The sequence below is a fragment of the Pelophylax lessonae genome, assembly GCF_965119305.1.
Source record: "Pelophylax lessonae genome assembly, chromosome: 10".
Classification (NCBI taxonomy): Eukaryota; Metazoa; Chordata; class Amphibia; order Anura; family Ranidae; genus Pelophylax; species Pelophylax lessonae.
The window spans coordinates 115490799-115634977 of record NC_138777.1 but is presented as its reverse complement, the minus strand read 5'-3'; positions in this window follow the sequence as shown (position 1 = coordinate 115634977).

Genomic DNA, 144179 nt, shown 5'->3' with positions numbered 1-144179 from the left:
GCAGTGAACAAAATCATTTTTGGGGTGCAGTGAACACAATCTTTTTGGGGTGCAGTGAACACAATCTTTGTGGGGTGCAGTGAACACAATCTTTTTGGGGTGGAGTGAACAACATCCTTTTTGGGGTGCAGTGAACAACATCCTTTTTGGGGTGCAGTGAACACAATCTTTTTGGGGTGCAGTGAACACAATCTTTGTGGGGTACAGTGAACAGAATCTTTGTGGGGTGCAGTGAACACAATCTTTGGGGGGTACAGTGAACACAATCTTTTTGGGGTGCAGTGAACACAATCTTTGTGGGGTGCAGTGAACACAATCTTTTTGGGGTGGAGTGAACAAAATCATTTTTGGGGTGCAGTGAACAACATCCTTTTTGGGGTGCAGTGATCAAAATCCTTTTTGGGGTGCAGTGAACACAATCTTTTTGGGGTGCAGTGAACAAAATCCTTTGTGGGGTGCAGTGAACAGAATCTTTGTGGGGTGCAGTGAACACAATCTTTGGGGGGGTACAGTGAACACAATCTTTTTGGGGTGCAGTGAACACAATCTTTGTGGGGTACAGTGAACAGAATCTTTGTGGGGTGCAGTGAACACAATCTTTGGGGGGTACAGTGAACACAATCTTTTTGGGGTGCAGTGAACACAATCTTTGGGGGGTACAGTGAACACAATCTTTTTGGGGTGCAGTGAACACAATCTTTGTGGGGTGCAGTGAACACAATCTTTGGGGGGGTACAGTGAACACAATCTTTTTGGGGTGCAGTGAACAACATCCTTTTAGGGTGCAGTGAACACAATCTTTGTGGGGTGCAGTGAACAACATCCTTTTAGGGTGCAGTGAACACAATCTTTGTGGGGTACAGTGAACAGAATCTTTGTGGGGTGCAGTGAACACAATCTTTGGGGGGTACAGTGAACACAATCTTTGTGAGGTGCAGTGAACACAATCTTTGTGGGGTGCAGTGAACACAATCATTGTGGGGTGCAGTGAACTCAATCTTTGTGGGGTACAGTGAACACAATCTCATACTTCTGAAGATTTGAGGGTGCTGCCTGTTCCATACTCCCCCTACTCCTCATCTAGCCTTTTAGGGGTACAAACAATAGTAATTGGGGCCTAGTGTGGTTGTGTACGTGTGATATACATACACTTTTTTTGGATCATATTTTCTATTCCGCTATTTAATCAAAAACCTTTGGGGATCAGTTAAATTGGGGGATAGTCTGTGTTGGTACGTGTGAGAGAGATCCACCTTTCCAAGTTGTTGGGGTTCATCTCATACTTCTGAAGGTTTGAGGGTGCTGCCTGTTCCATACTCCCCCTACTCCTAGCCTTTTAGGGGTACAAACAATAGTAATTGGGGCCTAGTGTGGTTGTGTACGTGTGATATACATACACTTTTTTTGGATCATATTTTCTATTCCGCTATTTAATCAAAAACCTTTGGGGATCAGTTAAATTGGGGGATAGTCTGTGTTGGTACGTGTGAGAGAGATCCACCTTTCCAAGTTGTTGGGGTTCATCTCATACTTCTGAAGGTTTGAGGGTGCTGCCTGTTCCATACCCCCCCTACTCCTCATCTAGCCTTTTAGGGGTACAAACAATAGTAATTGGGGCCTAGTGTGGTTGTGTACGTGTGATATACATACACTTTTTTTGGATCATATTTTCTATTCCGCTATTTAATCAAAAACCTTTGGGGATCAGTTAAATTGGGGGATAGTCTGTGTTGGTACGTGTGAGAGAGATCCACCTTTCCAAGTTGTTGGGGTTCATCTCATACTTCTGAAGGTTTGAGGGTGCTGCCTGTTCCATACTCCCCCTACTCCTAGCCTTTTAGGGGTACAAACAATAGTAATTGGGGCCTAGTGTGGTTGTGTACGTGTGATATACATACACTTTTTTTGGATCATATTTTCTATTCCGCTATTTAATCAAAAACCTTTGGGGATCAGTTAAATTGGGGGATAGTCTGTGTTGGTACGTGTGAGAGAGATCCACCTTTCCAAGTTGTTGGGGTTCATCTCATACTTCTGAAGGTTTGAGGGTGCTGCCTGTTCCATACTCCCCCTACTCCTAGCCTTTTAGGGGTACAAACAATAGTAATTGGGGCCTAGTGTGGTTGTGTACGTGTGATATACATACACTTTTTTTGGATCATATTTTCTATTCCGCTATTTAATCAAAAACCTTTGGGGATCAGTTAAATTGGGGGATAGTCTGTGTTGGTACGTGTGAGAGAGATCCACCTTTCCAAGTTGTTGGGGTTCATCTCATACTTCTGAAGGTTTGAGGGTGCTGCCTGTTCCATACCCCCCCTACTCCTCATCTAGCCTTTTAGGGGTACAAACAATAGTAATTGGGGCCTAGTGTGGTTGTGTACGTGTGATATACATACACTTTTTTTGGATCATATTTTCTATTCCGCTATTTAATCAAAAACCTTTGGGGATCAGTTAAATTGGGGGATAGTCTGTGTTGGTACGTGTGAGAGAGATCCACCTTTCCAAGTTGTTGGGGTTCATCTCATACTTCTGAAGGTTTGAGGGTGCTGCCTGTTCCATACCCCCCCTACTCCTCATCTAGCCTTTTAGGGGTACAAACAATAGTAATTGGGGCCTAGTGTGGTTGTGTACGTGTGATATACATACACTTTTTTTGGATCATATTTTCTATTCCGCTATTTAATCAAAAACCTTTGGGGATCAGTTAAATTGGGGGATAGTCTGTGTTGGTACGTGTGAGAGAGATCCACCTTTCCAAGTTGTTGGGGTTCATCTCATACTTCTGAAGGTTTGAGGGTGCTGCCTGTTCCATACCCCCCCCTACTCCTCATCTAGCCTTTTAGGGGTACAAACAATAGTAATTGGGGCCTAGTGTGGTTGTGTACGTGTGATATACATACACTTTTTTTGGATCATATTTTCTATTCCGCTATTTAATCAAAAACCTTTGGGGATCAGTTAAATTGGGGGATAGTCTGTGTTGGTACGTGTGAGAGAGATCCACCTTTCCAAGTTGTTGGGGTTCATCTCATACTTCTGAAGGTTTGAGGGTGCTGCCTGTTCCATACTCCCCCTACTCCTCATCTAGCCTTTTAGGGGTACAAACAATAGTAATTGGGGCCCAGTGTGGTTGTGTACGTGTGATATACATACACTTTTTTTGGATCATATTTTCTATTCCGCTATTTAATCAAAAACCTTTGGGGATCAGTTAAATTGGGGGATAGTCTGTGTTGGTACGTGTGAGAGAGATCCACCTTTCCAAGTTGTTGGGGTTCATCTCATACTTCTGAAGGTTTGAGGGTGCTGCCTGTTCCATACTCCCCCTACTCCTAGCCTTTTAGGGGTACAAACAATAGTAATTGGGGCCTAGTGTGGTTGTGTACGTGTGATATACATACACTTTTTTTGGATCATATTTTCTATTCCGCTATTTAATCAAAAACCTTTGGGGATCAGTTAAATTGGGGGATAGTCTGTGTTGGTACGTGTGAGAGAGATCCACCTTTCCAAGTTGTTGGGGTTCATCTCATACTTCTGAAGGTTTGAGGGTGCTGCCTGTTCCATACTCCCCCTACTCCTAGCCTTTTAGGGGTACAAACAATAGTAATTGGGGCCTAGTGTGGTTGTGTACGTGTGATATACATACACTTTTTTTGGATCATATTTTCTATTCCGCTATTTAATCAAAAACCTTTGGGGATCAGTTAAATTGGGGGATAGTCTGTGTTGGTACGTGTGAGAGAGATCCACCTTTCCAAGTTGTTGGGGTGCATCTCATACTTCTGAAGGTTTGAGGGTGCTGCCTGTTCCATACCCCCCCTACTCCTCATCTAGCCTTTTAGGGGTACAAACAATAGTAATTGGGGCCTAGTGTGGTTGTGTACGTGTGATATACATACACTTTTTTTGGATCATATTTTCTATTCCGCTATTTAATCAAAAACCTTTGGGGATCAGTTAAATTGGGGGATAGTCTGTGTTGGTACGTGTGAGAGAGATCCACCTTTCCAAGTTGTTGGGGTTCATCTCATACTTCTGAAGGTTTGAGGGTGCTGCCTGTTCCATACCCCCCCTACTCCTCATCTAGCCTTTTAGGGGTACAAACAATAGTAATTGGGGCCTAGTGTGGTTGTGTACGTGTGATATACATACACTTTTTTTGGATCATATTTTCTATTCCGCTATTTAATCAAAAACCTTTGGGGATCAGTTAAATTGGGGGATAGTCTGTGTTGGTACGTGTGAGAGAGATCCACCTTTCCAAGTTGTTGGGGTTCATCTCATACTTCTGAAGGTTTGAGGGTGCTGCCTGTTCCATACTCCCCCTACTCCTCATCTAGCCTTTTAGGGGTACAAACAATAGTAATTGGGGCCCAGTGTGGTTGTGTACGTGTGATATACATACACTTTTTTTGGATCATATTTTCTATTCCGCTATTTAATTTAACTGGGCCTCCATGCGAGACCTGTGTGCCTTGTTGCGCTGTTTTGAGTACTCCACCAACATGGCCAGTGGCAATGACGCCGTTCTCAGCTTAACTATCCCACTTCTATGCCTCCTTGAAAAAACAATTCGGGCGATGATGGAAGAGGATGTGGCACAGGATGAGGAGGAGGAGGAGGATGAAGAGGTAACATTTCCAAGGCTTTCAGGGCAGTCATTCGCAAGGGGCTCCGAGGGTGGGTTCCTGCACACGCAAACGCCAGGGACGCAATTGTCCAGCAGGGGCACAGTTCTGGAGGATGAGGAGGATGAGGAGGAGGAGGAGCTGGAGGAGGAGATGGAACCATGTTCACAGCAGGGTGGCACCCAGGCCAGCTCATGGCCATCACTGGTGCGTGGCTGGGGGGATACAGAGGACACGGACGATACACCTCCCACAGAGGACAGCCTTTCGTTGCCTCTGGGCAGCCTGGCACACATGAGCGATTACATGCTGCAGTGTCTCCACAACGACCGCCGAGTTGCCCACATTCTAACTTGTGCTGATTACTGGGTGGCCACGCTGCTGGATCCCCGTTACAAGGACAACGTACCGTCCTTAATTCACTCACTGGAGCGCGATCGCAAGATGCGCGAGTACAAGCGCACGCTGGTAGACGCCATGCTGCTGGCATTCCCATCTGACAGCGGGGCCACAGTGGAAGCACAAGGCAGAGGAGGAGGAGGAGGAGGTCGCCAACGCAACCAGGGCACCGCCAGCACCTCAGAAGGCAGGGTTAGCATGGCCGAAATGTGGAAAAGCTTTGTCAGCACGCCACAACAAACAGCAGCACCAGCAGCTCAGATGGAACGTCTTAGCAGGAGGCAGCATTTTACCAACATGGTGGAGCAGTATGTGTGCACACGCCTACATGTAGTGAATGACGGGTCTGCCCCCTTCAACTTCTGGGTCTCCAAATTGGGCACATGGCCTGAGCTTGCCCTTTACGCCTTGGAGGTGCTGGCGTGCCCTGCAGCCAGTGTATTATCTGAACGGGTATTTAGCACGGCTGGGGGCGTTATAACAGACAAGCGCAGCCGCCTGTCCAGAGACAATGTGGACAAGCTCACGTTCATTAAAATGAACCAGGCATGGATCCCACGGGACTTTTCCGTACCTTATGCAGAATAGCAATGGATACCGACCTTACCCACCCATTGTTCCATTTTTGCTCTTTCTCACTCTTTTGGGGTGTACCCTCATTTAAAATTTTTGAAAAGAAGCAGTGTTGGCTACCTCGTCCTCCTCCTCAGGGCCAGATTAATGTAGGGGCTATTGGAGCTGCAGCTCCAGGCCCCTACCTTTTATATAGGCCCCGGGTTGGCCATATTCACTGTTACCGCTCTTCTGTCACTTGTAAACACAGAAGTCTGGCTTCTATGCTCGCTTCCCCAGGCAGCACCCTCAGAACCTCCCCACACAGCGTGAAGGCCGGACAAGGAGGGACAGTTGGCGATGCATGGATGTGTTTATGGGCTTCAGAGACAGCATCCCATGTTGAATTAGGCATGCATGGCTGCACCCTTCCTCCTCTGGGTGCATGGCAAGGCACGGCCCTTAAGGCCCTTCAAAATCCTCAGCACCAAGCCCATGATGCTGTTAATCCGGCCCTGGTCCTCCTCCACCGCCGCTTCCACCTACACCGCCCATAGGTGTGCGCAGCCTATTGCATTAAGGTGTGCACCCCAAAGTTGAAATACACATGCATGTGTTTGCCAGCAGGGAGAGTAATGTATCGGGGCCATGTACCTGTAGGCAAGGAGAAATAGAGCAGAGCAGGTCCCAGGGAGATCTTTCCCATCTCCTCACTGGCAATGCTATGTGCCCTAGGTGATTAGGGTGTGCCCAGGCACACCCAGCACACCCTGTGCGCACGCCTATGTCACCGCCACATCCACCACCACCTCAACCTCCCTCCTACTCCATATGGGCCTCGTCCTTCAGAGATGAAGAAGAACATTGTTTTATTTTTCTGTTTTTTTTTGTTGTTTTAAGTTATTTCCCTATCCACATTTGTTTGCAGAGCACTTGCCATGCTCTTAATTACGTTTTGCTGCCATTTGCAGCACTCTAGCCCTTTCCTTTGGTGTTTTAGAGCCATTTTAGTGCCTTAAAGTTCGGGTCCCCATTGACTTCAATGGGGTTCGGTGTCCGGGAAAAGTTCGGTAAAAGTCCGGGACACGGACCCGGACTTTTTTTTAAAGTTCGGCCGAACCCGTCGAACACGGACATCTAGGTGTCCGCTCAACCCTATTCGGGACATCTCTATTTATCAATAGGAAAGGTTTTACTCATACTTTTTACCATTTGAGTATAGCAGCAAATTTTTTAAAAATAGTTTTATCCTGCAGTTTATGATAGAGATACAAGATTCTCTTTATGTGTAGTGTTGATGGCTCATGGACACTATTAAGCATCAAATCCATATGATAGATCGGTCCGAGTCAGGTATGTTGCATCGAATGAGCGACTGTATATATTTATACATTTTGTGGGTTGGTATGTTATACCTCTCCTGGATTTTTATAAATGGTATCAGACTATTGTGAGATATCATATCCTACAACAAATTTTGCCTAAATTCTTCCAATGTTTCAGCTGTAAGTTAGGGATGAATAGCCCCAGTTTGTCTAGGGGCAGTGGAATGGAGCATAGAGCAATGAGGAGCTCGCCAAAGAGCATATTTTACAAATGAGCCCTGGATAGGAGGGTACAGCTATGTGAGTAACGTTTCAACCATTAAGGTGCAAGAAGGGCAGTACGTGCTGAAGTTCAGGGTATACGGTGTCCCTCTAGGCAGGACCCGATTTTATCAGAATTGGGTTTTCACCAATATGTTGATCCAAAATTGCACCCAGGTAGTAGGGATCAGTAGATTAGGTATTGCAAAATTACTACATTAGGTAATGCAAAACCACTCACTGATTTATGTTTGAACATTGTAATGAAAGCACATCTCTGATTTTTTTCTTTCCAGATATATTTGTTGATGGTAATGTGGAGCTCGATGAAGTAGGAAAATGGTATCATGATGGGTAGTGTCATAAAGAGATATAGTATTTGATTTAGAGTTATAATTTAAAAGGTGGCTATCCTGCCAATGATGGAAAGTTGAGATTTGTTTAGGTTGTGTATATAGTTGAGGGAACACCTGGATGTCCGGGTTCAGCAGGTCTGGCCGAACTTGAAAAAAAAGTCCAGGTTCATGACCCAGACTTAACCCGAACTTTACCCTGATCCCGAACCCCATTGAAGTCAATGGAGACCCGAACTTTTGAGCACTAAAATGGCTTTAAAACCAACATGGAAAGGGCTAGAGGGCTGCAAATGGCAGCAAAATCATCTTAAGAGCATGGCAAGTGCTTTTCAAACAAATGTGGATAGGGAAATAACTTAAAATAACATAAAAAACAGAAAAAATAATAATTTTGAATGATGTAGGAGGAGGACGAGGCCCATATGGAGTAGGAGGTTGAGGTGGCGGTGGATATGGTGGTGGATATAGCGGTGTAGGTGGAAGCGGCGGCGGCAGTGGAGGAGGAGGACTTGGTAGCCAACACAGGTTTTGGTTTTTAATTAAAAAAAAATGTAAATTCGGGTACACCCCAAAAGAGTAAGAAAGATCAAATCCAACAATGGCTGGGTAAGGCCGATATACATGTCTATTCTGCACAAGGTATGGACAAGTCCTGTGGGATCCATGCCTGGTTTTAATGAACGTGAGCTTGTCCACATTGGCTCTGGACAGGCGGCTGCGCTTGTCTGTGATAACGCCCCCAGCCGTGCTAAATACACGTTCAGATAATACACTGGCTACAGGGCAGGCCAGCACCTCTGTCTGTAACGTATGAATGAAAATCTGAAAAATAATTGTCCCCTTAATTGGTGCTTGTTGAATAGCAGATTTGAAATGCAGTGTCTGTCTAAACGGTGTAAGTCACAGTAAAATATGAAGGAAATTTTTTTTTTCTTTTATAAATGCAGATTAAGCAGACACATATGCACTCAGCTTGCATGAAATGGCCGCTAAACACCGCACGCCTAAAAGGTTGGATACTGTTGTTGTTCTATTCTGCTATTGAATAAAAAAAATCCCATTTGAATGAAAAACTGAAAAATTATTTTTTTCCCCCTAAATACAGAAAAATAATTATTTTTCCCTTACATTGGTGTTTTTTGAAGAGCAGGTTAGAAAAGCAGTGTCTGTCTAAAGACTGTATGTCAAAGTAAAATATGAAGGAAAAAAGTTTTTTTCTTTTTTAAATGCAGATTAAGCAGACACATATGCACTGAGCTTGCATTAAATGTGCAGCACCGCACGCCGCCCACCAAACAGACTGATAAAAGTTTTTTTTTCTCATTTCTCCTCCTCACTGGGCTCAGGTTAGGGCATAAAGATTGTGCACTGCACCCCCACACAATACAATCAATGTAGATCGCTGTCTGATAAAATAAGATTCTTCCTATTATTTCCCTCAAAGCAATCTCCAGCCTGACCCTACAATAATCTCCTATCTCTCCCTCCAGGCAAAAAGATCGTGCACTGCACCCCCACACAATACAATCAATGTAGATTGCTGTCTGATTAAAGAAGATTCTTCCTATTCTTTCCCTCAAAGCAATCTCCAGCCTGAGCCTACGGTGATCTCCTATCTCTCCTTCAGCAAAAGTATTAGGAACCTCTCCCTAGTATATTTTGAGCAGAGTGACGCACGGCGCTATGTGATTCCAGCTTATATAGACTCTGGGTCACATGCTGCTCTGGCCAATCACAGCCATGCCATTAGTAGGCATGTCTGTGATGGCTTCTAAGGGCACACTAGTTAAACGCTTGCTGATTGGCTGCCTTGCACCTGTTGAAACCGCGCCATTAAAACCGCACCAAAACATCAAATAACATTACCGAACAACGGACAGTACAGTGAAATGTTCGGGTCCGTTTCCGGGTACCGAATACCCAAAAGTCCGGTACGAACCCGAACAATACAGTCCGGGTTCGCTCAACCCTAGTTGTGTAGCTCCTGAGAAAGTTTAGTAAGAAAAGAGTTGAGGTTATTTAACTTGGAAGAGGGTTGTGGTATTTGGATACCTAAGTATTAATTAGAAAGAGGTGTGCACAAGTGGGAACATTTGGTAAGCGTAGATTTAAGTGTGGGAAAATATTGAGTCCTAACATTTGTGATTTGGATTTAACCACTTGCTGCCCGCCCGCCGTCATATTACGGCGGAGCAGTGCGGCCATTGTTCTGGGCCGCCGTCATATGACGGCAGCACATTCAGGCATTAAGGTCGATCGCGCCCTGCACTGCCGGTGGCGCCCTGCACTGCCGGTGGCGGCGTGTCCCCTGGGCATGGCTGTTTCCCACATGATCGGCTGTGTTCCAATGACACAGCCAATCACAATAGAGGAGCCCAGAAGATGACCGCGCATGCGCGATCGGGAGCGCGCAGCGCGGTCATGTCGGTGGCTCTGTGTTCCCTAGGAACACAGCTAGTCACCGGCAGTAGTAAACAGTCACTGACAGTGGCTGCTTACTATGTGATTGGCTGTGAATCCATTCACAGCTGATCACAAAATGTAAACACAGAGCAGTAACTCACTGTTACTAGCTCTTCACCCCTCACACAGTTTCCAGTGTGAGGAGAGCAGAGCCAGAAACAGTGAGTTACTGCTCTGTACACTTGTCAATGTAAAAGCACACTAATAAAGGTCCCCACACAGTCCTCACCCCCCCCCCAATTGCACCTGTCACCAAACAGTCACCTCATCAGTGCCCAGAAATTGACACCCATAAGGCTACGTTCACATGTGAGCATAGCGATTGCGGGCAGAATCACAGCGATTCTGCCCGCGATCCGGAAATTATTGAAAATCGCAGACGCCTGTGCATTGCCCGTGATTTGCAATAGCACCCCAAACGCTGTGCGATGTTGCCGTGATTTCCGCCTGCCGAATCGCGGTAACATCGCGCAAACAACGCATGACGCCCAAAAAAAGTACAAGAGTTTCTTTGGGGCGTCATGCGTTGTTTGCGCGATGTTACCGCGATTCAGCAAGCGGAAATCGCGGCAATATTGAACAGCGTTTGGGGTGCTATTGCAAATCACAGGCAACGCACAGGCGCCCCGCGATTTGCAATGATTTCCAGATCGCGGGCAGAATCGCAATGATTCTGCCCACGATCGCTACGCTCACATGTGAACGTAGCCTAAAGTTCACCTATCACCAGAGACTGCCATCAGTACCGCCGTGCACCATCGCCCGTCACCTGTCTCCCATCGGTGACCATCGTGGATAAATGGACAACTTTGTGTAAAGTGCTACTTGGATGTTAGGCTGTGTAAAAGTGTTACACATGTGGTATCGCCATACTCAGTAGGAATAGCAGAATGTATTTTGGGGTGCAATTTTTGCTATGTACGTGCTATGTGTATGTTGCATAAATGGACAGCTTTGTGTAAAAAAATGTGTTTTCATTTTCTTTCCATATTTTCCAAAAACTTGTGGAAAAAAAATGACGTATTCAAAAGACTCATTATGCCTCAAAAAGTATACGTTGGGCTGTTTGCTTTCCAAAATGGGGTCATTTTATGGGGGTTTCCATTGTCCTGGTGCTCCAGGGCCTTCAAAATTGCGATAGGTTGTCAGGAAATTATATGTGAAATTTGTGCTCCTAGAATGCCAGACGGTGCTACTTGGATGTTAGGCCTCTGTATGTGGCCAGGCTGTGAAAAAGTCTCACACATGTGGTATTGACATAATCAGGAGAAGTAGCAGAATGTATTTTGGGGTGCAATTTTTGCTATGTACATGCTATGTGTTGGAAATATTTCATAAATGGACAACTTTGTGTAAAAAAAATGCATTTTCATTTTCTTTCCACAGTTTCCAAAAACTTGTGGAAAAAAATGACACGTTCAAAAGACTCATTATGTTTTAAAAATTATACGTTGGGGTGTTTTCTTTCCAAAATGGGGTCATTTTATGGGGGTTTCCATTGTCCTGGTGCTCCAGGACCTTCAAAAGTGCGATAGGTTGTCAGGAAATTATATGTGTAATTTATGCTCCTAGAATGCTGGACGGTGCTACTTGGATGTTGGGCCTCTGTATGTGGCCAGGCTGTGAAAAAGTTTCACACATGTGGTATCGCCATACTCAGGAGGAGTAGTAGAATGTGTTTTGGGGTGTAGTTGCAAGTATACATATGCTGTGTAAGAGAAATAACCTGTTAATACGTCAATTTGTAAAAACAAAAAAATTTCATTTTGCAAAGAATTGTGGGAAAAAATTACAACTTCAAAAAACTCACCATGCCCCTTATTAAATACCTTGGAATGTCTACTTTCTAAAAAGGGGTCATTTGGGGGGTATTTGTACTTTTATGACTTTTTAGTGTCTCAAGAAATGAGATAGGCCTTCAGTACATCAGGTGTGATCAAGTGTGATCAATTTTCAATGAATAGCACCATAGCTTGTGGACTCTATAACTTTCACAAAGACCAAATAATATACACTTATTTGGGTTATTTTTACCAAAGATAAGTAGCAGTATAAATTTTGGCCAAAATTTGTGAAGAAAAATTACTAATTTGCAAAATTTTATGACAGAAACAAAGAAAAATGTGTTTTTTCACAATATTTTCAGTTTTTTTTATTTATAGCACAAAAAATAAAAAACCCAGTAGTGATTAAATGCCATCAAAAGAAAGCTCTATTTGCGTGAAGAAAAGGACACAAATTTTTTATGGGTACAGTGTTGCATGACTGAGTAATTGTCATTCAAAGTGTGAGAGTGCTGAAAGCTGAAAATCGGTCTGGGCAGGAAGGGGGTGAAAGTGCAATGTAGGCAAGTGGTTAATAATTTTATAATAGGAAGCTGCTCCAAAGGAGGTAAAAATGGTTGGAATTTTGAGAGAATTAGTATAACTAATATAACATATAATTAATATAACATAATCTGCAAATAGTCCTATTTTATTGTGAATATGGTTGATTCGGATTCCTATTATATCAGGTAAAGTTCTAATCGAGTGTGCTAGGGGTTCCATCATTATTGTGAAGATAATTGGAGACAGGGGGCACCTCTTGATGAGTTCATTGGAAATTTTTAAACCATAGCATAGCATACCAGATGTATACACTTTTGCAGAAGGTTTAGCGTATAATGACATTATTGCTGATAAAATTGGGCCTTTGAATCTGATATTCAGTGAAGTCACTTCAAGAAACCCCCAGTTTACTCAATCAAAACTTTTTGAGAGTTTAACATCAGAAAAGGTGTGGGGACCTTGTGCAGTTCTGCGTATCCGAGGATGTTAAGCATCCTTCTAGTAGCGTCAGGTGCTTGATGACTTGGTGCTTGAAGCCAACTTGATCTGGGTGGATCAAGTGGGGGAATTACATCTAAGAATTGAAGTGCTATTATTTTTGCGTAGATCTTTGTGTAGAAGTTTTATAGTGATATGGGTCTATAGCTACTTGGGAGACTGCAGTCTTTGTCAGGCTTGGAGCATTTCTTTAGGAAATTGCCTAGTAGACATTGCCAAGTTATACATGTTGACAAAGTGAGGGTATCTTTACATTTTCTGTAGTATTCATTGGGATACCCATGGATACCAGGGGCTTTAGCCAAGGGAAGAGTGTTTATACATTTTTAGATTTATGTTGCAGTGAACGGCTGGGGTAATAGCTCCAAGTTTGATTCCTTCAGAGTTAGTAGGTGGAAGAGATGAATGGGTTTATTTGTGCAATAATAGGTTGTAAGTAGGGTTGAGCGGACACCTAGATGTCCGTGTTCGACGGGTTCGGCCGAACTTTAAAAAAAAGTCCGGGTCCGTGTCCCGGACTTTTACCGAACTTTTCCCGGACACCGAACCCCATTGAAGTCAATGGGGACCCGAACTTTAAGGCACTAAAATGGCTCTAAAACACCAAAGGAAAGGGCTAGAGTGCTGCAAATGGCAGCAAAACGTAATTAAGAGCATGGCAAGTGCTCTGCAAACAAATGTGGATAGGGAAATAACTTAAAACAACAAAAAAAAACAGAAAAATAAAACAATGTTCTTCTTCATCTCTGAAAGACGAGGCCCATATGGAGTAGGAGGGAGGTTGAGGTGGTGGTGGATGTGGCGGTGACATAGGCATGCGCACAGGGTGTGCCGGGTGTGCCTGGGCACATCCTAATCACCTAGGGCACATAGCATTGCCAGTGAGGAGATGGGAAAGATCTCCCTCAGACCTGCTCTGCTCTATTTCTCTTTGCCTACAGGTACATGGCCCCGATACATTACTCTCCCTGCTGGCAAACACATGCATGTGTATTTCAACTTTGGGGTGCACACCTTAATGCAATAGGCTGCGCACACCTATGGGCGGTGTAGGTGGAAGCGGCGGTGGAGGAGGACCAGGGCCGGATTAAGAGCATCATGGGCTTGGTGCTGAGGATTTTGAAGGGCCTTAAGGGCCGTGCCTTGCCATGCACCCAGAGGAGGAAGGGTGCAGCCATGCATGCCTAATTCAACATGGGATGCTGTCTCTGAAGCCCATAAACACATCCATGCATCGGCAACTGTCCCTCTTTGTCCGGCCTTCGCGCTGTGTGGGGAGGTTCTGAGGGTGCTGCCTGTGGAAGCGAGCATAGAAGCCAGACTTCTGTGTTTACAAGTGACAGAAGAGCGGTAACAGTGAATATGGCCAACCCGGGGCCTATATAAAAGGTAGGGGCCTGGAGCTGCAGCTCCAATAGCCCCAACGTTAATCTGGCCCTGAGGAGGAGGACGAGGTAGCCAACACTGCTTCTTTTCACAAATTTTAAATGAGGGTACACCCCAAAAGAGTGAGAAAGAGCAAAAATGGAACAATGGGTGGGTAAGGTCGGTATCCATTGCTATTCTGCATAAGGTACAGAAAAGTCCCGTGGGATCCATGCCTGGTTCATTTTAATGAACGTGAGCTTGTCCACATTGTCTCTGGACAGGCGGCTGCGCTTGTCTGTTATAACGCCCCCAGCCGTGCTAAATACCCGTTCAGATAATACACTGGCTGCAGGGCACGCCAGCACCTCCAAGGCGTAAAGGGCAAGCTCAGGCCATGTGCCCAATTTGGAGACCCAGAAGTTGAAGGGGGCAGACCCCTCATTCACTACATGTAGGCGTGTGCACACATACTGCTCCACCATGTTGGTAAAATGCCTCCTCCTGCTAAGACGTTCCATCTGAGCTGCTGGTGCTGCTGTTTGTTGTGGCGTGCTGACAAAGCTTTTCCACATTTCGGCCATGCTAACCCTGCCTTCTGAGGTGCTGGCGGTGCCCTGGTTGCGTTGGCGACCTCCTCCTCCTCCTCCTCCTCCTCTGCCTTGTGCTTCCACTGCGGCCCCGCTGTCAGATGGGAATGCCAGCAGCATGGCGTCTACCAGCGTGCGCTTGTACTCGCGCATCTTGCGATCGCGCTCCAGTGAGTGAATTAAGGACGGTACGTTGTCCTTGTAACGGGGATCCAGCAGCGTGGCCACCCAGTAATCAGCACAAGTTAGAATGTGGGCAACTCGGCGGTCGTTGTGGAGACACTGCAGCATGTAATCGCTCATGTGTGCCAGGCTGCCCAGAGGCAACGAAAGGCTGTCCTCTGTGGGAGGTGTATCGTCCGTGTCCTCTGTATCCCCCCAGCCACGCACCAGTGATGGCCATGAGCTGGCCTGGGTGCCACCCTGCTGTGAACATGGTTCCATCTCCTCCTCCAGCTCCTCCTCCTCCTCATCCTCCTCATCCTCCAGAACTGTGCCCCTGCTGGACAATTGTGTCCCTGGCGTTTGTGTGTGCAGGAACCCACCCTCGGAGCCCCTTGCAAATGACTGCCCTATGGCCTTGGAAATGTTACCTCTTCATCCTCCTCCTCCTCCTCATCCTGTGCCACATCCTCTTCCATCATCGCCCGAAATTGTTTTTTCAAGGAGGCATAGAAGTGGGATAGTTAAGCTGAGAACGGCGTCATTGCCACTGGCCATGTTGGTGGAGTACTCAAAACAGCGCAACAAGGCACACAGGTCTCGCATGGAGGCCCAGTTATTGGTGGTGAAGTGGTGCTGTTCCGCAGAGCGACTCACGAGTGCGTGCTGCAGCTGAAACTCCACTATAGCCTTCTGCTGCTCGCACAGTCTTTCCAGCATGTGCAAGGTGGAGTTCCACCTTGTGGGCACGTCACATATGAGGCGGTGAGCGGGAAGGCCGAAGTTACGCTGCAGCGCTGCCAGGCGAGCAGCAGCAGGGTGAGAACGCCGAAAGTGCGCACAAACGGCCCGCACTTTCTGCAGCAGCTCTGACATATCGGGGTAGTTTTTAAGGAACCTCTGCACCACCAAATTCAGCACATGCGCCAGGCAAGGGATGTGCGTCAAACCGGCTAGGCCCAGAGCTGCTATGAGATTTCTCCCGTTATCGCACACCACCAGGCCGGGCTTGAGGCTCGCTGGCAGCAACCACTCATTTGTCTGCTGTTCCATGCTCCTCCACAACTCCTGCGCGGTGTGTGGTTTGTCCCCCAAACAGGCAAGTTGTAAAACTGCCTGCTGTCGTTTACCCCTGGCCGTGCTGAAGTTGGTGGTGAAGGTGTTACGCTGTCCGGATAAGGAGGCGGTAGAGGATGAGGAAGCGGAGTAGGAGGAGTTAGGAACAGGAGGCAAACTGAAGCGCCCTGCAATCCTCGGTGGTGGAAGGACATGCGCCAAATTGCTATCCGCCTCAGGCCCATCCGCCACTGCATTTACCCAGTGTGCCGTTAGGGAGATATAACACCCCTGACCGTGCTTACTGGTCCACGTATCGGTAGTTAGGTGGACCTTGACACAGATGGCGTTGCGCAGTGCACACCTTATTTTTTCCCCCACTTGGTTGTGCAGGGAAGGGATGGCTTGCCTGGAAAAGTAGTGGCGGCTGGGCACGACGTACTGTGGGACAGCCACCGACATAAGGTTTTTAAAACTGTGCGTCTCCGCCAGACGGAATGACAGCATTTCAAAGGCCAATAATTTTGAAATGCTGGCATTCAGGGCCAGGGATCGCGGGTGGGTAGGGGGGTACTTCCTCTTCCTCTCAAGTATTTGGGAGATGGAAAGCTGAACGCTTCCACGGGACATTGTGGAGATGGTTGTTGGTGACCCAGGTGGTGGTGTTGCTGACAGAACGTCTGTTTGCGGGGTGGCAGGTGCCGGTATCACTACAGATGTGGCTGGAGCGGCCGAGACTGCAGCAGAAGAGGAAGCAGGATGAGCCAGAGACGTTTCTTGGTTTTGAAGGTGTGTACTCCACTGCAGCCCGTGCTTTGCACTTAGATGCCTGATCATGCAGGTTGTGCTCAGGTTGAGAAGGTTTATGCCTCGCTTCAAGCTCTGATTGCACAGGGTGCAAACCACTCGTGTCCTGTCATCAGCACATTTTCTAAAGAACTTCCACGCTAGAGAACTCCTTTGAGCTGACTTTGGTGCGCTCGTTCCCTTGCTGCGTTGGGCAGTAGCGGGCGTAGTGTCTACGGCACGGCCGCTCCGCTTCTGAACCCTGCTCCCTCTTCGGCTGTGCTGGTGGCTCTGTGCGACCACCGCCTCTTCCTCCAAACTACTCAGGTCACCTGCATGACGTTCATTCCATGTGGGGTCGAGGACCTCATCGTCCTCCACATCATCTTCCACCCAGTCTTCACCCCTGCCCTCCTTGTCGGTCTCCACAATGCTGAACGCCGCAGCAGTTGGCACCTGCGTTTCGTCATCATCGGAGACGTGCTACGATGATCCTTGCATGTACTCATCTTGAGAAATAAGTGGTTGGGCATCGCTGCACTCAATCTCTTCCACTTCTGGGGCAGGGCTAGGTGGATGGCCCTGGGAAACCCTGCTGACAGAGTCATCAAAAAGAAGAAGAGACTGCTGTATGGCTTGGGGCTCAGACTGCTTGCCTGATTTGCAAGGGGGTGAGGTGAAAGACGGTTGGACATCGGCTGCAGGTGCCAACTGTGACCTTTCTGCAGTAGACTGGGTGGGAGACAATGTGAAGGAACTGGAGGCACTGTCAGCAGCAAACCAATCTACTATCGCCTCCATTTGTTCTGGCCTCATCACTTCTAGGGGCGTATGATGCCCTACCAAATACTGATGCAGGTTCTGTCGCCTACTCACACTTGAGGAAGGTGTTTCACTTGTGCGTGTAGCTGGCACAGATCGACCACGTCCTCTCCTTGCAACAGGAGCTCTACCAGCAGCACCACGACCCAGGCCACGGCCCTTATTTGACGGTCTCCTCATATTTCTGTAATTTAAGATCTTGTCCTAGAAAGGTTTTTATTGAATAGCGGAATAGGAAATATGATCCAAAAAAGTGTATGTATCTCGCACGTACAAAACCACACTAGGCCCCAATTACTATTGTTTCTACCCCTAAAAGGATGGATGAGGAGTAGGAGGAGTATGGAACAGACAGCACCCTCAAATCTTCAGAAGTATGAGATGAACCTCAAAAACTTGGAAAGGTGGATCTCACACGTACCGACACAGACTATCCCGCAATTCAATTGATCCTCAAAGGTTTTTATTGAATAGCGGAATAGGAAATATGATCAAAAAAAGTGTATGTATCTCGCACGTACACCACCACACTAGGCCCCAATTACTATTGTTTGTACCCCTAAAAGGATGGTTGAGCAGTAGGAGGAGGAGTATGGAACAGGCAGCACCCTCAAATCTTCAGAAGTATGAGATGAACCCCAAAAACTTGGAAAGGTGGATCTCACACGTACCGACACAGACTATCACGCAATTTAATTGATCCCCAAAGGTTTTAATTGAATAGCGGAATAGAAAATATGATCAAAAAGAAAGTGTATGTATCTCACACGTACACCACCACACTAGGCCCCAATTACTATTGTTTGTACCCCTAAAAGGATGGTTGAGGAGTAGGAGGAGGAGTATGGAACAGGCAGCACCCTCAAATCTTCAGAAGTATGAGATGAACCCCAAAAACTTGGAAAGGTGGATCTCACACGTACCGACACAGACTATCACGCAATTTAATTGATCCCCAAAGGTTTTAATTGAATAGCGGAATAGAAAATATGATCAAAAAGAAAGTGTATGTATCTCACACGTACACCACCACACTAGGCCCCAATTACTATTGTTTGTACCCCTAAAAGGATGGTTGAGCAGTAGGAGGAGGAGTATGGAACAGGCAGCACCCTCAAATCTTCAGAAGTATGAGATGAACCCCAAAAACTTGGAAAGGTGGATCTCACACGTACCGACACAGACTATCACGCAATTTAATTGATCCCCAAAGGTTTTAATTGAATAGCGGAATAGAAAATATGATCAAAAAGAAAGTGTATGTATCTCACACGTACACCACCACACTAGGCCCCAATTACTATTGTTTGTACCCCTAAAAGGATGGTTGAGGAGTAGGAGGAGGAGTATGGAACAGGCAGCACCCTCAAATCTTCAGAAGTATGAGATGAACCCCAAAAACTTGGAAAGGTGGATCTCACACGTACCGACACAGACTATCACGCAATTTAATTGATCCCCAAAGGTTTTAATTGAATAGCGGAATAGAAAATATGATCAAAAAGAAAGTGTATGTATCTCACACGTACACCACCACACTAGGCCCCAATTACTATTGTTTGTACCCCTAAAAGGATGGTTGAGGAGTAGGAGGAGGAGTATGGAACAGGCAGCACCCTCAAATCTTCAGAAGTATGAGATGAACCCCAAAAACTTGGAAAGGTGGATCTCACACGTACCGACACAGACTATCACGCAATTTAATTGATCCCCAAAGGTTTTAATTGAATAGCGGAATAGAAAATATGATCAAAAAGAAAGTGTATGTATCTCACACGTACACCACCACACTAGGCCCCAATTACTATTGTTTGTACCCCTAAAAGGATGGTTGAGCAGTAGGAGGAGGAGTATGGAACAGGCAGCACCCTCAAATCTTCAGAAGTATGAGATGAACCCCAAAAACTTGGAAAGGTGGATCTCACACGTACCGACACAGACTATCACGCAATTTAATTGATCCCCAAAGGTTTTAATTGAATAGCGGAATAGAAAATATGATCAAAAAGAAAGTGTATGTATCTCACACGTACACCACCACACTAGGCCCCAATTACTATTGTTTGTACCCCTAAAAGGATGGTTGAGCAGTAGGAGGAGGAGTATGGAACAGGCAGCACCCTCAAATGTTCAGAAGTATGAGATTGTGTTCACTGTACCCCACAAAGATTGTGTTTACTGCAACCCACAAAGATTGTGTTCACTGCACCTCAAAAAGGATTTTGTTCACTGCACCCCACAAAGATTGTGTTCACTGCACCCTAAAAGGATTTTGTTCACTGCACCCCAAAAAGATTGTGTTCACTGTACCCCCCAAAGATTGTGTTCACTGCACCCCACAAAGATTCTGTTCCCTGTACCCCACAAAGATTGTGTTCACTGCACCCCACAAAGGATTTTGTTCACTGCACCCCAAAAAGATTGTGTTCACTGCACCCCAAAAAGGATTTTTTTCACTGCACCCCAAAAAGATTGTGTTCACTGCACCCCACAAAGGATTTTGTTCACTGCACCCCAAAAAGATTGTGTTCACTGTACCCCCCAAAGATTGTGTTCACTGCACCCCACAAAGGATTTTGTTCACTGCACCCCAAAAAGATTGTGTTCACTGTACCCCCCAAAGATTGTGTTCACTGCACCCCACAAAGATTCTGTTCACTGTACCCTACAAAGATTGTGTTCACTGCACCCCACAAAGGATTTTGTTCACTGCAACCCAAAAAGATTGTGTTCACTGCACCCCAAAAAGGATGTTGTTCACTGCACCCCAAAAAGGATTTTGTTCACTGCACCCCAAAAAGATTGTGTTCACTGCACCCCACAAAGATTGTGTTCACTGCACCCCACAAAAGGATTTTGTTCACTGCACCCCAAAAAGATTGTGTTCACTGTACCCCCCCAAAGATTGTGTTCACTGCACCCCACAAAGGATTTTGTTCACTGCACCCCAAAAAGATTGTGTTCACTGTACCCCCCAAAGATTGTGTTCACTGCACCCCACAAAGGATTTTGTTCACTGCACCCCAAAAAGATTGTGTTCACTGCACCCCAAAAAGGATTTTGTTCACTGCACCCCAAAAAGGATGTTGTTCACTGCACCCCAAAAAGGATTTTGTTCACTGCACCCCAAAAAGATTGTGTTCACTGCACCCCACAAAGATTGTGTTCACTGCACCCCACAAAGGATTGTGTTCACTGCACCCCAAAAAGATTGTGTTCACTGCACCCCAAAAAGGATTTTGTTCACTGCACCCCAAAAAGGATGTTGTTCACTGCACCCCAAAAAGGATTTTGTTCACTCCACCCCAAAAAGATTGTGTTCACTGCACCCCACAAAGATTGTGTTCACTGCACCCCAAAAAGGATTTTGTTCACTGCACCCCAAAAAGATTGTGTTCACTGCACCCCACAAAGATTGTGTTCACTGCACCCCACAAAGGATTTTGTTCACTGCACCCCAAAAAGATTGTGTTCACTGCACCCCACAAAGATTGTGTTCACTGCACCCAACAAAGGATTTTGTTCACTGCACCCTAAAAAGATTGTGTTCACTGTACCCCCCAAAGATTGTGTTCACTGCACCCCACAAAGATTCTGTTCACTGTACCCCACAAAGATTGTGTTCACTGCACCCTAAAAGGATTTTGTTCACTGCACCCCAAAAAGGATGTTGTTCACTGCACCCCAAAAAGGATTTTGTTCACTGCACCCCAAAAAGGATGTTGTTCACTGCACCCCAAAAATGATTTTGTTCACTGCACCCCAAAAAGATTGTGTTCACTGCACCCCACAAAGGATTTTGTTCACTGCACCCCAAAAAGATTGTGTTCACTGCACCCCAAAAAGGATTTTGTTCACTGCACCCCAAAAAGGATGTTGTTCACTGCACCCCAAAAAGATTGTGTTCACTGCACCCCACAAAGATTGTGTTCACTGCACCCCACAAAGGATTTTGTTCACTGCACCCCAAAAAGATTGTGTTCACTGCACCCCAAAAAGGATGTTGTTCACTGCACCCCAAAAAGATTTTGTTCACTGCACCCCAAAAAGATTTTGTTCACTGCACCCCAAAAAGGACGTTGTTCAATGCACCCCAAAAAGATTGTGTTCACTGCAGCCCAAAAAGATTGTGTTCACTGCAGCTCACACACAGAAAAATGGATGTGGATCACTGACACCTGCCTATCTCCTATCCCACACCACACAGCAATATCGATTGTAGTTTGTAGAACACAGTTTCCCTAAAATTCAGCAGCAGCAGCAGCCTCTCCCTAACAGGATTGAGAAGAGATCGTAGATCAGGATTGAGTGCAGAGTCACCCCACACAGCAATATCGATTGTACTTTGTAGAAGACACTGACCCTATAATTCAGCAGACTCTATCCCTAAAATGCCTACAACTCGCCCTGCCTAAACACTCCGACCTGTCCCTCAATTCTATCCGGACACAAATGGTTTTTTCCTGCCTGTCTTTCCCTAATCAGCAGCCAGCACATTGATGTGTGCTCTGTCCCTGATCTAAGCAGCAGAATGAAGACGCTGCGGCTGCCTGGAACTTATAAAGACTTGGTCACATGCTTCAGACGGCCAATCACAGCTACTGAGACATTTGCAGGCATGGCTGGGATGGCTTAAGGCACACCAGTTAAACGATTGTTGATTGGCTGTTGAAAGCCCGCCATGAAAAGAGCGCCAAAGCATGCAAAACCCGGAAATAAAACGACCGAACACGGATTTTTACCCGAACATACAGTAAAGTGTCCATGTCCGTGTTCGGGTACAAAAAATCCAATTATTCGGTACGAACACGAATAATACAGTCCGTGTTCGCTCAACACTAGTTGTAAGGTGTTGCTATAATTTTCAAGACCATAGAAAGCAGCTTAGTACTTTTTAAAAGCTTCAGCAATAAGCAGAGGATTTGTTACTTTGGTTTTAGTATTATGATTAGTTAGGTGGAACATCCTAGTAGTGGTATGTTGTAGTTTAAGCCATCTGGCTAAATAAGCACTGGCCTTATTGTATAGAATCAGCCATTGAAAATTTATTATGTTTTTTATACTGATATGACAGGAGGTCTAGAAGAGCTTGCCTAAGCTTACAGGGTTCAGCCGCCAGTTAGAGGGGTAGGGTGGGCTTTATTACCCTGTTCCATTTATCTTATTTGCTTCATTAAGTGGCCAGAGATCATACCTTTGTAGCATGTGCGTTAAGTTTTATGAAGACACCCCTCATGAAAGCTTTATAGGCGTTCCACAACATGTACCGATTAGTGTCAACAGAGTCATTGGTGGAAAAAAAGTAAGCTTGTGCATCAGTGATTTGTTTGTAATATTCTGGGTCAGATACGAGGAAGGTAATATGTCTCCAAAGAGGAAAAGGTACATTTGAAGTTGATTCTGAAAGAGTAATCATTACAGGTGCATGGTCTGATGAAGTGATCAATTCAATTGTAGAGGAAGTGATTTGCTACAGAGTCCATTTATCTGTCAAGAGCATGTCTATTCTGGAATATGAGCAATGCGATACTGAAAAATTAGTATAATTATGTTCATTACTATGTTGACAATGCTAAATGCCATACAGGTCTTGATTATGTAAAAAGGATTTAGGGAGTCAGATTTTATCCTGATCACAGTAGTAGAGTCTAAACTGAGCTCTCCCACAGTATTAAGTTTACTTTTTTAAGCAGTTTGTTGAGAAAGAAGACCTGCCTGACTTTTGGGGCATAGACCTTAACCAATGTACTCAGCAAATTTTTGATCTTAAAAATCAAAATTAAGTATTAACCATTTACATCCTCCAACTTGGATATAAGCTGAAAGGCTAGGGACGATCCTATAGCAGTACGCATGCCTCCTTTTTTTTCTAGGGAGATAGCAATAAAAACATGAAAAAAGATTTTGAGGGTTAGAGCTGGAGCTTTTTGTTTTACAAAGTATGTCCCTTGGGTAAATAGAATATTCCCTTTTAGATTTTTATATTCTTTTAGGTGAGCACTTCTCTTGTAATGACTATTAAGACCCCTCACATTAACTGAGACAATTTTCATAACTATTGCAGGGGTAAAAAAAGGTTCATTAGGATCATATGGAGAACTTGTCAAGCTAACAGGTGGTACCTTGTTGCGGAGATCAAGAAAGTCATCAGGAGATGTTTAAAGGCTATTTGGATGACAGTCAGTAGAGATGGCCAAATCATGGCTCAGTGCTCATAGTCCCACCCCACACTATAAAAAGTTCCTTTCCACTGAACCTTTTACAGTGTGAAGTTGAAGATAGAGAAGGTTCAGCAAGCTATTTAGTGTTAGTGTAAGGGTAGAGTGTAAGTGTAGTGTAAGTGTAATGTCAGTGTGGTGTGAGTATAGTGTAGTGTCAGTGTAGTGCAGTGTTTAACAACAGCATTACATTTAGTGCTGTAAACACATTTTTTTATTTTTTGCCACTGCCCCTTTTTTACATTTTCAGGTGCAGTTTGTCTTACTATAATACTGGTGTTCTTTCTTTTTTATTGAAATATATATATACAGTATATATATTTATATATCTATATATCTATACAGTATATATATATATATATATATATATATATATATAATTTTTTTTTCAGTTTTTTAATTTTTGTCAGTGGCAGTCCTCAATTGTACACAGTTTATAGTGCACCAAGCACCAAATGTAATTTATTTATTGCTTTTGCTTTTTTTTTTTATTCTTGTTGTTCCCCTAATTGGTAGCTGCAGTTTGTCTTACTGCGACACTGGTGTTCTGCCTTTTTTAAATTATATATATATATATATATATATATATATATATATATATATATATATATATATATATATATATATATATATATGTCATTTTTTTTTTTTTTTTTTAGTTTTTCAATTTGTGTCTGCAGCAGTCCTAAATTTTACACAGTTTATAGTGCACCAAGCACCACATTTAATTTTTTTTGCCCCCCCCCTTTTTTAAATTGTCTTCCACAGTTTGTCTAACTGAAACGCTGGTGTTACCCTTTCTTTATTAATATATATATATATATATATATGTTTTTTTTTTTTTAAATTTTTCAATTTATCTCAGCGGCAGTCCCCAACTGTACACAGTTTATAGTGCAACAAACACCAAATTTAATTAAAAAAAAAAGTGCATCTAATCACCCATTTCCTATTATCTAATATATTTGTGTAATAAGCCCCCCCCCCCCCTATCATGTCTGGGAGGCAAACAAGAAGAGGTAGACATTCCCGTGCCACTATAAGGGGAGCAGCCTCTGTGTCCACAGGTAAAGGTGGATGCGGTCTGTCCTCAAGCAGGACACGTTTGTCTCTTTTTACTAATGTTGGCTGTGCTGTCCAGCCACAGCATGCAGATGTGGTGGTGGACTGGCTTACTAAACCATCATCATCTTCCTCATCCTCTATCACCCAAGCTGACACTAGTTTGCAGTCCACTGCAGCCTATTCTACCTGCTTGTCCACAGCTATTCCTGCCATAGCCCCACCATCATGCATGGAGAAGGCAGCTGATTTATTTAAACACAGCATCAGCTACTTGCTTTTTAATGATGCACAGCCATTACCTAAATCTGATGTTGGTTCTGAGGTTGAGGAAGGGAGTAACATGAGCCTACAGAGAGGGGACAACATAGACAAACAACAAATTGGAAGTCATGTTCCCCCATGAATTTGGGCCTAAATGTACTATAACTTGGCTTCTTCACATAAAGCTTTCTCACTGTGGTGCAAAACATTGTTATTTCCATCCGAAGTCTGCCAAAGAGACACAAGAATGTATCAAAAAAATCTCTAATTTTGTTTAGAGTGCACTAAAACAAGACCTCATCATACAGAATGGCTCCCCAAGCAGTTTAACCACTTGTCGACCAGCCGCCACCTATATACAGTGGCAAGTTCCCGCGAATCACTGTACATGTACTATGGTTAGCGGAAGCTATCCTGGGCACACCCACTCACCAGCGAGGAAGCCGATCCATGAAGCCGGCAGCCGCGATTGCTGCCGGACACCCGCGATTGCTCCCCATGAAGAGAGAAAGGCGGTCTACTGTTGTAAACACACCAGACCGTTGTTCTCTCAGGAATCAATTTCTCCTATTTAGCAACACAGGTCTCTGTGTTGATTTCACAAGCCCATCCCTCCCACAGGTATAAAACACCCCCTAAGCTCACATTTAACCCTTTGATCGCCCCTGGGTTCATCCCTTCCTAGCCAGTGTCATTATTATAGTGACAGTGCACATTTTTAGCACTGATTACTGTAGTAATGTCACTGGTCTCCCAAAAAGTGTAAAAAATATAAGTTAGGGGGTTCGATCTGGCTGCCGCAATATTGCAGTCCCGCTAAAAATTGCTGATCATCACTGCCATTACTAGTAAAAAAAAAAAAAAAAGGACATGAATCTTTCCCCTAGTTTTTAGACGCGATAACTTTTGCGCAAACCGATCAAAATATGCTTATTGGAAATTTTTTTACCAATAATATGTAGCAAAATACAAACTGGCCTAAAATGATGAAAAAAATAGATCTCTAAATTTTTTGGGGGAGAATGTTATATAGCAAAAAGTGAAAAAATACAGTATTGTTTTTTTTTCAGAATTGTCAATCTTTTTTTGCTTATAGCGCATCAAATAAAAATCGCACAGGTGATAAAATACCACCAAAGGAAAGCTCTATTTGTGGGAAAAAAAACAACATCAATTTTATTTGGGTACAGTACAGCATCGCACGACAGCGCAATTGTCTGTTAGAAAAACACAGTGCCCAATCACAAAAAATGGCCAGGTCATTAATGGGGAAAATTTAAATGTAATTTTTTTTCTTTATTTACTGTATGTCAGTTTTGCTGCAGCAGGTGTTATACACAGTAAAGATGGGTCACTTTACAGACAGACTAAGGAGACCTCCCAGGCACTATATTTAAAGGAATTATTCATTTTTTACTGTTTCACTTTAACCACTTGCCGACTGCCGCACGACTATTTACGTCGGCAGTCAGCCCCTCACAGGCAGAGCGACGTAGGGTTACGTCGCTAGCCTGTGAGGGTCTAGGGAGCGAGCATGTGCCGCCGGAGGCGCGATCCCGCGCGGTCACGGACCCCCCCCCCGCGCGTGTGCCCGGCGGACCCGATGTCCGCCGGTCACTCGCGATCGTCCGTTAGAGCAGGAGAAAGGCAGGCGGCTAATGTAAACAAGCCGCCTGTCATTTTCCCCTATGTATGAATAGTGAGCATGCGGTTCTATTATGTAGGACTGTTGATCACTGTTCCTACACCTCAAGCCACAGCCAATCACAGTTAGAATCACGCCCCTAGGGACACACATAACCCCTCCCTCTCAAAAAAAGTTAACCCCTTCACTGCCAGTGTCATTTTACAGTAACAGTGCATATGTATAGCACTGATTACTGTAGTAATGTCACTGGTAACCCCATAAGTGTCAAAAATGTCAGTCAAGGGTCCGATCTGTCCACCGCAATGTCGCAGCACCCCAAAAAAATCGCAGATCGTCGCCATTATGCGTTAAAATAAAAAAAACAACAAAAATTACAAAAATATTTCCCTTAGTTAGTAAACGCAATAACTTTTGCGCAAACCAATCAAAATACACTTTTTGCAATTTTTTTTACCGAACATATGTAGTATAAAACAAATTGGCCTAAAATGTTCAAAAATTTTGATTTTTACATTTTTTGGGGGGGAATTTCATATAAAAAATGTGAAAAATATTGTAATTATTGCAAAATTGACGCTCTTTTTTTGTTTATAGCGCAAAAAGTAAAAATTGCACAGGTGATCAAATACCACCAAAAGAAAGCTCCATTTGTGGGAAAAAAGGACGTCAAATTTGTTTTGGTACAGTGTCGCACGACCGCGCAATTGTCCGTTAAAGTTGTCACGCAGTGCCGAATTGCAAAATAGGCCCTGGTCAGGAAGGGGGTAAAATCTTCCGGGGCTTAAGTGCTTAAAGCGAAGTTCCACCCTGAAAAACATGTTTTAGCTAGAAATACCCCCGGGACAGTCAGGGCTAATGCATTTCAACAACGATAGCCTATGAACTATCCCCTGTTTCACTTACCTTTTAGAAGAAATACTTACCTTGAAAATGTCTTGTCCAGCGCTGCCGTCTCAGATGTGGGTACCTGAAGCCGGAGTGTCCTCTTTGGTGTCCTCTTCGGTGTCCTCTTTGGTGACATCGGAGTCCAAGAATGCCCTGCACCAGCCCTGCTCATCACTTCCGGTGCTGGCGCGTCATCCCTGCACAGGAAGTGACGAGCAGGGCGGGTGCAGGCGCATTGACTCCTGGGAGTGATGACGCTCATCTCCCAGGAGTCAATGCAAGCAGGAAGAGACGGCGCGGGCTGCGGCCGCAGAGAGAGGAAGAGGAAGGAAGGTAAGTATATTTTCTTTAAAAACAAGGTAAATAAAAAAATAAAAAATTAAACTATCCAATTCTTTTTCAGGTAACAAAAAGCAAGCGGATGGTGCAAAGTAGTTTTCGAGGCCAGAACTCCACTTTAAGCATCATTAAAATAACTGCTTATTTAAAAACTAAATTGTTTTTCTTTTGCATTGATACATGTCCCCCAGGGCAGTAACCAGGCCCCCATACTGTTTTTATGGCCAATAACTTGCATATAAGCCTTAAAAAAAATTTTTTTAATTTTTCAAGTTCTGGTCCTATAGACTTCTGGGTTCTGTTCAGAACTCTATTACAATCCAGAAGGTGTAAACAGAAAGCGTGAGTGAAGACTGGGATGTGTGCAGTAAAAATGCATACAGTATAAACACTAGAAAAAAATGTGCAGAATAACAGTTGCTGTACCTTGGGGTAAGAAAAATGAACAGTTGGAGGAGGTAAATCCTAGTGTATCAGATTAGTTAGGCTCCAGGTGGTGATGAAGTGGTGGCCACCATTAGGGGCTAGAATAAGTCGGGACTGGTGTAAATCGGTTCATGTTCAGTTAATTCGTACTTTCCCCGGACATGTTTGATCAGGTACTTTGGTGGCCAAGAGTTGCCATTTTTGAGTAGCTTCAGACCCAAATTCCAATGATTGCTCAAGGACATTTTTCCCTTGTCTGGTTATAGTAACTTTGCAGGGTATCCCTTAAAAGAAAGTGGTTCCTAAGGGCTTTGGTAAGAGTCAAGAATATTTTTTTTTGTATTGTCGCTGCAGAAAAATCCATAAATAGGGATGCACCAGAGAACTAAGTTCACAGGGGAGGAATATTTCTAGCTGCTCTCATTGCTTGTTTCCTTGCATGGAAAAAATATATCCTGGCAAGCACATCACGGGGCATAATATCAGGTAAGTAATTTGGTTTAGAGTTATGAGGGCCCTGTCTATAATAGGCTCATGCTCCTTTGCTCCCAGGATCGGCTCCACCAGTAATTGATGCAAAAGGTTGTGTAGCAGTGGTTGGGTAACCATCTCTGAAATGCCTGGGGATTTTATATTGCTGTGTCTTTGTCTGTCTTCCAGATCAGCTAGTTTGGAATTGATCCATTGTATCTGGGCTTTGTGTACAGTGTGCACATCAGTCAGATCATTATAACTAATATAGACCTCACTATTTTTTTTCTCAATATGTGAGATCATGGTCCTCAGGTCTTGCACAGTTGCTTGCTTTGAGACCAGTAAACATGTGAGGCATGTCAGCATGGAGGGTATCTCCTAAATAGATTAGCATGCCTTTAAGATAAGTAACTTAGACCAGTTGGAAAGAGGTTGGAAAGTCCACTAGTGATGAAGGCTGCATGGTGCACAAGGTTGGGTCAGTAGAGGCAAGGTGCATGTCCTCTTTCTTTGTTTTTTTTTTTTTAGTTTTGGCAGGGCTCCTGGTGGTGGGACTGTCAGGGGGTGAGCACTCATCAGTTGTCAGCATGGAGCTGCATAATATCACAGTGCACTGTGAGCAGTCCAAACAACACAGAGCCTGTGTACTGTGAAGATGTGTGTGAAAGAAGTGCTGCTACCACCACCATGCTGAGCCCACTCTAACAAGGAATACAGTTTGTTTCTGTAGACCGAAGTGGGTGTTCTGCTGCTTGGGCATATCTGTGGAGTGTCCCAATGCTGTGTGCAGTATTGAGGAGAAAAAAACTTGCCCCTTTAGCGGTTATGGAGCCACAATATAGAGTAGGGGAAGTGGAGCTCTAGCAAACCGCAGTTATCAGAGTTAGACATGTGCAGTTCGTTTTGTTCCGAATCGAAGTTCAGGCAAATTTTCCATTTTATGGAAATTCAGATGTATCCCAATTTTTGAATTACAATAGTACCAAAGTTTAAACAAATCTGAAAAATAATGGTAAAGAAATTCGGGCGAAATTTGAATTTGAATCGATTCGAATCATTTTTGAATCAAATTCGAATAGTTTTTGAATTCAAATGGTTTTCTAATTCAAATAGTTTTTGAATTTGAATAATTTTGGAATTTGAATAGTTTTCTATTTGTTTTCCAGTTTCGAAAGAGAATAAAATAGAATAGAAAGTAAAGGAATAGAATAGGAAAAAAAATTTAATAGAGTAAAAAAAGAATTTAATAAAATATAAAGAATATAACCAGCTTATGAAATTCAAATTTTTAAATAGAATAAATTCAAATTTGAATACATAAGAAAATAATAGAATAAAAAAAAAAGAATAGACTAAAAAAGAATATAATTAAAAAAAAAACAGAATAGAATAAATATAACCATGTCCCTGAATTCAAATAGAATCAATTCGAATTTAAATGGAATAGAAAATAATAGATTAGAATAAAATAGAAAATATCAGAATAGTATAGAAAAAAACAACAGACTAGAATAGAAAATAATAAAATAGAATAGAATAGAACGATTGTAATTATCTTCCTAAGTTCGAATTTTGAATAGAGTAAATTTGAATAGAATGGAATTGAATAGAATAGAATGGAATATAATATGGCAGACTAGAAAAGAATAGAACAGAATAAAAAAAGAACATTGTTCACTTGTGTTCTACTGTCTCTGGGACCCTGTGTGCTCCCCTGGTCCCCCCCTCGACTGTGTTGCCCCCCCCACTCCCACTGTGCTCCCTCCCCTCTCCTGCCGGCTGCTGAAGCGGATGTGTCACAATAGAGAACCAGGAAGGGGTCGGTAAATATGTAATTTACCTTCCATTTCTGAATGGATAGAGTCATAGTCAGAAACATTGTAAAAAAAAATAAAATGATAAAAAATAATACAAATTAAAATACCAAAAAATAAAAACTACTGACACCAGTGGGTGAACTTCCAGGATCGCAAAGGTCACACTTGCGACCAGGCCCTGGCATTCCACCACTGTAGGGACGCCCCAAGATGGCAGGAAGGGGACCCACTGCAGAACTTGTGAAAGGGTCCCACTGTGGGACCGTAATAAAGGGCTCCGCAACTCAAGTAAAGGGCCCCAGGATCAGTGGAAAGAGCCCCAGGCTTGAAGGGAAGGGCCCGGCCAGGGGTTTGGGGGGGCCCTTCATGGTTTCTTGCACCGGGGCCCTGAAGGTTTTAGTTATGCCTCTGGTCTCCCTCCTTCTGTGCCCCTTAGGTTGACCCTGCCATGTGGACCAGTAAAACCCCTTTTCAGCCCTTGAGCCTTTTTCTACAATTACAGTAATAAAGTTTCTTGGATAACAGCACTAGAGTCTGTTGGCTGGTTTCAACTACCTGATGTGCCATATTTCCAGTGCTATAGAGAAGCTTTCTGAGAGCCTTTCTGGAATGCAAGCAGGGTGATATGTTATTATAATTCTTGTGGAAAAAGGGAATGACCCAGCTATTATACAGTGGTCCTATCCATTCTAGGATTCATTGCTTCACTTATAGCAGCTAGGGTTGAGCGGACACCTAGATGTCCGTGTTCGACGGGTTCGGCCGAACTATAAAAAAAAGTCCGGGTCCGTGTCCCGGACTTTTACCGAACTTTTCCCGGACACCGAACCCCATTGAAGTCAATGGGGACCCGAACTTTAAGGCACTAAAATGGCTCTAAAACACCAAAGGAAAGGGCTAGAGTGCTGCAAATGGCAGCAAAACGTAATTAAGAGCATGGCAAGTGCTCTGCAAACAAATGTGGATAGGGAAATAACTTAAAACAACAAAAAAAAACAGAAAAATAAAACAATGTTCTTCTTCATCTCTGAAGGACGAGGCCCATATGGAGTAGGAGGGAGGTTGAGGTGGTGGTGGATGTGGCGGTGACATAGGCGTGCGCACAGGGTGTGCTGGGTGTGCCTGGGCACACCCTAATCACCTAGGGCACATAGCATTGCCAGTGAGGAGATGGGAAAGATCTCCCTGGGACCTGCTCTGCTCTATTTCTCCTTGCCTACAGGTACATGGCCCCGATACATTACTCTCCCTGCTGGCAAACACATGCATGTGTATTTCAACTTTGGGGTGCACACCTTAATGCAATAGGCTGCGCACACCTATGGGCGGTGTAGGTGGAAGCGGCGGTGGAGGAGGACCAGGGCCGGATTAACAGCATCATGGGCTTGGTGCTGAGGATTTTGAAGGGCCTTAAGGGCCGTGCCTTGCCATGCACCCAGAGGAGGAAGGGTGCAGCCATGCATGCCTAATTCAACATGGGATGCTGTCTCTGAAGCCCATAAACACATCCATGCATCGCCAACTGTCCCTCCTTGTCCGGCCTTCACGCTGTGTGGGGAGGTTCTGAGGGTGCTGCCTGGGGAAGCGAGCATAGAAGCCAGACTTCTGTGTTTACAAGTGACAGAAGAGCGGTAACAGTGAATATGGCCAACCCGGGGCCTATATAAAAGGTAGGGGCCTGGAGCTGCAGCTCCAATAGCCCCTACATTAATCTGGCCCTGAGGAGGAGGACGAGGTAGCCAACACTGCTTCTTTTCAAAAATTTTAAATGAGGGTACACCCCAAAAGAGTGAGAAAGAGCAAAAATGGAACAATGGGTGGGTAAGGTCGGTATCCATTGCTATTCTGCATAAGGTACGGAAAAGTCCCGTGGGATCCATGCCTGGTTCATTTTAATGAACGTGAGCTTGTCCACATTGTCTCTGGACAGGCGGCTGCGCTTGTCTGTTATAACGCCCCCAGCCGTGCTAAATACCCGTTCAGATAATACACTGGCTGCAGGGCACGCCAGCACCTCCAAGGCGTAAAGGGCAAGCTCAGGCCATGTGCCCAATTTGGAGACCCAGAAGTTGAAGGGGGCAGACCCGTCATTCACTACATGTAGGCGTGTGCACACATACTGCTCCACCATGTTGGTAAAATGCTGCCTCCTGCTAAGACGTTCCATCTGAGCTGCTGGTGCTGCTGTTTGTTGTGGCGTGCTGACAAAGCTTTTCCACATTTCGGCCATGCTAACCCTGCCTTCTGAGGTGCTGGCGGTGCCCTGGTTGCGTTGGCGACCTCCTCCTCCTCCTCCTCTGCCTTGTGCTTCCACTGTGGCCCCGCTGTCAGATGGGAATGCCAGCAGCATGGCGTCTACCAGCGTGCGCTTGTACTCGCGCATCTTGCGATCGCGCTCCAGTGAGTGAATTAAGGACGGTACGTTGTCCTTGTAACGGGGATCCAGCAGCGTGGCCACCCAGTAATCAGCACAAGTTAGAATGTGGGCAACTCGGCGGTCGTTGTGGAGACACTGCAGCATGTAATCGCTCATGTGTGCCAGGCTGCCCAGAGGCAACGAAAGGCTGTCCTCTGTGGGAGGTGTATCGTCCGTGTCCTCTGTATCCCCCCAGCCACGCACCAGTGATGGCCATGAGCTGGCCTGGGTGCCACCCTGCTGTGAACATGGTTCCATCTCCTCCTCCAGCTCCTCCTCCTCCTCATCCTCCTCATCCTCCAGAACTGTGCCCCTGCTGGACAATTGCGTCCCTGGCGTTTGCGTGTGCAGGAACCCACCCTCGGAGCCCCTTGCGAATGACTGCCCTGAAAGCCTTGGAAATGTTACCTCTTCATCCTCCTCCTCCTCCTCATCCTGTGCCACATCCTCTTCCATCATCGCCCGAATTGTTTTTTCAAGGAGGCATAGAAGTGAGATAGTTAAGCTGAGAACGGCGTCATTGCCACTGGCCATGTTGGTGGAGTACTCAAAACAGCGCAACAAGGCACACAGGTCTCGCATGGAGGCCCAGTTATTGGTGGTGAAGTGGTGCTGTTCCGCAGAGCGACTCACGCGTGCGTGCTGCAGCTGAAACTCCACTATGGCCTGCTGCTGCTCGCACAGTCTTTCCAGCATGTGCAAGGTGGAGTTCCACCTTGTGGGCACGTCACATATGAGGCGGTGAGCGGGAAGGCCGAAGTTACGCTGCAGCGCTGCCAGGCGAGCAGCAGCAGGGTGAGAACGCCGAAAGTGCGCACAAACGGCCCGCACTTTCTGCAGCAGCTCTGACATATCGGGGTAGTTTTTAAGGAACCTCTGCACCACCAAATTCAGCACATGCGCCAGGCAAGGGATGTGCGTCAAACCGGCTAGGCCCAGAGCTGCTATGAGATTTCGCCCGTTATCGCACACCACCAGGCCGGGCTTGAGGCTCGCTGGCAGCAACCACTCATTTGTCTGCTGTTCCATGCTCCTCCACAACTCCTGCGCGGTGTGTGGTTTGTCCCCCAAACAGGCAAGTTGTAAAACTGCCTGCTGTCGTTTACCCCTGGCCGTGCTGAAGTTGGTGGTGAAGGTGTTACGCTGTCCGGATGAGGAGGCGGTAGAGGATGAGGAAGCGGAGTAGGAGGAGTTAGGAACAGGAGGCAAACTGAAGCGCCCTGCAATCCTCGGTGGTGGAAGGACATGCGCCAAATTGCTATCCGCCTCAGGCCCATCCGCCACTGCATTTACCCAGTGTGCCGTTAGGGAGATATAACGCCCCTGACCGTGCTTACTGGTCCACGTATCGGTAGTTAGGTGGACCTTGGCACAGATGGCGTTGCGCAGTGCACACCTGATATTTTCCCCCACTTGGTTGTGCAGGGAAGGGATGGCTTGCCTGGAAAAGTAGTGGCGGCTGGGCACGACGTACTGTGGGACAGCCACCGACATAAGGTTTTTAAAACTGTGCGTCTCCACCAGACGGAATGACAGCATTTCAAAGGCCAATAATTTTGAAATGCTGGCATTCAGGGCCAGGGATCGCGGGTGGGTAGGGGGGTACTTCCTCTTCCTCTCAAGTGTTTGGGAGATGGAAAGCTGAACGCTTCCACGGGACATTGTGGAGATGGTTGTTGGTGACCCAGGTGGTGGTGTTGCTGACAGATCGTCTGTTTGCGGGGTGGCAGGTGCCGGTATCACTACAGATGTGGCTGGAGCGGCCGAGACTGCAGCAGAAGAGGAAGCAGGATGAGCCAGAGACGTTTCTTGGTTTTGAAGGTGTGTACTCCACTGCAGCTCGTGCTTTGCACTTAGATGCCTGATCATGCAGGTTGTGCTCAGGTTGAGAAGGTTTATGCCTCGCTTCAAGCTCTGATTGCACAGGGTGCAAACCACTCGTGTCCTGTCATCAGCACATTTTCTAAAGAACTTCCACGCTAGAGAACTCCTTTGAGCTGACTTTGGTGCGCTCGTTCCCTTGCTGCGTTGGGCAGTAGCGGGCGTAGTGTCTAGGGCACGGCCGCTCCGCTTCTGCACCCTGCTCCCTCTTCTGCTGTGCTGGTGGCTCTGTGCGACCACCGCCTCTTCCTCCAAACTACTCAGGTCACCTGCATGACGTTCATTCCATGTGGGGTCGAGGACCTCATCGTCCTCCACATCATCTTCCACCCAGTCTTCACCCCTGCCCTCCTTGTCGGTCTCCACAATGCTGAACGCCGCAGCAGTTGGCACCTGCGTTTCGTCATCATCGGAGACGTGCTGCGATGATCCTTGCATGTACTCATCTTGAGAAATAAGTGGTTGGGCATCGCTGCACTCAATCTCTTCCACTTCTGGGGCAGGGCTAGGTGGATGGCCCTGGGAAACCCTGCTGACAGAGTCCTCAAAAAGAATAAGAGACTGCTGTATGGCTTGGGGCTCAGACTGCTGGCCTGATTTGCAAGGGGGTGAGGTGAAAGACGGTTGGACATTGGCTGCAGGTGCCAACTCTGACCTTTCTGCAGTAGACTGGGTGGGAGACAATGTGAAGGAACTGGAGGCACTGTCAGCAGCAAACCAATCTACTATCGCCTCAACTTGTTCTGGCCTCATCACTTCTAGGGGCGTTTGATGCCCTACCAAATACTGATGCAGGTTCTGTCGCCTACTCACACTTGAGGAAGGTGTTTCACTTGTGCGTGTAGCTGGCACAGATCGACCACGTCCTCTCCTTGCAACAGGAGCTCTACCAGCAGCACCACGACCCAGGCCACGGCCCTTATTTGACGGTCTCCTCATATTTCTGTAATTTAAGATCTTGCCCTAGAAAGGTTTTTATTGAATAGCGGAATAGGAAATATGATCCAAAAAAGTGTATGTATCTCGCACGTACAAAACCACACTAGGCCCCAATTACTATTGTTTCTACCCCTAAAAGGATGGATGAGGAGTAGGAGGAGTATGGAACAGACAGCACCCTCAAATCTTCAGAAGTATGAGATGAACCCCAAAAACTTGGAAAGGTGGATCTCACACGTACCGACACAGACTATCCCGCAATTCAATTGATCCTCAAAGGTTTTTATTGAATAGCGGAATAGGAAATATGATCAAAAAAAGTGTATGTATCTCGCACGTACACAACCACACTAGGCCCCAATTACTATTGTTTGTACCCCTAAAAGGATGGATGAGGAGTAGGAGGAGGAGTATGGAACAGGCAGCACCCTCAAATCTTCAGAAGTATGAGATGAACCCCAAAAACTTGGAAAGGTGGATCTCACACGTACCGACACAGACTATCCCGCAATTCAATTGATCCTCAAAGGTTTTTATTGAATAGCGGAATAGGAAATATGATCAAAAAAAGTGTATGTATCTCGCACGTACACAACCACACTAGGCCCCAATTACTATTGTTTGTACCCCTAAAAGGATGGTTGAGCAGTAGGAGCAGGAGTATGGAACAGGCAGCACCCTCAAATCTTCAGAAGTATGAGATGAACCCCAACAACTTGGAAAGGTGGATCTCACACGTACCGACACAGACTATCTCGCAATTGAATTGATCCCCAAAGGTTTTAATTGAATAGCGGAATAGAAAATATGATCAAAAAGAAAGTGTATGTATCTCGCACGTACACCACCACACTAGGCCCCAACTACTATTGTTTGTACCCCTAAAAGGATGGTTGAGCAGTAGGAGGAGGAGTATGGAACAGGCAGCACCCTCAAATCTTCAGAAGTATGAGATGAACCCCAAAAACTTGGAAAGGTGGATCTCTCTCACACGTACCAACACAGACTATCCCCCAATTTAACTGATCCCCAAAGGTTTTTGATTAAATAGCGGAATAGAAAATATGATCTAAAAAAAAAAAGTGTATGTATATCACACGTACACAACCACACTAGGCCCCAATTACTATTGTTTGTACCCCTAAAAGGCTAGATGAGGAGTAGGGGGGGTATGGAACAGGCAGCACCCTCAAACCTTCAGAAGTATGAGATGAACCCCAACAACTTGGAAAGGTGGATCTCTCTCACACGTACCAACACAGACTATCCCCCAATTTAACTGATCCCCAAAGGTTTTTGATTAAATAGCGGAATAGAAAATATGATCCAAAAAAAGTGTATGTATATCACACGTACACAACCACACTAGGCCCCAATTACTATTGTTTGTACCCCTAAAAGGCTAGATGAGGAGTAGGGGGGGTATGGAACAGGCAGCACCCTCAAACCTTCAGAAGTATGAGATGAACCCCAACAACTTGGAAAGGTGGATCTCTCTCACACGTACCAACACAGACTATCCCCCAATTTAACTGATCCCCAAAGGTTTTTGATTAAATAGCGGAATAGAAAATATGATCCAAAAAAAGTGTATGTATATCACACGTACACAACCACACTGGGCCCCAATTACTATTGTTTGTACCCCTAAAAGGCTAGATGAGGAGTAGGGGGAGTATGGAACAGGCAGCACCCTCAAACCTTCAGAAGTATGAGATGAACCCCAACAACTTGGAAAGGTGGATCTCTCTCACACGTACCAACACAGACTATCCCCCAATTTAACTGATCCCCAAAGGTTTTTGATTAAATAGCGGAATAGAAAATATGATCCAAAAAAAGTGTATGTATATCACACGTACACAACCACACTGGGCCCCAATTACTATTGTTTGTACCCCTAAAAGGCTAGATGAGGAGTAGGGGGAGTATGGAACAGGCAGCACCCTCAAACCTTCAGAAGTATGAGATGAACCCCAACAACTTGGAAAGGTGGATCTCTCTCACACGTACCAACACAGACTATCCCCCAATTTAACTGATCCCCAAAGGTTTTTGATTAAATAGCGGAATAGAAAATATGATCCAAAAAAAGTGTATGTATATCACACGTACACAACCACACTAGGCCCCAATTACTATTGTTTGTACCCCTAAAAGGCTAGATGAGGAGTAGGGGGGGTATGGAACAGGCAGCACCCTCAAATCTTCAGAAGTATGAGATGAACCCCAACAACTTGGAAAGGTGGATCTCTCTCACACGTACCAACACAGACTATCCCCCAATTTAACTGATCCCCAAAGGTTTTTGATTAAATAGCGGAATAGAAAATATGATCCCAAAAAAGTGTATGTATATCACACGTACACAACCACACTAGGCCCCAATTACTATTGTTTGTACCCCTAAAAGGCTAGGAGTAGGGGGAGTATGGAACAGGCAGCACCCTCAAACCTTCAGAAGTATGAGATGAACCCCAACAACTTGGAAAGGTGGATCTCTCTCACACGTACCAACACAGACTATCCCCCAATTTAACTGATCCCCAAAGGTTTTTGATTAAATAGCGGAATAGAAAATATGATCCAAAAAAAGTGTATGTATATCACACGTACACAACCACACTAGGCCCCAATTACTATTGTTTGTACCCCTAAAAGGCTAGATGAGGAGTAGGGGGGGTATGGAACAGGCAGCACCCTCAAACCTTCAGAAGTATGAGATGAACCCCAACAACTTGGAAAGGTGGATCTCTCTCACACGTACCAACACAGACTATCCCCCAATTTAACTGATCCCCAAAGGTTTTTGATTAAATAGCGGAATAGAAAATATGATCCAAAAAAAGTGTATGTATATCACACGTACACAACCACACTAGGCCCCAATTACTATTGTTTGTACCCCTAAAAGGCTAGATGAGGAGTAGGGGGGGTATGGAACAGGCAGCACCCTCAAACCTTCAGAAGTATGAGATGAACCCCAACAACTTGGAAAGGTGGATCTCTCTCACACGTACCAACACAGACTATCCCCCAATTTAACTGATCCCCAAAGGTTTTTGATTAAATAGCGGAATAGAAAATATGATCCAAAAAAAGTGTATGTATATCACACGTACACAACCACACTAGGCCCCAATTACTATTGTTTGTACCCCTAAAAGGCTAGGAGTAGGGGGAGTATGGAACAGGCAGCACCCTCAAACCTTCAGAAGTATGAGATGAACCCCAACAACTTGGAAAGGTGGATCTCTCTCACACGTACCAACACAGACTATCCCCCAATTTAACTGATCCCCAAAGGTTTTTGATTAAATAGCGGAATAGAAAATATGATCCAAAAAAAGTGTATGTATATCACACGTACACAACCACACTAGGCCCCAATTACTATTGTTTGTACCCCTAAAAGGCTAGGAGTAGGGGGAGTATGGAACAGGCAGCACCCTCAAACCTTCAGAAGTATGAGATGAACCCCAACAACTTGGAAAGGTGGATCTCTCTCACACGTACCAACACAGACTATCCCCCAATTTAACTGATCCCCAAAGGTTTTTGATTAAATAGCGGAATAGAAAATATGATCCAAAAAAAGTGTATGTATATCACACGTACACAACCACACTAGGCCCCAATTACTATTGTTTGTACCCCTAAAAGGCTAGATGAGGAGTAGGGGGGGTATGGAACAGGCAGCACCCTCAAACCTTCAGAAGTATGAGATGAACCCCAACAACTTGGAAAGGTGGATCTCTCTCACACGTACCAACACAGACTATCCCCCAATTTAACTGATCCCCAAAGGTTTTTGATTAAATAGCGGAATAGAAAATATGATCCAAAAAAAGTGTATGTATATCACACGTACACAACCACACTGGGCCCCAATTACTATTGTTTGTACCCCTAAAAGGCTAGATGAGGAGTAGGGGGAGTATGGAACAGGCAGCACCCTCAAACCTTCAGAAGTATGAGATGAACCCCAACAACTTGGAAAGGTGGATCTCTCTCACACGTACCAACACAGACTATCCCCCAATTTAACTGATCCCCAAAGGTTTTTGATTAAATAGCGGAATAGAAAATATGATCCAAAAAAAGTGTATGTATATCACACGTACACAACCACACTAGGCCCCAATTACTATTGTTTGTACCCCTAAAAGGCTAGGAGTAGGGGGAGTATGGAACAGGCAGCACCCTCAAACCTTCAGAAGTATGAGATGAACCCCAACAACTTGGAAAGGTGGATCTCTCTCACACGTACCAACACAGACTATCCCCCAATTTAACTGATCCCCAAAGGTTTTTGATTAAATAGCGGAATAGAAAATATGATCCAAAAAAAGTGTATGTATATCACACGTACACAACCACACTAGGCCCCAATTACTATTGTTTGTACCCCTAAAAGGCTAGATGAGGAGTAGGGGGGGTATGGAACAGGCAGCACCCTCAAACCTTCAGAAGTATGAGATGAACCCCAACAACTTGGAAAGGTGGATCTCTCTCACACGTACCAACACAGACTATCCCCCAATTTAACTGATCCCCAAAGGTTTTTGATTAAATAGCGGAATAGAAAATATGATCCAAAAAAAGTGTATGTATATCACACGTACACAACCACACTAGGCCCCAATTACTATTGTTTGTACCCCTAAAAGGCTAGATGAGGAGTAGGGGGGGTATGGAACAGGCAGCACCCTCAAACCTTCAGAAGTATGAGATGAACCCCAACAACTTGGAAAGGTGGATCTCTCTCACACGTACCAACACAGACTATCCCCCAATTTAACTGATCCCCAAAGGTTTTTGATTAAATAGCGGAATAGAAAATATGATCCAAAAAAAGTGTATGTATATCACACGTACACAACCACACTAGGCCCCAATTACTATTGTTTGTACCCCTAAAAGGCTAGGAGTAGGGGGAGTATGGAACAGGCAGCACCCTCAAACCTTCAGAAGTATGAGATGAACCCCAACAACTTGGAAAGGTGGATCTCTCTCACACGTACCAACACAGACTATCCCCCAATTTAACTGATCCCCAAAGGTTTTTGATTAAATAGCGGAATAGAAAATATGATCCAAAAAAAGTGTATGTATATCACACGTACACAACCACACTAGGCCCCAATTACTATTGTTTGTACCCCTAAAAGGCTAGGAGTAGGGGGAGTATGGAACAGGCAGCACCCTCAAACCTTCAGAAGTATGAGATGAACCCCAACAACTTGGAAAGGTGGATCTCTCTCACACGTACCAACACAGACTATCCCCCAATTTAACTGATCCCCAAAGGTTTTTGATTAAATAGCGGAATAGAAAATATGATCCAAAAAAAGTGTATGTATATCACACGTACACAACCACACTAGGCCCCAATTACTATTGTTTGTACCCCTAAAAGGCTAGATGAGGAGTAGGGGGGGTATGGAACAGGCAGCACCCTCAAACCTTCAGAAGTATGAGATGAACCCCAACAACTTGGAAAGGTGGATCTCTCTCACACGTACCAACACAGACTATCCCCCAATTTAACTGATCCCCAAAGGTTTTTGATTAAATAGCGGAATAGAAAATATGATCCAAAAAAAGTGTATGTATATCACACGTACACAACCACACTGGGCCCCAATTACTATTGTTTGTACCCCTAAAAGGCTAGATGAGGAGTAGGGGGAGTATGGAACAGGCAGCACCCTCAAACCTTCAGAAGTATGAGATGAACCCCAACAACTTGGAAAGGTGGATCTCTCTCACACGTACCAACACAGACTATCCCCCAATTTAACTGATCCCCAAAGGTTTTTGATTAAATAGCGGAATAGAAAATATGATCCAAAAAAAGTGTATGTATATCACACGTACACAACCACACTAGGCCCCAATTACTATTGTTTGTACCCCTAAAAGGCTAGGAGTAGGGGGAGTATGGAACAGGCAGCACCCTCAAACCTTCAGAAGTATGAGATGAACCCCAACAACTTGGAAAGGTGGATCTCTCTCACACGTACCAACACAGACTATCCCCCAATTTAACTGATCCCCAAAGGTTTTTGATTAAATAGCGGAATAGAAAATATGATCCAAAAAAAGTGTATGTATATCACACGTACACAACCACACTAGGCCCCAATTACTATTGTTTGTACCCCTAAAAGGCTAGATGAGGAGTAGGGGGGGTATGGAACAGGCAGCACCCTCAAACCTTCAGAAGTATGAGATGAACCCCAACAACTTGGAAAGGTGGATCTCTCTCACACGTACCAACACAGACTATCCCCCAATTTAACTGATCCCCAAAGGTTTTTGATTAAATAGCGGAATAGAAAATATGATCCAAAAAAAGTGTATGTATATCACACGTACAGAACCACACTGGGCCCCAATTACTATTGTTTGTACCCCTAAAAGGCTAGATGAGGAGTAGGGGGAGTATGGAACAGGCAGCACCCTCAAACCTTCAGAAGTATGAGATGAACCCCAACAACTTGGAAAGGTGGATCTCTCTCACACGTACCAACACAGACTATCCCCCAATTTAACTGATCCCCAAAGGTTTTTGATTAAATAGCGGAATAGAAAATATGATCCAAAAAAAGTGTATGTATATCACACGTACACAACCACACTAGGCCCCAATTACTATTGTTTGTACCCCTAAAAGGCTAGGAGTAGGGGGAGTATGGAACAGGCAGCACCCTCAAACCTTCAGAAGTATGAGATGAACCCCAACAACTTGGAAAGGTGGATCTCTCTCACACGTACCAACACAGACTATCCCCCAATTTAACTGATCCCCAAAGGTTTTTGATTAAATAGCGGAATAGAAAATATGATCCAAAAAAAGTGTATGTATATCACACGTACACAACCACACTAGGCCCCAATTACTATTGTTTGTACCCCTAAAAGGCTAGATGAGGAGTAGGGGGGGTATGGAACAGGCAGCACCCTCAAACCTTCAGAAGTATGAGATGAACCCCAACAACTTGGAAAGGTGGATCTCTCTCACACGTACCAACACAGACTATCCCCCAATTTAACTGATCCCCAAAGGTTTTTGATTAAATAGCGGAATAGAAAATATGATCCAAAAAAAGTGTATGTATATCACACGTACACAACCACACTAGGCCCCAATTACTATTGTTTGTACCCCTAAAAGGCTAGATGAGGAGTAGGGGGGGTATGGAACAGGCAGCACCCTCAAATCTTCAGAAGTATGAGATGAACCCCAAAAACTTGGAAAGGTGGATCTCTCTCACACGTACCAACACAGACTATCCCCCAATTTAACTGATCCCCAAAGGTTTTTGATTAAATAGCGGAATAGAAAATATGATCCAAAAAAAGTGTATGTATATCACACGTACACAACCACACTAGGCCCCAATTACTATTGTTTGTACCCCTAAAAGGCTAGGAGTAGGGGGAGTATGGAACAGGCAGCACCCTCAAACCTTCAGAAGTATGAGATGAACCCCAACAACTTGGAAAGGTGGATCTCTCTCACACGTACCAACACAGACTATCCCCCAATTTAACTGATCCCCAAAGGTTTTTGATTAAATAGCGGAATAGAAAATATGATCCAAAAAAAGTGTATGTATATCACACGTACACAACCACACTAGGCCCCAATTACTATTGTTTGTACCCCTAAAAGGCTAGATGAGGAGTAGGGGGGGTATGGAACAGGCAGCACCCTCAAATCTTCAGAAGTATGAGATGAACCCCAAAAACTTGGAAAGGTGGATCTCTCTCACACGTACCAACACAGACTATCCCCCAATTTAACTGATCCCCAAAGGTTTTTGATTAAATAGCGGAATAGAAAATATGATCCAAAAAAAGTGTATGTATATCACACGTACACAACCACACTAGGCCCCAATTACTATTGTTTGTACCCCTAAAAGGCTAGGAGTAGGGGGAGTATGGAACAGGCAGCACCCTCAAACCTTCAGAAGTATGAGATGAACCCCAACAACTTGGAAAGGTGGATCTCTCTCACACGTACCAACACAGACTATCCCCCAATTTAACTGATCCCCAAAGGTTTTTGATTAAATAGCGGAATAGAAAATATGATCCAAAAAAAGTGTATGTATATCACACGTACACAACCACACTAGGCCCCAATTACTATTGTTTGTACCCCTAAAAGGCTAGATGAGGAGTAGGGGGGGTATGGAACAGGCAGCACCCTCAAACCTTCAGAAGTATGAGATGAACCCCAACAACTTGGAAAGGTGGATCTCTCTCACACGTACCAACACAGACTATCCCCCAATTTAACTGATCCCCAAAGGTTTTTGATTAAATAGCGGAATAGAAAATATGATCCAAAAAAAGTGTATGTATATCACACGTACACAACCACACTAGGCCCCAATTACTATTGTTTGTACCCCTAAAAGGCTAGATGAGGAGTAGGGGGGGTATGGAACAGGCAGCACCCTCAAACCTTCAGAAGTATGAGATGAACCCCAACAACTTGGAAAGGTGGATCTCTCTCACACGTACCAACACAGACTATCCCCCAATTTAACTGATCCCCAAAGGTTTTTGATTAAATAGCGGAATAGAAAATATGATCCAAAAAAAGTGTATGTATATCACACGTACACAACCACACTAGGCCCCAATTACTATTGTTTGTACCCCTAAAAGGCTAGGAGTAGGGGGAGTATGGAACAGGCAGCACCCTCAAACCTTCAGAAGTATGAGATGAACCCCAACAACTTGGAAAGGTGGATCTCTCTCACACGTACCAACACAGACTATCCCCCAATTTAACTGATCCCCAAAGGTTTTTGATTAAATAGCGGAATAGAAAATATGATCCAAAAAAAGTGTATGTATATCACACGTACACAACCACACTAGGCCCCAATTACTATTGTTTGTACCCCTAAAAGGCTAGATGAGGAGTAGGGGGAGTATGGAACAGGCAGCACCCTCAAATCTTCAGAAGTATGAGATTGTGTTCACTGTACCCCACAAAGATTGAGTTCACTGCACCCCACAATGATTGTGTTCACTGCACCCCACAAAGATTGTGTTCACTGCACCTCACAAAGATTGTGTTCACTGTACCCCCCAAAGATTGTGTTCACTGCACCCCACAAAGATTCTGTTCACTGTACCCCACAAAGATTGTGTTCACTGCACCCTAAAAGGATGTTGTTCACTGCACCCCACAAAGATTGTGTTCACTGCACCCTAAAAGGATGTTGTTCACTGCACCCCAAAAAGATTGTGTTCACTGTACCCCCCCAAAGATTGTGTTCACTGCACCCCACAAAGATTGTGTTCACTGCACCCCAAAAAGATTGTGTTCACTGTACCCCCCAAAGATTGTGTTCACTGCACCCCAAAAAGATTGTGTTCACTGTACCCCCCAAAGATTGTGTTCACTGCACCCCACAAAGATTCTGTTCACTGTACCCCACAAAGATTGTGTTCACTGCACCCCAAAAAGATTGTGTTCACTGTACCCCCCCAAAGATTGTGTTCACTGCACCCCACAAAGATTCTGTTCACTGCACCCCACAAAGGATTTTGTTCACTGCACCCCAAAAAGATTGTGTTCACTGCACCCCAAAAAGGATTTTGATCACTGCACCCCAAAAAGGATGTTGTTCACTGCACCCCAAAAATGATTTTGTTCACTCCACCCCAAAAAGATTGTGTTCACTGCACCCCACAAAGATTGTGTTCACTGCACCCCAAAAAGATTGTGTTCACTGTACCCCCCAAAGATTGTGTTCACTGCACCCCACAAAGATTCTGTTCACTGTACCCCACAAAGATTGTGTTCACTGCACCCCAAAAAGATTGTGTTCACTGCACCCCAAAAAGGATGTTGTTCACTGCACCCCAAAAAGGATGTTGTTCACTCCACCCCAAAAAGATTGTGTTCACTGCACCCCACAAAGATTGTGTTCACTGCACCCCAAAAAGATTGTGTTCACTGCACCCCAAAAATGATTTTGTTCACTGCACCCCAAAAAGGATTTTGTTCACTGCACCCCAAAAAGGATGTTGTTCACTCCACCCCAAAAAGATTGTGTTCACTGCACCCCAAAAAGATTGTGTTCACTGCACCCCACAAAGGATTTTGTTCACTGCACCCCAAAAATATTGTGTTCACTGCACCCCAAAAAGGATGTTGTTCACTGCACCCCAAAAAGGATTTTGTTCACTGCACCCCAAAAAGATTGTGTTCACTGCACCCCACAAAGGATTTTGTTCACTGCACCCCACAAAGATTGTGTTCACTGCACACCAAAAAGGATTGTGTTCACTGCACCCCAAAAAGATTTTGTTCACTGCACCCCAAAAAGATTGTGTTCACTGCAGCCCAAAAAGATTGTGTTCACTGCAGCCCAAAAAGATTGTGTTCACTGCAGCCCAAAAAGATTGTGTTCACTGCAGCCCAAAAAGATTGTGTTCACTGCAGCTCACACACAGAAAAATGGATGTGGATCACTGACACCTGCCTATCTCCAATCCCACACCACACAGCAATATCGATTGTAGTTTGTAGAACACAGTTTCCCTAAAATTCAGCAGACTCTGTCCCTAACAGGATTGAGAAGAGATCGTAGATCAGGATTGAGTGCAGATTCACCCCACCCCCCACACAGCAATATCGATTGTAGTTTGTAGAAGACACTGACCCTATAATTCAGCAGACTCTATCCCTAAAATGCCTACAACTCGCCCTGCCTAAACACTCTGACCTGTCCCTCAATTCTATCCGGACACAAATGGTTTTTTCCTGCCTATCTTTCCCTAATCAGCAGCCAGCACATTGATGTGTGCTCTGTCCCTTAGCTAAGCAGCAGAATGACGCTGCTGCGGCGGCTGCCTCGAACTTATAAAGACTTGGTCACATGCTTCAGACGGCCAATCACAGCTACTAAGACATTTGCAGGCATGGCTGGGATGGCTTAAGGCACACCAGTTAAACGATTGTTGATTGGCTGTTGAAAGCCCGCCATGAAAAGAGCGCCAAAGCATGCAAAACCCGGAAATAAAACGACCGAACACGGATTTTTACCCGAACATACAGTAAAGTGTCCGTGTCCGTGTTCGGGTAAAAAAAATCCAATTATTCGGTACGAACACGAATAATACAGTCCGTGTTCGCTCAACACTAATAGCAGCTAATTAAGAAACTGTTGCCATCTTGAGAGAGTACCACCACCACTGTTAACTGATAAATACATCCTAATTATACAGTATTTCACAAAAGTGAGTACACCCTTCATACTTGTAAATATGTTATTATATATTTTCATGTGATAACACTGAAGAAATGACACTTTGTTAAAATGTAAAGTAGGGAGTGTACAGTTTGTATAACAGCGTAAATTTGCTGTCCCCTAAAAATAACTCAACACACAGCCATTAATGTCTAAACCGAAGTGAAAATGTCCAAACTGGGCCCAAAATGTCAATATTTTATGTGGCCTCCATTATTTTCCAGCACTGCCTTAACCCTCTTGGACATGGAGTTCACCAGACAGGTTGCCACTGGAGTCCTCTTCCACTCCTCCATGATGACATCACGGAGCTGGTGGATGGTATAGACCTTGTGCTCCTCCACCTTCAATTTGAGGATGCCCCACAGATGCTCAATAGGGTTTAGGTCTGGAGACTTGCTTGGCCAGTCCATCACCTTTACCCTCAGCTTCTTTAGCAAGGCAGTGGTCGTCTTGGAGGTGTGTTTGGGATCGGTATTATGTTGGAATACTGCCCTGTGGCCCAGTCTCCGAAGGGAAGGGATCATTCTCTGCTTCAGTATGTCACAGTACATGTTGGCATTCATGGTTCCCTCAATGAACTGTAGCTCCCTAGTGCCGGCAGCATTCATGCAGCTCCAGACCATGACACTCCCACCACCATCATGCTTGACTGTATCAAGACACACTTGCCTTTGTACTCTTCACCTGGTTGTCGCCACACACATTTGACACATCTGAACCAAATAAGTTTATCTTGGTCTCATCAGACCACAGGACATGGTTCCACTAATCCATGCCCTTAGTCTGCTTGTCTTCAGCAAACTGTTTGCAGGCTTTCTTGTGAATCAACATTAGAAGAGGCTTTCTTCTGGAACGAAACCCATGCAGACCAATTTGATGCTGTGTGCGGCGTTTGGTCTGACTACTGACAGGCTGACCCCCCACCCCTTCAACCTCTGCAGCAATGCTGGCAGCACTCATACGTCTATTTCCCAAAGACAAGCTCTGGATACGACGCTAAGCACGTGCACTCAACTTCTTTGGTTGACCATGGTGAGGCCTGTTCTATGTGGAACCTGTCCTGTTAAACCACTGTATGGTCTTGGCCACTGTGCTGAAGCTCAGTTTCATGGTCTTGGCAATCTTCTTCTAGCCTAGGCCATCTTTATGTAGAGCAACAATTCTTTTTTTCAGATCCTCAGAGAGTTCTTTGCCATGAGGTGCCATGTTGAACTTCCAGTGACCAGTATGAGAGAGTGAGAGCGATAACACCAAATTTAACACACCTGCTCCCCATTCACACCTGAGACCTTGTACAACTAATAAGTCACATGACACCAGGCAGGGAAAATGGCTAATTGGGCCCAATGTGGACATTTTTACTTAGGGGTGTACTCACTTTTCTTGCCAGCAGTTTAGACATAAATGGCTGTGTGTTGAGTTGTTCTGAGGGGACAGCAAATTTACACTGTTATACAAGTTGTACACTCACTACTTTACATTGTAGCAAAGTGTCATTTCTTCAATGTTGTTACATGAAAAGATATAATAAAATATTTATAAAAATGTGAGGGGTGTACTCACTTTAGTGAAATACTGTACATATACAGTATTACATGTTTGATAAAACACTGTCTAATATGTTGGTGTATATTTTAGAATGTATTTACAGATTTTTTTGAAGATCACTTTGGGGTTTTTTTTATGAGTCTTAGTAGGCACAGCACTGTTTTATCCTGAGTTTTAAACCTGTCTTTACAATTTTCTGGTTGTTACATGTTAGCTGCATAAGAGTAAGATACATTTTTCTCTTTTGTTTTTTCTTTATATATATATATATATATATATATATATATATAGATAGCCCTATGAAAATAGATGTTTATACAGTAGTGGCATCTTGAAAATAGCAATCCCTGTGCCTAACAAAGATTGTGCCAAATGACCAAACTTCACTTATTGAGTTCTGCAAAGTATGAGATTAAAGAAATAGTTTGGAGGACAAGGGGCCCCTCCGAGGTTCCACATGGTGAATAAACAGAGGTACAAATGTTGAAGATCTACTGACAAGAACTGACATATGTTAAAGAATTTTTACTTTAAGAAGATTTGCTCCATACGAGTTGAAGTTCAGTTTAAGTGAATGAACTGACTCATCATTACTAATTACCTGCTGAAGGAAAGTAAAAAAATATTGGAAATGTCAGCTTATGTATCCGTTTCTTTAAGAGTGCTTTTGAATACAAAACTGACTAAAATTCATTGTACTCATCATGACAAAGATCCAGCATGAAATGGCACCTTCATGGACAGCACAATTAAGCTTTCTTCTGGGAAAGAGGGAGACTGACACCTTTGTCACAGGGCAGCTGAGTTTATTCAGTTATCAAGTAGAGCTGACAGGCACACTCTACTTCCCTGATTTCTCTTTATCAGACAGACTCCATTTAATCCACTGTCTAACATCCATTTCAGGAGTGGAGAAAAAGATGAATTCTATATGAGAAGCCATAACAGCTCATTAAAAGAAAATCCTTTATACCTCTCTCTAGACCTCTTTGGTATTATGATGGTCAACCTAAGAAATGATCAGAAAAAAAAATTAGTGCATCACCTGGAAGATCTTTTCATTTTTTCCTGCTAATAGGATTGAGGTATCTTAGTTTTAGAAAACTGACCTTTCCAGTACTTTTATGACAGAAAGCATTACGCACTGCATTTTTAAATTCTAATTATGGAAAGTTTTTTTTCTATCAGACACAGGAAACCTATTTCTGATTTGCTTCATAAAATGAAATGTACTGTTCTACCTGGCAATGTATTGATGTTTAATATAATCTTATCCATTTATGAATTACACACACCCCAATACAATATTTATGATCTAATGTTCAAGCAAGAGACTTATAACTTATATGTGTAACTTTACATATGAAGGTAATTGTACTTCTATTTTTCAAGCCATCATAAACGGCAGGAAGCTTAAAAAAAAAAAAAAAAACAATTAAAAGTTTTTACTACCTTATTGATACTCTGTTAATTAGTTGTTAACCACTTAAGCCCCGGAAGATTTTACCCCCTTCCTGACCAGGGCCTATTTTGCGATTCGGCACTGCGTGACTTTAACTGACAATTGCGCAGTCATGCGACGCTGTACCTAAACGAATTTGACGTCCTTTTTTTCCCACAAACAGAGCTTTTTTTGGTGGTATTTGATCACCTGTGCGATTTTTTTGATCATGCGCTATAAACAAAAAAAGAGCGTCAATTTTGCAAAAATAACAATATTCTTCTAATTTTTTTATATGAAATTCCCCAAAAAAATGTAAAAATCAAAATGTTTAACATTTTAGGCCAATTTTTTTTCTGCTACATATGTTTGGTAAAAAAATTTGCAAAAAGCGTATTTTGATTGGTTTGCGCAAAAGTTATTGCGTTTACTAACTAAGGGAAAGATTTTTGTCATTTTTGTTGTTTTTTTTTTAACGCGTAATGGCGGTGATCTGCGATTTTTTTTTACATTGCTGCGGACAGATCGGACCCTTGACTGACATTTTTGAAACTTTTGGGGTTACCAGTGACATTACTACAGTTATCAGTGCTATACATATGCACTGTTACTGTAAAATGACACTGGCAGTGAAGGGGTTAACTTTTTTTGAGAGGGAGGGGTTAAGTGTGTCCCTAGGGGCGTGCTTCTAACTGCGATTGGCTTTGGCTTGAGGTGTAAGAACAGTGATCAACGGTCCTACATAGCAGAACCGTATGATCACTATTCTTACACAGGGGAGAATGACAGGCGGCTTGTTTACATTAGCCGCCTGCCTTTCTCCCATTGTAACGGACGATTGCGAGTGCCCGGCGGACATCGGGTCCACCGGGCACACGTGCGGGGGGGTCGGTGACCGAGCGGGAGTGGGAGCGTGCATCCGGCGGCACGCGCTCGCTCTCCAGAGCCTCACAGGCTAGTGACGTACCCATACGTCACTTTGCCTGTGAGGGGCTGACCGCCGCAGTATATGTACTTGCGACCGTCGGCAAATGGTTAAGTACCGGTTCACATTTGTGTGATGCGGGAACGCTGCGAATATGCAGCGTGATCCCGCATCGCATCCGCACCTCTGGCAGTTCACACTGCCATATGCGATACGCAGGGGGTGTCAACTGAAAGTTAATGACACCCCCAGTTGCGATCGCATATCGCAGTGCGATCTGCAAGTTCGCACAGCATCGGATCGCACTAGTGTGAACCACTATGCAATCCGATTCTGCTGCGGATAAAAAAAAGCCTCATGGGCGAGTTTATTGCGGATGCGGTGTAAATTCAGCCATACAAAGTGTATGGCTGAAATTCGCACTGCACATGAGATTGCATGTAATTTAGGAGCAGTGCGCTCCGAATTACATGCGATCTCCGCAATCGCACAAATGTTAACAGGGGCTAAAAGCTTAAAGTGGTTCTAAAGTGTTTTGTACCTTAATGCATTAAGGTAATTCTCTGCATTAAGGTAAAAAACATCCCACTATGTGTCCCCCCGAGCCCACCCCACCCCACCCCAATCACTTACTTGACTACTCTCTACTTACAGTATCTCACAAAAGTGAGTACACCCCTCACATTTTTGTAAATATTTTATTATATCTTTTCATGTGACAACACTGAAGAAATTACACTTTGCTACAATGTAAAGTAGTAAATGTACAGCTTGTATAACAGTGTACATTTGCTATCCCCTCAAAGTAACTCAACACACAGCCATTGATGTCTAAACTGCTAGCAACAAAAGTGAGTACACCCCTTATTAAAAATGTGCATATTGGGCCAATTATCCAGTTCCCTCCCCGGTGTCTTGTGACTCATTAGTGTTACAAGGTCTCAGGTGTGAATGGGGAGCAGGTGTGGTAATTTTGGTTTTATAGCTCTCACTCTCTCATACTGTTCACTGGAAGTTCAACATGGCACCTCATGGTAAAGAACTCTTTAAAGGATCTGAAAAAAATAATTTTTGCTCTACATAAAGATTGCCTAGGCTATTAGAAGATTGCCAAGACCCTGAAACTGAGCTTCATCGTGGTGGCCAAGACCATACAGCGGTTTAACAGGACAGGTTCCACTTAGAACAGGCCTCGCCATGGTTGACCAAAGTAGTTGAGTGCACATGCTCAGCATCATATCCAGAGGTTGTCTTTGGGAGATAGACGTATGAGTGCTGCCAGCATTGCTGCAGAGGTTGAAGGGGTGGGGGGTCAGCCTGTCAGTGCTCAGACCATACTCCTCACACTGCATCAAATTGGTCTGCATAGCTGTTGTCCCAGAAGGAAGCCTCTTCTAAAGATGAAAGCCCACAAACAGTTTGCTGAAGACAAGCAGACTAAGGACATGGATTACTGGAACCATGTCCTGTGGTCTGATAAGACCAAGATAAACTTATTTGGTTCAGATGGTGTCAAGCGTGTGTGGCGGCAACCAGATGAGGATTAGAAAGACAATTTGTAAACAAAAAAATGCCGTGTAAGATAGGCCCTTACCCCTGTTAAGGATTAGTGGAAAACATTGTGATAGAAAAAGGCGGGGCTTTGCGGGCCAGTGGGAGTAGAAGGATCAGAACCAAAACCAATTGTAAAACCAAAAAACATTTTATTGTAGCAAGTAAAAAACAAGCATGGGTAACCATGCATGTATAATAGCAACAAAGTAACATGCAAAATGGTTAAAATCAATTCTAACATCACTGTTTATATAGAAACATATCCCAAAAGGGATTAGAGCGAACAACAAAGCCTGTGTAGGTGGATGATGGGTCTCAAGCTGAATTCGGTCACGGTAGGTCCCCAGCAAGCCGATGCGTTTCGCTTAAGGCTTCCTCAGGGCCTGAGAGACCATAACAGACCGATGTTTCCTTTTTGAACAGTGACTTGTGTTAGGCGACAGGGCTATAGCGATGCATAGGCTGTTTGGAAGATAATACCTCCGTGTTCACCACATATACTCTATATAGGCATCAAAAAGAAATTCCTTGCATAAAATCCGATATATTAGGTCCCAGCTGTGTCATTAAGGTCAAGGCTGCTAAATATGGCTCCACTTAAGCATCTTGGGGTATAATCACCCCTCAGCAAATGGGTATCCTCTTCCTGGTTTGTTCATCCATATGTGCGTTCACCCCCAGATCCAATCAATCTAGTGTTTATATTGCAACAAATTAAGCCAGGCTCAAGGGACTCTTTTTTCTGTGCAGTTTGTAGGAGGGATATCCCCAAACTTGTCCTAAATGATAGCAAAATTGACCTCTCCTCAGACTGAGAAATACTTCAGGCAGGTAAATAGGGCCTATATGCACAGCTATCCAATTATATGGACCCGCAGTCCTGGGCTATCCAAGCCCTCTGTGTGGTCATATGCTCGCCGCCTGCCTATATCCCTCCTACAAACTGCACAGAAAAAAGAGTCCCTTGAGCCTGGCTTAATTTGTTGCAATATAAACACTAGATTGATTGGATCTGGGGGTGAACGCACATATGGATGAACAAACCAGGAAGAGGATACCCATTTGCTGAGGGGTGATTATACCCCAAGATGCTTAAGTGGAGCCATATTTAGCAGCCTTGACCTTGATGACACAGCTGGGACCTAATATATCGGATTTTATGCAAGGAATTTCTTTTTGATGCCTATATAGAGTATATGTGGTGAACACGGAGGTATTATCTTCCGAACAGCCTATGCATCGCTATAGCCCTGTCGCCTAACACAAGTCACTGTTCAAAAAGGAAACATCGGTCTGTTATGGTCTCTCAGGCCCTGAGGAAGCCTTAAGCGAAACGCGTTGGCTTGCTGGGGACCTACCGTGACCGAATTCAGCTTGAGACCCATCATCCACCTACACAGGCTTTTTTGTTCGCTCTAATCCCTTTTGGGATATGTTTCTATATAAACAGTGATGTTAGAATTGATTTTAACCATTTTGCATGTTACTTTGTTGCTATCATACATGCATGGTTACCCATGCTTGTTTTTTACTTGCTACAATAAAATGTTTTTTTGATTTTACAATTGGTTTTGGTTCTGATCCTTCTACTCCCACTGGCCCGCAAAGCCCCGCCTTTTTCTATCCCAATGTTTTCCGATTAGAATGACAAGTGTGTTGTGTCTACAGTCAAGCATGGTGGTGGGAGTGTCATGGTCTGGGGTTGCATGAGTGCTGCTGGCACTGGGAAGTTACAGTTAAGTGAGGAAACCATGAATGCCAACATGTACTCTGTCATATTGAAGCAGAGCATGATCTCCTCCCTTCAGAGACTGGGCCACAGGGCAGTATTCCAACATGATAACGACCCCAAACACACCTCCAAGATGACCATTGCCTTGCTAAAGAAGCTGAGGGTAAAGGTGATGGACTGGCCAAACATGTCTCCAGACCTAAACCCTATTGAGCCTCTGTGGGGCATCCTCAAATGGAAGGTGGAGGAGCGCAAGGTCTCTAACATCCACCAGCTCTGTGATGTCATGGAGGAGTGGAAGAGGACTCCAGTGGCAACCTGTGAAGCTCTGGTGAACTCCATGCCCAAGAGGGTTAAGGCAGTGCTGGAAAATAATAGTGGCCACACAAAATATAGAGCGGAGCCGAGTTCTATCGCTACAGTACGAAAAACCTCTGACTGGTAAACATGATACAGTGCTGATCTGATGGGAATTTTCCAACTTTATAATGTCAAAGACATCTTGCAGAAGAAAAGTAACTTCTGCTAAGGAGTCAAATTGGGGAAACTGAAAATCCACCTGCCTGCCTGAGGAATATCGTTTTCTGCTTTGCTACAGTGATTGCTGAGTCTGTTTGCTGCTGATTTCTGGTAAGAGGCCAGGTTTGCCTGTGTTGCACTGGAGGTTTGCTCACGTTTGGAGGTGACCCAGTTTAAGATTTAACATTGTGGACAGTTGGATCATCATTATAGCACTTACCTTCTTCAGTCGGGTAAGGAGGAATTTCACTTGGTGGAGGGAATACTCGTTTATCTTCACCCATTTCTCTTGCAAGTTTTGGACTTTTTCACAGCATTGGTTTTGGTTGATTTACTCACCTATATTCCAGCAAGAGGATCTCTTCTGTTTTTCTGACTGATATATGATTATTTATGTATTTCACTTTTTTATCACTAGATATTCTGTTTTGCTTTTGTGAGCCAAGAATTAGAGAATATTTGTATATAATTTCATCATACACATTTCAGTATATATCACCTTTAGGTGATTTTTCACACACTAAGAATAAGCGCACTTTTCATTTTTACAAAATATAGACACATTGTGCCCAATTTGGACACTTCCACTTAGGGGTGTACTCACTTTTGTTGCCAGCGGTTTAGACATTAATGGCTGTGTGTTTAGTTATTTTGAGGGGACAGCAAATTTGCATGATTATACACGCTGTACACTCACTACTTTACATTGTAGCAAAGTGTCATTTCTTCAGTGTTGTTACATGCAAAGATTTAAAAGATATAATAAAATATTTACAAAAATGTGAGGGGTGTACTCACTTTTGTGAGATACTGTATGTTCCAAGCTACAGCACTGCTCGTCCACTTCCTCTTCTTACAGGGGACTTTGATAGCAGTGGGAGCCTTAGGCTCCTGGTGCTGTCAGTCAAACTCCTGTAAGGAGTGAGAGGGGGTGGGGCATACCGGTGCTGTGTGTGTTAATAGGTACACACAGCTGGAATTTGGATTGCGCCCACATGGGAACCCCTTCAGCACTGCGCTTTGATGAGGGGACTCCCAGATAAGAAAGAGTGCACAGTGCCGATAGGGGTCTCCCGAAGAGGAGACAAGGGGCTGCTCTGTGCAATATTTTAGCTAAAAAAAAAAAATGACTTTACTGTCACTTTAAATAATGTAATTAAAAGTAAAACTGTTGTCATAAATCACCGCTGAAAGATTGGTATGATAAAGGATTACAATTACAAGTTAAGAAATGTTTATAACAAAAAGAAATAAATCCTATGAAATTGGGCGGCACAGTGGTGTAGTGGTTAGCACTTTCACCTAGCAGCAAGAGGGTTGCTGGTTCGAATCCCAACCATGACACTACCTGCCTGGAGTTTGCATTTTCTCCTTGTGCCTGCCTGGATTTCCTCCAGGTACTCCGGTTTCCTCCTACACTCCAAAGACATGCTGGTAGGTTAATTGGATCATGTATAAAAAAAAAAAATTGGCCCTACTGTGTATGTATGTGAGTTAAGGACCTTAGATTGTAAGCTCCTTGAGGGCAGGGACTGATGTGAATGTATATGTAAAGCGCTGCGTAAATTGACAGCTCTATATAATTACCTGAAATAAAATAAAGTTTAAAAGATAAGGCAACTCACAATTGATATGTGAGGTAAAATAGCTGATTTTAATATTTTTAGACATCCTGTAGCAAGGTCTATGAGCTGAATTTCCAATATTTATCCCCCACCCACCTCACAGTCAAGCTACTACCACTTCTAGTATTACCACTGAACATAGGGCTAATTTAAAACATCTGGAGGAATTTAAAATAAAATATCACTTATAGACTTTGATAGACTGATTTAAAACAAATTGTGTATGGTGATCACGGTTTGGTTTAAAAAGTCTAACCTCTTACAGATACTTTTAAAAGCCTTAGAGGCAATGCCTAAAGGGTAACGCCACTTTCGTGGGGAAATAAATCAGAAAACAATATAGCGTATACAATTGCGACACAAATCATATTATAATTGAATGGTATTAAAAACTACTTTTCCTTTTCAATCTGCAGCTGTTGTAATTTTCTGAAATTGCAATGCAATATGGCTACCTGGAGCTGTTCTGTACACATAATGTGTACTGACCACACCCCAGAATCATCATTTCCTGCTTGTGTGATTGGCTCCCCAATTTTCCTAGAGGTTTGCCTAAGATACAAGTCAGATTTATGGCATCCCCTGCAACAAAAATGTCATTTTTGAGGACATCCTTCCAATAGGAACACGGCTAAAGGGATGCAGGCCCAGCGGCTTTCCTCGTTAGAGCCCTGCAGCTGCCACAGCTGATAGATAATTATGAAATCACTCCCATTTGACCCACTCAGCACAGAGGCACAGAGAAACAAACACGGATTTCTTCAGAATAACAAAAGGTAGGAATCTGCAACAAAGTTTGTTAAAATCCTTGTAATGTACATAGATCATACGGAGGGGAATGTTTTTTTCTCAACAAAAGTGGAGTTATGCTTTAACTGGTATTAAAATGAGACAGGGTAGCAAACTGTATTTCAAGCATTTTTATCTGTACAAGGCTGAAGTTTTAATGCCACTACTGCATATAAATATGGCCTCTACAAACTCAACAACTAGGTTATGTAGAAAAAGTTTAGGCATTTACCCACTTCCTGTGACCCCAAGATATCAAAGTAATGCCGCCACCCTGGACTCAAGGAATAATGCTACAGAGATCAACACTAGCAAGAGACATCTCTCTGTAGCATCCAGTATCCACTCACCACCAAAAAAAGAAAAGGCCAAATAGGCCCTGTGCTGTCACCAGGCCAGCAGACCGAAGACACTTTGAAAAAAGGTACAGTATATATACACCCATTTTTTAAATGGTTATTAAGGTGTTCTAGGGGGGGGGGGGGTTGGCAACTAGAAGGGGGAGTCTAAGCACAGTGTTTAATTCTGGCCTGTTCTGGGGAACATGGTAATAGCTGGCAGGTTATTTTTTTAAATTGATTTGTAGTGATTTGAAAAAATATTTCTTAAAGGGTTCAAATTTATCACAAGATGTTCAGATAAACAGTTAACACACAGACTTTCAAGTATGGTAGAAATGGAATAGGATGGAATATTGCTTACGATATTTGTCCTCATATGTTTTGAGCATCATTTTCCAGTTGACCTCCAGAAGGTTTTACCCCCTTTCAGGGCATTTTGTGCTATTTGACACTGTGCTACTTTACCTGGCAATTGTGGGGTCACGCAACGCTGTACCCAAACAAAATGTGTAGCCTTATTTTACACAAATAGAGCTTTATTTTGGTGGGATTTGATCCCCACTGGGTTTGTTTCTTTTTTTTTTTTTTTGCACTATAGACGAAAAAAGATATATAGATATTTATCTGCACGTATACCTGGAATAATATTTTTTTTAGAGCTATGTAGCTCTTGGTGTTATTCTAACAAAGTATTGTCAAACTGTCTTGTTTGTAAATGGTATCCATTATTGTAAAAGATGGCCATGTGTGGATGTATCTCATTGTTTTGGCAAATTAGTTTAGGTATAGTTTTGCATTGGTGTTGCTGAGCATTGTTGTCCTTCAGCAGTAGTTTGGCTTAATTAATTGAATGAGATATTGCAGCTGCATGTCGTTTTGATGTCAGCTGCAGTGGAGGTATTTAATGAGTGGGTAGATGGCGCCGCTCCACGTAACATGTATAGGGGGATTGTGCCATGGGCGTGACATCCTCCCGATGCCATCTTACCATTGAGCTGAGAGTCTGCATATTGTATGTGTTTGACACGTGCATTTGAGCTGGCACTGGTATCAGTGCTCTATTTTGTAAGTGCAATATTCTTCTTTTATTTTTTTAAACCTTTTAAACGGAGAGCATTAGATGTGTGTTCCTGAGGATCTGTGTACTCTTCCTATGGGAAAAGAGGAGTGAGGATCTGCCAAGAGTTTTTCAGAGCCCAGCTTTTATTCCTGAGGGGAACACTGCTTACTTTGACCTTCTGGTAATGTAAGGGTCATGGCTTGGAGGTGAGCGACCAGTTTGTATGGTGGTGGAACCCGGAGCACTTTTATTATTTGGACCACAGTATCACAGCGTTGATTGCATATACTGATTGGACTTTATTTTACACTATTTGTAGACTATCATATTTGTTTCACATTATAATTGTAATTGTACATTTTTAATATCCATAGGCAACGTTTTAAAAGCCTTTCCAGGTTATCACTTTACACTGGATTTTTCAATCACTTTCATTGTCATCACAGGGAATGTAAATATCCCCTCTGATAGCAATGGGCAGTGACAGGTACTCTTTTCTGAGAAATATGGGGTCTATTAGACTTTAGATCTTTCTTCTGCCCTTAAAGCATCTGACCACACCAAGTGAGGTGTGATCAGATGCTTTCCCAATTTAAAAATGGCGCTGTTTTTATCCAGCAAAATCAAAGTGATTTAATACTCGTTGTTTTCGGTTTCTTAGCCCATAGAAATTATTGGGACCATTCTGGTCTCCAATCAGTTTTATTGTCATCTGGCAGAACTTCTGGCTGCATTCTCAGGTTCCCAAGTGGGACAGGAGAGCCAGAGAAACCGTGGAGGGTGGTGGAAGGGGGGGGGGGTCCCCTCCCACTGCTTGTAAAGGCAACCTAGAGTTTTATTAGCTTCTAGGATTTATTTCACAGGAAAGCTGACCGCTGGCTGAAAAAAAACTATACCATTTGTAAACCTGTGCTGATTACTGCTGATGATGTTGTTGTCTTTAGCAAACTCTACTTGTCCCTTATCATCCTCTCCAGGAGTTTACATACTATCGATGTCAGACTGACAGGCCTATAATTTCCCGGGACATGCCTCTGCCCTTTTTTGAATATTGGTATCACGTTAGCTTTCCTCCAATCCCCTGCTACGTTACCTGTCATAATATTGTCAGCAAAGATCAGGAACAGTGGTCTAGATATAGTCTTACTAAGTTCTTTGAGTACTCTCGGATGTACTATCTAACGTCTTTCAAGACCCTGTGTGAATGTGTACCCTATAACCTTTACTATTACTCCACAAGTATGTGGTAGCAACAGAAGCAGTCCTTAAGGCAGACACAAATTTTAACAGGACAAGAGGGCCAGAAAAAGTAGGTGTCTCTTCTTTTTTCCATGTCTGATACAGACACAACATCTTTTTTGGAGTGACTTTTGGGTCAGGGTACCAGGAATAGCATCTGGAAAATGCCTCTCTAGGCAGCTCACTGCATCTGGATTGGATTGGCCGCAGAACCTTCTGGATACAAAAGGGCCACAATGATCTCTTACATAAATTTTAGGAAGGATCAACTTCTTCCTGTCCCTTTATAAAGCAGACAGACACTTTATACATATACAGACACTTTCTTGTACCAGTGTCTAGCTTTATGGGAAACTAAGCTTCATTATCTGGTCATTAAAGTCAACCCTCCCATGTTAAAGTTACAGTCATGGACAAAGAGGGGCTTCTCAAAAACATCAGACACAGTTGTAATTTGGACTGTCATTCGTGAATGTAAGACAGGACAAAAACATCCTGTTTGACTTTTTACTTTACTGTGAGCAATTTAATACTTCTCAAGAAGGCTTTCTTCCTCTTTCTAAGTGGGATATTTACAAGCCACAGCGGCTCTAACTGGAACTGAAAGTTTTTTTTTCATTCAACCTGGTGGGTTGAAAGGAAAATAATGAATAGTGTGTAGCACCCTCCTAGGTAGGTGCTTGGAAAAGCATATATGTGGCCCTGTCTGCTTATCAGGGGGGCCTGATCAGTCAGTTAGGCTGTCATGTGTTCCCAGGTGTGGTCTGTTGAGTCTGGGTCTCTCCCCACTGTATCCAATGTCTGAATCTCTCCACACTGTATCCAATGAGGGCTCTTGTTGGACAGTGGAGGAAACCTGGCCAATAGCACACCAGGGCTTATATCTGTCTCAGTGGGTGGAGTTTGACGCAATGCACCCTGGGACTGGGTATAAGCCTGATGGGAGAAAATGACAGGGGGTCTTTGGCGGGAAGCAGAGTCCCAGGATGAGGTGGACGGCTGCCTCTCCTCCTGTCAGAGCAAGTGAGGGTGTCCTGGGCGGTCAGCCTAGAGGACCAGAGGCTGAGCTGGGCTACAGGAAGGATCCAGAGTGCTGTGGACCAAGTGGAGCTGCTGGGCAGAAGTTTCCTGGAAAAACAGTGTTGTGAGTACTCAAAACTGCCCAGGGGTTTGCCTGAGAGAGGGGACCACTCCAGAAGGTCAAAGGGACCTGGGAGTCAGCTAGCCAGTAGTGGTGGCTTAGAAAGGGGTGCCAGTGTCTAAGTCCTGAAGATTAGAGAGAGAAAGAGGGCTCTGGTGCAGGCCCTGAAGTGTTCAGCAGTGCAGCAATGTATTCAAGTAGCTACCTCAGCAGGAGTGCTTAGGGGAGCTTGAAGAGGACTCTTTTAGTCAGAAAGCAGTCCCAAGTCAATTCAGGCATCCGGCCAGTGTTAACCAGCATCAAGTCAGCATTGATAGGCATTCAGCCAGCGTCAAGTCAGCGCCAAACAGCAGTATTCAAGTGTCTCTGCCAAACGAGCCTAGTTTAGTTTCAGGAGTATCCCACTCATCCCTTCTCCCATCCAAGTTACCAAATAAATACAAAAAACCCAAAGATACTGGACTGGTCATTGTCTCAGTGCTCACACTTGGAGAACATGCTTAAATGTGCTGTTGTTGCTAGCGGTAACCCAGGGGGACCCATATCCAGCAAAACAGCTGGGAATTGTGCTACAAGTGTATACCAGGCTTAGGTTGCACGTTGGCACATAAGCCAATTCCAATATCAAAATTTGTCGAAAAAGTATCACAAATTAGAAATTGTCCACGTACAATCGGTACCCTTTACGGAACAAGGGAAACACTAAGTTCTAAATTACATGTATAGCCTTTTGCCCTCTCACAGTGCTTATACATTTTGACCCCAGATCTGGCATGCTTGCGGGGGAGAAACTGTTTTAATGCAAGGCGGCCAGAAAAATTAAAGAGGGACTCATCTACACAGATGGTTTGTGGGGGCGTATGCAAATTTTGGGGACGCTGGTATAGTTCTGATGTGATCAAAGTTATTAATCCCTTCAGACATTATACTAGTAGTGGAGGTTTATAGTGTGTCTGTGATAGTCCTGCTAGCAATCAAATCATGTGATAGAGAATATGTGTCAGGGGCAAACTGACATTATCTGGAATTGATGCTGATGCTAACACTATCTGACCTTGCCTGTGAGACTAATACAGTGATCAGTAAAAAAACCCTGCACACTGTACTAATGACACTGTGACAGGGCAATGAAAGGGTTAATGGGGAGGGGGGGCTTCAGGAAGTTAAAATGTGCCTAACTATGTGTTTTAGGGCTCATGTACACTGCAGCTAAAAGAAGCTGCTCTCGCAGGCTTTTGAGCTCTCATTTTATTTCTGCCTGGAACCCCCCCCCCCCCCTCCCTCCATGTTAGTCAATGTGTCTATGCATACTATGGCTTTTTTATGATTTTACAGGTGTATGCTTTTACAGGCAGGAAAAACATTTTTTTTTTTTATTTTTTTGTGCTCTTTTGCACATTTTTATTAAGCTTCTTCAAGCTTCTTTGAGATTCTTTATAGCAGTAAAACTGCTATACGGTGGTAGGCAACTGGTTAAGGCTGAACATTGGGAAAACCTCAGTCTGCTGCTTTCACTGTCCACTCACAGCCTGGAAGAAGCACAAAAGCTGTAAGTTTTACTTAAATTGGTTTTAAACCTTCCATATACCCAATGAGGTTACTTGCCAGAGAATAAACAAATCCTCCTACATATGTTGTACCTGTGTATCTGCAGCAATCTGTCTTGTACAGTTTTCCAAAACACTAATTTAACACAGAATCACTCTACATCAGAAAGCAGGGGGCAAGGATCTAATGTCACACACTCTGCAAAGCTAGAGCACACAGCTCCATGAAATCTGATAGCTGATTGGAGGGAAGTGACACACCCCCTCTACACAGGTTCAGAGAAACATAGACCTAAGGCTGGATACACACTATACAACTTTTGTTGTTAGATTTACTTTAAATTGTCCTTCAATTATATAGTGCATGGGCCTGCCTGATTGCGTACAAATTGTACAAATTGAAAGTATTTTGGTTTGACCTCATATTATATGGTTTTGGTAAATCTAAAGGAAAAAATCTAAATAAAATTGCATAGTGTGCATCCAGCTTAAGGGTATGAGTCTTCTTCTTTGCGCTGGGAGTGGATGGGCTGTCTACTGGTAGGCTGAGTTGTCGGCTTAATCTATTAGGAGTGAGTCATGCAGATAAAGGAGAGATCAGAGAGGAATCAAACTTTCTGCTTCGGATTCAGGTTAGTACACAGTATAGAGGGGTGTGCTTTGTTCAGTTTTTGTGTCTGAGGTTTAACCCATTTTAACTGCAGCAAAGAACATTAGAGTTTTCAGGCCTGCCATACAAAACTGTATTGTGTGACAAAGATGTATAAATCAAATCACTAGATTAGCAGAAATATATACTGTTTGTCTGATTAAGCAGTTCACGTAGATGTATTCAGTCTGTGTTCTACTGTTTGCCTGGAATTCAGCTTAAAAATATACTTAGCACATTTTTTTTAAAGCCTGTGGTTTTTATTTATAGTAATTAAAACACATATAGTTTTAACATTTGATACTCTTGTGTTCTTTTTAAGGGTCCTGGGAACTGTAAAATATAGCACATGATTTATAATTAGCATATCATTTACACAAAACGTAATAATAATACATATCATTTACACAAATGTAATAGCCATGTCATTTTAAATCACTTATATAAAACCAAAACCTGTATTTATATTTTATATATATGTTATATATGTACTTTTTATATTCGTATTTCAAGCATAGCATATAATTCAAAATGAGTTTTTTTTATAATATTTATATTAATACATATCATTAATAAATACATATGTCAATGTTCATACCGACCCAGTGTATGTTTCCCCCATAATACTTTGCATTCCTTCCCATCCTACTCACACTTTTCTACAAGTTGCATCGGGGTTGATTTACTAAAAGCAAATAGGCTTTTCAATTTGCAAGGGAACCTTCCCCAGAGCTTAGTGGATAGGGTGTAGCTCGGTTGACTTCCATTATGAAATTATGTGCAAACAAAATTGTCATTTTTTTTTTATTTTCCTTGCATTTGGTTGTGTATGTAGTGTCACCACATTCACAAAGCTCAGGGGAAAACTGGACAGCCTTTTTTTCTTTAGTATATCAACCCCATAGTGTTGTATCATTTAACATTGCCCCTCACCTTTAAATATAAAAAGCTTTACAGAGCACAGCTTTCAGCTTTTTCACAATATATTGTTACACATCATCTACTCCTATAAAGGAACATGCTGATCATGCCAAAGGGGACTCGGCGTTATTATCATTATCATATTTACTGTCAAAGCCTGACATATTCACTACTGTGATCAATGTTCTTCTTTCTTCTCATGGGGAGTCCAATTACTCAGTAATGTTTAAGATAAATACTGTGACCAGCTACAGTACAACCTGCAATAGCGTGCTGTTTGGTTATGAACCTTATTCACCAATCTTGCTCTTTTGTGACCAGTGACAAAATAAAGCAGCAATTTACATTTGTTATATGATGAAAAGTTTTAAAGGGCTATTGTGGGATCACATGAGCTTGTTTGCTGTTTTCTTCAAGATTTCCTAGTGACCGCGTACACGCTTTCTAAGACTAACAGGTTCCAGGTATAAACACAAGTGTAGTTTTTTTCTGTGAAAGATAGTGCCATTGGTCATTTATGGAGACCCAATAGTCCATGGGGTCCAGTCTTTATTTTAACCACTTTAGTACTGCACTATAGCCAAATAATGGCTACTGCCCAGTACTATAGTCCTGGGAGGGCGTCCATAGACATCCTCCCAGAACCCCGTCCCCTGAGCGCCTCCTGTGACAGCTGTGTTCTTTGGACAATGCAGACTCATCAGTGCAGCCTCATCAGTGCCCATCAGTGCAGTTTTATCAGTACCCAATAGTGCAGCCTCATCAGTGCCCAAAAGTGCAGCCACATCTGTTCAGCCTCATCAGTTCAGCCTCATCAGTGCCCATCAGTCCAGCCTTATCAGTTTAAATCAGTGAAGAAGAAAAATTACTTCTTTGCAAAATGTTATAATAGAAACTGAGGAAAATTTGAGAGCAGCAAGGATGGAAACTGATGGAAGCAATGATGGGAAATGTCATTATAAAGGGGGATTTAATTATCCAGATAAAGACTAGGCAGAAGGAACCGCACATTTAACTAAGGCTCGCCATTTCCTAAATGTTTTGCAGGACAATTTCATGGGTCAGGTGGTGAACGCACCGACAAGAAACAATGCGTTACTAGACCTACTGATTACTAACAATACAGACCTCATCACAAATGTAGAAATACGGGGCAACTTAGGAAAGAGTGGCCACAGGTAAATTAGTTTTGGTATAAATCATAGTGATAGAAAACACAAGGTTAATACAAGGACAATGAATTTCAAAAGAGCCAACTTCCCTAAACTGCACTCTTTGCTAGACAATATAAAATGGGATAGAACCCTAGGAACAACGAACACGGAGGAAAACTGGGTGTGCTTCAAGAACACACTAATTGGCCAGTGCATTCCAAAGGGGAATACGTTTAAAAGAGCTAAAATAAACCCTGGGTGGCTAAACTCCAAAATAAAAATGCATATTAAAACGAAAGAAAAGGCCTACAAAAAATACAAGGCTGTGGGGTCATTGGCAGCATTCCAACATTGCTAAGAGTGCAATAAGAAATGTAAGAGCGCAATCAAGGTGGCTAAAATAGAACACAAAAGGCATATAGCGTAAGAGAGTAAAAAAAAAAAAAAAAAAAAAACACAATCAATTCTTTAGATATTTAAATAATAGGAAAGGGAGGCCAGAACATATAGGCCCCATAAAAGACGATGAAGGGAATCTGACTATAAAAGGACAGAGAGAAGGGGAAGGTGTTAAATAAATTCACAAAAGAATTGGGGGGCTACATTAACCCCGCTTGTAATGTTAACATTAATAACACATCACAGGAAGCATCCTCATGGTAACAGAAGACAGACTCAGAACTAGACTTGAAAAACTTAACATAAATAAATCACCGGGACCAGATGCCTTACACCCGAGGGTCCTTAAAGAACTCAGCCAGGTGATAGCTTGACCATTGTTCCTAATTTTTATGGATAGTTTACTTATGGGAATCATACCAGCTGATTGGAAAAAGCCCAACGTGGTACCAATATTTAAATAAAGGGCTGCGATCTATCCCGGGAAATTATAGGCCGGTTAGCCTAGCATCAGTAGTCTGCAAGATTGGAGGGGATGATAAGGGACTATAAACAAGACTTTAGTAATGAAAACGGTATCATTAGTAGTAATCAGCATGGATTCATGAAGAATCGTTCTTGCCAGACCAATCTATTAACCTTCTATGAAGAAGTAAGCTGCCATCTAGACAAAGGAAGGCCTGTGGATGTGGTGTATCTGGACTTTGCAAAGGCATTTGATACAGTTCCCCACAAACGCTTACTGTACAAACTAAAGTGCATAGGTATGGACCATAGTGTGAGTACCTGGATTGAAAACTGACTCCAGGGGCAAGTCCAGAGGGTGGTGATAAATGAGGGGTACACGGATCGATCAGGTGTGGAAAGGGGGGTCCCCCAACGATCTGTCCTGGGACCAATCCTGTTTAACTTATTCATAAACGACCTTGAGGATGTGATAACCAGCACAATCTCGGTATTTGTGGATAATACTATGCTAAGCAGGCCAATATCTTCTCTACTGGACGTGGTAACCTTACAAGCAGACCTGAACAAAATAATGGGGTGGGCAACTACATGGCAAATAAGGGTTTAATGTTGAAAAATATAAGGTAATGCACTTGGGTGCCATAAATTTGAATGCAAGTTAATTACAAGGGGGAGAACCTCTGGGTGAATCTAAGATGGAAAAGAACCTGGGGTCCTAATAGAAAACAAGCCTAGCAATGGCATGCAATGCCAAGCTGCTGCAAGCAAAGTCAACAGAATACTGGCATGTATAAAAAGGGGATTCACTCCAGAGATAAAACGATTATTCTCTCACTCTACAAGACTCTGGTCTGGCCACATCTTGAGTATGTCGTCCAGTTCTGGGCACCGGTCCTCAGAAAGGATGTGCTGGAACTAGAGAGATTCCAGAGAAGGGAAACAAAGATAATTTGGGGAATGGAGGACATCCGCTATGAGGAAAGACTACAAGCATTGAACTTATTCTCTCTGGAGAAGAGACGCTTGAGAAGGGACATGGTATCAATGTACAAATACTGTACTGGTGACCCTAGCATAGGGAACAAACTTTTCAAAAAGAATTCAATAAGACACGGGGCCACTCACTAAAACTAGAAGAAAATCGGTTTAACTTTAACCACTTTAGCCCCAGAAGATTTGGCTGCTCAATGACCAGGCCACTTTTTTCAACTTGGCACTGTGTGATTTTAACTGACAATTGCGTAGTCATGCAATGTTGTAACCAAAACAAAATTTACTTCCTTTTTTTCCCACAAACAGAGCTTTCTTTTGGTGGTATTCGATCACCTCTGCACTTTTTTCATGTTTTGCAATAATAAAAAAAGAACGAAAATGTTGAGAAAAATTTACATTTTCTACTTTCTGACTGTTAAAAAATATCCAATATATTCAATGTTTGTCATATATTTAGGCCAAAATGTATTTAGCTACATGTCTTTGACAAAAAAAAATTCTCAATGAGCGTATTTTTATCCACTTTAAGACCGGAAGATTTTACCTCCTTCCTGACCGGGCCATATTTTGCGATTCTGCACTGCATTATTTTAACAGACAATTGTGCAGTCGTGCAACACTTTACCCAAACAAAATTTACGTTCTTTTTTTCCCCAAAAATAGAGCTTTCTTTTGGGGGTATTTGATCACCTGTGCGATTTTTTATTTTTGCGCTATAAACAAAAAACATGCGACAATTTGGAAAAATAGTTTTGAAAAAAAAAAAAAAACATTCTCCAAAATAATTTTTTAAAATCAAAATTTTTTAACATTTTAGGCCAATTTGTTTTCTGCTACATACTTTTGGTAAAAAAAATCGCAATAAGTGTATTTTGATTGGTTTGCGCAAAAGTTAACGCGTTTACTAACTACGGGAAAGATTTATGTAATTTTTATTGCTTTTTTTTTTTACTAGTAATGGCAGCGATCTGCGATTTTTTGCGGGACTGCAACATTGCGGCGGACAGATTGAACCCCAAACTGAAATTTTTGACTCTTTTGGGAGTACCAGTGACATTGCTCATTGCTACAGTACTCAGTGCTAAAAATATGCACTGTTACTGTAATAATGACACTGGCAGGGAAGGGGTTAACACTGTTGGTGATAAAGGAGTTAAATGTATGCCTCATGCTTACTGACGTGTGTGGGGGGAGGGGGTTCTGTGACACAGACAGAGATCGCAGGTTCAACTATGCTGAATCCTGTGATCTCTCCCTCTCTGTCACAGATAAGATCCGCCTGCTTTGTTTACACAAGCAGGCGGATCTTCTCACACTTTCCCCCGATGATCTGGGAAGAGAGATGGCAATCGCCACCTCTCCTCCTATGACCCGACTCCCGCTGTGTCTAAAAACTTCTGGTTGCTGTATTGCCATTACTTGACAAAGCGCATTAATGCGAAAAACATGTAGTCACGGCAACGAGAAGCTTGTGTTCCACGCTGGTCCCTGCTCTGCTCCAGGCGTGGCTGATTGACATTGGTGTTATGCGGCTCCCGTAAACTGTCGGCCCAGTCTGCACCTTCTCCACTCGCTAAATGCGAGCAGGCAAGTGGAGTGCTGAATTTTAGCAATCAGCAGTAGCAAGCATCTCCCTGCAAATACTGTGTGATCTGCCCCTAACTACTCATTATCCCCTCAAACATAAACCCAATAAAAGACTATTGGGAAACCTGAATTTTATAAAGAGGAGGCTGGTACAAAGGAAAAAGGGACCAAGAAGTACATTAGTGAAAATTAGTTGCTATAGACATGAAAAGCTGCATTAGTTTGCCATTTTCTAAGCCCACAGACAACCTAAACCCAAAGCTCATCCCCACTGATGAACAATGTACCACTGATTCTCAGATCCCTGAAATAATTTGCATGGCTGGTGTCTGTTTCCTTAAAAGAGTTTTTCTGGATTTTTTTAATAATCACAATGACCAGGCCTGGCTGCCAACAGCATTCATAAGTAGTGCCTGAACCACATGATTGCTGACTACAACAGATCTAAGGTAATGTGGACACTCTCAAAAGTGATGACATTCCGATAAGGAAGTATTTTCTGTCACCATTTGTTTCTGTACATTATTAGTAGCATTATTACAAATTTTAGCTTATACCACTGATGCGATCAGTGGTAATTTCACCTTCTTACACATTACCCACTGTTGGATACATTTCAGCTGTAGTGTGCTGCACTGTGACATTGCATTTGTGCAATTAACTGGTGGTACTTTTCACACATTTTCTTAGAGTACTATTAAGAGGACCATGTTTGATTTTTTTTTTTTAATGTTTTTATTAGGAAATTGGAAATGGTAAATAGTATGGTCTGACTTATCATTTTTGTTCTATGAAATGATAAGACCGTCATGTAGATTAACTTCCTTGATTTAACCTCCTGGAATAGTGGACTGAAACATAGGTGAATGAGTAGGAAAAGGATTGCACAATGGATGCTTCCACTTGAAAGGTCTTGATTTCAAAGTAGTAGTAACCTCTTAACGCCTAAGGGTAAAACAAATCTAAATGCCTAATTTTGACATGGGTTAATAAAACTTTACATAAAGTATCATGACAACTACTTTGTGCATCCAGGTGGATTATACCTTGTTTTGTTCAGGACAAATTGGGATTTCTTTTGGTGGTAAATGGTAGTGGATATCTCCTGATTTTTTTTTTCTTATTAAAGGAAATTTTAGCTTTATATTTCTTGCTATTGATATAATTTACCACCAAAGAACAAGCCAAAATAAATTCTCTTTCTCCTGGCAATTGCAGCAATACCACATATGTGTATGTTAGTTGTTGTTTGTACCCGTAATACAGCCTAGAAACAATGGTGCACATTTTGATTTTTTTTTGTTTTCATGCTGTCTAAAACACATTGACACTGGCACTAACTGACAATGATATTCATTTTTTTCATTTTTTTTTAAATCTACCCAAAATATGTTGACTGTGACCTTTGAACCCAACCTTGACCTTTGACCTTGACCCTAACACTAACCCTAGCAAACCACTTTTTTTCTCGATTTTTTATTCTTTATTTTTAATTTGTATTAGATTTTTTTAACACACTTTGGTTTGTTTCTATTTTCCTCTCCTATAAGGAGAGGCAGATACAATGTATCTTATTCATTCAGAAGAGGCAGTAAACACAAGGGCGGGCTCACAGTGACTGATCACTGTGATAGCCAATCATAGGCTATCACAGTGATCAGGTGACCTCCAATCAGGAGATACAGGTCCTGATCGCTAGTACGATACCCTTGCAAAGTGCAACTTCTCTTACAAAGTGAATAGTTTATTTGCCTTTAAAAAAGGACCCAGAACAAGCTTAGAAGCTTAGCTTAGAACAAGCCTTGTAGGTTAGTAAATAGGTAATAATGAGCTGCAAGGAGACCAAAGACAATGCTGGTGTCTTTTGTCCTTAGGGTTATTTACAGCTTTCACAGTTAAGGCCAGGCGGTTACGTCACCCGTTGGCACTGCCCCATCTGACGTCACACAAGGCCCCCCTTGTTAAATCAGGCTTCCAAATTCTGATAAGCCCCTCACCTGCAGACCTCCACAACCACAGCCCAGGGTTGTCAGGAAGAGGCCATTGTCCCCATCAACATGGGGACAAGGTGCTTTGTGGGGGCACCCCAAAGCACCCTCCACATGTTGAGGGCAAGTGGCCTGGTATGGTTCAGGAGGGGGGGTGCTCGCTGATTCCCCCCCATCCTGGCCTGCCAGGCTGCATGCTCGGATAAGGGTCAGGTATGGATTGGTGGGGGCACGCATTTTTTTTTAATTTTGGCATGGAGTTCCCCTTAAAATTTGTTTTAGACCCAAAGGGCCTGTTATGGATTTTTTGGGGGGAGGGGGGTCCTCACACTTTTTTTTTTAATTTTGCCATGGAGCTCCCTTAAAATCTATACCAGACCCAAAAGGCCTGTTATAGATTTTAGATGGGACCCTGTGCCATTTTTTTATTCTGTCATAGGGTCCCCTTAACCACTTAAATACAGGGCACATTAACATTGGCATATATGAGAAATATTGGTCAGGTTGGCTTGGCACTGCTCCCTGTCTTTAACAATGGTGTCTACAGGAAATATTGAACAGCTTGACATGGCACTGCACCCTGTCTTTAACATTGGCATCTATGGGAAATCTTGGTTAGCTTGGCATGGCACTGCTCACAAACTATAAGTGACAAGGACACAAAACTTGGGGGGCACTGAGAGAGGACCCAGGACTAAAACATATCTATATACTTTAAAAGTGGGGTATAACCTGAACACTACACCGACTGCACTAATCTAACTCAACACACTATCCACTAACCTCTATTATCACACACTATACATGGCTTCCATGTAAGCAGCAGCCTTATATAGTGTGGGGCATGGACTAAGCCCCAGAGCCATGATTGGCTAAAGGCACCCTGCCTTTTGCTAATCATGGCTTTGACAGGACATTGTGCTGTGATTGGCCAAAGCATTCGGGTCAAGTGCATGCTTTGGCCAAACACAAGCACTTAATGCACACAATCGTGCAGTGCATTATGGGGCGCTCATCAGTGGGCGAACCTGCTGCCGAGCGCCTCAGGTGTTCATGTATTCGGCGAAAAAACAAACACCCGATGTTCGAGTCGATCTTACATTTGACTCGAACATCCAGCCAATCCCTACTAATAAACCACCCTAATTGTTTGATAATTAGCCCGAAATGTTTTCTTATAAATGTCACCATTAGGTAAAGTTACTGTCTGGGTGTTCATCATAAAGTTGCAAAAATTGCATTTACCACAAGGTCTAGTTCCAATGATTTGAGAGACAAGGCGTTAATGTTTGGTACCATAATGACTCTTTACTAACTGATCTTTTAGAGAGGAAGGTAATTTGAGGCCATATATTGACATATTTCAAAACAATGTCGGTTTTGGCAAAAGGTGCCAATGTTATCCATGATCTGTCGCATTTGTTTATGACAGCCTGAATATCTAGTAATTATTCTGACATTATTTTCCACATTAGACTTGGATCTCGTATTATGAAACAGTGTATCCCTATCTTGGCTTTTGGCCCTATGATAGGCTTTTTTAAAACAGTATTGATGGGGGATCAAGTTGTAGAGGGCCTCAACATCTATAGCCACCAGCCAGGCCCCCTCAGGAATAGTAATTCCATCTAGGGCCCGTAGTAGGTCCATAGTATCTTGAATATATGAACATAGAGATCTCAACAAGATTTTTGTATTTAGTTATCACCCGACGATCTAAAAAGTCACCAGGAATGCACCCATACCACTGTTGGTTACTTAAGATATCCATAACCATTGCTCTATATTGGGTTTGGTCCATTACTACCAAGTTTCAGCCTTTGTCGGCCAGCTTAATAAATATTTCCTTAATGGTTTTGAGTGCAGATTAATGCACTTGGTTTAGATTTCCATTTGGTTTGTGCAATCTATTTTGTGACTTGTTGGGTGAAAGCCAATATGTTGGGATTTGCTTGTAAGAGTGGAAAGGCTCTAGATTTAGGCCTGTATGGGGGGGGGGGGGGCACCTAACTGCAGGGGTATCTGTGGGAAGGGAGGGATCAGAAAGGTCACTGTCAGAAAAATCAGACGGGGACCCATCCGGTCCATTATTCTGATCCCACAGTTCCATAAGATCATTTAGGGCCTTAACATCATCAATTGTCATATCTTTCCAAATTTCCTGATTAGGTGATAGTAATGTGGTATGTTGGTGATCTTTATCATAGATAACTTTATACATTGATCATCTAGCAAACAACTGAACATCCTAATAGGTTCAAAAGTATCCATTGATTGTGTTGGACAGAAGGTCAGGCCCAGGCTTAACACCTGGACCCAATCTTCTGACAGAGGATAAGAGAACGAATTGATTATTTGTAAAGAGAACACAGGCATCACTCTGAGTGCAGTATGAAGGATTTTTTCAAGTAAAACACATGTAATGGTACTCACAAACCAGCATGTAATAAGGCATTATTCAAGATATCTATAGGAAAGTGACGTCAGGAGGAGCCCCTGTGCGTTCCAGGAACCAGGAAGTGCCAGTAACCACCGGCATGGACTGCGGGAGCCGTGACTACTGGAGGCCATCCTGAATTACAGCACTGGATAGACGTTTTTCTCCCTATGGATATCTTGAATAATGCCTTATTACACGCTCATTTGTGAGTACAATTACATGTGTTTTACTTGAATAAATCCTTCATACAGCACTCAGAGTGATGCCTGTGTTCTCTTTACAGCTATCTCCAAGTCACCTCTTCTTACTTGCTACAAGAGCAGCCTTCAGAGTGCAATGTGTATGGACTGTTCAATATGGACTTTCTCATATGGACTTTGGTTGTTATCATATTCATAGGGTTTTTTCCTGTTTATTGAAATCCATTTTACCAGGTCCTTACTGTGGAACCGGTGGGTCCCATATTTTTCCTTTTCGTGCCAGTAATAGTTTTCTCTGTTGTTCAAATTGATTATTTGAAATTTGTTTTGTTCAAATTCTTTGGGATTGCCCCCTCAGAATTGAACATCTTTTTGGGATCCGGTGTCGGTTGTAATTGAAAAATTGGTGACGTGCGTAAATCCCCCGACTGTGGATTTCTAATAGATATACTGCCTGCTCTGCACCTGAAAAATCAAGTTACTTACTGGGTGTGTGCAGTCCTGACCTGTTTGTGCATTTATATATACAAATATATATTTTATTTTTATTTTCATTTCTATTTCCAGTTCTAATTTTATTTTTCATTCTTTTTTAGTTTTCTATTTTTGTTTTTTTTTTATTTTATTGTATTTTTTATTTTAATAATTTTTTTATATTTTATTTATTTTTTTTATTTTATATTTTTTTATTTACACATTCTTTTTTTTTTTCCACTCCTGTACCATATCTCAATAGTTGTATTGACATCTGTATTCAAGTATACACACGTGTCTTAATTCAACTTTGTAACATATTAATTTGCCAGTTAATTAATTGTTAACTTGTATCACATTTTATAGGACGGTTTATGTGACATTTCATATAATAACTTTTTATTGTTGTTATAATTGGCCAAAGAGGTGGTAATGGGTTAATGTCTGCTGCAGACACTCATTAGCTCTGCCCACTCCACGCCCACCTCATCCCTGGCCTTTAAAGCGGAGTTCCACCCTGGATTTTTTATTTTTTTTTTTTAATACCCCCGGGACAGTCAGGGCTAGTGCATTCCACAATGGCTAGCCTCTGATCTGTCCCGGGTTGCACTTACCTGTTAGGACAAATACTTACCTTGCAAACGTCTTGTCCAGCGCTGCCATCTCAGATGTGGGCAGCTTGAAGCCAGCGCGTCCTCTTCGGCGTCTTCTTCCGCCTTCTTTGGTCCCACGATGCTCTGCGCCGGCCCCCACGTCACTTCCGGGTCGCGCGCGTCATCCCTCCACAGCTTCTGGGCATGCCCAGAAGCTGTTTAGAAGGGGATGACGCTCGCGACCCGGAACTGACGTCGGGGCCGGTGCAGGCGCAATGATTCCTGGGAGCTATGACGTCCAGCTCCCAGGAATCATTGCAGAGCCAGGAAGTGACGACGGGCCGCGGCCGAGGAAGGAGGAAGAAGGAAGTAAGGTAAGTATATTTTCTTCGCTACGAGGTAAGTAAAAAAAAAAAAAATATGCGATTATCCATTTCTTTTTCAGGTGACCCGGAGCGAGAAGATGGAGGTAAGTATAAAAATAGGGTGGAACTCCACTTTAAATGACATTGTTGCCTTCTCTTCTGTGACTTGACAAAGCGCATGCACGTGAAATGTGTCTCACGGCAACGCTCCCTTCATGCGTTCCAGGCTGGTTGTGACGGCTTCCTGTTTCTGGGCATGACACGTCCGCCTTTTGGTTTAGAGTCGCAGTGATGTCACGCGGGACCGCCGACGGGCCCTGCCTGGCTCCTGTTTGTCCGCGGCTCTCCCAAGCAGCATTACATTCCACCAGTGGCCCTTCTTGTTCCATCCAGTGGATCCAGCAGCCATCCACCGATCTCCACCGGACTAGGCCAACCTGGTATTTTATCAGCATTTTAATCTATCTTTTACCCGATTCTACACTGTCTGGTTGTCACAATAAATGTTTTGCCATCTCCACTGGCCTTTTCATCATCCAGGAGAGATGATGATAGCACCGATTCTGGTTGCCTAATTATTTTTGGTACTGATGACACAGAAATTCCTTCATTTTGAAGGAACAAGCTTGAAATTGGATTTCCCATTCATTGTGAAGGTCTAATTTAACCTATTTCATATTAGAAAAAATGTGTACTCTTAGTCCCCAAGGGACAATCTGATCATTTATATACTTAAGAAAATATTTTTTGTTCCAAGATACCCTTGATTTTTTTTCTCCAGCAGACTTTTAAGCACCTGGAAAAAAACGATCCAAGGTAATGCCTCCAAATGATGCACCCTGGGATTGATGAATGTTATCCATCATTCCTTCAAATGCAGCCCCCTGGCAACTCGCCATTATCAAATAATAAAAAAACTAAACAAGCAATGCAAGATATAGTGCTCAACAGTACAATATACATATGGTATCCTTCAGACACTCATCAAGGTACAGGTGGTACCACCCTGAATAGTATATTTTATAGGGGACAGAGTGTCTGGTGGTCACTGGCACCACACCCCCAACATGAATATGAAATATGCAAATTCTGAAAGGATGGGGCTTTTAATTAGTGCAATAAAAAACAATAACTATAATAAAATAATCAATTTTGTTGATACACAACCATAAAAACATTTGATAAAAGAAAGTTTTTACATGTATTTGGGCAGTTAATCCAATTTACTCAAAATGTTTCGCTATAAACAATAGCTTTAATAATAGATAATAGATAATGTTTGTGGATGCTGCACATGTACTCTACAAGAAAAACACAATTGGTTAATAGATACAAAACATTGCCGACTGAACAGTAAAACCCCAAAAAGTATATTAACACATTGATAATTACATTCGCAGGTCCCCAGGAGGAAAAACGAATTTAGCAAAACTTTATATAGATATATAAGATACTCTACTGAAGGCACTTGGGCTTTTTTGAATCCTGTCTGTAGAAGAATTTCACAACCATAGTGGAGATAGCAACCACAGAATACCTAGGAAAGGACATATAATATTATGGCTGACGTGGCCTCTTTATATACAATTATCTCCCACCAACACGGTCTACAGGCTGTTCAATATTTGGAACAGGACGGTTCCCTACCGGAAATACAGAGGGATTTTTTGTTCAAATTACTCATTTTCGGTCACAATTATTTTTGGTTTGGGGGGGAATTTTTACTTACAAAACCATGGCGTTGCCATGGGTGTGAAATTCACTCTGAGTTTGGCCAACTTATTCATGGCCCGCTGGGAAAAGAAGGGGATTTGGGACAACCCCCTAGAGCAATTGCGACTCTGGAAAAGGTATATTGATGATGTCCTCCTTCTCTAGAAAAACGATCAGACCTCTCTTGAATTATTCTTTGAGAATTTGAATGACAGGGGCATTTGCTTACAATACGAAGTGATACATTTCCTGGATTTGAATATTCAGGTTCAGGAGGAACAACTTATCACTATCACTATCACATACTTTGAGGAGACAGACTGCAATGCTCATATCCCTCTGGTTCATAGGTTCTGATTGAATGCAGTTCCCAAAGGCCAATTCCAACATATTAGGCGTTGCACGAGTATCATAGATTTTTATCTACAAGCCAATGTTTTGAAAGCCAGATTTCTAGAGAGTGGTTACTCGGGAGAGGACATTGATAGCACTATCACCCAGGTAGCTAATATGGATAGAGGGACCATGCTCTGTAGCAAGTTAGAGACCAGTGTGAAGCCGGTTGACAATAAATTGGACTTTCTTTAGCTACCAGTTATTCTAGTCAACATTATTCTGTTAGGAAAATACTCAAAAAACATTGGGGTATCCTAAAGAACGACAGAGTACTTGGTCCTGCTTTTCCGGATCACCCTGTCGTAATACATAAAGGGGTTCCAGCGTTGCGACATAGGGTCGCACCCAATGTCATAGACCCTCCTAAAACAGTTTCCTTTTTTCAATCGATGCTAGTTTTTTTTTTTGCCATGTAGGAAGAGTAGCATTTGCCAAATTAATTCCCTTATGGGGAGGAGATGCACATCCTTTCGGTCAACACAAACTAATAACATTTATGATATTAGTAGTTTTATTACATGTACTTCAAAATGTGTCTATTTATGCTAATCCACTAGATGGCAGCATCTTTCCTTTTCTTTTGTTTTTTGCGTGGGCACTTGTTTTTTTCACGTAATGATATTTAATGCGGGCAGGTCGCGGCCAGCAGGTAAAATGGCACCGCCGTCCCTACAAAAAGCTGATAGACGTGATGATGCGCCGACTAGACCTATCCCCAGAGAACGTTATCTATGATGAAACACGTAGGGTGGGGCCTACATTAGTGACATCATCAAGTAATTTCTACCCAATTGGTCGGTTCTTTGTTTGAGCCTGGAGTACGGAGGGAAGCCGCAGGAAGGCCGCACACTTCAGATGTTCACTTACATGGTTTTATGATGACATGCACTATTGGATCTTGTAAGTGCAATTTTTTGTTTTATCAATAAAGCGTTATTTGGATATTGCACTATGGTAGCACTTTTTGACTTTTAAGTTTTGAGAGTAGATCTAGTCTTCTAAGCGAATCCAGTGTACATAGTTTGAGGGAGACCTACCTCCCTGTGCCTGATGAGACCACCTATAGCTTAGTGGTCATTGATTTCTGGTAAGCAGATTTTGATACTCACTTTGGGAGTGAAGTAGGAACATCTTGGTCACCCTTTATCTACATTATTCATCACCCTTTTATCGGTGGTGGGCTTTCTTCATATGGATTAATGATCTAAGACTCTGATGTCTATTTTTCCCATGGACATTGTTTCTTCCACTTATATTGACTTATATATATTTTGTATGCATATTTTATGAATTTATTGATTTTTTTATTCATTGTGTTTATTTTTTACCTGAGCGCTGCACTATATTTTTTGAATATTGATTTGGAGTGTGTATCTTTACTCTGGCAGCTGGCAGCTCCTTTTACTCTAGTGCAGTGTTTTCTCTGTTTTTTATTCTATAAATTGCTTTACCTTTTCTTTCCAACACGTTCCTGTCCAGTGGTCTGGGCAATTACCATCCTTGCATTGCCCTATATAGCAGGAACTTCCAAGATGGCCCCGATGAATTAACAGGGCATGTGCAGCTTATCTTGCGCATGTGCACTGGGCCCTATTGGCGTCCACACCTCTAATGCTATTATTGGACGCTGGAAGGTGGGTGGGTTATAACAAGGACCACAAAGGGCGCTTTTGAGCATTGCAGTACCTATGGAGAATGACATGTACTGAAAGGGAGACTTCTATGGTCAGTTCCTGTGCCCTCCATTATCCAATGGGAAGAACATTTAATGCCTGTGTCACCCAGGCATACTATTGATCCTAGGCCCTCCATGTGGTCTTTATTAATTTCTCTATTGAAGTGATGGGGAGGTAAATATAATGTCCATTTCTTTCTTAAAGGCACACTACTTTCAATAACCTAAACTCCCAGGTTTAAATATTAGTATGATACAACAATAATATTATATGTCCTTTCCTAGGTATACTGTGGTTACTATCTCCCCCTATGGTTGCTAATATCCTTCTACAGACAGGATTCAAAAAAGCCTAAGAGTCTTCAGTAGAGTATCTTTTTTGCTCTATAAACAAAAAAAGACCGACAATTTTGAAAAAAAAAATACAATAATTTTTACTTTCTGCTATAAAACACATTTAACCACTTTAACCACTTAAGCCCCGGAAAATTTTACCCCCTTCCTGACCAGGGGGTATTTTGCGATTCGGCACTGCATGACTTTAACGGACAATTGCGCGGTCGTGCGACGCTGTACCTAAACAAATTTGACGTCCTTTTTTTCCCACAAACAGAGCTTTCATTTGGTGGTATTTGATAACCTGTGCGATTTTTTGATCATGCACTATAAACAAAAAAAGAGCGTCAATTTTGCAAAAATAACAATATTTTTCACATTTTTTATATGAAATTCCCCCCAAAAAAATGTAAAAATCAAAATTTTTTAACATTTTAGGCCAATTTGTTTTATGCTACATATTTTTGGTAAAAAAAATTGCAAAAAGCGTATTTTGATTGGTTTGCGCAAAAGTTATTGCGTTTACTAACTAAGGGAAAGATTTTTGTCATTTTTGTTGTTTTTTTTTTTTAACGTGTAATGGCGGCGATCTGCCATTTCTTTTGCGGTACTGCGACATTGCGGCCGACAGATCGGACCCTTGACTGACATTTTTGACACTTTTGGGGTTACCAGTGACATTACTGCAGTAATCAGTGCTATACATATGCACTGTTACTGTAAAATGACACTGGCAGTGAAGGGGTTAACTTTATTTGAGAGGGAGGGGTTTTGTGTGTCCCTAGGGGCGTGATTCTAACTGTGATTGGCTGTGGATTCAGGGGCAGGAACAGTGATCAATGGTCCTACATAGTAGAACCGTATGATCACTGTTCTTACACAGGGGAGAATGACAGGCGGTTTGTTTACATAAGCCGCCTGCCTTTCTCCCGCTCTAACAGACGATCGCGAGTGCCCGGCGGACATCGGGTCCACCGGGCACACGCGCGGGGGGGTCCGTGACCGAGCGGGAGTGGGAGCGCGCCTCCGGCGGTGCGGGCTCGCTCCCCAGAGCCTCACAGGCTAGTGACGTACCCATACGTCACTTTGCCTGTGAGGGGCTGACCGCCGCAGTATATGTACTTGCGGCAGTCGGCAAGTGGTTAAGGCTGGAAGATTTTGCTTGTAAAACAATAATTTATTGTCTGCGCTGTGATGTATAATTTAGTGAAAATGAGGAAATAAGAACGATATATAAAACCTGAAGCTGCTGCTCACTAGGTGAAATACCAGAAAAAACTATGAACATAAATAGACAGCGCTAACAAGTGACAAAATATAAATAAATAAATTATAAATATATATAGGAGTGCTACAATGATTAATAGGTGCTCTAGAAAATTAATTAATATAGCCAAAGGTGTATTCATAAACAATGAATATATAATAAAGTGCTATAATTAGGTGTCCATAATATGACCATTAAAGTGCAGAGTAGTTTGTTAAGGTGCAGTCCAAAAATAGTTTCTTCAACAGAAAACTAAAGTGCCAAACAGGTGCTCAAATCCATAAAGGTGCCCAAGTGCTCTTCAGGAAAAAAGACCCCCAATGGGGATGCACTCACCAGACTTTGGGTAAAAATGAGCCTTGAACATATATAATGTTCCTTAATCAGATCACAGGATCAATGCAGCCACCCAAGCATATGAAATATCCCTCGAACGGATGGATGGATGACATGCACCTCATAGACTAGCTCCTTAATAATTCGTCTCCTCTCTCTCTCCAATGTGTGTTTCAAATACAAAGAGAGAAGCCATACATAGTGAAGCCCGTAGGATTTATTTAAATCAAAAATAGTAGGAATAATACTCACAAAGTATCTTTAAAAATCAGCAATAAACAGCATTAAGCAGCCTAGCACAGCCAATCCTCTAATTTCCGTGTCGCTGCCGGCGTGCGTTCCACAGGATATTTCATATGCTTGGGTGGCTGCATTGATCCTGTGATCCGATTAAGGAACATTATATATGTTCAAGGCTCATTTTTACCCAAAGTCTGGTGAGTGCATCCCCATTGGGGGTCTTTTTTCCTGAAGAGCACTTGGGCACCTTTATGGATTTGAGCACCTGTTTGGCACTTTAGTTTTCTGTTGAAGAAACTATTTTTGGACTGCACCTTAACAAACTACTCTGCACTTTAATGGTCATATTATGGACACCTAATTATAGCACTTTATTATATATTCATTGTTTATGAATACACCTTTGGCTATATTAATTAATTTTCTAGAGCACTTATTAATCATTGTAGCACTCCTATATATATTTATAATTTATTTATTTATATTTTGTCACCTGTTAGCGCTGTCTATTTATGTTTATAGTTTATGGAAGATTTTGCTGCTTAATGACCAGGCCCTATTTTGCGATTTGGCACTGCGTGACTTTAACGGGCAATTGCGCAGTCATGCAACACTGTACCCAAACAAAATTGACGTCTTTTTTTTCCCACAAATAGAGCTTTCTTTTGGTGGTATTTGATCACTAGTGCGATTTTTATTGTTTGCGCTATAAACAAAAATAGCGACAATTTTGAAAAAAAAAAAAAAACAATATTTTTCACATTCTTTTATATGAAATTCTCAAAAAAAATGTAAAAATCTATTTTTTTTAACATTTTAGGTCAATTTGTTTTCTGCTACATATTTTTGGTAAAAAAAATTGCAATAGGTGTATTTTGATTGGTTTGAGCAAACGTTATTGCGTTTACTAACTACGGGAAAGATTTATGTCATTTTTATTGTTTTTTTTTACTAGTAATGGCAGCGATCTGTGATTTTTTTGCGGGACTGCGACATTGCGGCGGACAGATCAGACCCCTAACTGACATTTTTGACACTTTTGGGGGTACCAGTGACATTACTACAGTAATCAGAGCTAAAAGTATGCACTGTTACTGTAATAATGACACTGGCAGGGGAGGGGTTAACAGTATTGGTGATCAAGGGGTTAAATGGGACCCTAGGGGCGTGATTCTAACTGTGTGGGGGCGTGGCTTGTCAAGTCATCACAGAGACATGTGATCCTATATAGCAGGATCACATGACATCTGTGATCACTTCAGGGAGAAGTACGGACGGCTGTGTTTACATCAGTCATCCATCCTGCTCTGTCAATGGTGGGACATCGCTGGTGTCAGGTGGCCATCGGAGCCGCCTGACACCCGCACTGGCTTCCCTGCTGATGAGCGGGGGTGGCAGCGTGCCACTGGCGGCGCGTGCTCACCCCCTTGCTCCTTCCAGGCAAGCGCCGTACATGTACGAGGTTGTGCCTGGGAGAGCCAGACTGCCGCCGTACATCTACAGTGGCTGGTCGGCAAGTGGTTAATAAAAAAATCTAATTTCTTTATCAGTTTAGGCCAATATGTATTCTGCTACATGTTTTTGGTAAAAAAAAAAAATCACAATAAGCGTATATTGATTGGTTTGTAAAAAAGTTATAGCGTCTACAAACTATGGGATATTTTTATGGAATTTTTATTTTTTTACTAGTAATGGCGGCAATCACTGCCTTATAGAGGGACTGTGACATTGCGGAAGACAAATCGGACACTAAGTGACACTTTTGACAGTTTTTTGGGAACCAGTGACACCAATAAAGTGATCAGTGCTACAAAATACGCTGTCACTGTACTAATGACACTGACAAGGAATGGGCTATCATCAGGGGCGATAAAAGGGTTAAATGTGTCCCTAGGGAGTGCTTTCTAACTGTGGGGGGGGGGTTTACTGTGGGAAGACAGAGATCCGTGTTACTGCTTAGCAGAAATACAGGATCTCTGTCGTCCCTTCTCACAGAGCTGCTGCCTTGCAGTACATACTGTATATGTGGAGTGGTCAGCGAGATGTTAATGGATATAAATAATTTAGAATAATGGATCATTTATTTATAATGGATATAAATATTTTTTGTTCAAACCAGACACAAAAATATTAAGACATTTTAAAAACAAAACGCTTCACATCAAGATAGCCATTAGCTCTGCTTTCTTACCATCATTAACATAATATAGTTCAATAACGCATTAATTACCCTGCAGGAAAATGTATGGGAAGAGGAATGGGACTTTCAAAAACAAAATTTAGCCATCCTGACAAATTGTTTGACCAAATCTGACTTTCTTGTAAGTGAAAGTATTATTAAATGGGTGGAAAAAATGTGTTTTGTCCCCACTAATCAGCAATTTGAAACCCCCATCAAAATAGAAAAAAAATCTATTCTGCTTATCAGTCTCATAGTACTGCTTTCCATTACTCATGGAAAAAAAATCCAAGTAAATCTTTGAGATGGAATTTGAAAGCCATTTTCACATTTACAAGTGCCAATCTGAGTTTATGCTCTATGATGCTTTACATTAACCATAAGAAAGACAAAATTGTACACAAGGGGGGTGCAAAGAGCATATTTATAAAGTGGTGGATGTGGCATTCAGCAAACATTGACTGCAGGTGAGCAAGATGAAAACACATGCACCAGGAAGATCTTTCTGCAGTAAATGTTTGGTGAAAATCACATTTGCTGTTTTGTACTGTTAAAATGCCACAAAGTGTGATTAGTTTATTTCCATATTCTCACTGCTACATTTTTTCCAAGCAATGCCTTTTTTCACATTATCAGTTTCTATTACATTAGCATTATGATGTATCCCTGTGTTCAGCGTGTTTTATTTTATTTTTTTGCATTTTATTTATAACTAAAATTATTATGACAATCTCTTTGAATATCCATTCAATATTTACTTAATCGTTAATCATAAAACATGATTTTAGGAATATAAAGATGCAGGGGGAAAAAAAACATACATCTAAATGAAACTACAGTATCATACAGAAAAACTATTTTTATTATTAATATTTTATCTGTTTATGCATTTATTGTTTACCTGATAATAAAAGCTGTGATCCTTTAAATGTTATATAAATGGCTATTAGCAGAAATTAAGAATATTACTAACATTTTGGAACGTTTGCAAAACATCTGCTTTAATAAACCTTGCTCAGAACATTAACCTTTTCCTGTTGCTAAGCATCTCTGAGAAGACTCTGCTTAGTTACCAGTTTTGAATTATACAACATAATATGACAATTTTTGCTATACAATTAGAAAAAAATGTAAAGGAAACCAGGCAGTGAGTGGTGCTACAACTTTACAGTATCACTCACTGTAAAACACACGGGAGCATCTGGCAGGTTCTGTAATTGTATTTTGTGTCACACCACGCAGGAAAGCACCCTGAAGGGAGCAGATGGCAGAGATATAGAAATCCGCATGTTACTAGAAAAACATAGCCAGTATTGTCCTTGCTGCTTATTGTTTATGTGTGTAGTATTTATCTCGTTATTACTGTTTCTATTAGATTATTGCAACTATATTTCCCTAATAACTGATACATTCATCTTTCTATTCCTTTTGTTTGTTGTACTGAACTACCAATGAATTTTAACCTAATGACTTTTAAGGAAGACTATGGTGGAATTTGGCAGTTCTAATGAGTTTTATGTATGATCACTAGAAACACATTTAAAACCCTGATAATTACTGTATATCTTAAAGCCAAAGGATGTCAAATGCAGTTTCATAGTTGAATCAATTCAAAACATTGGGATAATTTAGAAAAAAAAAAATACTTAAAACACTTTATCAATAACATCACCTAATGATAAACACTGATAGTCATGCAAAATATACTGTAGAAAATAGAAACATATCCTAATCATTATTTAACCCCTTGGAAACCCCTTTGGAAGGAACAGGATACCATATCACCCTAACAGGGGTTTCAGATATGATCAGTTGCATGAAAATTAATGAAAGCATGTTCTCCCTCCAAAAAATGTCTCAATTGCCTTGCAATTCTATCACTAACCTTCTTAGTGGTTTCCCCAATATATTTAGAGCTGCATAGGCCCTTAGTCAAGTATATAACATAAGTTGACTGAAAGTTCAAAATGTGTGAAATGGGGGATTCCTTGGTATTTTGAACATTTCTAAAAGTAGAGCCCTATCACATTCATAATAAATAATAACAAAGTTTGTTGTTAAGTCGAGAAAGATCAGCTCTAAATAAACTGTACAGTAAGCCTGTATAGATGATGCCTGGAACCCCCATATAGGGGGTTTAGAGGTGACATATTGGGAGGAAATGGACCATCATGCCCTTAATTAATCATGCCTACAATGGAAGAGACAACTATACTAATAAAAATTTGGGTCCCGGGGGTTTGCTGGTTCACAATTTTTATTAGTATATTTGTATTTTCCATTGTAGGCATGATGTAATTAAGGGCATGATGGTCCATGTCCTCCCTATATGTTACCTCTATGCTTCATAGCTGGGACCATTTGGAGCTGCCCCCTATGGTTTAGTGCTTTCTCTGTTCCACATTTGTTTCCTGTGGACCTTCATCTGTTGGTGCAATCATTTTCTTTTGTTTTGGATGACAAATACTGTTGTGAGTTAATTATTATGTGTGATTATAGCCACACTACTGTTAGCATGTTATATTTATTGACTGCTGTCTAAATATGTGAATTACATTTGCTGTACTTTTTCCTCAGCTGTGCCCCTTGAACCCTTGAAGAAGCTTAACGAAACATGATGAGATACTACGCCTTTCCTATACCTTGTTCTAACCTATGCATTATTCGTCAAAATTCTATCTATATGCTGATATGGCTGTATGTGTGGGAAGATGTATGTGGTTGCTATATGTACAGTACATTTGCAAAAAGTTTTATCCAGTCTGATTTTACCTTTTTGGGGTTACCTACCCGCTTTTTAATAATATGATCCTGTAATACAATCTACGATTTTATTGTTGTTTCTATGCATCTTTACTTCCTGAGGATAGCACTTTTAGCACCTAAAAAGTCCCATTACTCATCTTTTTTTTTTTTTCCATTCATTTTTGTCCTGGATCGTATTTATGGTATGTGGTGCTGAGGTCATCACTTGTACTCATTATTGATATAGATTTGACTGTGCAGTCAAATTTGGTAACTAATGAAGTAATGATTGAGCCCAACTAACAAATAACTGGGTAGCCTGGTGGAATTGTGGAATGCTTATGCTCCTTCAGTAGAGTGTACAATTAAGAGTTAATAGGATTACGCTTGTTCTTTAATCCTAATATAGGATCATGTGGCAATTTTATATACACATCCTTATCATAAATTTTTTTTTTTTTTTTTTTTTTTAAGATTGTTTTATTTGAAAACTTTTAAAGTAATACAGAGTCCATGAGTCAGAACACATAGTAGGTTTTGAAGCAATCTTTAATTTTTCTAAGATGGCAATAACATTAGGTTACACACAAACGAGGGTATAACATGCCTTCTTTCCTAACAGTTGATACAATAAAAAAGGTATTTGTATTTACATAAAGCCTTTTAAGTATGCTATTAGGTACTATTGTGATGACATAATAAGCTCATGCTCTGCTAATGGAACAGAAAGAAATAGAAATGAGGATATGTATATCTATAGAAAGGGGAAGAGGTGGGAGAAGAGAAGGTCATGGGGAAACAGAATTAGGGGTATTACATCCAAACCATGGCCCCACTTAACTGGAGTGATATTTGTTGATTTAAACTTCTTTTTTGTGATAGCAGTTCTTTGAATTACATACTAGTACAGAAGAGTATCCAGGGACCCCAGCCGTTAGAGATGTTAATATATCTATTATAGAGATATGAGGTCAGTTCCTCTATTCTTTTCCAAAATTGCATTTCATCTACCCATTTAAGCGTGGAAGGTGATGTAGTAGATTTCCAGTGTTTGGGAATAGCTGATCATACAGCTATGAGGACAAACCACAGAAAGCCTTTCTTAGAGAAGTCTGTGAGAATTGAAAGGAGGGCAATTTGTAGGAAGTGGGATACTTTGGTAGATGGTATGCTGTCATATAATTTAAAAATTGATGACCAAAAAGAGGTAAGGCATGAACATGGCTACCAGATATGTAATAGTAATCCTGGGTGATCATGGCATCTTCACTAGGAGTCAGTTTCATGGGGAAAAATGATATACTGTAAAGTCTGGAAGGGTAACGGTACCAGCCAATGAGTATTTTTTTTTTAAACAAATTTTATTGGGTTTTCCAAAATAACAGCAAACAAACTGTATGTACAAGAGAATACCATTCGACAAGTATAAAAAGGGGGGGGGGGGGTAAGGGGGGAAGTGGATGGGGGGAAAAGAGGCGGAAAGGAATACCAATGGGATTATCCAGACCAGGATATATGAGCACCCGGGGGAGGATAGAAGGAGACACAGGGCTCAGCAGTTCTTGCATCTCATTGATTAAAGGGGGGGGTGGCCTGGGGGAATGTAGTTGAGTACGAGTCCCATTTGAGAAGGAATCTCGGGGTAGGACCCGAGAGGAGTTTCGAGTCCAATAGATCCTTGGAGTATAGCTGCATAAGTCCGTCTTGAACCTCCTGGAGTTTTGGAGGGTGAGGGACTGTCCATTTCCTGAGGATGGATCACCGAGCGATCATGAGGCAAGAAGAAATCCATGCTTTGTGGCGGTTGAGACAAACTGTTTGTTTGTGGTCCAGATCCAGGGAGGGACCGTTGAGATTGCCAAACAGTAGGAGTAGCTGGTTGTTCGTCTGAGTCAGGCCGGTCACTGTGAGGATTAGATGTTGGACCTCAGCCCAGAAAACTGATATGACCGGACGAACTCCAGAGCCTGTGGGCCAGGGTAGGCCTATTAGTGTGACACCATGAGCAGGTTTGCGCAGAAGGTGAATCAACAGAGGAAGAAAAAGGGGAGTAGGCTCTATGGAGGATTTTTAGCTGTTGCTCTCTCCAAAATTAGTTGACAATGTATTTGCACGTCATATTGTAGCCTTGAAGAATCGCGAATGCAAGATCTGGGAAGTGGAAGTCCTTATTCCAAGGAGAGGTGGAGCATGGAGAGTGCCGGGGAGACCCAAGAGCCAGTAGAGGTTTGTAAACATCCGAGAGTTTAAGTTTCATGATGGGTAACAAAGTATCCAGAAGTGAGTCCGGGGAACGTTTAGACTTGTCCGGGCATAGAGATTGGCCAAACGTTATTGCTTGTTGCAGATGAAGAAAGTGGCTACTCGGTAAGTTATAAGTGGTGCAGAGATCCAAATGGGACCGTGGAAGTCCTGAGGTCGGGTTGAAGAGTTGAGCAAAGTGGGAGAGCCCAGCCGGGGGCCAAGAAGCAAAAGCTTGATATTGTCTGGATTGAGGGAATGAAGGGTGCCCCAGAATAGGTAAATACTTTGAGTAGTAGGGAGAGATGTGTGTATGAGATTATTGTGTCCCGTAGAAGAACATTGTTTTTGATGGAGGTTGGTAAGGTAGTTAAAGAGCAATGAAGTATGGCTCCCAACTTTAAAGGTGCAACCAGTTGAGACTCAATGTCTATATTGGAGAACCTGGACACCCTTGAGACCCAATCAATGCCTACTCTCAAGAGACAGGCTAAATTGTACAATCTAATATCTGGGATGTTGGCGCCCCCCTCCCGATCTGGGATGTTGGCGCCCCCCTCCCGCCTGGGCAGCTGTAGTTTTTTCAGGGAAATATGCGGACTTTTATATGGCCAAAGAAAGGCTGAAAGGGCTTTATATAGACTCTAAGAATCCTTATGTTTGAGGAGAAGAGGGATGGTTTGCATGGGATATAATAGTTTGGGATAGCTAACCATCTTAAAAAGGTGGCATCTGCCCAGAAGGGAGAGGGGTAGCTCGGACCAAGACCCCAGTTGCTTCTTGATAGCTTCAATAACAGGGGGAAAATTTAAGGTGTAGATGGACGACGGTAATTTGCCTATTTTAATGCCTAGATATTTTATATGGGACTTGGCTATAGGGAAGACAGAGATAGCTGACCACCGGGGGGACTTAGATTGGGAGAGAGGGAGTATCTCGCTCTTGGTAAAGTTAATCCTTAGCCCTGAGCAGGTTTGGAAATCGCTGAAGATGTCGTGAATTAGGGGTATATCAGAAGAGGGGTTGGACGTAAAAATCAAGATGTCATCCGCGAAGAGGGCTGTGCGAATTTCTTGATCCCCTATGTGTATGCCATGAAGCAACGGGTGGGCGGAGAGGTAGCGTGATAACGGCTCAATCGCAATATTAAATAGTAGCGGTGAGAGTGGGCAACCCTGCCTGGTGCCCTTGTAGAGAGGGAAGGACTCTGAGATTTGACCGCAAGCTACTATATTAGCACGGGGAGAGGAATACATTGCTGAAATAAGATGCAGAAAAGGGCCCCGAAAGCCCAATCTCTCGAAGACCAAACGGAGCCACAAGAAACTGACGTTGTGGAAGGCCTTCTCTGCATCCAACGTGATTATGGCCATGTCATTAAGGGGGTCTAGGTGGGCTCTGTCTAATACTGCCAAGACCTTCCGTATATTCGAGGTGGCCGAACTAATTTTAGTGAAGCCAGATTGCGAGGGTAGTATAATCGTGGGCATAATATCCACTAATCGGTTGGCGAACAATTTTGATAAAATTTTGGTGTCTAGATTCAACAGGGAGATCGGGCGGTAAGAGCTGGGTTTGGATGGGTCTTTACCTGGTTTGGGTATGAGTTTGATGTGAGCTTGAAACCCGGTTGGTAGGTACGGCCCCCCGGTCATGATATTTGAATAAACTTTGGTCAGGGTGGGTGTGATGGAGCGGGCTGCCAATTTGTAAAAATCAGCAGTGTAACCATCCGGGCCCTGGGCTTTGCCCGGGGTCAAGGAGGTAATAATCGAGTCAATTTCCTCTAAAGTTACGGGGGCATTCAATTTAGAGATAACCGTGGGATCCAAAATAGGGATGTCAACTTTGTCTAGAAAGGCCTTGGCAGCGTCTGTGTCAATTGGGTCTGGTCCATACAGGCAAAGAAGTCTCTGATCAAAGAGTTCATTTCTTTGAGTGCAGATGTGGTACCTCCTGAGGGTTTTTTGATGGACGTGATGTGTGTAGAGGGGCGGGGGCCCCTACAAAGGTGGGCAAGGAGTTTCCCGGACTTATTGCCGAAATTATGAAGGCTTAAATCTAGTAAAGAACGGTGATAGCTTTCTTTGGTTTCGGCCCACTGATCAAAACTAGATTTAGCTGCCTTCCAGGCCTGGTGGTTGGGGTGGAAATTATCGTTGGAGAGACGAGCCTGAGCGAGGCGCAGTAACTTACTGGCCTCCTGGTAGTGAGCATTGGTAGATTTCTTGTGCGCCGAGGCGAAAGTGATAATCTGGCCACGGATTACCGCTTTGCCCGTTTCCCATAGTAGGAGTGGGTCATCAGCGTGAGCACCGTTATCTATGAGGAAAGAGGACCACACTTCATCTATAAGTTTCCGCAGGTCCTCGTTGTCCGATAGATAAGAAAGAAAGCGCCAAACAGGGGAAGAGGGGGACATATTGGGGTCTGTGAAGGTGATTGAAATAGGAGCATAGTGTTGAAATCCCCTCCCACAAGGAGAGGGAGATGGACATAGGGAGCTAGTTTGGAGGATAGATCCTTTAGATATGCCTTGGTAGGGGAGTTGGGAGCATACGTGTTCGCTATGACTATAGTGGATGAATTTATTTTTATCTTAAGAATAGACAGTCTACCTAGACTGTCCGATTCTTCTGTAAGTATTTCGCAAGGCACATTTTTATTAATTAGTATGAGGACTCCCGCTTTATGTTTGACCGAGGCTGATCCAAAATTTGGCCTACCCATAGTTTGCGCATTTGATGAAAATCCCCAGAAACAAGGTGAGTTTCTTGAAGGAGGGCTATATCAGCCTTCATCCTTTTCAAGTGTCTGAGGACGGCCATCCATTTATTCGGGGAACGTAACCCCTTAACGTTCCAGGAAATTATTCTCATATTACGGAGGAATGGGGGGGATGATGTAAATGAGGAAGGTAAGGCAGAAACAAAGTGGTGAAGATGTTTAGTGCAACCTGTGTGCCCGCTGCTGCAGGCCTAGTGGTAGCGTGGAGATTGTCCCCGAGGGTAGAGGGTAAGGGGCAGTATTCCCGGGATGGATGGGGGGGAAGAACTAAAACAAGCACCTTAGAACCAAGCAGAAAAATGAAAACAACATACATAACAGAATGAACACATACCGTAGTATTCCAGGACTTTGCTTTTTTCCTAATGAGAAACATCCTACCCTGATGGCGTTACCGGAGGAGCAAAGATGGCCACTCCCGAGGAGGCGGAAGAGAAGAAACACTGACAGTGTTGATGGTCGCATCCCTCTCTGGAAACGTGGAGGACCTGCCGAAAGGACACGGTCCGCAGAGAAGAGGAGGAGAACTGGACACAGATCAGGAGAGGCCTGCTGGAGCAGCTCCGGTAATGCTGTGGGGGTATAAAAAAGAGAACATCATATGCATTAGTGAGAAAACAAGCATAATCCTAATAAAGCATATCAGGTCGCAAAATCGGTAACAGTAAACCCAGAGGCGTCAGCCTGTAACAAGAGTGAGGCTTATATGGAAACGAGTAGTGAACCTGTATCAGGGACCTACAGCAGACCAAAATATATTTTGAAGAAAAGAAGTCGAAACCAGGTATCTAAACCATAGGATTTAGGAAGTCCCCTCAAGAAGTAGGTTAGGTGATCATTTATACGACCTAGAAGCATAACGGGCCCTCTTGGAGGAGTCTTTCCTGGGGGGGGGCAGATCTCTGGCTCCCGGGGAGCGGGAAGGGGATGAAGAGGCCTGGGTTTCCATGGGGATTTGCAGACATAACTGAATATATGTAGTGGCTTCTTCAGGGTGTGAGAAGGTTTTGGCTTCGCCTGCTGACGTGGTGAAACGCAGAATGACTGGGTAGGCCAGCGTAAATTTGATTCCTTTTTGGAATAGCGCGGAGCAAATAGGCTGAAAGGCTTTCCGTCGTCTTGCGACCTCCTGCGAATAGTCCACAAAGAGCAGGATCTTATGGCCATCCAATTGGAGCGTTTTGGCATTGTGGAAAGATTTCAATACCGCCACCCTGTCAGCGTAGATGAGGAATCGGGCAATCACAGGGCGCGGGGTGCGCCGATCGTTTGAAGGGGGGCCCAAATGGTGTGCACGTTCCACAGTACACGGTGAGAAAATCCCCAAGGCTCTCGGGATCTTAGAGGAGCAGTATTCTTCCAGGGAAGTATTGGTGATTGACTCCGGAACTCCTATGAAGGAGCTGAGCAATGCCTGCCGTGACCGCACGATCCACTGCAGAGGTGATGGTGGGAGATAACAAAGGGGCCACCGCCTGGGCGATGTGGGCATACTGTTCCTCTTCCTGGGGTAGAGCCGAGGGGAGGAGATGCTGCAGCGCGGGCTCAGTCGGTCCCGCCAGTGTGGGAAGTGTGGCGTCGGCCATGATGGCCCCTGCAGAGGCTGAGTGTCAGGAGCTTTGCGGGGGACACCGGGTGATGTGGGCAGCCCAGCGGTAGATCTCCGCCTCGCTTGGGGATGTAAAAGCTCATCAGGCCCCCGGAAACGGAAGTCCTAATGAGTATTTTAAAGTTCCTTTACAGTGTGCGACTGTCAATGGACATCTTGTGAATCAGGATAAGGTATTTAGCAATGTTGTCATCTAATGATATTTCTTTTTCCCATTCTTCTATATATTGGGGGGTACCAGGAGTGATGCTAGTCATTAAAGTGGTTTTAACTCTGTATTTTAACACTAAGTTCTCCTGTGCCTGTCTTAGAGAAAAAAATATGCCGATCTGCACCTATATAAGAGCCGCTCCCATCGATCAGCTGATCCCTTGGCTCTCTTCTCTGCTCGGCTGACAGCTCCAGTGGGCAGGGCCAAGCACTGCAGGTGACGTCAGCTAGGGAAGAGGGTAAAAGAGAAGAGAGAGAGCCAAGCGGTCAAGTGACGGCTAGGAGCCGCTCTGATATAGGTACAGATCGGCAAGACAGGCACAGGAGCACTTAGTGTTACATTACAGAGTGGATGGGATTATTTTATAATAAATATGAGAGCAGCAGGAGTGGAGGGGCATTGACACAGCAGACAGGCAGGACACAGGAGACAGAGAGCAGGGCTGCAGATGACGGAGGCACGTACACTGACCATGGTGTCAGGGCCCAGCAGCTATGATACACTGTGGTCAGTTTACAGAGGGGAGGGTAGGACCTGGCAGGATCAGCCAGGTTTTTTAGGTGATATGGGGTGCCAAATTACACAGCACAAGCACTGTGCTATATAACATGCTTTACGGAAACATCATTATTTTTTTTTTTTTTTTTAGTGTAGATACCTAATGCATTTGTCCTTCAGCATAAGAGCAAATTAACTTGAATGCCATAAGGCATTTCTCTTATAGAGGGAGAAATAGTAGTCCCTGAGTTGAAAGTAGATCAACTATTCCTGGATTCCAGTTACTTCTTCCGCGAGGGATCTGTATGGTTACAGGCCATTCGCTGCCAATGCATTGGGAAGATAGTATTTGCGAATGTTTGAAGCAGTCTAGGAGATTACAGTCCAGCAGTCTAGTTAATATTAAAGCTTTGTAGTAAAGGGCTAAATGGGGTAGGCCCTTACTTCCATCCTGTTTTTGTTTAGTGAGTATATCATACCGAAGCTGTGTCAAGATACCCACATGTATCAAAGAAGGGAAGAGCGTAGGGTGCAGAAAAGATATTTGAGATTTTATTAACTATGAATTGAAAATGGAAAAAAAAATGAACGAAGACTGCAAACACTGTTTACAGAGTCCATTACATACAATATATTACCAAAAGTATTGGGACACCTGCCCTTACACCCACATGAATTTTAATAGCATCCCAGTCTTAGTCCACAGGGTTCAATATTGAGTTGGCCCACCCTTTGCAGCTTTAACAGCTTCAACTCTTCTGGGAAGGCTGTCCATGAGGTTTAGGAGTGTGTCTATGGGAATGTTTGACCATTCTTCCAGAAGTGCATTTGTGAGGTCAGGCACTGATTTTGGAGAGAAGGCCTGGCTCACAGTTTGTGCTCTAATTCATCCCAAAGATGCTCTATCCGGTTAAGGTCAGGACTCTGTGCAGGCAAGGAATCAGTACCTGACCTCACAAATGTGCTTCTGGAAGAATGGTCAAACATTCCCATAGACACACTCCTAAACCTTGTGGAGAGCCTTGCCAGAAGAGTCAAAACTGTTATAGCTGCAAAGGGTGGGCCAACTCAATATTGAACCCTATGGACTAAGACTGGGATGCCATTAAAGTTCATGTGCGTTTAAAGGCAGATGACCCAATACGTTTGGTGATATAGTGTAGTTACATAGTTGGTAAGGTTGAATAATGACATTAATGCATTGTAAGAATCCCGGACTGTGTTGCTTCCTGTTTGCGTTCCACCCCTCGGTCAGGTGGAACGAATGCGGACGTAATGACGCTTGACGTCGTGTATGACGTCATTCTCGAGCACCGCTCAAGGCGCCTATTTTAAACAGCGTTTTGCACAAACAAACTGTTCATGCAATCGCTCACACCGGAAGCCTTACTCGATACCTGTCATAGAGCCTACCGAGTGACCCCGCACCGCTGACTCCCCCATCAGACCAGAGCATCTTCTACCTATTTCTCTCCTGAAACCCTGCTTGCCGCTGCTTCCTCAGAGATTGCCCCTACTGATAAGTACCCCACAGGGGACCCCTCTCTATTCCACTGCTACTACCATTACTACACCTTAACCTGCTTACATGTACCTTGCATTCCATGAAGAGGATATATTCCCTTGTATGTCTGCTTACTAATCTCGTGTGCCTAACTACTAGTTCCTGTGTATTCAATCCATTGCTACCTGCTACTCACACTGCTGCACAATATTGTCCTGCTGTGTCACATGTGTGTTATGTGTGTACTGGGACTGGGAGTCCTACCACTGTGAGGAGTATAGAGACTTAAGGTTATTAACTTTATAATATCTCTGCACATACTACTGAGTGGTCTTCTGCAGCTGATGATCCAACCTCGAAGCCATTATAGAGAGAACGTGACAGATTGCACAAACCCGTAATTATGGATCCAGCAGATATGGCCACTCATATTATGCATCTTTCCCAGAAGATGGATACACTTGTGCAGACTGTTACTGAGGTACAAAGAGAGAACCAGGTGCTAAGGCAACAACTTGCTCAAGTTTCACAAATTGCTGCCGCACAACCCCGTGAACCTAAAATAAACCCTCCAGAAGTGTTCACTGGTGATCGTAAAAAATTCTGTGAATTTATAAATGCATGTCGGTTAATGTATAGCCTAAAGCCTCGCACTTACAGCACAGACCGTATTAAAGTCTGTACTACTATTTCTTATATGTCTGGTGAACCACGTGCCTGGGCAGATTCCTTCATTGAAAGTGATGACCCACTATTGAACTCTTATACTGCATTTATAGCAGAATTCTCCCGTCTATACGAAGACCCCAACAAACAGAGTACTGCTGACAGCCATCTCAGAGCGTTAAGACGGGGCAGAAAACCTGCGGAGGACTATGTAGTGGAGTTCAAGAGATGGGCCCTTGACTCAGGTTGGAATGATGCCTCTTTAAGGACACAATTCAGGCTTGGGTTATCCGAATCAGTCAAGGATGAACTCGCCCGATTTGAATTACCTGACACCTTGGACTCATAAATTCTGCTCAGCATCAATATTGATAGGTGCCTCCGTGAAAGGAAGGCTGAAAAATCTGGCGTTATACCACAAGACCCACCGCGATACATTACAGCAGATGGACTCCTATGGAGGTTGGCATTTTACGTTCCCCATTAACATCTACAGAACGGGCTCGACGAAGGTCTCTAAACCTCTGTATGTATTGTGCCTCTGCTGAACATTTAATAAATGCTTGCCCACTTGTTCGTAAAAAAGAGGGTGAGTGTTTTCATACTTTGGTGGGGGGTATAACAACTACATCTTCTAACCCATACCTTTTTGTTCATCTAACCTTGCAGTGGGACCAAAATAGGATCACAGCCAAGGCTATGATCGATTCCGGCTCTTGCAGAAATTACATCGATAGTACTTTTGTTTCTTTAGATAAAATACCTGTTACTACAAAACCTTCACCTGTTTCAGTTAGTTTAATTACTGGAGCCCCATTATCCTCTGGTCCTATAACATCACAAACCCAAGCACTATTAATCACTGCAAACAACATTCATACTGAAACCAATACATTCGATGTACTTCCCTCACCACACTTCCCAGTCATTCTAGGACTCCCCTGGTTACACTTACATCAACCTAAGATTGATTGAAGTACACAAACATTATCATTTTTTCCCATTACTGAAATACCACGTGTAAACTTCAGTTTTTCCCTAAGACACTCCTCACAGTGTCTAACCAATCCATGCTACCCCCTTGTTATCAAGATTTGGCTGAGGTTTTTTTAAAAAAAAAATGCTCAGACATTACCCCCGCATAGAATCTATAACTGTGCCATTGATTTGCTTCCAAACAGTAAATTACCATATGGTCACGTCTACCCTTTATCTCAGGATGAACTCTCTCAACTTAACCACTTAAGCCCCAGCCCTATTTCGGACACTTTTTGTTCACAAGTTAAAATCAGTATTTTTTCCTAGAAAACTACTTAGAACCCCCAAACATTATATATATTTTTTTAGCAAAGACTCTGGAGAATAAAATGGCGGTCATTGCAATATTTTTTGTCACGCGGTATTTGCGCAGCGGTCTTTAAAACGCCATTTTTTTGGAAAAAATTTGAAAAATCACATTTCACTGCATTTAAAAAATACTAAACAGTAAAGTTAGCCCATTTTTTTGTATATTGTGAAAGATGATGTCACGCCGAGTAAATAGATACCCAACATGTTACGGTTTAAAATTGCGCCCCCCCCCCCCCCCGTGGGATGGCGACAAACTACGGTCAATAGAGATCTCAATAGGCGACACTTTAAATTTATTTAACGGTTACCAGTTTAGAGTTAGAGTGTAGCTCTTTTTTTAAATTATTGCTCACGCTCTGGCGATCGCGGCGATACCTCACATGTGTGGTTTGAACAGCGATTTCATTTGCGGCTCGACTTCGTAAACGTTTTTTTTTGTGCGCGAGCTAACGGTGACGGCGGCGGCTAAATTTTAATTTTTTTTTCCCATTTATTTTTTTAGCTTTATTACAGTTTTTTTAAAAAAAATCTGATCACTTTTATTGCTGTCACAAGCAATGTAAACATCCCTTGTGACACCAATATGTAGTGACAGGTACACTTTATGGAGGGATCGAGGGTCTAAAAGACCCTAGACCCCTCCACTACACTTCTCTGTATGCAAAACGCCGAAAACGGCATTTTTGCATACAGCCGTTTTTCAAATCTGCCGCCTTTTGCAGCACAGTAACCTGGAAGTGACGTCATGGACGCCGCCTCCGGGTTACGTCATCGGAGACTTTGATCGGGACTCCATCCAGCCGGCGGATGTGCCGGCTGGGTGCTCGGGGCTCCCGGTGGGACGGGAGCCCCGGTAAAAGCCACGGAAGGCGGCGGGAGGGGGGGGGGGGCGTCCCCTCCCGCCCCCCCGGGTAACGATCGAGCAGCTCCTGAGCCGCATCGGTCGTTACTGATGGAATGCCAACCGTCGGCTCTAAACCACGGTACTGGGATGATGCCTCTAGCTAGAGGCATCATCCCGGTACACTACCGCAAAGTTTACCGACGTACCCATACGTTAGTATGCGGTAAGTGGTTAAAAAATATCTGGAAGAAAACCTGGCTAGGGGATTTATCAGACCCTCTACATCTCCAACAGCTGCAGGGCTTTTCTTTGTCCGCAATAAGGATTGGAGCCTCAGACCTATTATTGATTATAGGCAATTAAATAACATTACCCTAAAGGACCGTTATCCTCTACCTCTAATACCCAAATTAATTGAACAGGTATGTGGAGCCAGGTACTTCTCCAAATTGGATTTGAAAGGTGCATATAATCTTGTGCGTATTCATGACGGGGAAGAATGGAAGACTGCTTTTAGAACCAGGTATGGCTTATTTGAATATCTGGTAATGCCGTTCGGACTCTGCAACGCCCCTGCGGCGTTCCAGCGATTTATCAATGATGTTTTCAGAGATTTGCTGGATGTTTGTGTGGTGGTATATCTGGACGACATACTCATTTATTCCCAGTCATTACCTGAGCATGTGAGACATGTGCGCATAGTTCTCTCCAGATTGCTAACTCACAATCTTTACACATCTTAGGATATATTATATCTAAAAGTGGCATTAGGATGGATAAAAGTAAAATTTCCTGCATATTAGATTGGCCTGTACCTACTACAGGTAAGGCATTACAGCGGTTTTTAAGCTTTTCAAATTTTTACAGGAAATTCATTAAAAACCTTTCTACCATAGTAAGGCCATTGCATCAACTTACCAATACCAAGAAAACCTATGTTTGGTCTCAAGAAGCGAATCAGGCTTTCTGCTTACTAAAATCAAGATTTACCTTCGCTCCTATATTACGTCATCCTAATCCAGCTCTTCAGTACATCTTAGAAGTGGATGCCTCTAACACAGCAGTTGGTGCAGACCTCTCCCAAAAACCAACAAACACCTCTCCGCTTCATCCGGTAGCATTCTTCTCTAAATCTTTGCGTGCGGCCGAGATCAATTATCCGGTGGGTGATAAGGAACTGTTGGCCATAAAACTAGCACTTGAAAACTGGCATCATCTACTTGAAGGTACTCAACTACCAGTGATTATATACAGTATACTGATCATAAAAACCTTCAATACCTGCAATCCAATAAAACCCTCTCGTCATCGTCAAGTTCGTTGGTCCCTGTTTTTTCTACGGTTTAATTTCCTAGTAACATACAAACCAGCGGAAAAAAATAAAAAAGCGGATGCATTATCCCGTATTGCTGAAAATAGCTGTGTGCATTCCCCTCCTCGGTCTATAATACCTGTATACTGTATAGTTGGGGTCATTCGATCCTTGAAGGATGAAATCCTACACAGCTTAAAATCTGATTCTCCACCACCTCAATTAAATCCTGATTCAGAGGGTTTCCTTTATCTTGGTACTAAGCTCTATATACCTCCCAATGTTCGTACTAAAATTTTGGAGCTAGCACATGATGTACCCATGGCAGGACATATGGGGATGACCAAGACATTAAATCTCCTTTCTAGACAGTTTTGGTGGCCTGACATGCGAACATCTGTGCAGCAATTTGTTTCCTCCTGTGAGATCTGTGCTAGATCAAAGTCTGAGACTGCAAAACCATTTGGATTACTTTGTAGTCTACCCATACCTATGGTTCCATGGGAGGTATTATCCCTTGATTTCATAGTCGAGTTACCTCCTTCAAAAGGTTTCACTACAATACTGGTAACTGTGGACCATCTTACCAAAATGGCACATTTCATTCCTGTTCGGAGATTACCTTCTTCTAAGGAGACAGCTGAGTTACTCATAAAACATGTATTCAAATTACATGGTATCCCTAAGACTCTCATTTCAGATCGAGGGTCATAATTAATTTCAAAGTTTTGGCAATCCTTATGTGGTATCCTACGTATTGATCGAAAATTGACTTCACCATACCATCCTCAGACTAATGGTCAGACTGAATGAGTTAATCAATGCATTGAACAGTACCTAAGTTGTTATACTTCATACCTACAGGATGACTGGTCGGATCTACTCCCTTTGGCAGAATTTGCCTATAACAACGCAGTTCACAGTACTACCAAGCAAAGCCCTTTTTTCCTCAACTATGGTTTCCATCCAACACTTCTTCCTCCTCGTATTCTACCCTCTAGTAATCCAGTAGCCACTGATTACCTGACACAAATCAAAAGTTCTCTGGATCTTCTTAACACCACCATTTCTCATGCTCATAATCAACAAAAACGTTACTATGATCTCCGTAGGAGACCTGCTTTTAATATACTATTGGTGACCTTGTTTGATTATCCACTAAAAATTTAAGATTACGGATTCCCAGTAAGAAACTTGGACCTTTATATATGGGACCCTTTCCTATTGAGAAACGTATTGGGACATCTGAAGTTCGTCTTACCTTACCAACAGACTTAAAGATACATCCCATATTTCATGTATCATTACTAAAACCCCATGTTCCAAATCAGGGTATTAGAAGTACAGCCATACCTCCACCACCTGTGCAGGTAGATGGAGGTGAAGAATATGAAGTACAGGAGATTCTAGACTCTCAAAGTTATAGAGGGAAACTGCAATATTTATTAAGATGGAAGAATTATGGTCCCCAAGATGACACCTGGTTGGATGCCTCACAAGTTCATGCACCTAGGCTTATTCAGAGGTTCCATACTAAACACCCTGAGAAACCAAGTTTATAGACCTTCTGGAGCCGGCCTTATGGGGGGGGGGTACTGTAAGAATCCCGGACTGTGTTACTTCCTGTTTGCGTTCCACCCCTCGTCAGGTGGAACGCATGCGGACGTAATAGCGCTTGACGTCGCGTTTGACGTCATTCTCGAGCGCCGCTCAAGGCACCTATTTTAAACAGCGGTTTGCACAAAAAAACTCTTCGTGCAACCACTCACACCGGAAGCCTTACCCGATACCTGTCCTAGAACCTACCGAGTGACCCCACACCGCTGACTCCCCCATCAGACCGGAGCATCTTCTACCTATTTCTCTCCTGAAACCCTGCTTGCCGCTGCTTCCTCATAGATTGCCACTACTGAAAAGTACCCCACAGGGGACCCCTCTCTATTCCACTGCTACTACCATTACTACACCTTAACCTGCTTACATGTACCTTGCATTCCATGAAGAGGATATATTCCCTTGTATGTCTGCTTACTAATCTCGTGTGCCTAACTACTAGTTCCTGTGTATTCAATCCATTGCTACCTGCTGCTCACACTGCTGCATAATATTGTTCTGCTGTGTCACATGTGTGTTATGTGTGTACTGGGACTGGGAGTCCTCCCACTGTGATGAGTATAGAGACTTAAGGTTATTAACTTTATAATATCTCTGCACATACTACTGAGTAGTCTTCTGCAGCTGACGATCCAACCCCTAAGCCGTTATAGAGAGAATGTGACATCCATCCAGTTCAACCTGTGTGTGGGTGTGTGTGTGTGTGTGTTCGTGTCAATAATCATTTCCCATATTCCTGTATATTGTGTTTGCAAAGATGCAAGTTCAAGAGTCTTTTAAAACTATCAATACTTTTTGCAGACACCACCAATTGCGGAAGAGAGTTCCACATCCTTATTGCCCTGACAGTAAAAAAAAAAAAAAAACCCTATACAGCTTAAGGCTAAACCACTTATCCTCCAATCTCATTGTGTGGCCCTGTTCTCATTGTGTGGCCCTGTGTCTTCTTACACTTCCTGAGACTGAATAGTTTCCTAACTACACTGGGATCACCATTGAGCTATTTGTATATCGCTATCATATCTTCTCTCGAGCATCTCATTCATAAAGAAACACAGCTGTCAGTGCTTCTGAGACAAAGTGCTGCCACAAATGACAGTACTTAGGTAACTTGGCTCCAGTATAGCCAAGCTACTATTTCTAAACTTTAAAGACACTTTACTAACTGAAACGGTACCCACTGATTGGCCAAGAGCAAATATGGTACCAGTTTACACATAAGGATCAAGATGTATACCAGGATACTAAAAAACAGTTAGCCTTACATCAGTAAATTGAAATGTGAAATGTGTCTGTGATAAGGGTATCATAGTGACAGCCATCATGAATTTATGAAAGACCATTCTTGTCAGACCAACCTGTTATCTCGATATGTGGAATTAAATAAAACAATGGATGGTGAAAGTTCCGTTGACTTAATTTATCTAGATTTTGCTAAAACATTAACAAAAATCTTTAAGATCAGGTCTATTGGAGTTCATGAAATTGTATATACATGTATAGGAAACTGGTTACATGAACTTGTCCAGAGAGTAATGAAAAATTATTAATTCTTCAAGGTTAAAGTTGAGAGAGGTTTGTCCCAGAGTTCCATCTTGGGGTTCATGGTGTTCAATTTGTTTGTAAATAATTTCGATTTTGGAATTAAAAGCTCAATTTCAGAGTTTGCTGATCATAACAATTTATGCAGAGAAATAACTTCAGCACAGGATATAGCATCATTACAATAAGACCTTGACAAAATAGGGGGTTGTAAAAAAAAACATAGCATCTAGCAGGAATCCAGACATCCAACACACTGGGAAGTGTATCGGATATGAAGAGGTCATACATCTAGAAGAAAGAGTGAAAAAAAAAGAATGGCGAAACAGATGAAAAAACCTCTTAAAGGTCATGCTTAGTTAATTATTTTTCAACCCCTCATTGCAGGAATAAGTTGGCTGCCTTGGCTAGCCACTTGCTAAAATACAAGTTGTTAAGGTTTGGTCTCATTGTAATACTGTGCTTTTGAGTTTCAGACCCAGAACAAAGATGCTTCAAATAAAAGTTAGCAAGTACCAAAATTCCTCAATTTCGTACTGGCTCCCAACTAGTAAGCTAGAAAGAACTGAATCTGAAAGTATCTGCTTGACAGCCAAGCAGCTAGTATTTTCAAAAGTAGACAAGCAGTGGTAGCCCCTGCATTTTCTTTATTGGCTATAAGGCTCCATTTACACAAATGTGTTTTTTCATGTTTTTTACAGAAATATATTACATTTTTTTAACATGGGTTCCTATGGAACACGTTCACATCAATGCATTTTTGTGCCTCTGCGTTTTTGGAAAGAGTCTGGGACTTTTTTCCCACAAAATGCAGCCTTTTGCATATAATAGAATTTCAGCATTAAGCACTGCTGAAATGCTCAAAAGCAACATGCATAGATGTGAATCAAGCCTAAGATGACACAGCAGATGTGTAGTAATATTAGAAAGTGGTGGATAAGAATTAATGATAGTTCTTGTGAGTTAAATGTGGAGTTCATTGCTTATTTGTTGGTATTTATACAGTCATTGACTGTTGCAAATATCCTGTAGATAACAGGAGTAACTCCCCTATAATATTATTTTCTTGTCTGGATATTGGAAAACAACAATATATAGTACCTTTTAAAGGTTATCTGTTTTTTTTTTTTAGTGACAGAAACAGTTGTTGACTGTATGAAACTTCATTCCCAAAGGAGGAAAACAGTCTATTGTCATTAGCTAAAGCCTTGTGTCTTTTATGAAGATTAACGATGCTAATGCCATAGATATTTTTTTTTTTTTTTTTTACTTTATGCTGGTGAAGATGTTTCACGGTATCTTAGAAGAAAGTACTTCATGGTGAAATATCCTGAATTAATTGTATAAATGCTTAAACTTAAATATTTATAATGAGTAATTATGTTCTTCTAGAATCAATCATTAAGAAGGCATAATTTAGAGTAAGAAAAAAAAAAAAATGCTAAGGTATAGGGATGAACTCAGCATTCAGTCTGAATACAAGTCCAGACCACACTTTGCTTATTCGGACATTCAGACTTTTTAACTGATCAGCAGGACCCAAACATAATTTCTTCTGCTACTATATCTGTATATGATAGCTCTCTTCTTCTCAAAGGTTGTTAAGGAAATGGGGACCCCCCAAACTGCATACCAGACCCTCATCTTCATTGCTAAAGGTCTGCTATATATTTGAGGTTAAACCAAAAAAGTTGGTGCAAAGCACATATCTCCTGCGCTCTGCGAGGTAATCTTCTAACCACATCCAGTCATACCCCTGCGGCTACCGAAGACCTTCTACTTGGCTGCTCTTGAATGCTTCGGCCTTGCAGCCCCTTATAAGACCAGGGTAGTCTGAGACCACTAAAATCACTAAAAATCCAAAAACAAACACAAGGGCGCACCAGCCTAGTGCATTATCCTCCACAAAGATTTTATTTGTTAAAAGGTATAAAAATACTCACAAACAAATTCTTGGTGCAAGCATATCAAATGGATGTATTGCCATCAGCATCCAAACCAAAGGGTGTATAGTCCTCTGGAGCTTGAAGGCTTATGCATTTCAAGGCCTCACCTCTTCCTCAGAGCCTATATTTGAGGTTCCCTGTCCTGGTTTTTACAAAATAAAGAAAGCATGCCCGGGAAATATGACTTACCAGCAATTTAAAATACATTTTTTTTTCTTTGTACAGTAAGTGTCACTTTTACTGTAGAACTTTGTATACATACTAAACCTGCATCACTTCACAGGCAGGTTTATGGAATCCGCTAATCAGTTTTTTTTTTTTTTTTAAGGAATAAATAGTGCATTGTTAATGTTTCATTTTAAGTATTATTTTAAATCTCTGCTGACTGCTGCCTGCAAAAAAGGTATTTTTTCTTTCTTTCTTCTTTTTATTTCTTTTTTAACAATCCCTTTTTCTATGGCCTTCAATAGGCTTTGGACTCAGCTTCTGCACATGTGATATGTTCACTGATGTCCAACAAACAAAACTCAGGTATGTCTAACCCATCCCTACTAGGGATGAGGGAACCAAGCAAAGTTAGGTTCACTGGAAATTTGGCAGACCCAGCAGGAAGTCTGAAAACCCCAAACATAGCAGTACTCCCTATTGAAGTCTATGAGAGATGAACCTTGTAATTCTTCTATAGCCTGTTTAAGGACTAATTTGCAAGCTATTGGTAAAATAGGTTATGGTTATCTGGGCACTGCCATGAGGAACTGCCAATACAATGAATATTGTGTAAAATACTGTACAATTGGGGAGGGTTCTCTTAAGCATTATGCCTTAAAAATACAATTATTGTGCCAAAAATAAACATGTTTGCATTGTGTGCCCAAGGGGGAAGATTTTCTTGTACTTCATGTTCAAGGGACAAGCATAGTTTTTCAAATTTTTCAAATTTTTCTTCAATTTCTGTCCTGATTATAATGATCATCGGGACCTGTAGGATACAGGCAGCAATACAAACCCTGACGGGGGATTCAAGCTATCCACACAGGCCGAAAACTAGGGAGGGGTAGGGGGGATCATGTGCCTGTGGTGCTGCTTTGAGAGGAGTGCTGCTTATCCCCTGATCCAAGGTTCTGTGCAGCCTCCCTGTCACACCTGGACAGGAGGAGCAGTGGGGGCAGCATTTACCAGAACTGATCGCTTTATTTTCCTCCTGCAGCCGTGGAAAGCCAGCTTCTCTTCCTACCCGTCCTGCTGGTGTTCAGCAGCTGAAGGAAAAAAACACAGTCAATCAATTCTAGTAAATACCCTTTTGTCTAGGTTCCACTTATTTTGGCTGCCCAGGTCCCCAGAACCCCCCCCCCCCCCCCCCGCCCAAGCTGTGATTTTGCTCTTTTTTCCCAGTGGCTGCTACAGGTGATCATTTAAAGATGGAGAGCAGGGGGAGGAGGCTGGTAAATGTATTTTATCAACTCCTACCTTTTCTGATTGAACACTGAGTCATCGGTACTGATCATTCCTGTGTCCATTCATTACTGAAGCATAGTAAACTTGTTAACATGCTTCAGTTTGTGACTAAACAAGAAGTTGCTGAGCATAGAGCACTTCTCATTCATTCACTATCCAGTGCATCTGAGTCTATTTAGATTCCTCATATTTCCCCAAAGCCCCTCAACAGGGCTCATAAAAATGTAAATAAAAAATAATATTTAAAAAATATTAAAAAATAAAATTATAAAAAATTATAAAAGAATAAATTAATAAAAAAAAAAAACTATTGCCACTGTCTACTGCCCAACTGATACCAATCTCTATTGACATTGTCCTCTGCCCTACTGACAAAGTCCACTGCCCAAGTGACAAAATCCACTGCCTTACTTACACTGTTCACTGTTCTACTGATTGACACCATCCACTGCCCTTCTGAAACCAACCTCTGCCCTACTGACACATCCAATGCTCTACTGACACCGTCCACTGCTCTATTGATACGGTCCTCTGTTCTACTGACAATATCCTCTGCCCTATTGATACCATCCATTGCCCTACTGACACTGTCCACACACTGTCTACTTATCTACTCACTGACACTGTCCCCTGCTCTTCTCACTGACACTGTCTACTGCTCTTCTCACTGACACTGTCCACTGCTCTTCTCACTGACACTGTCCACTGCTCTTCTCACTGACAGTGTCTACTTTTAACCACTTAAGCCCCGGAGGATTTGGCTGCTCAAAGACTAGGGCCTATTTTGCTATTTGGCACTGAGTGTTTTAATGGACAATTGCGCGGTCGTGTGACGCTGTACCCAAATGAAATTGACGTCGTTTTTTTCCCACAAACAGAGCTTTCTTTTGGTGGTATTTGATCACCTGTGCGATTTTTACCTGTTGCGCTATAAACAAAAAAAGAGCGACAATTTTGAAAAAATAACAATATTTTTCACATTTGTTATATGAAATTCCCGAAAAAAAAAAGTAAAAATCTAAATTTTTTAACATTTTAGGCCAATTTGTTTCCTGATACATATTTTTGGTAAAAATAAAAATCGCAATAATAGTATTTTTTTTAACTAGTAATGGCAGCAATTTGAATTTTTTTTTGCAGGACTGCGACATTGCGGCAGACAGATCGGTCCCTTGACTGACATTTTGACACTTTTGGGGGTACCAGTGACATTACTACAGTAATCAGTGCTATACATATGCACATAGGGAAGGGGTTAACTTTATTGGTGATCAGTGGGTTAAATGTATCCCTAGGGGCATGTTTCTAACTGTGGGGGGTCGTGGCTAGTGATGTGGAAAAAGTGCAAGAAATGTTGGGACCGGCGCTACCACTTTAAATCAAAAATGTGTATTTGTGCGGTTTCATAAACTGTATAAATCATACGTATTAATAAAGTGCATATAGTGCATATAGTGCGTTTAAAATGCAAAGTGCTGCGTGCTAGTAAAACTTCAGTAAAATAGCATGGGCTGTGCTCAGTGTACCGTACCATATATCACATATACATATAGAAAGTGCTGAGTGCTACTGATACCATTAACCACGTGAGTGATTATGTGCTTATAGCAATATATGGCGCCAGAGGATCCCCACCAATTGCACCGCTGCTTACCGCACTTGTAAGACAGGTGGCTCAGCACTCCTCGGTCACTAGAATAAAAGATAAGCCTCTATTGCGTAGTATATGTTGATAAGAATAGAGCAACTTAGCATCCACTCACATTTAGGGAGTTCACTATCAGCATAAGGTGTTCACCGAACCGCTTCCGCGTTCCACCGGCTCAAACCACCATTCCCGGAAGTGACGTACTGACGTACCAAAACCACGCCCTATGCGTTTCGTCATACGACATCATCTGGAGCGTGCCATCTAGCGCTAATCCCGGTCTTTTTATAGGCTGGGCTGTCGCCATCTTTGTGCACCTATTGGGAGACGAACACGGCGGCCATCTTGGTGCACCCGCCCTGCAGCCTAAAAAGTGTTATTCATCATGTGAACTCCCTATTTGCTGTGTTCGCCATACATATAAAGCATACATTTTATTAAAATCATAAAATACGACCAAACACTTATGACAGTTAATCTTAATTAAAAACATTTAGTACAATAGTGTGTGCGGACCAGTGATGTGCCCAATTCAATCGGGGGTGAACCGATATTTATTGGTGCTGTGAAAGATATATATTAAAAATAAATGAATAGAGTGACAAAGTGATCAGGTGATATATTAAAATCCTTAATATTTATTAATAGTGGGCCCAGATATCCATGCGATTGGTGCTAGACTATAAAAGTGCCCATACATGTAACAATAAATCGGTGAGAAAAATCGTACAAAAAATATATTTTTGTAAAAATCAGAAAAAATCTGTAAAATGGAGGGCCTCTGAGAAAGTCCATTCCTAGATAAATGTTCATAGGGAATGTGGCTTTGTGTCTTTCATTAATTTGCTAAAGACCAGGGTTGGGTCCCATACCCTTGAAAAAAACTCTGAAATTATCCAGGTAGAAAAAAACTCTAAAAATTATCCAGGTAGAAAGAGGTTAAAAGTAGATTTAAACGGAGGGAACCCATTACAATGTGGACACTTGGGATAAAATCTTCTTATAAAATCTTCTTGTAAAAACGAGGAATTTTTTAAACGAGGAATTTTTTAAACCGAGGTGTTTAAAACGAGGAGTTTAAAAATGATGAATTTATGAACCGAAAAGGTTATTAGTGTAGATTTGAGGAGAAATTTGGGTTGTGATCCTGGGAGTGAATGAGACAAAAAGTGCATTTCCAGCTTGAATGCATCAAATCAAATAAAAAATTAAAATTAAAAATTAAAAATTAAAATTAAAAAATAAAAATTAAAAAATAAATAAAAATAAAAAGGTTATTAAAAGGCACAGAGGGGCTTAAAAATCAGTGATAAAACAGTTTAAATCGATATCTATATTCAGGCCTTTTGGTTGAAGGGTCTGCATCAAATATATCCACTTCGTTTCGTTCCTAGATACATCTATTCTTTTATTGCTTCCTCTCCAGTTATTCTTTATTTTGTCTATGGCATAAAAAACCATGACCGTGGGGTCCTGAGAATGATGTAACTTGAAGTGTCGTGACAGACTGTGTTTGGAGTGAGAGGATGCTAAGTTGCTCTATTCTTATCAACATATACTACGCAATGGAGGCTTATCTTTTATTCTAGTAACCGAGGAGTGCTGAGCCACCTGTCTTACAAGTGCGGTAAGCAGCGGTGCAATTGGTGAGGATCCACTGGCGCCATATATTGCTATAAGCACATAATCACTCACATGGTTAATGGTATCAGTAGCACTCAGCACTTTCTATATGTATATGTGATATATGGTACGGTACACTGAGCACAGCCCATGCTATTTTACTGAAGTTTTACTAGCACGCAGCACTTTGCATTTTAAACGCACTATATGCACTATATGCACTTTATTAATACGTATGATTTATACAGTTTATGAAACCGCACAAATACACATTTTTGATTTAAAGTGGTAGCGCCGGTCCCAACATTTCTTGCACTTTTTCCAATTTACTACCTCAGAGGTAGGTTGGGGGCAGCTTACACCACAATAACCACTATCCTAGTCCAATTAAGGTACTGAAACTCCATAGCGCTGGTATTTAACCCTTTAATATCTATTCGTGGCTAGTGATGTAACCACAGAGACATACGATCTTACATAGCAGGATGGTATAGTCTCTGCAGTTACATCAGGGAGAATGACAGACGGCTGTGTTTACATCAGCCGTCTGCCTTTCTCCCTCTCCAGCGGGAAATCGCGAGTGGGAGCGGGTTGCCCGCGAACGAGTGGGGGCGGGAGTGTGCCTCCGGCGGCGCGCGCTCGCCCCCTACAGGCTCCTGGGCGAGTGACGTAGCCCTATGTTGGTTTGCCCAGGAGCGGCTGACCGCCGCAGTAAATAGTCGTGCGGCGGTCAACAAGTGGTTAAGGTAGGCTAAGTTCATATTTTTACAGTACAACTTGTATTTTTAATCCAAGCATATTTTATGTGTACAAGAATGCTTTTGTTTTATTTATTTGTGCCCCTTTAGGCCCCTCCCACTGTTAACACATTTTGACCACACCCACTATTCACCATGGCGCACATAGCATGCTGCATTACCACTCTCCCACTCACCCAAAGGCCTCCCAGGTCTTTTACAATCCTATAGTGTATACTACAGAAAAACTTCTGTGCACCTCTAAAGTGACTTGTGTGGCTTGAAGAAAAGGTGGTGACCCTAACTGCCGGACCAGAAGTAGTAGCATTTTAGGAGGCAATTTTAAGCCTCACCTCTGCATTACAAACTTGCCTCTTATTTCCAGGCAGTGCCCCTCCTAATCTGTACTGGAGACGAGGCTTGAAATTGCTTCAGTCAATCCTCACCTCTACAGAAGATTACAAGGGATGCTGCTGCTGCTGAGATGGTTTCAAGCCTCACCTCCTTGGCAGATTAAGAAGGGTGCCATCGGGAAGGAGCTCACAGAAGCAGGCCTGATTAAAGATCAACTTCTTGACCCACTTTTCTTTTTCTGGTGGCACCCCTCCTAACTCACTATGGATGTGAGACTTCCCCTTATTCAAAACTCACCTATGCAGTGATTATGTAGGCCTTCACGCTACATGTGCAGTGAGTCACTATTACCAAAACTTTGAAATTACTAATATACACTATATTACCAAAAGTATTTGGATGCCTGCCTTTACACACACATGATCTTTAATGGCATCCCAGTCTTAGTCCGTAGGGTTCAATATTGAGTTGGCCCACCCTTTACAGCGATAACAGCTTTAACTCTTCTGGGAAGGCTCTCCACAAGGTTTAGGAGTGTGTCTATGGGAATGTTTGACCATTCTTCCAGAAGCACATTTGTGAGGTGAGGAACAAGAGGCACAAGAAGGCCTGGTTCGCAGTCTCCACTAATTCATCCCATGTTCTATCAGGTTGAGATCAGAACTCTAAGTATTGGATTCCTCTATACTGTATAATGGAATTATGAAGAGCAACCCAGATATACAACTATAACATTATGGAAATTCTTTACAATTCATATTTTATTTTGAACAATATATCATAAAAAGCCCCAGTCTGGGGTAAACGACATAAAAATAATTGTTGACATTAAAAGTTGAATCACTGTAGAAAAAACACTTTTTTACAACATAAGAAGGTACATATATAGCAATTGATACATAGTGGAACATAAATATCCATTACTTAGTATGCAACCATTTGAAATGGTCATATCAGTTAAGGTTGGTATATATCAAACAACTTACACCATGTGTTAATTTGGTCAAAGCGTTAACCCACAGACAACACCTGTGTAGACACAGCCAGTCCCCTTCCTAACATACAAAGACCATAGGAGCACTTTTCAACCACCAAGTATCCTACAGAAAACAAGGCCCTATGGGTGAGGGGTGCTAAAAATAAAAGGAGGATGAAAAAGAAAGTATGTATAAATATGCCATAGAGAAGGGAAAAAAACCCTTAAGCAAGTCCCATCAGGAGAACCCCTTTGGGAAAGCAAGTACCCATATATTCACAAGTTGCCAGTGCTTAAACAGTATCCTAAAAAGGGGGGGTTCTCTGTCTCACTTCCCTGAAGTGCGGCTGCATAAACGCTGTTCTCTGGGTTGCACCCTAGACAAATCACTCATGCGCGGGTACAGTGCACCGCATAATTGCAGCACTGCCCTTTTACTGCATTCACTGGGGCCACCTCCCAAAGACCAAAACACAACAATATGGAGGGACTGCCACCAACACACGAAAAGGCACACATTCGGTTTACTGATCTGAGCGGGAAAGAGCAAGATATAAATATGCATCATGCCTATAAGTGCCAAATAGAGGCCCAGTAAAAAGACTGAGCCTTCCTGTGCCAGGTGTTGCTATAGTTAATAGGACTATACATGCTACCACTTTACCGTCTGTGGTGTTAACATCCTGACCATTACAATCTGCAAGTTAATGCCAACATCACTGTACTGTCAAGTTTTATAACCAGTGCAAAACGCACCACTAGAAAGCAAACAATGCAAAAACAAAGAAAAGAAAGTACATTTATTTACAACCCAGCAGGTGATGTATTTATATTTTGATTTAAGCCTAAGGATGAATCTCAATGGGGAAATTATAAACTGATTCCCTATACCTTCATTTGCCAACCATAAAGCCTATAGATTGATAGAGAAAAGATCATACTTCTACCTTAGCTTTATTATTGATAGATCTTAGTCCCTCTTCCCGGAGGAAAAACCCTCCAGGAAAGGTCTAAAACTTTTGACCTCATTTAGTCCTGGGGGGAGTGGGGGGGGGGGTTGTGGCATTTAGATTCTGATCCAGCACATTTCATGCTGGAGCTGCATCTTTTTACAGCCCCCACCTCTAAGTGGAATATGAAGTCTGTCCAGTGCCATAAAGTTAGCCCGGGGCATTTTGTATTTATGTGTCTTTGCTATGTGTCTCCCGAGCAGTAACTATAGATTACCTATTCTCATACTGTACATATATTTTCCTACATGTTTTCCAAACTCTAGTCATGTTTTGCCCATATAGAATGAGCCACATTCCCATTGCATTAGATCCACTATGCCTCTAGTTTTGCAATTGGCAAAGTGTTTTGCCACACATTTTTCTCAATTTGACAGTACTTTTTTTACAATTCCTAATAACAGAACATTGAGCACATCCCCCCCACAGGGGAAAGTCCCCGTTTCCCAACATGGGTCTTTTCTCGATTCCCCTTTGTACTTACTCTGTACAAAGAATTCCTGTTTGGATCCTGCTTTTCTGTAGGTAATGGAAGGGGCTGGTGTTACAGACATTTGTATAAGTGGGTTTTCTGTTAGGACTGACCAGTATTGTTTCAGGACTTTTTGGACTTCTGTATGCTTGTTCGAGAATCTTAGTATTACCCTGCTTGGATTATCTATTTTGTTTGTCTTTGGTTGTATGTTTTTAAACAATAGATCCTGTCTCTCTATGACCCTGACTCAGTTAAACACCTTCTTTAAAGGAGAATTTTATAATCGAATGTCCCTAATGCGCAAAACTTGGCTAAATGGTATCAATGTTTTTAAAGGCAGAGGATGGAAACTGTCGGCATGCAACAGTGTGTTGCCAGCCATTTCCTTTCTAAACAGTTTGCTATTAGTCACCCCTCTGTGCCTTTACAGATGCATACATCAAGTAAATTCACTTTGTGCTGATCATAGGTCATTGTGAAGAATAAATTCAGATCATTTTGGTTCATTTTTTGTAGACACTCTTTTAACCACTTCTGGACCGGAAGGATTTGCCCCCTTAATGACCAGACCAGGCCAGGCCATTTTTTGTGATTCGTACTGCGTTATTTTAATGGGCAATTGTGCGGTCATGCAACGCTATACCTAAATAAAATTGATGTCCTTTTTTCCCATAAATATAGCTTTCTTTTAGTGGTATTTGATCATCTCTGCGATTTTTTTTTTTTGCGCTATAAACAAAAAAAAAAGTGACAATTCTGAAAAAAAAAAAACAATTGTTTTCACTTTCTGCTATATAACATTCCCCAAAAAAAATGTAAAAATCTATTTGTTTCATCCTTTTAGGCCAATTTGTATTTTGCTACATATTTCTGGTAAACAAAAACCTCAATAAGCGTATTTTGATTGGTTTGCGCAAAAGTTATCATGTCTACAAACTAGGGGAAAGATTTATGTAATTTTTATTTATATATTTATTTTTTTACTAGTAATGATGGCGATTTGTGATTTTTAGCGGGACTGCTACATTGCGGCGGACAGATCAGACCCCTAACTGACATTTTTGACACTTTTGGGTGGGACCCGTGACATTACTACAGTAATCAGTGCTAAAAATAAGCACTGTTACTGTAATAATGACACTGGTAGGGAAGGGGTTAAGCTAGGGGTGATCAAAGGGTTAATTGTGAGCCTAGGGGAGTGTTTTATAACTGTGGGGGGAGGGACTTGTGAAATGATCATAGAGACCTGTGTTCCTGTGTTTACAACAGCTGACCGGTGTTCTCTCCAGTGGGGAGCGATTCGCGGGTGCCCCGTGGCAAGCGGTGCCGCTGGTCCCATGGATCGGAATCCACTCTGCCTAGTGGGGGGCGTAAGCGCACCGGTGGCGGCGCGCGTTTCCCCCAGGAGTGCTCCCACAGATCGCCGTACAGGTATGGCGATTTGCACAGATGAACCAGCCAGCCACATGATATATGTGGCGGGCAATCGGCAAGTGGTTAACAGATTTTCGGGTCCATCCCAGATAAACAATATGTCGTCTATGTATCTTCGCCACATAGTGATGTGGGGAGTATACATAGACAGTTGATCATCCAATAGAAAGTTTTGCTCCCACATCCCCAGATACATGTTTGTGTAGGATGGGGACAGCATGTCCCCATCGCTACGCCACACACCTGGAGGTAGTGGGAGCCCTGAAACAGAAAAGCTTTGTGGTGTAAAAAATACTCTAGCATCTGTAATATGAATACATTTCATGCCTTCCGTGCTGCTGCAGGACATGCCTAGCTGCAGCAAGTTTTTTGTCATGCGGGATGCAATTATAAAGCGACTCAACATCAACAGTGACTAAAAAAGGCTGACTTTGGGATTTCCATATTGTCTATCATTTGCAAAAAATGTATGGTTTCTTCGGTGGTCTTAGATGTACGTCAACTACTTGGCTTATCCCCTCAGAGATATAGCCTTTTCGGAGACAGTAGGCCTCCACGGGGAGTGGGCCACATCTTTATGCACTATCAAAAGTGGGTAGACGGGTATGTATGTATTTACACATTTACAGGGAGATTATCCCCTTTCTTACAGCACTGTGCACCAATTTATAGTATTCCTAATTAATCTTATTAATCATGACTATCAGGATTTTGTGATAACATTTATAATTTTTTAAGATTTTCAGACACATGTTGACATACATTTCATTGTCCAACTTTTTTTTCAGGAAGTTTCTGTTCCTCCTTTTCGCTATCCTCATCAAGATTTTCAAAAATCCATTTTAATCTACCGCTTTCTTGTAGCAACAAGTTTAGGTTCAGAATTGCTCTAAACTCTGCAGCCATAAGGTTCAGTTCAATTTCTTCATCCTCATTTGTCTGTTTAGTATACATGCTTTTAAATAACAATTTCCTAGCAAAGAAATGTATATCATTGATTGTCCCAAACCCATAAATACCTTTGCTTTGGCAAAAGGATAATCCGAAAGATAAAAACTTCATCCTCTGTGAGTTGAAGTCCATACTGTATGTGGATTGCTCCTATGGTCCTTGTGAGCTAGGAAGAGGACTGGTTGAGGCTATACAGGTTTTGTCTGTGGATTAACGCTTTGGCCAAATTAACATATGATGTAAGTTGTTTGCTATATATAAACCTTAACTGATATGACCATTTCAAAAAAATATATATTAAGTAATTGCTATTTATGTTCACAGAGTGGTAAATAGTCCCTGAAGAAGAAAAATTAGAATTTTCTAATCGCATTGGAATTTCTCCTGCTGTTATAATCATCTATTGTACTTGGATGTACAAGAATATGATAGAATATAACAGCAAGTAGATGAAAATACCTAAAAATGTACCAATTGTTATACTGTATATGTAGATGTAAATAGTGTTTTTTTTTTTACTTTGATTCATTCATTTAACCCAGACTGGGGCTTTTTATAATATATTGATCAAAATAAAATATGAATTTTAACCACTTCTGGACCGGAAGGATTTGCCCCCTTAATGACCAGGCCATATTTTGCAATTCTATACCTATACCTAAATAATTGGTGTCCTTTTTTCCCACAAATAGAGCTTTCTTTTGGTGGTATTTTATCACCTGTGCGAGTTTTATTTTTTGCGCTATAAACAAAAAAGTGCGACAATTCTGAAAAAAAAAAAAAAAAAAACAATTTTTCAAATGTTCACATTCTGCTATATAACATCCCCCCCCCCAAAAAAAAAAAATAAAAATCAAATGTTTTTTAACATTTTAGGCCAATTTGTTTTCTGCTACATATTTTTGATAAAAAAATTGCAATAAGCGTATTTCGATTGGTTTGTGCAAAAGTTATCCGCTACTACTAACTACGGGAAAGATTTATGTCATTTTTATTGTTTTTACTAGTAATGGCGGCGATCTGCAATTTTTTTTGAGACTTGCTGTGGACAGATCGGACCCCTAACAGATATTTTTGACACGTTTAGAGGGACCAGTGACATTACTACAGTAATCAGTGCTGAAAATATGCACTGTTACTGTAATAATGACACTGGCAGGGAAGGGGTTAACATTGTGGGTGATCAAGGGGTTAAATGTCCTAGGGACATTCACGTGACTTCCTCAGGGAATCCCTGAGGAAGTCACGTGACCTTGTGACGTAGCGCGTAGGAGGATCCCAATACCCGGAAGTGACGTGTGAAAGAGGACGCAGCGCTCCACAGAGAGATTGGCACGCTGGATAGAGTGTTTTTATATGTAAGTCTGCTATGTTTTTTTGGAAATAAAGTCTTTAACCACTTGCCGACCAGTCACGTTGACTGTACTGCGGCGAAGTGGCTCGTTATCGTCTGGCGACGTAGACCTACGTCACCAGACATTCCCCTCTCTCGGCGGCACACTCCCGCTGTTTTCAGTCACAGCGGGAGTCGGGCCAGGGGAGGAGCGGCAGTGATCACCGCTGCTCTTCCCTGACCGTCGGGAATCTAGTGTGGAAATCCGCCCGCTTGTGTAAACAAAGCGGGCGGATCTCCTAAGTGACAGGCAGGGTCAGATTGCAGGGTTCAGCATAGCTGAACCTGAGATCTGTCCCTGTGTCACTCAGTCACCTCCCCCACACACGTTAGTAAGCACCAGGCATACATTAACCCCTTGATCACCAATAAAAATTAACCCCTTCCCTGCCAGTGTCATTTTTACAGTAACAGTGCATATGTATAGCACTTATTACTGTAGTAATGTCACTGGTACCCCCAAAAGTGTCAAAAATGTCAGTCAAGGGTCCAATCTGTATACCGCAATGTAGCAGTCCCGCAAAAAAAATCGCAGATCGCCACTATTACTCGTTAAAAAAAAAAACACCAAAAATAACAGAAATCTTTCCCTTAGTTAATAAACGCAATAACTTTTGTTCAAAACCAATCAAAATATGCTTATTGCGATTTTTTTTACCAAAAATATGTAGCAGAAAACAAATTGGCCTAAAATGATAAAAAAATTTAATTTTTACATTTTTGGGGGGGAATTTCATATAAAAAATTTGAAAAATATTGTTATTTTTTTCAAAATCGTCGCTCTTTTTTTGTTTATAGCGCAAAAAGTAAAAATCGCACAGGTGATCAAATACCACCAAAAGAAAGCTCTATTTGTGGGGAAAAGAAGGACATAAATTAATTTGGGTACAGCATTTCATGACCGCATAAATGTCCGTTAAAATAACGCAGTGCCGAATCGCGAAATATGGCCTGGTCAGGAATGGGGTAAAACCTTCCGGTCATAAAGCGGTTAAAAATACGCTCATTGAGAATTTTTTTGTCAAAGACATGTAGATAAATACATTTTGGCCTAAATATATGACAAAAATTTAATATATTGGATATTTTTTAACTGTCAAAGTAGTAAAATCTTGTTATTTTTTCAAAATTGTCGCTTTTTTTAATTAATATCGCAAAAAATGAAAATAGCACAGGTGATCAAATGCCACCAAAAGAAAGCTCTGTTTGTGGGAAAAAAAGGACGTAAATTTTGTTTGGGTACGGCGTTGCATGACCGCAAAATTATCAGTTAAAGTCGCACAGTGCCGAATCGCAAAAAGTGGCCTGGACGTAAGACAGCAAAATCCTCCAGTGGTAAAGTGGTTAAATACTACACCATGATGGCCCCTTCATTCCTATGAGCCCCAAGGAGGAAACATCTAACCAAAGAGAGCGATAAGGAGACCACACTAAACAGGAGCCCCATCAAAGAACCCCCAGAGATAGGACCAGATTGGAGAGGTATACAGGAATCCTTTGTGACAACGCTGTGGACACCAGATACTGCGCTGGATTACAAAAGGAGAAAGAACCACAAGCCACATATAATACAGGCGTATTATACACCTTATTGAGGTGAGAGTTTAGCACACCTAGATGTTTCATCACTAGTGTTGAGTGAACACGGACTGTATTATTCGTGTTCATACCGAATAATTGGATTTTTGTTATCCGAAAACGGACCCAAAAACTTTACTGTATGTTCGAGTTTAAAATCCATGTTCGGTCATTTTATTTCCTGTTTTGTATGTAATGGCGCGCTTTTAATGGCGGGCTTTCAACAGCCAATCAACAAGCGTTTAACTGGTGTGCCTTAAGCCATCCCAGCCATGCCTACTAATGTATTAGTAGCTGTGATTGGCCATCTGAAGCATGTGACCATGTCTTTATAAGTTTGAGACCCAGCGCGCTGCGTCATTCTGCTGTAGTATTAGGGAGAGAGCACACATCATACGTGCTGGCTGCTGATTAGGGACAGACAGTGAAAAATTGTGTCCGAAAAGAATGCAGGGACAGGTCGGAGTGTAGGCAGGGAAAGTTATTTGAGCATTTTAGGGACAGGCTGCAGAGATTAGGCAGGGACAGTCTACATCGATTTTGCTGTGTGGGGGGTGGTGGAGTGAACGATCTTTTTGAGCATTTTAGGGACAGGCTGGAGAGATTAGGCAGGGACAGTCTACATTGATTTTGCTGTGTGGGGGGTGGTGCAGTAAACAATCTTTTTGAGCATTTTAGGGACAGGCTGCAGAGATTAGGCAGGGACAGTCTACATAGATTTTGCTGTGTGGGGGGTGGTGCAGTGAACGATCTTTTTGCCATCACTTGAGCCCACTGAGGAGGAGGAGGAGGAGGGAGAAAAAAATCTATTTTTATCAGTCAGTTGTATGCAGCGTTCATCAGCTATATTTTACTACAAGTTAAAGGGGAATTCCCCCCCCCCTTCATAGCCTGCTTGCTGCTGACTCAGAGCTGACCAAGACACTGTTGTGTTGTTCACATGTGCTATTGAGTGATTTTCAATTTTATACACTTTTTTCTATTCCACTATTAAATATACGCCCTTTTGGGTTAAAAAAAATTAAATTGTGGCATAGTCTGTACTAATCTATTTAAAAATTACAAACTTAAAGGGGAATTTTCTTTTTTTTTCCCTTCATAGCCTGCTACAGAACTGACCGTGACATAAAACATAAGACACTGCTGTGTTCACACGTGCTATTGAAAAATCACCAATTTTATATCATATTTTCTATTCCGCTATTCAATCTACACCCTTTGGGGTAAAAAGAATTAAATTGCGGCATAGTCTGTTTCGGTACGTGTGAGTTACACCTTCCAAATTTTTGGGGCGCATCTTCCACCGCCGAGGATTGCAGGGTGCTTTACTTTGCCTCCTGCCTGTTCCGAACTCCTCCTACTCCTCATCCTGCCTTTAGGGTACAAAAAATAGTAATCGGGGCCCAGTCTGGGTCTGTACGTGTGAGATAGATACACCTTGTCGTACAGACCCAGACTAGGCCCCGATTACTATTTTTTGTACCAGCAATACCGGAACCGGAAGTGTGTGTTCGTGTGGCAAGGGGCGCATCTTCCACCGCCGAGGATTGCAGGGTGCTTCACTTTGCCTCCTGCCTGTTCCGAACTCCTCCTACTCCTCATCCTGCCTTTAGGGTACAAAAAATAGTAATCGGGGCCTAGTCTGGGTCTATACGTGTGAGATAGATACACCTTTTGATATCATATTTTTTATTCCGCTATTCAATCTACACCCTTTGGGGTAAAAAGAATTAAATTGCGGCATAGTCTGTATCGGTGCGTGTGAGATACACCTTTCCAATTTTTGGGGCGCATCTTCCACCTCCGAGGATTGCAGGGTGCTTCAGTTTACCTCCTGATCCGAACTCCTCCTACTCCTCATCGTGCCTTTAGGGTACAAAAAATTTAAATTGGGGCCTAGTCTGGGTTTGTACGTGTGAGATACACCTTTTTATATCATATTTTCTATTCCGCTATTCAATCTACACCCTTTGGGGTAAAAAGAATTAAATTGCGGCATAGTCTGTATCGGTACATGTGAGATACACCTTTCCAATTTTTGGGGCGCATCTTCCACCGCTGAGGATTGCAGGGTGCTTCAGTTTGCCTCCTGTTCCGAACTACTCCTACTCCTCATCCTCATCCTGCCTTTAGGGTACAAAAAATTGTAATTGGGGCCTAGTCTGTGTTTGTACGTGTGAGATACACCGTTTTATAAAATTTTTCCTATTCCGCTATTCAATATACACCCTTTTGGAGTGTAAAAAATTAAATTACGGCATAGTCTGTATCGGTACATGTGAGATACACCTTTTAAATTTGTTTGGCGCATCTCCTTCCACCACCGAGGATTGCAGGGCGCTTCAGTTTGCCTCCTGTTCCGAACTCCTCCTACTCCTCTTCCTCATCCTCATCCTCCCATTGTAAGATTCTGGTACCTTCGGTACCCTTCCAGCCCATTTCTTCTGCATATAGCTACCTGTCCCTTTAACTCTCATGACGTCATCGCTAGGCGCCGCTCTGAGCGGCTATTTCAATCGCCGGCTTTCACTCACAAGGTGTTCGTGCAAACCGCTTGTTATACAGCCTTGTTTGACGCTGCCGAAGCCTCCAGCTATTTCCCCAGTATCTGGATAGACCGGAGTCTCGCTACTTGATCCTGTATCTCGCTACTGATCCTGTATCTCGCTACCTGATCCTTATCTCATTACCGGACCCCTCATCTCTCTAAACCAACTAGTGATAAGTACCCCACAGGGGATTCCTTCCTATCAACTTACACTATCTACTCTTGCATACTAAAGACTGTTGCTATCTATGCATTACTATTTCTATCATCTGCACTGTTACATAGATTGCTAGCTCTTGAGTCTACTACCATCTATATCCTTGCACTGAGTTAGCAATTCCTGTACACTTCATCTGCTGTCCCCTACCACCTGTTATTTGTACATGATTGCTAACCTATCTGCATACTATCTATCACCATATGCTAACACTCCTGAACATTACTATTGAGTGCCTATCATTGCTATCACTACTCACGCCTGTCCTTTCAGCACATCACTTCTATACTATCGTATACAACCTATCACTCCAGGAACATCTTATCTGAGTGTCTGTATATTTGCATGCTGAGGCAGGCTGGGCCACAATGATGAGTCTGGAGAGTTGGATATGGTAATTCAACACATCTCTACACGACTACTGAGTGGAAATTCTGCAGCTGCAAATCCAGTTCTCTAAACAAACGCTGGAGCGTTACACCCATTAGGGTACAAAAAATTGTAATCGGGGCCTAGTCTGTGTTTGTACGTGTGAGATACACCGTTTTATAAATTTTTTCCTATTCGCTATTCAATATACACCCTTTTGGAGTGTAAAAAATTAAATTACGGCATAGTCTGTATCGGTACGTGTGAGATACACCTTTTAAATTTGTTTGGCGCATCTCCTTCCACCGCCGAGGATGGCAGGGCGCTTCAGTTTGCCTCCTGTTCCGAACTCCTCTTCCTCATCCTCATCCTCCCTTTAGGGTACAACAAATTGTAATTGTGGCCTAGTCTGTGTTTGAACGTGTGAGATACACCGTTGAAAAAAATGTTTCCTATTCCGCTATTCAATATACACCCTTTTGGAGTGTAAAAAATTTAATTACGGCATAGTCTGTATCGGTACGTGTGAGATACACCTTTTAAATTTGTTTGGCGCATCTCCTTCCACCGCCGAGGATTGCAGGGCGCTTCAGTTTGCCTCCTGTTCCGAACTCCTCCTACTCCTCTTCCTCATCCTCCCTTTAAGGTACAAAAAATTGTAATCGGGGCCTAGTCTGTGTTTGTACGTGTGAGATACACCGTTTTCTAAAAAATTTTCTATTCCGCTATTCAATATACACCCTTTTGGGGTGAAAAAAATTAAATTACGGCATAGTCTGTATCGGTACGTGTGAGATACACCTTTTAAATGTGTTTGGCGCATCTCCTTCCGCCGCCAAGGATTGCAGGGCGCTTCAGTTTGCCTCCTGTTCTGGACTCCTCCTACTCCTCTTCCTCATCCTCCCTTTAGGGTACAAAAATTGTAATCGGGTCCTAGTCTGTGTTTGTACGTGTGAGATACACCGTTTTATATCCTTTTTTCTATTCCGCTATTCGATATACACCCTTTTGGGGTGAAAAAAATTAAATTGCAGCATATTTTGCATATTTGACTGTGAGATTCACCTGTTTTATTTGTATACTGTTTTTCTATTCCGCTATTTAATAAACACCCTTTTGGGGTAAAAAAAATTAAATTGCGGCATAGTTTGCATATTTGACTGTGAGATGCACCCATGCGATACTGTTGTTGTTTTGTTCCGCTATTCAATAAACACCTTTCTTTTTAAACACTATGCCTGCTACTGCCCAATGCAGCAAGGGACCGAGCGCACCAAAGCCAGCTCAAAGGAGTTCTCTAGCGTGGAAGTTCATCAGAAAATGTGCTGATGACAGGACACGAGTGGTTTGCACCCTGTGCAATCAGAGCCTGAAGCGAGGCATAAACCTTCTCAACCTGAGCACAACCTGCATGATCAGGCATCTAAGTGCAAAGCATGAGCTGCAGTGGAGTAGACACCTTCAAAACCAAGAAAGGTCTCTGGCTCCTCCTGCTTCCTCTTCTGCTGCAGTCTCGGCCTCTTCATCCACATCTCTAGTGAGACCGGCACCTGCGACCCCGCAAACAGACGATCTGTCAGCAACACCACCACCTGGGTCACCAACCATCTCCACAATGTCCCGTGGAAGCGTTCAGCTTTCCATCACCCAAACACTTCAGAGGAAGAGGAAGTACCCCCCTACCCACCCGCGATCCCTGGCCCTGAATGCCAGCATTTCAAAATTCTTGGCCTTCTTTGGCCTCATAGCAGCTCTGGGCCTAGCCGGTTTGACGCACATCCCTTGCCTGGCGCATGTGCTGAATTTGGTGGTGCAGAGGTTCCTTAAAAATTACTCCGATATGTCAGAGCTGCTGCAGAAAGTGCGGGCCGTCTGTGCGCACTTTCGGCATTCTCACCCTGCTGCTGCTCGCCAGTCAGCGCTGCAGCGTAACTTCGGCCTTCCCGCTCACCGCCTCATATGTGACATGCCCACAAGGTGGAACTCCACCTTGCACATGCTGGAAAGAATGTGCGAGCAGCAGCAGGTCATAGTGGAGTTCCAGCTGCAGCACGCACGCGTGAGTCGCTCTGCGGAACAGCACCACTTCACCACCAATAACTGGGCCTCCATGCGAGACCTGTGTGCCTTGCTGCGCTGTTTTGAGTACTCCACCAACATGGCCAGTGCCGATGACGCGGTTGTCAGCTTAACTATCCCACTTCTATGCCTCCTTCAAAAAACGATTCGGGCGATGATGGAAGAGGATGTGGCACAGGATGAGGAGGATGAAGAGGTAACATTTCCAAGGCTTTCAGGGCAGTCATTCGCAAGTGGCTCCGAGGGTGGGTTCCTGCACACACAAACGCCAGGGACACAATTGTCCAGCAGGGGCACAGTTCTGGAGGATGAGGAGGATGAGGAGGTGGAGATGGAGGAGGAGATGGAACCATGTTCACAGCAGGGTGGCACCCAGGCCAGCTCATGGCCATCACTGGTGCATGGCTGGGGGGATACAGAGGACACAGACGATACACCACCCACAGAGGACAGCCTTTCCTTGCCTCTGGGCAGCCTGGCACACATGAGCGATTACATGCTGCAGTGTCTCCACAACGACTGCCGAGTTGCCCACATTCTAACTTGTGCTGATTACTGGGAGGCCACGCTGCTTGATCCCCATTACAAGGACAACGTACCGTCCTTAATTCACTCACTGGAGCGTGATCGCAAGATGCGCAAGTACAAGCGCACGCTGGTAGACGCGATGCTGCTGGCATTCCCACCTGACAGCGGGGCCACAGTGGAAGCACAAGGCCAAGGCAGAGGAGGAGGAGGAAGAGGTCGCCAACGCAACCAGGGCACCGCCAGCACCTCAGAAGGCAGGGTTAGCATGGCCGAAATGTGGAAAAGCTTTGTCAGCACGCCACAACAAACAGCAGCACCAGCAGCTCATATGCAGCTCTTAGCAGGAGGCAGCATTTCACCAACATGGTGGAGCAGTATGTGTGCACACGCCTACATGTATTGAATGACGGGTCTGCCCCCTTCAACTTCTGGGTCTCCAAATTGGGCACATGGCCTGAGCTTGCCCTTTACGCCTTGGAGGTGCTGGCATGCCCTGCAGCCAGTGTATTATCTGAACGTGTATTTAGCATGGCTGGGGGCGTTATCACAGACAATCACAGCCGCCTGTCCAGAGACAATGTGGACAAGCTCACGTTCATTAAAATGAACCATTCATGGATCCCACAGGACTTTTCCGTACCTTGTGCAGAATAGAGATGGATACCGACCTTACCCAGCCATTGTTATATTTTTGATCTTTCTCACTCTTTTGGGGTGTATCCTCATTTAAAATGACTGAAAAAAGCAGTGTTGGCTACCTCGTCCTCCTCCACCCCCACTTCCACCTACACCGCCACATCCACCACCACCTCAACCTCCCTACTACTCCATATGGGCCTCGTCCTTCACAGATGAAGAAAATTGTTTTATTTTTCTGTTTTTTTTTGTTGTTTTAAGTTATTTCCTTATCCACCATTTGTTTGCAGAGCACTTGCCATGCTCTCAATTACGTTTTGCTGCCATTTGCAGCACTCTTGCCCTTTCCATTGGTGTTTTAGAGCCATTTTAGTGCCTGAAAGTTCGGGTCCCCATTGACTTCAATGGGGTTCGGTGTCCGGGCAAAGTTAGGAAAAAGTCCGGGACACGGACCCGGACTTTTTTTTCAAGTTCGGCTGAACCCGCCAAACACAGACATCCAGGTGTCCGCTCAACTCTGGTCATCACAGCACGAGATGAAGGAAGAAGCTCTACCACAGTCACCCATTTAATTTTGTTTTTTTTATATACTCTACTCACATCAAAGGATTAGGTGTAATCCAATTCTTCTGTGAACTGTTTTAAAGGCACCGATTGAACTGAATTTTTTATTGCAGATATTGTTGATTGATTGATGTACAAATCTGCTGGGTATTTTGCACATTCACTTTATATGGATTATAGCACTTTTAGCACAGAGCACTTTGTTTAAGAAGCACTTTTTTTGAAGCACGAATACCATTTTCTGTGTCTATTAGATAGACTCATAGAAGCACTTTATTAATCATATGTATATTTAATACAGATAGATGTCATTGTTTTTAGATCATTGGAATAGCAACACAGTATATTATATTCTTTGTTCCGAATCGGATAATACATATCAGCATTCCAACACAGTGCTATATTTGGAGGTTCACCGCACATTATTATAGGAATTTTGCGTTTTTTGAACAACTTTATTGATTTTATTTCAACATTCCCGCTAGAACACGGATTGATTTATCTTTATCACAGAATTTTAACCATTGTTGCACATAGTTGTATCTACTGTTCCTCAAATAGCAGAGACAAGTGACAAGTCAAAAAAAATATATAAAATAGGAAAAGCACACAATGCTAGCCAATCTTTTTATCAATCAAAGAAAAGAACATATGATGATAGCTACTTGTCATTTGGATTCACAAGTGCCAGAAATTAAGATTGTCCTGAAGCACAATGTGTACTTTGCAATAAAATATTGCCAAATGGTTCATTAGCGCCTGCTAAACTACGTCATCATTTTGAGCAAAACCACACAGAGTAAAAATATAAAGGCACTGGCTTTTTTAAGCGAAAGCTAAAAGAGTATCAGAAGAGTAAACAATTTATGAGCAAAAAATTTCAAAATGCTAATGAAAAAGCCACAGAGGCTTCTTACAGAGCGAGTTACCGCATAGCACTTGTAGGAAAAGCAAACACAATTGGGGAATCACTAATAAAACCATGTTCAAAATAAATAGTGTCATGTATTTTAAGTGAGAAGTTGAGTAAAAGAATTGAAACTGTGCCACTTTCCAACAACACAGTTTTGCGCCGTATTCATTTTCTTGCTGATGACATCGATACTGAACTAATTTCTCGACTGCATTAATCTGATGGGTTCTCACTGCAATTAGACCACAGATGTTGCAGGACTTTCAATTTTGTTGGTTTTTGTTAGATATAGTAGAGAGAATGGAAAGGGAGGGATTGGACTTTATAGGCACCAGTATTAAAATTGTATACTTTATTAAAGGATTCACAAGAGCATATAAGACAAAATAAACAAAAGAAAAAGGTAAAAAGGCCAACATATAATGTACATATAATGCAATGAGGCGATAAAGCCTAAAAACAGTATACAAATCGCATAGCCTATCAAATATTAATGTATGTAACAACAGTCACATATAATAATCACAAATGTTACAAAATACCCTATGTTCATAAGGCGGCCAAAGAGAGGAATGGTACCCGTCTCTAACGGTCGTCTTGTACAGAGTAGATAAATATTAGATTGAATCCCAGCTGCCCTACATGTTTCGCTTAGTTTAATAAGCTTCTTCTGGGGCATGTGGTGAGAAAGGACATCTGCATAGGAACAAGACAGTAATGGTAAATATCCTAATACGTAAACATACAAAAAATAGGATTTGGCATATGTATGTAGAGGTTGTTGTGCAGTCATCCAACTGGGTAGAGCTAACAACCAACCAATACATAGTTACATTTAGGGCTATATAGTACCCTTGTCACACCAAAAAGAGGAAAAGGGTGAAAGATGAGAAAGGGGATAGAGATGAGGAACGGAAAAAGAAGGGCCAAGAGGAAAGAGGGTAAAAAAAGGAAAAAAAAAAAAAAAAGAGGAATGAGAGAAAAGAAAGGGGAGGAAAGGCCTGAATGCTGGGAGTGCAGAAACAAACCCACAGGCACAACTGGAGCCAAACGCAGGGACCAGGGCTACATAACCTGGCATAGGAAGACATAATAGTGGGAAAGACCACAATGATCACCATGTGTTGAACAAAATTGCATACCTGAGAAGAATTTTCAGGTCATCAGACCTTGTAAAAAACCAAGCCTGGTAAGTTAAAATGATAACGAGGGGGTCGGTACGCTGTAGTAGGAGCAGACTGCCTAACACAATTACCGGTGTAAGCATGAGACAAGGTAATTCATATAACCTGAAATGGATAATGTAATGATAAATGGGATATACAATCAACCAAGTATTGATAGAATAAAAAAAATTCTATCAATACTTGGTTGATTGTATATCCCATTTATCATTACATTATCCATTTCAGGTTATATGAATTACCTTGTCTCATGCTTACACAGGTAATTGTGTTAGGCAGTCTGCTCCTACTACAGCGTACCGACCCCCTCGTTATCATTTTAACTTACCAGGCTTGGTTTTTTACAAGGTTTGATGACCTGAAAATTCTTCTCAGGTATGCAATTTTGTTCAACACATGGTGATCATTGTGGTCTTTCCCACTATTATTTCTTCCTATGCCAGGTTATGTAGCCCTGGTCCCTGCGTTTGGCTCCAGTTGTGCCTGTGGGTTTGTTTCTGCACTCCCAGCATTCAGGCCTTTCCTCCCCTTTCTTTTCTCTCATTCCTCTTTTTTTTTTTTTTTTTCCTTTTTTTTCCCCTCTTTCCTCTTGGCCCTTCTTTTTCCGTTCCTCATCTCTATCCCCTTTCTCATCTTTCACCCTTTTCCTCTTTTTGGTGTGACAAGGGTACTATATAGCCCTAAATGTAACTATGTATTGGTTGGTTGTTAGCTCTACCCAGTTGGATGACTGCACAACAACCTCTACATACATATGCCAAATCCTATTTTTTGTATGTTTACGTATTAGGATATTTACCATTACTGTCTTGTTCCTATGCAGATGTCCTTTCTCACCACATGCCCCAGAAGAAGCTTATTAAACTAAGCGAAACATGTAGGGCAGCTGGGATTCAATCTAATATTTATCTACTCTGTACAAGACGACCGTTAGAGACGGGTACCATTCCTCTCTTTGGCCGCCTTATGAACATAGGGTATTTTGTAACATTTGTGATTATTATATGTGACTGTTGTTACATACATTAATATTTGATAGGCTATGCGATTTGTATACTGTTTTTAGGCTTTATCGCCTCATTGCATTATATGTACATTATATGTTGGCCTTTTTACCTTTTTCTTTTGTGTATTTTGTCTTATATGCTCTTGTGAATCCTTTAATAAAGTATACAATTTTAATACTGGTGCCTATAAAGTCCAATCCCTCCCTTTCCATTCTCTCTACTACTAATTTAGGATGTGGCACCCTTAACTCTACTTTCCCCCCCCCTTTTGTGCGCCTGGACATCCTGCGACCCAGGAGCGCACATACCAAACATTTGATTTTGTTAGATATAATTTTGACAAACAGATTGAAGAAGACTTGATTCTGTGTGAAACATTGAAAACTCATACCACTGATGAGAACATACTTAACTGTATCCAGAATTTCATGAACACACACAGTATAAATTGGGACAAATGTGTAGATGTGTGCAGTGATGGTGCCAAAGCAATGATTGGGAAAGTGGCAGGTGCTGTGACACAAATAAGAAATGTAGCAAAAAACAGCACCAGTTCTCACTGTGTTCTTCACAGACATGCACTGGTAGCTAAAAATATTGGAATCTCACCTAAAACTGTGCTGGACAAATCAGTCCAGATTATTAATTTTATAAAAAGTTGACCGTTACAGTCATGAATATTTAAAATTATATGTAAAGATATTGGGTAGTCACCAATCTGCTCTGCTTTTGCATTCGGAAGTCTGTTGGCTTTCACGAGGTAAAGTCCTTGTTAGAATGTTTGAATTGCGTCCAGAGTTGTTTGCATATTTCCAGGATCATACATTTGGATTATCTGATCGATTAACAAACACTCTGTGGTTATCCAAAGTAGCATATCTTGAAGACATATTCACAAAATTAAATGACGTATGTTTATCACTCCAAGGAAATAACACCAATATTTTTTTGCAAGAGATAAAATATTTTTACTGTCTCGTAAGCAGCAGTTTTGGACCTCATCTGTTGAGAAAAATAATTTGAACTCTTTGCCAACACTTAAGGATTTTTTTGAAGAATCAGAAATTGAACTTGAAGATAAAATTCACAATGAAATTGTGGATTATCTTCATCGTTAAATCACATCTATTAATCAGTATTTTCCATTCTTGAATGAAAACAATAATGACTGGGTTCAAAATCCATTCATAATAGACAAGCCAAACAATTTTTCTGATGTAGATTTTGAGAATCTGATCAATATAATTTCTGACAGTCAACTAAGCCAAAAATTTAAAGAAGTTTCTCTTGTTGCTTTTGGGGTGATTTACGTGAAGAATACCCAGATTGTCCAAGAGGGCAATCAAAGTTCTGTTGCCATTCACCAGTACATACTTATGTGAAACTGGATTCTCACTTTACTCTGCAACAAAAACAAATTTTTAAAATTGACTTGATGCAACTGCAGACATGCAAATACAATTGCAACAATTAAACCAGATATAAAAAGAATTTGCCAGCAAAAAAGAAAATTACACTCTGCTAATTGAAAGGTTGAAAGTAGTGCGCTGCACTACTCTACGGCACACATTTTTTTGTTGGGGTTCCACAGATTTGCTATACCATGGCAAAGGGTTCCAAGGAAAAAAATTAATTGGGAAACCCTGCTCTAGAGCCTTTGAATCTTCCACTAGGCTCCTCCTCAGCTCTGATGTCTCCAACGACAGATCATGGGGAGGAGTCTCGGAGGAAAAACATCTCCCCTGCTGCATCGAGCTGTGCTTTATCTGAGGTCTGTGTTGGAAGATGGGAGAAGAGACTTGAGGGGCAGAAAAAAAGCAATAATTATGGGCATTTGTACAAGAAAGGGGTGGGGGCTGTGAGATGAAGAGGAATAATACCAGGAGGGGTGATGGCAAGTTGTCTCATATGCCTAACGTGCCATAATAGTCTCAACTGTTAAGGGCTTGTAAGTTTGAAAAGAAATTATAATTCATCTCCAATATCCAAAATATAAAAGAAAACACGAAGGACTTAAGTCAAAAACTGAATCAGGATATGGACAATGGATATGTGGTTGATAAAAGGAGCAAGCCACATATTCCCAGAGATAGAGAAGGTAATAGCCTATAAAGACAAATATAGCAGTAGCTTTTTAGTCAGATATTCACAGTGCACCAGATAGTACATGCAACCATTAAGCAGAGTTTTACCTTTCACAACAAGGAGACACACACCGGCACATAGGGAGTGTATGAAGACACTGAAGAAATGCTTGTCCGGGCTTCAAGTAAATACCCCTTCCACCCCGCCCATTATGCATGCATCAGAGCGGGGAGCGGACGTACGCTTGGAGCCTGCACATGCGCATCAATGTTGCCTAGACTGCCGGTATGATGTTGAAGTCCCCCAACAGCTGACACTATGTTCAAATTGGAAAATAGAGGAAAAAGAAGTGGGGACTTTATAGGCACCGGTATTAAAAAAGTATATATTTTATTGAAAAAAATCACAAAGAGATATATTTGGAAAGAAACATAACAAAAATATACAGAAAATTCACATATATATAACATACAGTGGGAATCGGCGGTAAAGCCTCAAGACCATGTGCAAATGAGATTGCACAACCTACTAGGTAGACAAAGTTATAACAACAATGGCATACATCACAGAATAACCTGTGTTACATAAGACGGCCAGGGAGAGGGATAGTGGCCGTCTCCAAAGGTCGTCTGTACAGTATAGGTGATCAGATGTTGAATTAAATCCCAGTTGCCCTACATGTTTCGCTTAGCATAGTAAGCTTCTTCTGGAGCACATGATATAAGCAAACATCTGAGAGAAAAATCAGGTTATGGAACTTTGTAGTAAGCTGAGCCGGGTAGGCTATAAGAAGTAACGAGGGGGTCGGTACGCTGTGGTTGGAGCAATTACATACGTCCTAATGGAGTTAGTGCCACCTTGTAAATGGCACCAGTAGCACCTAAAGGTAATGAAGGGGCCAGAAGGAGGAAGGCACACTGCCTTCCAGTCCAAACAAAGAAGGACGAGGTGGGTACACCTCGTGTGCCTGGGACCCTGGTAGATGTGAGCAACAGGTATGCTCCAGGTCCTGCGACCACATGTACACCCCCCGGATGGGGATAACGCCATGACACTATGTTCAGTCTGGGAGGGGAGAGGGCGGATCACAGACGGCATCACGATTGATGCCAGATGAGATGGAAAACTGACTGCAATGTGAGTCAGAGGGAAATGGGTGCACTAGTGAGGGTCAAACAGAGTGGGCAACATCCAACATTGATCCCAAACTAGAAGGGGAACAAGCCATTAGCCCTAAAGAGGGAAAGATATAGGAGCACCTCAGGCATCCATACGGGGGACCCCTGGAAAAGGGTGGGTGTCACAATGGCTACATTCACAGCCAAACATGGGAATATGGCCCAGTGATAAGATAAATGTATAATGAATATACAAAACAGAGTTTGAGGAGAAAATGACATTTGCATTGATGTGATACTGATAAATACATTTAACAGATAATGCAAATAATCAATATATGCCTGACAATAATTTTACAAAAATATAAATATAATTAAATTAAGTACACGATACATTAGAAAAAGGTAATTTCATAGAGATATAACAATGGCATGTTTAGTATAATGGAGATGTAATATCCAGTTTTAAAATATATGCTGTTACACCATAGTGCTCAAATGAAATCAACCCAAATAAGAATGAAGAAAGGAGGAATAAAAGGGGGGAAGATAGGGCAAGAGAGGGGAAAGGGAGAAGGGGGGGAGAGGGGGGGGGAAGAAAAAAAGAAAATCACGGAAATGCTTGGGGTATTAGAGAAAGGATTTATAACTAATGCCGTCATTGAGTCCAGGAAACTTGGTGGCTTGAAGGGAATAGATCCATTCAGTGTCTATTTGAAGGAGTTTTTTATCAATATCCCCACCTCTTTCATGCATTGGAATGTGATCCAAGGAATCAAATTTCATGCATTTGAGATTGAACTGATGGTAAAGACCCATGTGTCTACTAATAGGTGTCTCCATTTTCTTGCCCTTTACCAGAGCAACATGGTCTCTAATTCGATGGAAAAGGGATCTTTTTGTTTTTCTGACATAGAAAGCACTGCATGTGCATTTCATAATGTACACAACACCAATTGTTTGACAAGTAATTTTGAATTTAGGACTCCATGTTAAATTGTTAGATAGCAGAGTACTGGGACCAGACAGGATGCGGGTGCAATAATTGCAATTCCCACAGGCAAAAGTGCCTTTAACCACATTTCTATTAGAAGTGATCGCTGCATGATGGCTTTTCACCTAAATGTCTTTTAGTGATTTAGACCATTTGTAGGTAATTTCTGGATACAGTTTCACATACTTCTGTATTTTTGTGTCAGAGGTTAGTAAGTACCAATATTTGTTATAAATGGCACTGACTTTTTGGTGTTGCCTATAGTATCTCATAATTACCCTCGTACTGGATGATTTTTTCCACACTTGAAGTTTTGTAAATAAGTGAAGACCTAGTATGATCATTGGCCCTATTGAATGCTTTTCTGAGACTGGTTTTACTATACCCCCTACTTAGGAGGCGTTTTTGTAAAGCCTCAGCCTCTTTACGAAAATCAGTGTCCAAAGTACAGTTACGTTTCAGTCTGAGGAATTGACTATAGGGAATGCTTTTGAGCAGAGGTGCTGGGTGAGAACTTGTGGCATGCAAAATTGTGTTTCCTGCAGAAGGTTTTCTATACCAGATTGAGCAGAGTAGTCTGTTATCATCAATGAAGATTTCTACATCTAAAAATGTTATTCCGTTGATGATAATTAAACGTAAATTTTAAATTGTAATTGTTGGATTCTAAACTATTTAAAAATGTAATTAGATCTGCTTTTGATCCTGCCCAAATCAGAAGAATGTCATCTAGGTACCTATACCAGGATATTATGTTACTCAATGGTCCCCTGTCAGCATCTTCCGAGAATAATTCACACTCCCATCCCCCCAGGTACAGGTTCGCATAAGAGGGGGCACAACGTGCCCCCATTACAACTCCCTGTACCTGGAGGTAATGGGAGCTCTTGTACATGAACACATTATGTGTCAAAACAAACTCCAACATTTGCAAATTCATTGTATTTCCACGACTCGTTGCCACGTTCCTTCAATTGTTCCCCCACAACGCTTAAGCCCCTCTGATGGGGGATTGAGTTGAACAGGGCTTCCACATCAATGGCAACAAGCCAAGCGTTGCTCGGTTTACGTATGCCATCGATCATTTTAAGCAAATCAATAGTGTCTTTGACATATGAAAAGTGATTTGACGTGAGGGTAAAGGTATTCATCTATAAAGCAGCTTGCATTTTCAGTGAGGGAACTGCATACTGATATAATTGGATGGCCAGGTGGAGAGGTCATGTTTTTGTGGATTTTAGGTAATGCATACATTGTTGGGGTCCTGGGGTTAGGGTTGTCACAATATTTACATGTGTGTTTTCATCAATAATACCTGCATGAAAGGCCAAAGTTATCATTCTCTTAAATTCAATTGTACTTGATTGAATAAAAGAGGAAGGAACAGGTCTGTACCAATCTTTGTTTTGGATAATGTTCAAACAAATTTTTTCATAATCTTCTCTATTAAGTACAACTAAATGTCCCCCTTTGTCAGATGGTTTGATTACAATATCATGGTTACTCTCTAAAGATTTTATAGCTTGTCTGTGTTTAAGGGAGATATTGTGAGGGTGTCCTGTTTTCCAATTTGTATTTTTGATGGCTTTGTTTACTTGAATGACAAAGGCCCATATGTTCGGATTACCATGTAATACCGGAAAAGATTTTGACTTCGGTTTATAATTTCTTTGGAGGGGCATGTGCGGGTTTTAAGGAGATAGAATTATCAAAAAATTGACTTGATTGTTCTTCGGGGTGACCCTCATCCCAAAGCTCCATCAAGTCCTGAAGTGCCCGTAGTTCCTCTAGTGACACATTCTGCAAGAGTGAGTTATTGTGTGTAGGAGTGTCCAATTCCTTACAGTCCTTATCATACAAAACTTTGTACATGAGCCTTTTTTGCAAACAAGTGCAAATCTTTTATTAGTTTAAATCTATTGGCCTCTTGATCTGGGCAGAAGGTGAGGCTGAGTCGGAGTACCTCGGATTCACCTTCCGAGAGATTCTAGGTGGAAAGATTAATAATCGCATATTGTTCCCGGTACACTTTATTAGGGTGGCCGGGCAAACTTACTTTGGGGGAAAGGGAGTGGTTTTCGATATTGGAGCTGAATTATAATTTCTTTTCAAATTTACAAGCCCTTAACAGTTGAGACTATTATGGCGCGTTAGGCATATGAGACAACTTTCTTGCATATGTAAGTACTACTTTTTTCTGAAATAATATATCTTCCTATATTAACATGCATATATATATATGTATATTACCAACACTGACCTATGAATAGTTGTCATTAACTTACAGACCCTTTTTATTTTATATGTGTGTTCCAGAGGTGCCTTTTGGCTGCTTTTGTTTTGTCCACAGGATTAGGCTAAATACCCCTTCTGTGGGAGACCCATTAGGTGGGACCAATTCATTGCCTGAACATGCTGAGCATGGGGAATTTAGCCCGCCATTAATTTTACCACTTGCTTCACAGTTTTGGAGACTCCATGCTTCAGGTATGGGCCTCCTACTCTCAAATTTATTTGCATTGACTTACCTGGACTGCTGTAATACAATATTCAATTGTGTTATGTATATGAAATTTATTTATATATTTTGTTCCTTTAGTAAACCATGCAATATATGTCCTCATTTCCCTGAAGAAGCTATTTTGGCAAAACCGGTCGGAAATTGATGTATATCAAAATATATTCATTTGTTTGCATGAACATGTCTGGATCAAATGTGAATGTGATTTTACTGTGATTGTATCAAAAATAAAGATGTTATTTTTTATAAATACTTAACAATTATCTCTTAATATTCATTGAGTTTTGAGTACCGTTAAAGTCCCACATTCTCACTTCGCTTTATCTACATTTACAGGATTGCCTGCAATACAAAATGGTCTTTGGTTCTTCAAAATTGCATGGCCACTACAACTCTGAGGATCTATAGGGGGAGCTGTGTTTTTTGTTTTTTTTTTCCTTTCAGGACGTTCCTCACAAATAATTGAGGGTAGGGAGGGAACTGGTGCCTAAGCTTTGGAGTTAGTTTTCCTGATATATGCTAAAAGTTGTGTTGTATGTTATAGAGATATAAATATTTATGTGTTACGCATTTTTCTATGCCCTGGTTATTACCAGGGTTAAGCCAGAATAATTAGATGCCACTACTCCTTTCTTCACCCTGCGTTCATCCCAACACGGGAAGTCCTAATTTTATTTTAGGACCGTTCATTCTTTGTCTAGCTCCAACCCAGCAGAAGCAATTTGCTCCTGCTTACCCAACCGAATAGTGTGTTGTTTCCCTCCATCTAATAGACTAACCAGTCGGTCTGAATTTGTTTCCAGAGTAACCCTTATCTTTTCTCTTCTCTTTTTTTTTTTCACGCTCTTCTCTCCTTCTCTCTTCTTCTCTTTTCCTCTTTTCTGATCTCCACCTGATTCTTTTACCCCCTTCCCCTCTCTTCTATTTCTTCCTTGTTTTCTTACCCCCCTCCCATTCCCCCCCCCCTTTTATTTTATTTTTCCTCCTTTCCCTTTCTCTCCTTGCCCTTCACCTCGCCATTGTCTTAGTTGCCTGATCACCAATCAAGTTATTGCCCAGTAGACCTTTGCCCATCTTTTTCATTTCCTGCTTTTGTACGCCTCGCCCTCCCCCCTCTCACTATGATTAACTCTAAAATTATCCAAAATAGCACACAATTTCCACTTAGTGAATGCTCGGGGACTGAACACCCCTGGAAAAACAGTCTCTCGTAGATTGAAAAACGGTCGCTCTTTCGTAGATTGAAAGCCCAGGTGGTTCTGATTCAAGATACGCATTTTAAAATGGGCAACGTCCCAAATCTTACAAACAAGTATTTCCCCGAAGGTTATCACGTTACCTCTGCGGAATCAAAGACCAAAGGTGTCTCAACTCTGTTTGCACAGAAAGTTGATTTCTAACTGCAAGATAGATCCTGAAGGCAGGTTCTTGTTCATTGCGGGGCAGTTGGGGACATGTACTGTGACCATTGCTAATATCTATTGCCCTAACAACAAGGTTACGTTTTTCCGGAACCTTTGTCGTGAGCTACCGGATTTTACCTTGGGTATTCTGATTCTGGGTGGTGACCTGAATACCCCTCTCAATCCTCTAATAGACACCTTATCTGGATCTTCTACCCTCCCATATAGAGCTCTGCGTCAAATAAATATACAAGTACAGAACGTGCGCCTTCATGACACCTTGAGGCTATTAAATCCAGGAGAGAAGGACTTTACTTTCTTCTCATCTCCACATGGGAAATTCTCTAGAATAGACTATTTCTTTATTTCACAACCCGACTCTTACCTTCTTACCTGGGTTTCGTTCCGGGGAGAGAGGCGAGAGATAATACTGTCAAAGCCCTGAACATACACCATTGGCTTACCTCCCAAAACAAATCGGGCTTCTTTTTGACGCTGGAAGCAGAGAAGGCGTTTGACAGGGTGGCCAGGGACTACCTGATGGCAACCTTGGAGTCGATTGGACTCCTTCCTCGGATGACCTCAAGTATCCATGCTCTGTACACTGATCAGGTTGCTAGGGTTAGGGTGAATGGCCACCTGCCGGATGCCTTACTCCTGTCCAACGGTATGAGGCAGGGTTGCCCATTGTCCCTTATCCTCTTCATACTCTCCCTTGAGCCTTTCCTGAACAAACTTCGCTCCACTTCTGATGTCCATGGGATTTCAATTCAGGACTCCACATATAAAGTTGTCGCCCTCGCAGATGACATGCTCTTGTTCCTTTCCCAGCCCTACACTACACTACCAAACCTCCTGAAGGATTTAGAACATTTCAGGACTTTATCAAATCTACAGATCAATTATGTATTTATAACTTTTTTATGGAACTCTGATATACTAACATACCTGGGCATCAAGATCCCACGTAAGCTTTCAGAATTATACCATGAAAGTTATCAAGTGACTCTGAACAATGTCTGCTCAGAAATGCGAGCTTGGAAATCTCTTTTTTTCTCAACAAAATTTTTATTTGATTTTTCAAGATAACAAGAAATACAACTTCATGTATACATAGCTGTAACACTTAGTGGTGGTACAATTCACATATCAAGTGGTTTCAACGTAGGAAGAAGAGAACATTAACAGTAACGTATTGACAGGATAAACTGAATATAAATATTACTTGCTATGTAATGGGATACCTGGGGAGCAAATCAGCAAAGAGAGTGGAAACACAGTAGAATCAAATCTAAGCTTAGTTCTAGAAATCAAGAGGTACATATACACTTACACTAAGACAGTAGACCTTGACAACCATGTGTGCCATGTTGTTTTAAAATTAGTATTAGTATTAGTAAAATTATTATTTCTAATTGCTATATCTTTCTCATATTCACATGTGAGATTAATAGTATTAATTACATCAGAAATATTCAGGGAGTTATCTGTTTTCCAGTTCCTGCCAATTGTTAATTTGGCTGCTAGCAAGATATGGGCAACAAGTACCCGAAATTGGTGTGGAAATTTTTCAATTTCTTGGTTCAGCAGTGCTAGTGCAGGTGAGGGGGTAGTCAGAATTCCTGTGGTGGATGAGATTAATTCAAAAACTATTTTCCAGAAACCTGTTATACTCTTACAGTTCCAGAAAATGTGTAGTATGTCACCCGTTTGCTCGCATTTACGCCAGCAAAGAGGTGAGTATGATGGGTAGAATTTTGATAATTTATACAGGGTAAGATACCAACGTGATATTAATTCATATGAAAGCTCCTAATAGTTTGTGCATTTAGAGATACCGTAGGAGTGTTTGAGCGCTAAGGTCCATTGGTCAGATGAAAAGGCACTTGTGTAAGTCGGATTACCATTTAAGCATAGGATCCATTTTACAAAAAAGTTTTTTATTTTGCAATGTGTTATAAAAAAGGAATATACCCTTCTTATGAGGAGACTTGGGCATTAAGAAGGCGCGAATAGGGGTGTGTAAGTGAATCTGCGGTACAGGGTGAGCACTAATAAATTTGGCTATACGAATATGGGTATAGAATTCTGATTTGGGCAGATTATAGTCAGATTGTAGATCCGAGAAGGGTCTTATAGTGTTCCCATTAGTAATATCTGTCAACCAATGAATGTCACGGTTTTTCCAAGAGCTTAATGAGAGGTAGGGTATTAAAAGTTCCAGTGTTTCTATCGGGATATTAAATGGTACTTTATTATGCGTCGCATCAGGGCTATTCCTCAACGTTCTCCACGCTTTGAGTGTGGCTTGGAGCGTCAAAGGTTGTGATTTTAGAGTTAATTGCTTTCAGCCAGAAGCAAGTTAGGTAGGTGGTTAACTTTCATCAAGGCAGCTTCTACATGGACCCATTTGGTGTCTGAGGACGTCTGGAACCATTGTTTGACATGTGTAAGTTGGGTGGCTATGTAGTAGTCTGACATGTCCACCATGCCCAATCCACCTGCTGACTTGTGCTTAATCATGTGTAAATGGGAGCATCTAGAGCGTTAGCCTTCCCATATGTAGTTTCTAAGAGTACGTTGGATAGCAATAAGGTAAGAGGATGCAATTGGGACAGGGAGGGCACAAAATATAAGATTTGTGGGAGCACCATCATAGTCTACCTAGCCGAGCTTGGAAATCTCTTGAAGTTTGGCAGGGTGACCCTGATTAAAATGTAGATTCTGCCCTGACTCTTGTATATTTTCCAAACTATCCCAATTCGAATACCTTTAGCTTTTCTCTCCTCGTTCAGGAAAGAGTGCATGAGATTCATCTGGAATGATTAACCCCCCATAATAAAATACACACGCTTAACAGCCCCCAAACACAAGGGGGGACTGGGACTCCTAGATCTGTCTGGTTACCATACGGCCTGTCTTCTAACTAGAGTGGTGGATTGGAATGTGCACTCCAAACTCAAAGCGATTGTAGCCCTTGAAAACTCCCTGTCTAAGATCCCCATACATTTGCTACCATTGCTACCACCATCCAAAATACCTAAAGAACTCAAGGTACACCCGTTCATCGGGCCCCCCCTAAGAGCCTACAACTGGTGGTGCAAATGTTCACAGGCTGACATGCAGCAAAGCCCCTTGACATCACTACGTCTCAACCCTACTTTTCCCCCCGGGATGACACACTCCTTTCTGCAACACTGGCCCCATCGAAATGTTCTGGCTAAGCAATTTTTTCATAAAGGGGCTATGCTTTCATGGGAAGCTATAAATAGTATGATGCACCCCTATAGGATGCCCCTCTGGACATATTTTCAGACCTGCAGCTTTCTGTTATCAAAGAGGCATACTACACTATGGACGAGGACAATTAACGATATAGAATCCATTTGCGAGAGATCCCAAACCCAACGTCACATGATATCTACAGCTTATGGCTTGCTCTCGAAACCTTCTCCCATGTCCTCTGTCAGTAACCCATAATAGCCTTATAAGCCAGGGAGTCTTTATATCTCATCCAGGCATACCAGATTTTTGTAAACTTGGATAGCTTGTCCAGAGAAATACTAATCGCCTCCTCCATCTCTTCCATATGATTGATTCTTTGGAACCATTCTTGCACTGCAGGGGTGGATGCAGAGCACCAGTGTTGAGGGACACAAAGTTTAGCAGCGTTTACCATGCACATGGCTAGAGATTTTCTGTATGCTCCCCATGGCAGAGCAGAGTAGTGCAGTAGGAACTAAGCCGGAGAATATTCTAGGTCGCAAGAGGTTACTTCCTGTATCACTTTATGTACTTGTTTCCAAAAGGGCTGTAGAGCAGAGCACGACCACTACATGTGTAGCATTTTGCCTACTTCTGAGTTACATCTCCAAGCATAGGTTAGAGACTGTTGGAAAGAATTTGTGAGTCTTGGAACCAGCGAGAAAGGATTTTATAACCATTCTCCTGGATAGTAATATTTACTGAACCCTGCTGTATTAGTGAACATATGCTTTCCCAGTCCTTGTCTAGTAAGGATAGGTTCAGGTCTTGTGGGTTTAAAATTATGTCTATTAATGCTTGCGGGCTAAACCACCAAGCCACTCCCATGCTGATATAGTATGTGCCCAAAAAACGCACTTTCAGCTTAAGGCCATCCCAAAATTCTCACATAATGATTTCCTCCATATTTAGTTTGCGAGTACCACTTTAGAAAAAAAGGAGAGTGCTTCTCGCCATAAAAAACTCATTGGCCTTCAACCTTCAGGATTCTATTTTAGACCCCGAAGGTTGGTCCCTAATTTTGGTGTGTGATATTAACAAATACCCATACACTCTGGGTGGCGGGTATGCCCCAAACTTCCATAAATTTCGTTTTTATACGCAAACTGATGTCTAAAATTGAAAAATGAAATACTGAAATCTCATCTTATGTGGGGGTTTTAATGCCACAGTTGACACTCATATTGACACTACCTCCCCCATGCAGCATCGTCTACCATTCCTTCAGGCCCTGCTGCATAGGAAAGATTTATATGATGCATGGCGCTGCCAGCATAACAGTGAAAGAGACTACACATATTTCTCGGCTAGACATAATACATACTCCTACAGCAAGTTTCTTCAGCTGCCATATCTGACATTACATGGTCAGATCATGCGGCCATTACCATAGAAGTAACAGAATCAGAATTCTGTGCCAGATCCAATGTGTGGCGCTGCAACATAAAAACTCCTACAAGAACCCTCTTTCAACCGCATACTCTCTCAACATTTACAAGAATTCTTTCAGATCAACACCCCCTCAACAACTGATGAGTTCTCTCTATGGAATACCCATAAGACATATATTAGATGGATTTTCATCCAATTAGGTGCTGTAAAGGAAATTTGTACATCCTGTACATTATTGTATTTTATTTTATATGTATTGCACACTGCACTCATTGTGCACATGGCACTAATATTGTTTTCATTACATGTTTGCATTCTTTTGAGTCCTGATTAGAATTAGCCTGCCTATGTTATGCCCCTTGTTACCATAAAAGTACAATTGTAATATCAATGTGATACCTACGTAATCATGTTTTTTAAAAGCCTTCAATTGCGTCAAATGAAGGAGAATAGTTATTTTGGAAAGATGCGGAGTGTATCTTTTAGTGTCTGTTCCCTACTGCAGTAGTTATTATTAATTTGGAACCACTAATCAATTTGAGGGCAGGAGTTGCCTAAATATAAAATGTCCAGAACAGTGCAAGAGCGAAGAAAGCACATAACCAATGCTTTCAGGACATCTTGCAGAATCTCCACACCCTAGAAGATGGTAACAAATAGGGATGATCGAACGGTTCGGGTTGACCATCGGTTCGACCCGAACATTGACTGTTCGAAATTCGGCCGAATTCCAAACTTTTTGCGGTAAAAGTTTGGAATTTGGCACCAGAACCGCCCAAAATGCAATGGGACAGGAACTGGGCTTTAAAAGCCTGTGATTGGACCAGAAACCTAAGTTAAAGCCAATTGAGGGGGCAGGAGGATGCTAGGAATGTGATTGGAGTGACTAGGGGGTCCAGAGGCCAATCAGTAGTGAATACACCCCCCAGTATATAACATAGCCCTGCCAAATCTCTAGCACTGTAATAGAGGGGCTGTGGAAGAGAGTGGAAGCAGTTCTGTTACTCCTGCTGCAAAAGTGTCATTTAGCAATTATTAGTTTTTATTTCAGGCGTTTATTGGGCTTTTTTGTGGACGTCTTTGGAGGCATGACATCTGAACTTCTGTGTAGGGGTATATATACACACACACACATATATGTATATATACACATGCACACATATAGGTGTAAAAGGAACAGAACCCTATCCCTGCACTACTGAAATTATTTGCAGGGATGGTGTTACCCTCCTTTCACACCTATATGTGTGTATGTGTATATATATATATGTGTGTGTGTGTGTGTGTGTGTGTGTGTATATATACCCCTATACAGAAGTTCAGCTGTCATGCCTGCCTCCAAAGACGCCCAAAAAATGCCCAATAAATGCCTGAAACAACACACCTGGGCGTTTTTGTTTCAGGCGTTTATTGGGCATTTTTGGGGCGTCTTTGGAGGCAGGCATGACATCTGAACTTCTGTATAGGGGTATATATACACACACACACACACATATATATATATATATATATATATATATATATATATATATATACATACACACACACACACATATAGGTGTGAAAGGAGGGTAACACCATCCCTGCAAATAATTTCAGTAGAGCAGGGATAGAGTTCTGCTCCTTTTACACCTATATGTGTGTATGTGTATATATATATATATATATATATATATATATATATATATATATATATGTGTGTGTGTGTGTGTGTGTGTGTGTATATATACCCCTATATAGAAGTTTAGATGTCATGCCTGCCTCCAAAAAGACGCCCAAAAAATGCCCAATAAACACCGGAAACAAAAACGCCCAGGTGTGACAGGAGCGGAACCCCATCCCTGCGCTAATAAAAATTCTAATAAAAATTATCTTTTTTTTTCTGGTTCTGGACATGCTACAGAGCTGAAACTTCACAGGTACACTTTTTAGACCCCCCCCCCCCCCCCAGACACTAAATCCAAAGAAATCAAATTTTTTTTTCAATAATTTTTTCAATAATTGGCTCTCTATCAAAAATGACAATTTTTTTTAATAGTCCCTGGGGCATGACCCAGAACCCTAGGCACAGCACTTTTTAGGGGCATTTATTGGGTTTTAGGGCTTCAAAATGGTGTTTTTTGATTACCGAAGTTCGGGTCCAATTGATTTCAATAGGGTTCTGGAAATGGACTTTCGGGAAATTCGGGTGTTCTGGCCGAACCAAACTTTTCAAAAGTTCAATCATCCCTAGTAACAAATGCAACCCCACCTGTGAAAACCAACAAGCCTTAACTAACCTCCTCAGAGACCATAGGACTTGTTTACTATAGCAACATGACTGGTATTTAAACCAATTGAAAGGTGCTTCTATGCTTCTGACAACAAACCTGGAAAATTTCTGGTCTGTAGAATAAAACATAGACAAGCCATGACCAGGATATGTCACCTTAACCACCCTACAAACCAGCAGAAGGTAGTTAACCCACAAAAAATAGAAGACATATTTGCTGACTACTACAGCGGCCTCTACAATCTAAAATCTGACACGTCCACTCCACAACCTTACAAAATTGACATAAACAAATTTTTGTCATAAGTCGACCTCCCCTTGCTAATGCCAGAGCAATTGAATTAATGAAATACCTCAATTAGTGAGAAGGAAATCCAGAAAACTATAGCCTCTCTTCCACATATTAAATCCCCTGGACCAGATGGGTTACCTAATGAATATTATAGGGCCTTCCACGTGATACTCTCCCATCATATTGCTAATCTCGTTAGAGCAGCAGCCTCGGCTGCTGCATTCCCACCTGAAATGCTGAGAGCTTATACGGGGTAACCCTACCGAAGCCTGGCGAGGAACCGACAACACTCTCAAACTTTAGACCCATATCTCTCCTAAACTCAGACATAAAATTTTGCACGCCGCCTCACACACATCACACTGACACTTGTCCAACCAGACCAAATGGGATTCACATGTGGCAGACAATCCTCAGATGCCACCAGGCATATTATTCACATCATTCACTACACAGAGCTTCGTCATGTGCCTTCTCTGCTTTTATCTATCGATGCAGAGAAGGCATTCAACAGAGTGCACTGGGTCTACATGACCCAAGTCTTCCATAAATTTTGATTCTGTGGTAATATTCTGTCTACTGTCTTAGCACTTTACTCTCAGCACTCGACCCAAGTATACACCTCTGGTATGCCGTCTAAATGCTTTTCTATTACAAATGGAACACGCCAAGGATGCCCCCTATCCCCAACCATTTTTAACCTCATGATCAAACTCCTAGCCGAAAAAATATGATCTTACCCATCCATTTTGGGTTTTAAGTTCCGCTCCAGAAAACACAAAATAAACATATTCGCAGATGATGTGATATTACTTCTCATAAACCCCCACGTATACCTACAAAATGCCCACAAAGCCCTTTCCCAATTCAGTAACATCTCATATTATTAAAAAGTAAACTTCTCCAAGTCACTAATCCTAAACCTAAACACAACAAGAAGGTTCTTTAAAACTTCCCTACTCCTGGGCAACAGGTGGCATACTCTATCAGGGAACTACCTTGACGCCAAAGTATCCTCTTTAGCTCATGCAAACTATAAACCTCTTATCAGTAAATTGACTAAGGAATGCCAACAAATCTCTTCAGTCAACCTCTCATGGTCTGGTCATCTAGCATCCTAAAAAATTATGGTACTCCCATAGGTACTACAATATATATTTTCTTGTCCCTCACAGTCCAACTCCCCACTACATA